This window comes from Squalius cephalus, assembly GCF_949319135.1.
Source record: "Squalius cephalus genome assembly, chromosome: 8".
In the NCBI taxonomy this organism is placed as follows: Eukaryota; Metazoa; Chordata; class Actinopteri; order Cypriniformes; family Leuciscidae; genus Squalius; species Squalius cephalus.
Genome location: NC_137129.1, coordinates 23,015,028 through 23,131,093, shown reverse-complemented (window position 1 = coordinate 23,131,093; position 116,066 = coordinate 23,015,028). Strand labels below are relative to the sequence as shown.

Sequence of the window (116,066 nt, the reverse complement as noted above, 5' to 3'; positions counted from 1 at the left end):
TTACTTCAGGTATATATTTAGATATTATACAAATATTTTTGGGGGGTAAAGTTTTAGCATTTTTTGTTTTAGTTTTGAGCTGTTTTTAGGTTTTTATGCTGAAGTTTAAAGTTAGAATGGTGGACAGCAGGGGGAATAAACAAGTAAAACCTTGAAGAATATTTATTTGAAAATGCTGATTTTAATTCCGAATAATAAAAAATGTGTGCAAATCTAACCACTTCATTTCTTGTCTACATTGTCACAATGTCTCCATTGTGACTGATTGATTTTAATTTGAACACATTTAAAAAAAACAAAATGTTCATTATATGACCCACCCATTCATTTTAATGCAGATTCCTAAGTGTGTGTGTATGCATGTTCTACTCTAAAAAAAATGCTATGTTGGCTTTAACTAACTTTTTTATGTCAACAGGTCCCACGTAACTAGGTTACATTGGATTTATGTAACATTATTTATTTCAATTAACTTAAGTTAATTACATAAGTTTAATCCAATGCCGTTTAGTTAAATAAGGTTTACAGTCTTAATTTTGTCCAAAACAATTAAGTTTTGTATGCAGATATCATTAATTCAAGATTTGAATGTACAACATAATTCAAGAATTTAGTCTGATTCAAAGGGGACTCAGAATGACGAGAGGAGGAGCTAGGGAAGGGAGGAAGGTCAGCTCCTGAGAAACGCGATAGCTGTTGATAATACTGAATGAGCTTATTATACAGTGATAGGCGTCGTATTCCTATAGGTAGACGTGGATCAGCTGAGAGTCACTGATGTGAGCTTGACTAACGTGACCTGCCAGAACTAATGCTCCGCTTGATTTCATTGTTATTGGAACGAACATATTACATACAACTCATATTGTTAATGATATTAACCCTTGTGTGGTGTTCAAAACCCTATAACACCCGTGATGTTCTCAGTCAAAAATGACCGGACTATAAAAAATAGCTTATAAATCTCTCAAATCTCACAAATTTTCTTCAGATTTTATTTAATATTTCCAAAATTATTCAAAAATAATGTTTTTTTTTACTCAAAAAATTAGATGCCTACTCTCAAATAAATGAGGCCTACAATGAATCAGATGCAAATAGAAATATAAAACCAGTCCTAATTGAAAGAGAACAAGTTGACAAAAAGATTGAATCCAATATTGGGTGATAATATAGCATAACAAGTGATTTATAAGCTATTTTTTGTAGGCCGGTCATTTTTGACCAGGAACACCACAAGTGTGACAATGTGCCATTTTGTACAAAATTAAAGTTTTTCAAAACAAAATTCCTGGTGAAAAATTAAAGTAGACTAGTGATCAACAGTGCCAATTTTCTTCAGATTTTATTTAATATTTCCAAAATTATTCAAAAATAATGTTTTTTTGTACTCAAAAAATGAGATGCCTACTATCAAATAAATGAGGCCCATAATTAATCAGATGCAAATGGAAATATAAAACCAGTCCTAATTGAAAGAGAACAGGTTGACAAAAAGATTGAATCCAATATTGGGTGATAATATAGCATAACAAGTGATTTATAAGCTATTTTTTGTAGTCTGGTCCGGACCACAAGTGTAACAAGGTGACAACAAGGTTTGTCTGAGTCTGATGCCAAAGGGGGTTCCTGTTGTATAGTACGTCATCCACTGTGATGTCAGGTGTCACATTAAAATACTCGGGGTTCAGGTTCAGTATAGCCTATTGCTTATGGTCCTCAACTTCTCTGTCTGCCTGTTTTGCAGTAATACCGCAGTAATATTTTCAAACAAAGCTAACAGGATGATATCTAGCTAGCTAGCAAAAAGACAATCAAACATTTTATATTTAATACAAGTTTTTAAAATATTACAACATTTTCCATGTTTTATAGCGGTTGTCCCGAATGACCTGATATTTCGGGACATGCATATAAGTAAGTGAAAACATGAATTTTTCATATAGTTAAGTGTTGTGAGTTACTTACTTTGCTTCACGACTGTGTGGTTCTTTACAGGTGTGAATGATATCACATCATGACTTTTATCCAAAATGGTGCCTTTATATTGGTTACTCCGAATGACATCAATGAAATTCATTTTTACAGACATTCTTTCTCTTAACAAAGAAATGACTTCTACACATAATTTTAATACCATTTTGCACTACATTGATATATAATGTTATAAAATCATGCCAGAATAAAAAATATATAAATGTATACATGTATACTGAGCCATCACGTCATTGACCCAATTATTAAATAATGTAATAATGTATCATTACTGCTTAGCTACAAAATGGAAGTTTAAAATTCAACCGTTAAAGCATGAAATAAGGTACCATAAATCAGTGAATTTGAGTTTTATGTGGCTATATTATCAGTAATAAAATAATCATTAAAAAATGTAATCGTTAAAAAAAAAGTATCAGACATTTATGTCAATTCGATTCAGAGATGAATACTATTGTTGTCCACCAGAGGGAGTCACAGGATAGCAAATCCTTTAAAGCAACAATTGTCCATTACCACTGTCGTAAATAATTTAGCTTTCCGCAGCCTACTGTCGCACGCATGCTCGCTGTTTATCCAGCACCGGCTTTGGAATGAACAATGTCCACAGACAAGGTAGAGTATGTTGCATGAGTTTATGAAAGTATGATGTATTGCGACATTAGAAAAGGAGAAAAACTAAATAATGACTATTGTAATGCTTGCCGTAAAGCAAGTCAAATTTGTAGTTTCTTATGTCTCATTCGAACTACAGAAACGCTACCCGATCTAGCAAACTTGCATAGTGCGGTTATAGCAGATATAGGGCCGCAAAGCGAATGCAGAAGTGCCTTTCACCCTGTTACGACTTGATGAACCACTGAAACGATTTTGGAAACATTATTTTAAGGTAAAAAAAAATGTTCTTTAGTGTTGCTTTAAGATCACAGTTAATAATATTTAAGTTATAATGCTAAATTTGGTGTAAATGGTTGATATAAAACTTTTAGATTGTTAGATTTATTCAGATATACAGAAAAAGAAATGTACATATAATTAATATGTAATAAGTTATTTTCTAGAGTTATTTTTTCTTATTATCTAATGAGTTTTATGAGGTAAATGTAACATTGCTCTCAAGCTTTCTTAGTTTGAGTGATTACATGAGACATGATTAGTTTATTCATGATAGTTTATAATTAGTAAAAAGGAGGAAATGGTATTCAGTCAAGAACCGCTTGAACTTAGCTACAATGAGGTCGGAGGAGCTACAACACGCGACATTAAAAATGTCAAAATGGTATTTATTGTTTAAATTTGATAATAATATTGACATAATTTGAAATCTGAAACTTTATAACAAGGCACAAAAGCAAATTGCAATTTATTGGATTGAAGGTGCACTACAATGTTCTGTTCGTTCATCAACTAAAAATTACTGACTAAAAGATTGATTCTTCGAATTTAAGAATTGATATTCCTTTATAAAAATAAGAAGCGAATAAAAATGAGAATTAGTTATTTTTTTAATCAATATTCATATGGATCACGCAAACAAAAACGCAGAATGGATCAATTATATTTATTATAATCAGCAGAGATGTTTGGAGATCAGTGTTGCTCTTTTACCAAATAATACTGCGCGCACAGGGAGGAAAATTTGGTGAATACAATTGAGTAAAAAAAGCTTAAGAGCAGAAGTTAAGGAAAACTTGATTTAAAGTTTGGAGAATTATAAGCATGGTTTGCTAAATTAGGAATGTTTTTTGGAGTTGCAATATTGAAAGGGGGTTATTATTCTGTTGTGTACTTCCCATATTAAGATCATTTGTTGTCAAAACCAACAAATGGAAATACTGAAATATCAAGATAAAGAACACTAATTTTAGAGGGCAACCAAATCATATATTATTAAGATTGGTCTTATAAACTAAATTGATATTTACAAACATTGGATGTTGATTCAAGTACCTCTAATGATGACGAAGAAGATGATTGATGAGCCTAACCCCTCCCCAAGGGTGATCCTCATACGATGCACAAAGTGTCTGGGTCAAAAAAGATCTCTACACTGTTACGTCCAGAGCCGTAAGGTTCTGTTTGTGTGTGTTCAACTGTGCTGTTTTCTCTTTCTCTATCCCTGTCTCTCTTCATAGGTGAAATGGTTCCACCTGTTACAGATAATCAATGGCCTGCTGTGATTGGATGCTGGGAGTATTTAAACTGCAAACACCATCAGAGCTGTGTTGGTGGTGGCTTGACTGTGTGCAGCAGTAGCAATGAGGTCCCTTCTTCAACCCTAGACCTGAGACTTTGTTGAAGCCAGTAGTGAACAGTGTATCTCTACCTTATATTGTGTGTACTACTTTGTGAAGTAGTTTTCTCTTTTTAGTCTCTTTCTATTTCAATCCTTGATTGAGACTTTAAAGGCAGAAGTGAGTGTGTTACCTTTAATGGTTAATCACTGTTTGACTTAATGGATGATTTTCTCTTGGTTTATTTGAAGTTTGTTACTTAATCATTTATTTCTTTATTTTGTGAGGTTAGTAGGGAGGTGGGTGCCATTTATTTTGAATCATACGTTTTCCCCTGTTTATGCTAGCAAGGGAGTTAGCTTATTTTGCTGTACTTTTGTTTTGTTTTCTTTTAGTTAAGGTAGTCTGATTAATGAGTAAGATTGATTATGTTTGTTGTTTTGGCTATACCCCCTTCTGAACTTGATACCTCTCTTTTTCTTTTGCCTAATTTGTAAATAAAACTACTTTCTTGAATGAGATCACTATGTGGTTATTGTGAAACAACTCTGGGTCTGGAGACGGGGTGGCTTCATGCGGTTGCACATCCATTTCACCACCATCCATTTTTACTGTTTCATTCCTCCCCTAGACCAATTAGGAAATCGTAACAACACCGCAAGAAAAACTTTTAATAGTATAATGGATTTTTATATTTGTGTAACAGGTGTTATATTTATTAATTAATTTCACTCAAAATCTCCGTTTGTTATTATCATTTGTTATATTTCTTTCATTATTTTGTATTCTGGAATTTTATTTATTTCTCTAATATTGATTTCTATTAATTGAGAGATGTCATATTTCTATGGTTACATGGTCATTTTGCAGTATTGTTAAATACTGTGCGTGGCTCCTTTAAGACTCATGTTCCGGTTCCAGTTGCTCTCCTTCAGTTCGCGGTAAATGCGACAGAAGAGAGGTGGGTTGTACTGACGCTCTGTCTAAAAAGATTGAAATGAGTTTTGTTTTTTGTAATATAACATGTAATTTGTTCTAAAAAGCACTTTAATCTTATTCAAACATGTATGAAGTTTGTGTATTGTTTCTCACAGTAACTGCCATGCAGGCTAGAATTGCGAAACATTATTGGATAATTCTTATAAAGGACATTTCTCTGGGCCAATCGGAATCTTAGCACTTTTTCTCTTGGCCAATTGGAATCTTAGCACTTGCGTCAGAAAGAATCTTGAAGCACACAGCGTCAACTGAACTGAGCTCGCCATTTGATGAGACGCCTGGCTACCGTGCGAGTCTAATGGAAACTCACGCATGAATTTTCCTGCATTGAACTTGTTTTAGCGCCCGCCAAAGTGAATTTTTGTCCCGCCAAAGTCTTATTTGATCGGTGAGTAATGTAGATGAACGGATGCGTTTGTGACAGGGCGTATGTTTAACTGAAAGAACGAGAGAGAGAGAGCCGGTCGCGCGCGCGCACTCTCTGTGTAAACGACTTCACCGTCTCCAAACTAGGCGCTGTGTTGCTCTCTCCCTCGCACATATTAATCAAAATAAATCGACACGGTGGTAAAAGGTCGGAAGACCAAAGTTTCATGTGGAGCATTCGGAGATTTTTTATTTATTTTTTCCTGAATTACTGCTGGGTGTAAATTGTGCTAAATAAGTTTCCTTATCTTCTCTGAAAAGCGTTCCGGACATTCAGCTGACATAAAACAACACTTTAATTAAACGAAATAAAACTATACAGTGATGAAATGTTTTCAATAGCCGCTTTCCGACCAAGTAGTTACAGGAACTTAGTTCTAGGAACTGTCCACTTCTAAACAGTTCTAAGAACTGCTCCCCCCCAAACTCGGTTTTGCTGTTTGCGTTCGCACTGGCCAAGTGGCCATAGGAACTGGGCTGCGTTCCAGTCCAAAATTGTCATGCCCTTCACTCGCTAACTTCCCTCTGTCTCGTTCACTCGGATGTACGTCATTGCTTACGATGCACGAGTGCCCACTACTGGCGGAAACTGCAATGGGCTGAACTGGAACGCCCTAAGCCCTTGATCACTTGGAATCAGCTAAAGAGTTGATTTATTATGTAAAATTTTTCCCTTTAAGAATTTGTTTAATGTAGCATCCAAATGTATATAGGTGTGTGTGGGTTGTTTTAAATTAAAAATATATATAATTAATATATCATAGAGTTGTTTGTTGTGGTGGTGATTAGACGAGATTTGTGGTGACGTCACAATCGTACTGCATTGTGGGACATATAGGTGCCTGAAGTGTATCTGAAGTAGACTCGCTCCCTCGGTCAAAATCGAGGGAACGAGGGTCTGTCCATCTAAACTTCCCTCGCCCACTTCACGATGTGGAACGCACTTCAAAATGGCGGCGGGGATTCCCTCGAGGGGAAGTGCACAAGTGCTGTCTAAAAGTGGACTGGAACGCAGCACTGGTAGGAGGGGTAAGGGAGTGACGCAAGCACGGTGACTTTTATTTTGACGGCGCGACGGACCTTTATTTTGGCGGCGCTGAGAACGCCAGAGCAAACAATGCTCGCATTCTCTGTGTTCATTAGTTAGCGATCTGTCTAACAGTTTAATATCTTATCAGATAGAACCATAGACTGTAAAAAAATATGGACGTAGTGTCCGTGACGTCACCCGTAGGTTTCTGAAGAGCATTTTTGAAGCCTAAAGTGGGCTGGAGCCGGCCGTCGCCATCTTGGCCTTGCGTCACTCCCGGATGGGCAGAGGCGGGGCGTGAGCTGGAGCCTGGCTGTATCAGAGCCCGTCTACTGGCTGTATCTGAAATCACCTAGCTCGACGTGATCGAGTTTTTAGTTCAGGCTGGGCATAGATATATGTTTATTTCTATGCAGGCTGGGGAAGTAATTCTATAACGTTATATGCAACTGACAGTACCAAGTCTGCGACTGCACAGGGCCTCGCGCTAAAGTGACAGTTGAAGACAGTAAAGCCAATTAAAAGTTCCTATTTTTGCCCTTCAAAATATTATAATAGTTAAAATACACGGCTACAAATGAGACTGTGTATCGTGATTCTGTACTATTCTGCTAGTTGAAAATGTATAATGCAGGAACTCTTAATATTACTCTGAGAGAGAGTGTGTGACAGTGATTTAAGTGCATAACGTTAACTTACATGTCAGTCACTCCTTTTTTATATGGTCCGTCAGCGCGGCATCACTCGTCAAGTTCGTAGAGAGCTTATTCAGTCCATTTTAAATTCTGATTTTGGCCGCCTCTCAAATGGGTTAAACCATAGATATAACGTTATTGCCTATGAAGTTCAAGTAAATGCGCTAGAAAATCTGCGCTCATTCAAGGATGTGTATTTAAAGCATGGACGGAGAAAGCGCCGACGCCTGCATGATTTCATCTGACGGTACATAAGCATATTATAATCAATCTGTTCCGTGAGAGCAGAACGAACGAGCCTTTATTGACGTTTTAAATCTGAAAACTCCAAAAAGCAACGAAATTGTCAGACATCCATTAGTGCATGTTCACAGAGGAAAACAACTGAAATACAGCGCTGGTTGTTCTCTCGAACGATACTCGACGACAACGACGGAATCCTAAGCCGTGGGCGAAGTAATGGGTGTATTAAATTGTATGAAATAATCCCGAAAAAAAGCACAAAACACTGCAGAGAAGGCAAGTTCAGCAGCAACACTTGCTGAGGTGAATTGTGACGGCTAGTAAAAACAGACGAAACGGCTAGCATTGACATCAGCACAACCCGGCACTGTCACTCAAGTGGCCACACCCTTAATTATGCAGAACTTTAAATATTAATCAACTAAACGGATGAGTTATAAAAAAATTCACCCCCCTCACAGTTGTCATGAAGGGCAAAATTAGCTGTATAGACCAAAGCCACATACAGACACCAGGCTGTAAACACGTTTTTTTCTGCTGTAAAATTTGCTATTTTAACATGGCGGAGATACAGATTTGACTCACTTCTGACATCAGCCTCAAGCGGCCAGTCAACGAATTGCAGTTTAACTCACTTCCGTGTTGGTTTCAAGAGAGAGACGGGGAGTTGCATGCCGCTTGGATAGAACTGTTATAGAAAGTAGACAGTATATGAAAAAGGTTATTAGCCTATGCCGTGTGGTTGATGTCCAGTGTTGCTAGCTGGGCAGATAAACATAATCATGTTTGGCTTGGTCCCCTCAAAGTTGCGTTGCATTTTCTCTTCAGCATAAAGGTTTAGAGACCCATCTATCACTGTTTTCCATGTTTAAACTTTGTATAGTTAGTTTATGGAGTAAATATATAGGCTATAATCTGTGTGTTTACATTCTAGCTGTTTTAAAAATGGCGGGTGCTGGTGTTCCGCGTGCGTTCGGTGAATCAGCATACACTAACGTCACGGGTAGTTCCTATAGTGCTGGTTTAGACCCTACTCTGAAGTAGGCCCTAAATTAGTTCCTACAAATGGAGTTCCTAGAACTAAAATCGTTCCTAGTTCCTGCGGTGCGAACACGCCGACATCCGGGTACTTTAGCCAATAGTTCTAGGAACTGTGAAAAGGTTCCTCTGGTCGGAAAGCGGCTTATGTTGACACAAATCTTGGATGTCCATGTCCTAACTGCTGGGATAATCACACAACATGCATGACACGTCCAATTCGCGAACTAATGACTCCTTTGAACCGATTCATTTTAATGAATGGTTAAAACAACTGATCTTTCCAACAGTGAACTCAGGAGACGTCTGAATCGTTGTATAACTAATCAGTAACACTTTACAATAAGGTTCTATTTATTACATAAATTATATAAAAAGTACAGTTTGCTAACTCAAGCTTAAACTTTAAAATAAATAAAACCACTTGTTTTGTTTTTTTAAAAGCATATGACTACATTTTTCCACACAGTGCTATCAAGAATCGATAAGAGAATTGTTAAAGAATTGGATCGATAATCAGAATCGTCAGTGGCATTATTATTGATAAAATCTTATCAATTCCCATCCCTATGTGAAGACAGTAAAATTATAATCAAACATTAAAGAACATACATGTTTTTTTAATAGTTTTTTTTTAAGAGTTAAAAGATTAAAACATTTTGCTAACATTAGGTCTTATTGTGTCACTGTCAGTCTTTTTACATCAGTGCAAACTAGGGTATGCAGATTAATTATTATTATTATACATCATTCATCAGCATGCATTGATTAATCCCATTAAAAAAATCCCCCCAAAAAATTAATCTGCACCCCCAACGCAGAGTGAAATGAAGACCGGTCACATTTCACATACTCTACATAACTGTGATAATAACAGGCAATGCTGAACCAAGTGTTTACACACGCTTATAAAAATGTTTAATTTTTTTGATTAGGGAGTGAAAAGTCTCTTACTCTGTCCATTGAAAGAAAGAAAAATGTATGGAGAGAGATGTTTGGTTCTTATGCTCCTCCGGAGTGTGGTGGCATAATCTAGTCATTGGAAAGGAGGATGGGTGACTCAATTTAGTCACTAGGTAGCATAACTGAGGGGGCTGGATTTTGAAACTACACTCTGGCAAAGGATAGTGAAAGTGGGGCTTAAATAAGCCCCAGAGGAGGGAATGTAGAAGATTTTATTGTTTAGAAAATAAGTAATTTAGCTATATATTTGTACATTATTATTTCCTCTGTGTGTGACTTTGGTTTGACTTTCTGAAGCCTGAAGAAAGGCCTGGAATGTTGCTTGCATGCAGCAGAGAATTCTATTCTAGTATGTCACATGGTACAAACCCATTTACCCAAAAATATCTATAGGGTGTGTTACCATCTTTGGAAAAGGATGTATGGTATATATGTGTGAACTGAGCAAAAATCTGGAGCGACCTTCTGCAGAAGGTGCTCGGCTTTGTTGTAAAATAAAATCTAATATTTCTGGCATCAAAGATCTCTGAAAAGTGATTTCACAAAAGAGAAACTGCAGAAAGTGTTCGGCTTTGTTGTAAAATAAAGTCTAATATATCTGGCATCAAAGATATCTGAGAAGTGATTTCACAAAAGAGAGAAACCACAACACGAGGTGGAAGTCACAGATGTGAAAAAGCATTGTTGCTCTGGGATTTGGTGCTGGAGGACATTAGCTGACCCTTGCAGTGTCCAGCCTTATCTGGTCCTTATAGCAGCTGGCCTGCCTGTTGGGCTGAAGCACACTGGCTCCATGGGGATAATCAAGTGATGATGATCAGAGCCTATAAGCAACAATGGCTGAACCTGGGAAGAGGCATGAAGAGGCAGTCCTCTGAGATGCTGGTATTTCCTTTGCAGAAGGGTAACTGGATGTGAATGTTTGGCCAAGCCCAAATTCTCAGCTTTAAAGGAACACGTTATCTTGAACCTTTTGCTTGGCTGAAATGCTGGGGACAGAGTGAAAGATACTCTTGTTTAATGTTCAATGTTAAATTTATTTATAAAGCACATATTAAAGGTCCCGTTTTTCGTGTGTTTTTGAAGCTTTGATTGTGTTTACAGTGTGCAATATAACGTGTTCATGTTTCGCGTGTAAAAAAACAGTATTTTTCTCACAATTTACTTATCTGTATACCGCTGTTTTCACTGTCCTAAGAACCATAGACAGTATATAAACTGGACACAGCGACCCCATAGACTTCAACGGAGAAAAGTGAAGCAAATTAGAAGCCCTCATTTCCTGATTGCCGAGCGTACTGCGCAGACTCAAACTGAGCTTGACGACGTGGATGTGACGTGAGCAGCCTGCCTGACAGTTGTAAGTTTTCTAGTAGCTGTGCCAGGAGAAATCTGAATCATTCCCTTCCGAATCTTGCAGAGACGGAGAGTGTGAGTAGGAGCTGTCCATGAGCTAGGAGCAGGAGCAACGTCATGACTCTCTATGGGCTTCTCCCTAGACTTTATCGGACATTATGCCTCCACGTCCCCCCGATTGCCCTCGAGCTTCTCCTCCTGTTCGCACGGTAATTCTCTACTGTGCGACAGAGAGTCGCGTGGTTATGACGCAATCGTTAGCCTACTTTTACAAAAACTGCTTCTACGGGGCCGTAACGTAAGATACAAGGTAATGGAGCCTTTTATACATTGTCGTGTTTATTTAGAAATAAACAATGGACAAATGGAGTCTTCAAACGCCTCAGATGTAAAGTTATTCGCTGTCAAAGTGACGCCAAAATGAATGGGAGTCAATGGGATGCTAACAGCAGGTGAAGGCTTGTTAGCTAATGGCGGCTCCCGGGGGTGGTACGGAAATCGAGCACTCAGTTACCCCCCTGCTAAGAACGGGCTGATGACTTCCTTGTTCTATGAAGTCCCTCCTTCAGAAATACGAAACGAGTTCTGATTGTGCCAGCGGTTCCTGTGTTGTGATTCGACAGCAGCTTATGCCTGACTCACACTACAGGAGTTTTAAAATCCTAACCGATTTTGAAATCTGGTTGCAGCACACACTTAAGGAGAATCTTTGCAGATTTTCTTCCCTCAAATCTTAAACATGCTCACACTACAAGATTTGAAAATCGCGGTACACCACACACTACAAAATGTTATTAAGATTATCGTGCCAGAGGAAGCGCCTCACGTGATCTCACGCAGCAGATCTGAAGTGGAAAAGCATGGAAACATATGGGATTTGCATAAAGCTCATGCTCAAAGTTTAAATTAAATATTATATAATCTATCTGTGAATGCATCCGCATTTTTACATTTCCGTTGAATGAACAGTTGAATGACTGAGTGACAGCCTGTCTAGAATGCGCAGACTTTCAATGCCAACTAGTGAAATATCAGCAGAAAGCCTCTCGTAAAGTGAGATTCAAGGAATTAACTGTTATATAACAATGATCTAACAAGCTCATTGTCAGGTTTATGTTGTGTTTATATTATGTGGAACCTATATATTATTTTAATCCACTTCGTTTTAACGCGCTTTTTAGTTTCGGTTTCATTACTGAACATGTACTCGTCTTTGTGCCTGCTGATCACAGCGTAACACTTATTTATTTAGCAATAAATAAATGAAGATAAAAACGCATATCGAGTTGAGTCACTCAAAATTACCTCAAGGGAAATTTCTTCAGCACGACAGCCTACTTGTTTCTTGGCTATTTTGACAGCACTGACGTAATCACAGTCTTGCTCATCCCGATTTAAAATCTTAAATATCAAACATGTTTGATGTGATCGGGGCGAGCCCGATTTGTGTGAGAGCAGATCGGGAGGTGCAAGATTCGATCTGTGAACGCCTCACATTACCAGATAATCTGCGCCGAACATCGGAACCGATCAAGGTCCTCGACAAGATTTTTTCTCCGATTCTCGGGAGGGGTAAATCGGGCATAAATCGGCCTAAAACTCCTGTAGTGTGAGCCAGGCATTAGCGCACGTTGCCCGGAAAGGTCACGCCTCTTACCATAACGTGGAGAAGCATGCGCATGCGCATAAATTGTAACCATTGATCTCTAAGTACAGCGTCCCTGGGAAGGCCAAACAAAGGTGATTGGACTCCAGGATGAAAATAACAGCGTCTCGACGACATGGCGACAAACACACTCTACAAACGCAACTCTTCCTCTTCTCCGTAGGAGCGCAACAAGACCACGCCCCCTTTTTTTGTGTATTCCTGTGGGCAGAGGTTAGTCAAAAAACTGTTCTAGTGACGTCATTAAAGAAGGAAGTAGAGGGATGTAGTCCAAACCGGCCGTTCACTGTAGGCGACTTATGTTAAATAAAATATCTCGCTTGGCATTGAACTTTGAGCTTTATAATTTTACAGATATTATTTATACTCTAACAACAACATTTCACACTAACTAAAGTTTGAAACATGGGATCACGAAGAACGGGACCTTTAATACAACCACAGTTGACCACAGTGCTGTATATGTGACAGAACAAAATAATCATAAAATCACATTCAAATTCTACTTCATTAAAACAAAGTCACAGATAAAAAACAGAAAATCAACGAGGATTCAATAAAAACATGTTACACCACTAACACAACACTCATGTATGATCAAACGCTCGAATAAAAAAATATGATTTTAAATGTCGTTTAAAATCTCTAAGAGAGGAACGCTGCCAGATGTAATGAGGTAAAAAATTCCACAGCCTAGGAGCAGCAGCTGCAAAGGAGCGGTCTCCTCTCATTTTCTGGTACGTCCACTGGACCACTAAGAGGTTTAATGACTCAGAGCGTAATGTTCTCTTTGGTTTCTTCACCTGGATCAGATCAGCTATATATGTTGGAGCATTACCATGTAAGGCTTTAAAAACAAATAATAGTATCTTAAAATCAATCCTATAGGAAACTGACAGCCAATGTAGTTCTTTTAAAGGTGAACTAAGTAACTTTTTTACCTTAACCCCTTAAACACTGAGGCCATTTTTGGAGTTGTTTTGTCTGAGTGACACACAAAAAAGTAAAGACTCATAACTTCAAAACTATAATAAGGAGAGTCAAAAGGTAGGTATCGTTTGATAGAACTCTTTTCAAATTTTTTGAAAATATAAATTACATTACATTTGGATATTCTCCTGCCGAGAAACTGCTGATAAAAGACAAAAAATATATATAATTTTTATAATGATAATGCATATCTTTTTTATTTGACATGGAATAACTCAGGAAGGAAATAAGTTAAGAGGAAAATTCTTTTTTGGGGAAGTCCCTCTACATATGAGCTGCATCTGGATAAAATTTTGTGGTGATTGGATAAAGTAATCAAAAGTTACAGCATTTGGAACCAAAATAGCCTTTTTGTTGAGACCTTGACGCCCCCTCATGGGCATTTTTTTATAGTGTTTCACCATGAAGAATATCTTGTCATAAAAGCAATAGATAAAGTTAATTTTGGGCTCATTTTAATTGTATTAATATGCTGTAAAAAAATGAAGTGCCATTTTCAATGATTTTTAAATGTTTCATGAGATGTATGATGTGTTTGACACATTGCAGTACATAGTACAAAAAAGTATTTTATAGATTATGAATTTAAAAAAATATATATTTATCAGCAAATAACTCAGCAATACTTAGAGGAGTTTTTCAAATTGGCTACATTCACTGTAAAGTTCAGACTCTAAGCTTTCAAATGACACCAATTTTGTTTGAATCAAGGCAATATTTTTGAAAAATATGATAATGAATATTTTCTCAGCTAGGTGGCGCACGCGGGCGGTACACTCCGGTTTAGAGAGACTAGTCAGCACTCGTTCAGAGTTGATCGAAGTGGTTAGATTCTTTAAAAAGCTGAGATTCTAAGCTTTAAGATGATACATATTTTGTGTTATTCCATGTTTGAAAACGAGCGCGGACGGTTCCGGGAAAATTGGAAAACACTTTGCTCCCCAGAAGGATGAGAGACTTGTTTTTTAGCCAAGTATGCATCACTTTGTGAGGAATATCTCGTGATCAAAGCAAAGCAATTATGTTGTGTTTGGGCTCTTTGTAATCGTGAGAATCTGTTGTCAATAAAGATGTTCGATTTTTCACAATCCATGCATGTTTCATTGAGTTATGAGCTGAAACGTCACATCAAAACAACATAGCATCACTTCTATTGCTACTTCATAGATGCGCCTCTGGTATTTTTTTGTGTCAGAACGCCATAAGGAATATCTTTAGATCTGATTGATGGATTATGGTGTGTTTGGGCTCTTTTTAATCTTAACAATCTGCTGTACCAGACCCATCACCATACCAGAGAATGTCTAATGAGGGGAGAAGTGCCACTCAATAAACTTCCGGTTGCAGTTCCACTCTTGTTCCATATGAGGGCGCTCACATGACGAGTGCAGAATGAATGGAGGTCTATGGAGCTATACCGCTCAAAATCCACTTTTCTTAAGATATCATTTTTTGTCTAGTAATCTGAATGTTGTTTTCGAAAGGGGATGCAAAGAAATTACACATTGCTTGGTGTTAGATTTTTTAGAGTCACTTATTTGCTTTAAAAAGTCTTTCAAAATGTCAATGACGTCAGAATGCTGACGTCATTAGCAGAATGCTAGCGTGTTATGGGCAACAACAACTCAACCTGTAAGAAATTGAAAAGAAATAAGTACTCGTTCATTTAACTTTCGATCTATAACCCATGTTGAACTTGCAAAACCTACAATCAAATCTGAGATTTCTCAACGGCAATCGGGTGAGGGAGACAAATTTAGCCGTCTAGCCCCATTGACTCCCATTCATTTTGCACTCATGGCGAGCGCCCCCAGTGGAGCTCTGATTGGAACTACAACCAATAGGATTTAATACGGCGTTGGAGTGAACAGGCTTTCCGTAGACGGGCTTTGACTATACCCGGACCGAATACTTCACTACACCGGCGGGCCGCCGGCCGGCGCGTCAGGAAGCATCGCGTGATATCAGGTCTCACGATGTAAACAATTGCTTTATGGCCAAAAGAAATCTGCTAAAATGCTGTCATTATTGCGCTCCCTCACGCTGTTCGAACCCGAATGAAGAAGACGTTTTAAAGAATGTCCCATCTGCTTTGATGTCGTTGATCTACTAGCCTCTGGTGTCTGAGAATCGCCAAGGAGTTTTTACAACAGTGTTGTCAAATATCTATTCCGAAGCTGTGGGGGGAGCTCTAGAGAGAAACCTGTGAGCAAAAAGCGAGAATACAGCGAAGAAATCCTGAAACTACTGAGCCCTGCTTTAATACCGGAGTAATATGCCTGTCAGAAGTCTTGCGGCTGCATTTTGGACCAGCTGTAGTCTGTCTTAAGTGTTTGTGTTGAACACCATAGTACAGTGCATTACCAAAATCTAATCTAAAAAAAATAAAAGCATGAATTACCTTTTCCAGGTCCTTCCGTGATAAAAATGCCTTAATTTTAGAGATTAGTCTCAACTGGAAAAAAACAAACAAATTTTGACGACTTAATTTATATGTTTCTCAAATTTCAATGCACTATCGCAAACTATACCTACATTTTTTACATGATTCATCCGAAAAGGGGATAGTGTACCCAACTCAATTTTGGATGTATCAACAGACTCAGACGGGCCAAATAAAATCAGTCCAGTCTTTGATTCATTTAGGCACAGAAAATTAGCAGACATCCACGTCTTAATCTCCCCAAAACATTCTAGCAGTCTTTCTACAACAATAGAAACAGTTGGCTTCAAAGGTAGATATAGCTGGGTGTCATCTGCGTAAAAGTGAAAACACACACCATATTTATCCATGATCTGACCTAATGGAAGCATATAAAGAGAAAAAAGACTGGTACTAAAATAGATCCTTGTGGAATACCACAGGATAAAGGCACTTAAGTCGACATACCTTCTCCCATCTGTTGTGAACTTAGAATCGAAAGACCAGGAGACTTGGTTGTTTCTTCAGCAGGATTCTTTATTGAGAACACGAGCTGTCGGTAGCTGCAGTCACCAAGTCTGAACGTGAATGTTCTCTTACAGTTTATATACATTTAGGGGAAGGAACCGAAAAAGACAGGTTTAGGAACCGGTTCTAGACTGGGAGCATTGCCCACCCTAATCCACTCAGCATATCTATTCAAACACTGAGACCCGAGTACAGGACTGGCTGGACTTTCTTGCTAAAACACAAACTCCAAGAGTTTCAGTAAAACAGGACTGACCAGAGTCTTTTGCTAGAAAACTCTGATAATCATAATTTATACCTAACCTTAACATGCTAAATTCAATGTAAACCTATATTAAACATTTTAATAAATTTGCTTTCCCACATTTGCCCCTTTGAGAGTCTTAAAAAAAAAACTCTCACAAAATACAAATTTATACACTTAAAAGTTCAATCTTGTAACTTGTGTAAGTTACAGGCACAAAGCGTGATCTGTGTTGTTCATCTGTAATTGCATGCTGACACAGAAACAAAACATGCAATTAGGGTCCGTGAAGTTCTTACGGGTAATATTCTTTTATGGTTGGACCAGTCATTTTCTCGTGCGAGGCGTGAGTCATTTGTTGAATGAAACACTTGATACTGTGGAAGCATACGTAGAACGCCAGTAGGAGAAATAACAGCAGCATTGCTATTTCTTTAATCCACAGCCAGGGTTTACCAATCAAGTTTCCGAACCATGAAGAATTGTCTTCAGTCATCTGGTGTAATTTTGTTGAAAGATCAAGAATGTCTTGTTGGATTTTGTTCAAGTTCTCTGTTGGATCCATTAACCGGGTGCATCACTCAGGTACACCATACGATGGGATTAATGTTCCAAGAGTTCTTGACCACCACGTTTGAACACAAGTGAGTCCTGGAATGCAGCCATCTTTGTTGATAGAAGGAGCTGAATTTTGTAGCTGTGGAGAGCTTGGGGTGGAGTGTGTATTTTCTCTGATAGCTGGTAGAACATAAACCAGGGTGCACCTGCCGTTGAATTGGCTGGGTAGGATGCTGTAGACAGAGATAGGGTGTGCAACCCATGGGATTCCGGCTCCTACTGAAGGTGCATGTGGCATGCAAAATGTGCTTTCCAGCAAACAAGGCATTTCTTGACATATTCATCAGCTCTAAGAAGATGTTGTTTCTGGGGTCCACACTTTGTGCGATGTCCATGATGGTTAGTAGTAGTACGACAATCTTGATCATGATGAGGGATGACTGAAGTTCCCGTAGGTGAGTCTGCGTTGTGTATTTTTTCTTCTGTGTTGGTTGGAGTCTCTGCAGTTGGTCTAGTTGTTTTCTGGAGGTTGGGTCTTCATATGCAGGTGTGTAGGTCAGTGCATATGGTTAAAAACAAACAAACAAAGAACAACTGCAACAGACCAGTATTCATTGTAAAGACTACAAACATTAGGGTTGTATCCTCTATTCAATCTGAGTCTGCTAATTGTGGTTCCTTCTTTCCCTATTTCTTAATTTATGAGACACCTAAAAAGGAACAGTGAGGTGAGGATGGACTATGGTTGGGAAGGGCCTATAAGGGTCTGCATTATAACATTTAAGGCTGTGAGTATACTGAATGTCCCCCAAACAAAGGCTGAGACAGTCACTTTCCTTTTGTTCTATTAAACAAAAATAAGTCTTTCATCTTTGTTGTGAGTTACTGGGGAAATTAAGCACTCACAGCCTAAATGGTTAACACTGTATCAAGTTGCCCCACGAGTTTAACGAGGAGGGGAGGGGCTGCTTCAGAATATCAAGCAGGCTAAGCAGAAGCTGAGTAACCTTATTTACATCTTTAAAGTTCTTTTTGCTTTTCCTACACTCATTTCCAAAATGTCCGTGCTTGCCACAGTAAGAACAACTGGCTTCTCTAGGACTTTTGCATTTCTTTTGCTTCTCTGAGTTGACCTTAACAGAAACTGCTGCAATTCTTACTCTCTCTTTGACATCAGAATCTCTCTCCCAAATAGCTAAACTTTCTAGGTTACTTCTGAGAGTTCTTTTAGCCCACGTAATATCTAGGAATGGCAAGGCTGTTCTGTACTCAGCTACAAGACTATCTGCCCAAATTCGGATTAGAGCTCCTTTGTCAGCTAGCACACTTTCGGAATCATCCACTATTCCACTGTACGTTACAGCTACCTGACAGAACCTCTCAGTATATTCACTCACAGTTTCTTCTTTCTCTTGTACACAGCTAGTAACTCTCGACCAATCGATTTTAGGTCCTAAGAGATTCTTTAGGATTTTCAAAACACCTTCTCTCAAATCGCCTTTACTGACATGTTGCAGTTCGGAAGTAACAGCAGACTCAAAACTGTTGAATTCAGATTCAGTTAGAATTTGTGACATCAGCTGTGTAACTTCTGGCAACGACATGTCGTAAAGACGCATTTTACTTATCAATGCTCTTCTAAATTCAGAAAATTCTGTGCGTGCTGAGGGTAAGCTCTGGGATAGTCTCTCGATATCTTTGGGTCCTAGCGCTTTGGCAACAGTTTGTACTTGGACAACAGAAGAGTTGAGAGGAACACTTTCAGTTCCCTCAATTCCCTGAGACCTTCTCCTAGCGCCACACACCTTCACTGAATCTACTGGCTTATCAGTTACTGATTGGATGGCTACATCTGTTTAAAAAAAAGCTTGTAAGTCAGGGTAAATGTTATCTGGCTGACTAACTTCTACATCAGTTTTTTCTATAGCTTTGTTGCGGCTCAATTGCTTAGTCAACGAAGATATTCTAGCACGTAGCTCATTTACCTGTTTCTCTAGCTCTGAGTTGCGCTTAGACTGTTCTGTAGCTTTTGCTAAAACATATTCTCGGTGGCAACAAATAATGGCTTTCATATGGTTTTTGCGGATGCTTGCTCCAAGCACCTTTTTACACTCATCTACTGACCAAGTTTTGTCTGGGTGAATTTCATATTTCTGAGTTAGTTCCTGTCTAACTTTTTCAGTGACTATTAGGTCCATTTGTTCTTTTAACATATTTCTGAATTCACTTTCTGACCACGATGGAGTCGCAAAGCCACCTTTTTCCGTTGTGGGGATCAGTCTGGCATTTTTTCTAAACATTTCTGTGAGTTTTCTTTGTTACCACACAAATAAAAAAAAACTAAAACTTCTCTAGGGTACACTTGTTAACACATCAGCTATTGTTAACTTTCCAAATGACCAACACTTCACACTTAACCTCCCTGCTTACAAAAAAAAACATAGGATAAACCAAAATAACTAGCACGTAAAGCTAATTCTTCTCTGCCTGAAGCAAAGGATAAACCAAAATATTAGCACATATGCTAAAATCTTCCCTGCCTACAAAAACAGAGGATCAACCGAAAATAACTAGCACGTAAAGCTAATTCTTCTCTGCCTAAAGCGAAGGGTACACAATATTAACCTGTAATGTTAATCTTCCCTGACGGGCAGAGGGTATCTTTCATCTCTAAACAAAACTTTTTTTAGAGGATAACTTAGTTAACAAAACCCTGCAGCTGTCTGTTAACTCTTCTCTGAACGGCGCAGAAGAAAAAACACATATACTGGTCTGTAGCGGTTCTTTAAATGGAGTGAAACTCACCAACCCTTGGTAGTAAAGGAAGATTCTGGAACTCAGTCAGGCTTTGAGATCTTTGAGCTTGAAGTTTCAATCTGGAGGAAGCTGGAAAAATTCAGTCTGGTAATCTTTGTTTAGCTGGAAGTTTCGCTCTGGATTCCAAAAGATGCAGTCTGGAAAGCAGATCTTTTGTTGAGCTTGCTGTTTCAATCTGGATTCAGGTCTTTGAGCTTGAAGTTCTTTGAGTTTCCTTTTTCTCCATCCGGGTCACGGCACCAAGTTGTTGTGAACTTAGAATCGAAAGACCAGGAGACTTGGTTGTTTCTTCAGCAGGATTCTTTATTGAGAACACGAGCTGTCGGTAGCTGCAAGTCACCAAGTCTGAACGTGAATGTTCTCTTACAGTTTATATACATTTAGGGGCAGGAACCGAAAAAGACAGGTTTAGGAACCGGTTCTAGACTGGGAGCATTGCCCACCCTAATCCACTCAGCATATCTATTCAAACACTGAGACCCGAGTACAGGACTGGCTGGACTTTCTTGCTAAAACACAAACTCCAAGAGTTTCAGTAAAACAGGACTGACCAGAGTCTTTTGCTAGAAAACTCTGATAATCATAATTTATACCTAACCTTAACATGCTAAATTCAATGTAAACCTATATTAAACATTTTAATATATTTGCTTTCCCACACATCTGAACAGAAAAACTTCTGCTTTGGAAATAAGACGCTATGCCAGAACTAGTCCATGACAACATGACTAGAGCCCAACAGCAACAGAAAACATGGTATGACAAGTCTTCAAGGAAAAGGACACTCGTCCCAGGCCAGAAGATGTTGCTCCTCATGCCAACTTCAGACAATGGCCTGTGTCGTGGAAATTCTTTCTCAACTTTAAAGAATAATTGGAAGACAGCTGGAAATTTCAAAAGTTATAAAGATCTTTATTTCTTGCAAGAAAGGCTGTTCACACATCAGTCAGAGTCTGATATGAGAAGCGCGCTGACTTCTCCTTTTTGCCCAGCTTATATACAGAAAACTTATCACACTTATTCTAACACCCCGTTGCTATACGCACACACTTACACACATATGTCATTAAAACAATTGAATATATATTTTCCAATGCAACACCTTTGCTCTTAATGCGAGCGAGCTTATCCGTTTTAGAGAAAAACAAATTGTTCTTCTGCGTATGCCCTTTTCAACTCGTCTTCAGCTATAAGGAAGAAGATGATATGCAACTTGCAGTTTCTTTAACACCATGTATGGTATAAGCTGGCTAGAATAAAAATTTCCATTACACCTGCTTGCAAAGTGGCAAGGGTCATATGAGGTCCTAAGAAAGGTGGGAGAAACTAATACTGAGATCAGCCTGCCAGATCGTCGCAAAAAGACTCAGGTATTCCATGATAAATATCCATGATTATAAAGAAATATTGATCATGCCTGGGTGAACACAGGGGGGGCACAGGGGGGACCAAGAACCAGTGAGGGGGGGCCCATGGGAAATCAGAAAATTCAACTGGAAATAAATACTTGTTTAGAAAACATTAAGCACGATTTCAAAAATATTTGCAATGCCCTGTGCCCTAATATAGATGGTATGAAATGTGGCACTGCATTCATTGGACCACACAGTTTTATTCTAATAAATAAAAAAAACAAAAAAAGACTCTGTCCTCTTTTCATTCTCAACTTCCCCCCCACTAAATTCTGCCTAAAAATAAGTAAAAAACCATTAAGTATCGAAATTACACCGAGTTGCATGTAGTTATGGTGTTAGTTAACGTTCTCACATTTTAATGTTTACCATGCCATGGCTTTTTTGGACAAATATTATTGTGCCTTTAAAACAACATAAAGTAGTATATCTCTTATTTATGCAGTGGAGTGTGCTACCGCTGAATAACACTGACAAGTCCTCTCTATTCAGTAACGTTAGTCTGACGAAGTTACGTTAGATTGTTAAGGTCCTTGCACACTAACATATGGTGCGATATTTCAAAATATATACTGTAATTGAGTGTGTATATACCATAAACAGTGACGTGTCGAGGTGTCTCTCTCTCCTGTTTGAAAAACGCGGACCAGTGATTCGGTTTGCGGATTGCAAATCAAGCAGTGATTGACAGCGTTCTGATCCAATGGCGTTGGGCATTGTCATGTTGACAGTAAATTTGGCCCAATGATGTTGGCACCGGGGGGGGCGGTGCCACCCCGTGCCCCCCCCTCTAGACACGCCCCTGACAAGATGTCAAGTTTCTCAAACGCTTGCTCATTATTTTTAATTTGACCACGCCCACGCGCGCAAAAGAGATTTACATGCAAATCGTCCACATGGAACGCAAACGCGCTCCTTACCTCAAACACAAAGCACCAAACTTCATCAGTCTCTGCTTTTCGTCGAGTTGGAAGACACGCTGTGAGCTTACATTGGATTTACGCGATTTGAAGACAAGAAAGATGTAAGGTAAGAAATTCTTAATTATTAGTTATTAATGTTATTGTTGCATAAACTTCACATTGCAGTTGAACTGTTGCTAGATATATGGTGAATATTATAATATTTAGACCCGTGTTTACTGTTGAATACTGTGTTTCACGAGTTCACACTTACATATAATTTGAAGGGGTAAGTTTAATGCGTATTTGGCGTGCTGTCCGGAGGGAGGGCTCCGAGCTCGGAGTTCGGCCCGAACCCAGAGTACTCCCCCCGTATGTAAGTGCTTAGGACTAGAAGCGTGGAGAAGGGGTGGTGGAGGGATGCTGCAAAAACTGTCAATGGAATGAGGTGAGACTGCTGAGTATATATACACCTCTTACCATTGATTGCTGAGTGCTCTCCACCTGTGTTAATTATCTGAACGTGCTCCTCCCGAACCTTGTTAATAAAACATCATTTCACGAGTTCACACTTACATATAATTTGAAGGGGTAAGTTTAATGCGTATTTGGCGTGCTGTCCGGAGGGAGGGCTCCGAGCTCGGAGTTCGGCCCGAACCCAGAGTACTCCCCCCAAAGGCTAAAGAGCAGAGGACAGCCGCCGGACTAAAGACCCCCCAAATGAGTGCCGAGTTTGGCGGGCTGGCATCTCAAGAAGGGGCCTGGATGCTTGACCGGGGAGGCCCGTAATGGTGGCTCACTGCCTGGACTGACGGCCCCTGTTGGTCTGCGAATGGGGAGCGGTTGTAGTTTACAGTGACCGATCGGGAGGATTTGCGCTTTTCCGCTAAGCCCAAATGCTCGCTAGCTAGACAGAGAGGAAACAGAAAGGAGGAAAAATTAGAGCTTGCCCAAGAGATTCTCTCACACTGCATCGCTGGATGAAAGAGAAAACGTAATTGCTCTACCGGGAAGGTTCTCACTCCGTCCGCTGTGAGACCAATGCTCGCTTGACAGAAAGAGGAAACAGGAAAATTAGTGCTTGCCCAGGAGATTTTCTTACACTGCATCCGCTGTGAGACCAAATGCTCGCTGGATGAAAGAGAAGCGTAAGTGCTCTACTGGGAAAGTTCTCACTCCGTCCGCTGTGAGACCAATGCTCGCTGGACGGAAAGAGGAGACCGGAAAATGAGTGCTTGCCCAGGAGATTTTCTCACACTGCATCGCTTGATGAAAGAGAAAACGTAAGTGCTCTACTGGGAAAGTTCTCACTCCGTCCGCTGTGAGACCAATGCTCGCTGGACGGAAAGGAAACAGGAAAAGGAAACAGGAAAATGAGTGCTTGCCCAGGAGATTTTCTCACACTGCATCGCTGGATGAAAGAGAAAACATAAGTGCTCTACTGGGAAAGTTCTCACTCCGTCCACTGTGAGACCAATGCTCGCTGGACGGAAAGAGGAAACAGGAAAATGAGTGCTTGCCCAGGAGATTTTCTCACACTGCATCGCTGGATGAAAGAGAAAACGTTAGTGCTCTACTGGGAAAGTTCTCACTCCATCCGCTGTGAGACCAATGCTCGCTGGACGGAAAGGAAACAGGAAAAGGAAACAGGAAAATGAGTGCTTGCCCAGGAGATTTTCTCACACTGCATCGCTGGATGAAAGAGAAAACATAAGTGCTCTACTGGGAAAGAGCTCACTCCGTCCACTGGGAGACCAATGCTCGCTGGACGGAAAGAGGAAACAGGAAAATGAGTGCTTGCCCGGGAGATTCTCACACTGCATCCGCTGTGAGACCAAATGCTCGCTGGATGAAGGAGAAAACGTAAGTGCTCTACCGGGAAAGTTCTCACTCCGTCCACTGAGAGACCAATGCTCTCTGGACAGAAAGAGGAGAGAGGAAAGAAGAGAAAGAAGGGATAGAGTGCTCTTTAATAGAGAAGTACTACAGAAGAGACATCACTGCTGCGGCAGTAGAAAAAATTAGCTGGAGAAACAGAGCTCCTGTGGGAGCAAAGGAGACATCACTGCTGTGACAGTGGAGAAGATTAGCCAGAGTAAAAGAGCTCCAGTAGGAGCAGAGGACACGTCACTGCTGTGGCAGTGGAGAAGATTAGCCAGAGTAAAAGAGCTCCAGTAGGAGCAGAGGACACGTCACTGCTGTGGCAGTGGAGAAGATTAGCCAGAGTAAAAGAGCTCCAGTGGGAGCAGAGGAGACATCACTGCTGTGGCAGTGGAGAAGATTAGCCAGAGTAAAAGAGCTCCAGTGGGAGCAGAGGAGACATCACTGCTGTGACAGTGGAGACATTAGCCAGAGTAAAAGAGCTCCAGTAGGAGCAGAGGACACGTCACTGCTGTGGCAGTGGAGAAGATTAGCCAGAGTAAAAGAGCTCCAGTGGGAGCAAAGGAGACATCACTGCTGTGGCAGTGGAGAAGATTAGCCAGAGTAAAAGAGCTCCAGTGGGAGCAGAGGAGACATCACTGCTGTGGCAGTGGAGAAGATTAGCTAGAGTAAAAGAGCTCCAGTGGGAGCAGAGGACACGTCACTGCTGTGGCAGTGGAGAAGATTAGCCAGAGTAAAAGAGCTCCAGTAGGAGCAGAGGACACGTCACTGCTGTGGCAGTGGAGAAGATTAGCCAGAGTAAAAGAGCTCCAGTAGGAGCAGAGGACACGTCACTGCTGTGGCAGTGGAGAAGATTAGCCAGAGTAAAAGAGCTCCAGTAGGAGCAGAGGACACGTCACTGCTGTGGCAGTGGAGAAGATTAGCCAGAGTAAAAGAGCTCCAGTAGGAGCAGAGGACACGTCACTGCTGTGACAGTGGAGACATTAGCCAGAGTAAAAGAGCTCCAGTAGGAGCAGAGGACACGTCACTGCTGTGGCAGTGGAGAAGATTAGCCAGAGTAAAAGAGCTCCAGTGGGAGCAAAGGAGACATCACTGCTGTGGCAGTGGAGAAGATTAGCCAGAGTAAAAGAGCTCCAGTGGGAGCAGAGGAGACATCACTGCTGTGACAGTGGAGACATTAGCCAGAGTAAAAGAGCTCCAGTAGGAGCAGAGGACACGTCACTGCTGTGGCAGTGGAGAAGATTAGCCAGAGTAAAAGAGCTCCAGTAGGAGCAGAGGAGACATCACTGCTGTGACAGTGGAGACATTAGCCAGAGTAAAAGAGCTCCAGTAGGAGCAGAGGAGACATCACTGCTGTGACAGTGGAGACATTAGCCAGAGTAAAAGAGCTCCAGTAGGAGCAGAGGAGACATCACTGCTGTGACAGTGGAGACATTAGCCAGAGTAAAAGAGCTCCAGTGGGAGCATAGGAGACATTACTGTTGCAATATTAGAGAAAACTTTGCCAGAGAAATTGAGCTCCTCCAGGACCGGAGGAGACATCACTGCTGCAGCAGTGGATAAACTTACCTGGAGAAACTGAGCTCCTGCGGTGTGTGGCTGAACAAAGGTAGGAGGAGAGTGGGGCTTAGCGAGCCGATGCTTGTCTTCTTGTGCTTTAGATCAAAGACGCGAGAAAAAAGGAGGCGAGATGAAATCCTTGCAGGATTATGCACATTGAAGTTTAAGTGACCGAGCAAAGATAACAGTTTGCGTTTAGAACAATTTTGATTGTCTGAAGTTTATTTAGTTAAGTACAAAAGAGACGGTTTATGGTAAAAGACGAAGCTTGCATAAATGTATGCATCTTGTATTTATTTAACTGTGTTTCAATTAAGGATTACTAAACACTTGTCATGAAACACATGCTTGTATAGCTTTTTTTTTTTTTTTTTTTTTTTTTTTTTTTTTATAATAATATATTTACGAGATTTTGCAGATAAATTGCAGGACAGTGTTAACGATAGGTTCTTAATGATTCTGTGATCAATCTGCACGTAACGTGTGACCTACTGATTATGTATGACAGTAAATCATTTGTACAGAAACAATTTAAAACGTGCATTCCCCCGATCAAAAATTTGTATACAGATGGCATGACTGGCTCGTGACTCAAACTACTGAAGCAAGCCAAGCTCAACCAAAACAGACACGAGAAAGGCCGAGCTGAGCACTCACTGAGTTGACCCGGCAAACGTTGAGTATGGACTGGCCGGTACTGAATCCGCGGCGCGGGCCTGCTGTGCGGCCTGACGAAAGAGGAAGACCCTTCCCCTCGCGTGAAGAGGGCGGCATTGCCTTACTAACCATTTCTCAATGGCGGGAATTATTGCATGGACCGGTGCAGAGAAATACGCGGAAGGAGATCGCGGATGTTTCGCCCGCGGTTATGATCCCGTTTGTCAAGCCTGACGCCCGCGATATTGGTCAGAGGATTGCGGCAGAGGTTCTTCAAAGACGAGAGGTTATTCATCGGACGGGAATCGCTCGATTCGGACCTGTTAAGACGATACTGTCGGACTACATGCTGCAAAAACTGTCAATGGAATGAGGTGAGACTGCTGAGTATATATACACCTCTTACCATTGATTGCTGAGTGCTCTCCACCTGTGTTAATTATCTGAACGTGCTCCTCCCGAACCTTGTTAATAAAACATCATTTGTGGATATCTGCTCAAACGTAGATATGTATAATATGGTAACCATAATGTTTCATATTTTGGAGCGCGCTGTGCGTTTGAATGTTTCATATTTTGGAGCGCGCTGTACGTTTGAAAAGCAAAACGCACCAAACATTAGGCTTCATGTTTTTACTCTAATCTCATTTCATATCATCATAACGAATGGAAACATTTGAAGTAACATGATAATAAATATATTTTTCTCTTGCGTAGTTGCTACTGAAATGTTCCTTTTGAAAGATTTATAGGCTGCTATAGGTTATTGTTATTATTATTTTATCCAGCACTGCACGTAGCCTATGCCTACAAGACACAACAAACCTGGTGTTCATTATATATTGTTGGAAACATTTGTGTGTGTGTGTGTATTCTGTGAATTGTAAAAAGCAATTTTAACCAGAAAAATCAGCCCTGCAGCCCTATAGTTTCTCTTGATATCAGTATGGTCACAGGTTGGGTTTTTTTGGTGTGTTTTTTTCAGGGACCAGATGCCCCACTGATGTGTCCTGCTGACTTCAACATTCACATGAGTCTCTGTACATGAAAATGGTAAAGTGAAAATCAAACACCTTGGAAATTAAAGGTATGTACAATGTTTTTAGGAATGGCACAAAGGTCTCTGTCTTTGGATCATTGTTTTCAATAATGTGCTTTTTTGTCATTTGTTGTGTATCTTTGGATTATGTTGTGTTGTAAATAAATCCAAACAATCAAAAAGCCATTCTTTTTTAAATAAAAAAAAATGTCATTAAATACTTTCAATAATGCAGATTCTGAACTATGTTGCTTTTTAAACCCTGACTGAAAAAAAATGATAGTATTAACAGTAAGGAAGGTCTCAACTTGATTAACCCTCTGGGGTCGGCAAACGCGCCGGTGCATTCACATAGCAGCAAAATAGGCTTAAAATACTCTGTCATTTATGGTCATACAGACTTAAGGAATATGAAAAAATAAACTGTAAAATGTCTACTTACAGTCGAAAAAAAAACATTGTGCTTTTGCAAAATAAAGAAAATAAACAGGGTGTGCTTTCTGCATCTCCATCTCCATCTCCATGAACTATTTTTCTGGAGCATGTCTCTAAACTTAAACAATACTCAGCAAATACTATTCACCCAGGCATGAGCAATATTTCTTTATAATCATGGATATTTATCATGGAATACCTCTTTTTGCAACGATCTGGCAGGCTGATCTCATAATTAGTTTCTCCCACCTTTCTCAGGACCTCATAAGGCCCTTGCCACTTTGCAAGCAGACCATTGTCTGAAGTTGGCAGGAGGAGCAACACCTTCTAGCCTGGGACGAGTGTCCACTATTACATTATCTTAAACAAATATTCTCTGTTTGTGTAATCTGTATGAAAAGAGAGAGATGTCAGTCATTCTCATTTCAGCTCATTTGTCAACGCCCACATCAGCTCGATAAAACACATCAAGTTTAATCAGATTCATGTACTTTACGTCGTCTTGCTATGCTGTGAGGAATAATACTATCGTAATAATAATCCTGGAAAATTTACCTCAGAAGTGCTGGTTTCGGTTTCACTTCGAGGAGCAACGGATCCAGCTGAGGATTGTGAATAGTACTTTCTTTATTCTTAATTTCTCTGTTCTAATCGTGATATGGAATCTAATATGAATATTAGAATAAATCTAACAATCTAAAAGTTTTTATATCAACCATTTAAAACAAAGTTAGCATTATAAATGAATTATTATTAACTGTGATCTTAAAGGATTTGCTATCCTGTGGCTTCCCTCTGGTGGACAACATTAGTATTCATCTCTGAATCAAATTGACAAATGTCTGATACTTTTTTTAAATACTTTATCAGTTTACAGTCTAGGTAAAGGTCAGAGAAAGAGATTTTGTGCCTCTTTGAGATGGCACCACAAGATGAAGTTCACTTGCAGAGCGCAAGTTTCTGGATGGCACATAAGTCTGAAGTAATGAGTTTAGGTAAAAGGGAACAGAGCCAGTGGTTGTTCTGTAAGCAAACGTCAGTGACTTGAATTTGATGCGAGCAGCAACTGGTAACCAGAGGCGGACAGAGTACACAGCTACATTACTTGAGTAAAAGTACAGATACCCCTTGCTAAATTTTACTCAAGTACAAGTAAAAGTACTACAGTCAGATGTCTACTTAAGTAAAAGTACTAAAGTACTTGTTTTTAAAAGTACTTGAGTATCAAGAGTACAAGAGTACATTTTCTAAATATTGCATTACTACTGCCACAGTGCTTACATTGGTAAACACAGCAAACACTTGAAGCGAAAACTATCATTAACTTGTTCAGAAAATTGAAATAGTCTGGCGAGGTGGGGCCACGGCTTGGCACATTCCCGGGATGCGATATTTTTTTTCCCAGGATGGTAGGGGAAGACTCATGAATATGCATCAAGGAAGTCATCCCTGATTGGTCTGATGACCTACCCCTAACCCCACCCCTAAACCTACCCGTCACTGGGGGTCTTATGACCTCCATAACCCTGCCCCTAAACCTACCCGTCACTGGGGGTCTTATGACCTCCATAACCCTGCCCCTAAACCTACCCGTCACTGGGGTTAAGACCAATCAGGGATGACTTCCCTAATGAATATTCATGAGTCTTCCCCTACCATCCTGGGGAAAAAAATATCGCTCCCAGGATGGACCTGCTGCGCCTTCATCCATTGTTTTGTCCATGGTTTCTTCTCTTATCTAAATCTGACCATGGAGTTGACTTTGGCGGAAAGCTGAAAGTGATTGCTGATAGGCTGTCCCAATCAGTGGCGCCTGCACAATCCAATCACATTTGAGAGGGTTTCCGAGATGTTTCTTTTTTCCTTTTTTTTTTTTTTTTAGAAGAAGTAACGGGTACTCACAGTTATGGATAGAAATGTAGTGGAGTAAAGAGTACAATATTTGCCTCTCAAATGTACTTGAGTAAAGTCATGAGTACTCCCCAAAAATGATACTCGAGTAAAGTACAGATCCCTTAAAATTGTACTTAAGTACTGTACTCAAGTAAATGTACTCAGTTACTGTCCGGCTCTGCTGGTAACCAGTGCAATTTTGTGAGGAGAGGAGTGACGTGTGCTCTCTTCGGCTCGTTAAAGACCACTCTAGCTGCAGCATTTTGGATCAGTTGCAGAGGCTTGACTGTGCAAGCTGGAAGACCAGTCAGGAGAGCATAACAATAGTCCAGTCTGGATAGAACAAGCGCTTGGACAAGGAGTTGTGTAGCATGCTTTGATAGGAAGTGCCTCATCCTCCTAATGTTGTATAAGGCAAATCTGCAGGACCTGACAGTTCTAGCAATGTGGTTCAATTGATCATCAATCACAACTCAAAGGTTCCTGGCTGACCTTGATGGAGTTATGGATGATGAACCTAGATGAATGGAGAAGTTGTGGTGTATTGTTGGGTTGGCCAGGACCACAAGCAGCTCTGTCTTCGCAAGGTTAAGTTGAAGGTGTTGGTCCTTCATCCAGCCAGAAATGTCTGTCAGGCAGGCTGAGCTGCGAGCAGCTACCATCAGATCATCAGGATGGAATGAGAGGTAGAGTTGTGTATCATCAGCGTAGCAGTGATAGGAAAAGCCATGTTTCTGAATCACAGATCCTAGCAGTGGCGGCTGGTGAAAAATATGTTAGGTGGGGCTGTGTCATATTCGGTTATTTTAAATAGCTTGGCCTTGGTAACCATGGGACACCAGGTCTTATAGCGTTGTGGCTCCCAGGTTGTGGAATGCTTTTGCTCAAGACGTCTGTCAAGCATTCACCCTTCTCTCCTTCAAAAACCTTTTTTTTTGTCTGAATATTACTCTTTAGCTCAGAATCTTTAAATTCTACCTTATTATGAATGTTTATGTTACTTGCTTGAATCTTTAACCTAACTTTGTAACTGACCTCTGTATATTTATATCTGCCCTTGGTATGTCTATCTTTGATGTTGAGGTTTATTTAGTTCAATTCCTTAACCTAGGCCTATATTGTAAAGCGACCTTGTTGGAAAGGCTATATAAATAAAAAAATCCTATTATAATTAATAACCACCCAGGATACCAGTGCTCTGTGAAAAGTAATTATTTAATGCCAATATTAAAAGGTTGAGGCATTTTTGCACAAAAACAAACATATTGCACAAACTTTCTATTTGCATTTGAAATTTAACTCTAATAAAATACTTAGTGATTAATTAGCTGATTAAATACAACTATTACCTGCAACAATTTTGAGTGATTTTAAACAAATGTTCCACAAAATGTACAGTAAATAACAAACATAATATTAAAGGGATAGTTCACCCACAAATGGTAAAACCATTTTTCTTTTTGAAAAAAGAATACCGGTAATAAAAAAGGAAATTTCTCTGGCATTTCTTTCTTTTTGCTGTATCGAAAACGTACCGAACCATTTTTGGGTGAACTATCCCTTTAAAGGGATACTCACCCTCATGTTGTTTCAAACCTTTATGAATTTCTTTCTTCTGCTAAACAGAAAGTAAGATATTTAGAAGAATGTCAGTAACCAGACAGTTTTAGATACCATTGACTTCCATAGAAAAAAAAAAAATACTATGGAAGTCAATGGTATCTAAAACTGTCTGGTAACTGACATTCTTCTAAATATCTTACTTTCTGTTTAGCAGAAGAAAGAAATTCATACAGGTTTGAAACAACATGAGGGTGAGTATATGATGACAGAATTTTCATTTTTCAGTGGAGTATCCCTTTAAGACAATTTATATTTATAAAATTACTATGTACAAAGAAACAGTGTGAGTGTGTGTGTGTGTGTGTGTGTGTGTGTGTGTGTGTGTGTGTGTGTGTGTGTGATCTCATTTGTACAGGAATTTTGCTCTTCTCTCCTTCTGAGTGGCAAACCTCTCAATGACCCTTTTGTTGAAGTCAGGAATGTCCCTGATAAGTTTCTTCTCCATGGAGAGCATCGCCAGAGCATTCAGGCGATCCTGCGTCATGGTGTTTCTCAGGAAAGTCTTGATCCTCTTTAAAGTAGAGAAGCACCTCTCAGACTCAGCTGTAGTCATGGGTGTGGTGATGAGGATCTTGAGAAGACTGACAGTCTCTGTGAAAGTGCTCTGAAGGTTGTTCTCCATGAAAAACTGGTACAGAGGTACTGCACCACTGCAAGCATTGAACTCGTCGTTCTCATAGATAAGGGACAGTTCTGTTTTGAGCTTGGCCTTGTTCAGCATGGGGTATGCCTCCACTGTTGTTTCAAGCACTGTGTCAGGGAACTTCACACAGTGTTGTGGGAAGAGCTCTCCATGCAGCAGTGTTGCGCTGATGAGGTGCTGGGTGAAGGAGAACCGCTCCTTGGCATGGGTCAGGATGGTATCACATACCTGTAAAAGATTCATCAGCATAAATTTCCAATAAAGCCATTTTAATGAAAGTGATTCTGACTGAACGAGTCAAGTATGATATTAAAGGGATAGTTCACCCAAAAATGAAAATTGTGTCATTTACTCACCCTCAAGTTGTTTCAAACCTGTATGAATTTCTTTCTTCTGCTGAACACAAAAAAAGATATTTTGAAGAATGTCAGTAACCAGACAGTTGATGGACCCCATTGACTTCCATAGTATTTTTTTTTTCCAACTATGGAAGTCAATAGGGTCCATCAACAGTCTGATTGCTGACATTCTTCAAAATATCTTTCTTTGTGTTCAGCAGAAGAAAGAAATTCATACAGGTTTGAAACAACTTGAGGGTGAGTAAATGACACAATTTTCATTTTTGGGTGAACTATCCCTTTAAAGGTTTTAACACCATTATTTCTAATTGCACTTTACACTACGTTTACTTCTCCTCACTAGTTCCCTATTGGTTTCCGTTACAAAACAAGGTTTAATTTAAATATATAAACCACTTTTTTTTCTGTCACATGTGACAATTCTTTACACACTGAATTTCTTTTCAATGAAAACTGCTATTATTTTGCTGCTTGTGACTGCTTTGTCATAAACCTGAATCTACTGAACTAACAAGAATATAAATTCTAGACAACCTGGTCCATCAATCGATCAGTCAGATGTGGGAATATGCCATCCTAAGGTTTGTTTTATTTTTTTATTACATAGCTACATACCACCACAGAAATAAAAATCTTTGTAGAGGAAACACTGACTGTTACATCTCAACTTACCTCTGTAGCCAGCCTCTGTTGTTCTCCTGTTCCCAGTATCCTTCGTCGCTTTATAGGCTGCTGCTGGTCCGATGCACCATCACCACACAAAGAGGGAATAGAGGCCCTGGTCCAAAAATATAGTTTAAGTTGTTAACCTGTCATCAGACTTCTTAACTCCCACAAGTGCACATCCACTGACTCATATACACACACATAAGGACTATGCCTATCAGCTAGTCATCTGTGATGTACATAATATTACATTGTTATCATTGTTCTATTATATTTCTAAGCTGGATGCATTCTGATGTGTCCTGTGTAAATTATAGTCTCTAAATGACAAGAAGTTAATATTTAATAACAACCTTCTAGAAATTGACCTGGTGGACACCTGAATAAGCCTGTTGTTAGAAACTGTTTTTGATAACTACTTTACCTTCATTATTATCCAAATCTAATAGTCTCTTTGCTTTTAAAATACTGAAACGCATATAATTGTAATGGGCTTATGATAATCATCCAGTTGGATGACTAGGCACATTTAGACACAAATCTGGAAATAAGCAAATCACATTTCTAACAAAAGTTTTATCAGCCAATAGTAAATAAAGTTATTTACCTGATTGTTTGCACGCTGTCTGTAAACTTCTGGACAAGTGATTTGATGAAAACTGCGTCGATGTTCCTTTTCTGCAGCTGGTTGAACAGCATGTCCACATGTGGCATGATTTTGTGGAACAGTGCCAGAAAAAAACAAAGATTCGTCTTCAAGCATCCTCACAAAGCCCCCAGCCTCTCTGACAGTTAGGGGATCAAAGTTTCCATTATCTCTGATGGTCTGAAAACACTTTAGGAGGTCATCTCTTTGTTCGTACACGGTGTTTACAGCGCGACTGTGGAAGTTCCAACGTGTTGTAGAGGCTCTGGGAAGTCTATGGGCAACCACTTGGTCAAGTACGGTGGTTCGCTTGGGTGACCTGGAGAAGAAAGCAGAAAATCCTGCAAGATCGGAAAAAAAAGTGCCGATTTTGGGGATGTGTGACGTTGCCTGCTGCATGATGAGATTTAACTGATGCGCGTAACAGTGGACGTAATGAGCGTTTACATGGACATCCATCACCTTGCGCTGCACTCCGCCGGTGGCTCCCCTCATTACATTAGCTCCGTCGTAAGCTTGGCCTATAAGTTTGGCTTTTTGTCCATCTGGGAGTATGACGCTTAGCCTCTCCAGAAGCGCTGTAGCGATGGTGTCTGCCGTGGCATTCTGGATCGAAATAAACTCATAAAACCGCTCTTGTATGTTGTTTTTGCCGTCTAAATAACGTAGCACAAGCACCAGCTGACAGTGGGTGGAAATGTCAGTTGTCTCATCAGCTTGTATGGAGATGAAATCTGCGCTCTTGACTTCCTCCAGAATGTAATCCTTCAGCACTGACAGCATGCAGTCTAATAACTCGTTTTGTATGGTCTTTGACGTACCTTTAAAAACGGTGGCTGTCTTAAGGTGCTCCTCCAGCACGCTGTCGAGTGAAGCAACGAAGTCCACCAGTCCCCTGAAAATGCCGGGATTGTTCGAGGTGTCGGTCTCATCATGCCCACGCAAGGCCAGCTCAAAAGCCCCACAAAACTTCACACAGTCGATTATTTTTGATAAGATGTGCCGGTTTTTATCCACCTCCTCGTTGTGTTTCCTCACCGCAACCCTGTGGCCTTCATCAAGCTGCGTCGCGATGTTAACCCTTCCCAGTACAGCTAGCTTGACGGAATTATCCATGTGTACCTTGGTGTTCTCGTGTTTCGTTACTTTCTCTGACAAGTGCTTCATATCCCTCACTCCGGTAACTGTCCATGCTGGATCTGTCCCCGTATTTTTGAAAAGTATGCACGGAAAGCAAAATAAGGCATTAGCATGAGAACATCCAGCCAACCAAGCCTTTCTGGTATACCAGCTGCGTGAGAAGCCTCGCACGTACTGCTTTCCGTTATCACTTGCCTGTTGTCTGATCGAAATATCTGGTTGATCTGGGCCCAGCTCTTTCACACGGAGTTTATTTACTAAGCTTCGTCTTTCAAACGGATATTGGACAAGAGATTGAATCGAGTTAGAGTCGTCTGGAGTCATTTTGTTCGCCGTTGTAATTTATCATACAGTAAAAATGGCGCCCTATAGAATGAAACTCGATACTTTAGTAGTGGTTCGCGCCCATTGCTCACGCCTCGCGGCCGCGCGCAGTTTGGGGCGCTAGGCGAAGCGCCCATAGCTGACTAGATTTGAGCTCGCTGATTGGCTACAGTTTATGTCAAACATTTATATCTAAAATCAGCAATTGGCTAAACTGCTCCAAAGACCCGCCTTTCTGGGGCGCTTTCTCCAGCGCCCCAGAGCTGATCACATGTACAGATCTAGACAGGACGTGTAGAAAAAACAGACATTTTGAATTTCTATAATATTTTTCACATATACTAGGTGCATTTACTATCTCAAACACACAAATATTGATAATTTTATATATGATTTATTTATGTATTTACATGTATTTGCCTACAGTCTATGGTATTTGCTCATGGGGGGGCGGCGCCCTAGCGCCCTCTATTGGCCAGCCGCCCCTGGATCCTAGTGATGTCATGTGAAACTCAAAAAATTAGAATATCGTGCAAAAGTTCATTTATTTCAGTCATTCAACTTAAAAGGTGAAACTAATATATTATATAGACTCATTTCATGCAAAGTGAGATATTTCAAGCCTTTATTTGTTACAATTTTGATGATTATGGCTTATAGCTTATGAAAACCCCAAATTCAAAATCTCAGAAAATTAGAATATTACATGAAATCAATAAAAAAAAAAAAGTATTTTAAATACAGGAATGTCGGCCCTCTGAAAAGTATAATTATGCATGTACTCAGTACTTGGTTTGGGGCCCTTTTGCGTGAATTACTGCCTCAATGCGGAGTGGCATGGATGCTATCAGCCTGTGGCACTGCTGAGGTGTAATGGAAGACCAGGATGCTTCAATAGCGGCCTTCAGCTCTTATGCATTGTTCTGTCTCATGTCTCTCATCTTTCTCTTGGCAATGCCCCATAGATTCACTATGGGGTTAAGGTCAGCCGAGTTTGCTGGCCAATCAAGCACAGTAATCCCATGGTCATTGAACCAGGTTTTGGTTCTTTTGGCAGTGTGGGCAGATACCAAGTCCTGCTGGAAAATAAAGTCAGCATCTCCATAAAGCTTATCTGCTAAAGGAAACATGAAGTGCTCTAAAATGTCATGGTAGACGGCTGTGTTGACTCTGGACTTAATAAAGCATACAGTATTTAGTATGTGTTTTGTGGCCTTATTTCAGAAACTTTCATTTTTAGTTTTTTCAATAACCATGCATAAACATTATTCTCTCAAAAATACAAACATGTACATACATTTTGCTCACATATTATGGTAGCCCTGTTTGTGCTAAATAGAGTGTAATTATACCTTTGCCATTAATATGTTTATAAGCAACTGAAAAAAGCACAAATGTCAGGGCATGTCAGAACATCTCAAGGACCCCAAAAACACCTTAGACCCCAGAGGGTTAATAAAGAATGCATATCACTCTGTCCCAAGTGCAGCTTTGGGGCTCTCTGATCACTGACTAGTTCATCGTATACCGGCCTACAGGACTGAAACTGAAACTGAAATCAGCTAAACCTGTAACAAGGACTGTAAAAAGATCAGAGCGGGATTTACAACCCTGCTTCGATAGCACTGACTGGAATGTTTTTGAAGCTGCTGCCACTGATCTGGACGAGCTCACAGAGACTGTAACATCATACATCAGTTTCTGTGAGGATATGTGCATTCCTACCAGGACATTCTTATCATTCAGTAATTATAAACCATGGTTTACTGGGAAATTAAAACAGCTTCGTCATGCCAAAGATAATGATTACAGAAGTGGGGTTAAAATTGTATATAACCAGGATGAAACAGACTAACAAAGGAGATCAGAGTGGCTAAAAATAACTAAAAAAGTCAGGTGAAGTCAACAACCTGGCGTCAGTCTGGACAGGCCTGAGGACAATCCCAAAGTACAAGTCACCATCCCCCCTGATTTGTGGAAAATCAACAAATGGCTGAGGATCTGAATGCATTTTACTGCAGGTTTGAGAAGCCCATACTCACACCCCTGCTCTGATCTGCACTTCACACATACACATACATAAACATCTCCTGCAACCCCCCTGCTGCCATCCAACCTGTGCTTAAGGTTTGTGTGGAGGACGTGTGCTGAGTCTTCAAAAAACAGAAGAATAGGAAAGCTTTAGGCCCAGATGGTGTCTCACCTGCTTGTTTTAAAGCCTGCGCTGACCAACTGGCCCCAATCTTCATGCAGATCTTCAACAGATCACTGGAGCAATATGAAGTTCCCTGCTGCTTCAAACGCTCCACTATCATCCCAGTCCCCCCAAAAATCCAATTCACTGGACTTAATGACTACAGACCTGTCGCTCTCACATCTGTGGTCATGATGTTGTTTGAAAGGCTGGTGTTGGCCTACCTGAAGAACATCACTGGACCCTTGCTGGACCCCCTGCAGGTTGCCTACAGAGCATGCATATCTATATTCAGCCTGAACAATTAAACTCTCAGAACTGTGTATTTTTTACCATAACTGTACATTTGTAGCCTGGCAAGCCAGACCTACATCAAGATGTTAGGTCTGGCCACTCACCATAGACACGGTTCAATCCGAGGGGCGGTCTTTCAAATTCCCACTGCACGCAATAGGACAGCGCTTCAACCAACCAAAGCGTTTGCCCAACAGTGGAGCTAACGTTAGTTGATAGATTCAACTTTTGAATCTGGCCGGCAAAACTACGAACACATCTTCCTTTTTTAAGAATGACCTAAGTGCCGTTCTTTGCTCTTTTCTCAAAGAAAAGCTTAACTCCAAGTCCTCCAGAGTCGCGGCCAAAGCCGATTTGAAAGACTGTTCACCAGCAGCAGCTCTTCTTTGTTTTCAAGTAGCAGGGAACCATCGCAACTCTGTCATCATTATGTTAAGCCCGTCCCACCTCTATACGCGATGTGATTGGCCTGACCCAATTTAGGTTTTTACAGCTCCGAAAGTCAACGGAGAGTTGCTAGACCACATTGGCTGCAAAATAAATTTTGCTGCCGCTTGGGTGCGTCTAGATTTCTAGGCTATTTGTACATAACATCTAAAATTGTACATGTGTAAGTTACATCATAAACTGTACACTTGTAAATAACACATCTGTATATTAATTAAAACAATTATATAAATATATATTTTCTCTATATTTCTACTACTGTATTATATTGCATTATTTACATGTGTTTCTTATATTATTGTTATATTTCATTTCTACTGTGTAGTATTCCTGTCTGTCTGCACTATGTCTGTACATTCTTCTGCACTAGAAGCTCCTGTAACCAAGACAAATTGCGAAAACATACTTGACAAATAAAGCTCATTCTGATTCAGTTTCTGACTCTGTCAACTTGTGCAAGAAATACAGACAGTTCAGGACACTGGAGACAGCACAGCCAATACAAGGGCGTTATATAGGCCTACTGTCCCTCTGTAGAGGCAATTCCTAAGGAGCGGATTGGAGTAGATTAAAAAAGAAATGATACTGGGCTTGTGTTTTTTTATTGGTTGCTTTGCTAAAGTATGTGAGTGCAAAAGTAATAGGCACTTGTGAAAAAACACGATGTGAGGATGTTTTAAAAAATAAATGTATAGACTAGTTTTTAGAAAATAACTGGAGCAGAAATATACTTTAAAAAAACTAAAAGTGCATAAACTCAGAACTGTAAATAAAATATCTAGAATCAGTAATATAACATTAATTAAATGTTAATTTATATTGTAATATGCTATAACAGAATTAATTTCAGTAATGTAAAAATCAGTTATTTGATTTTTATGATTAAAACATAATTCACAGCATAAAATAACAACCTAAATTTCTTGCAAAAGTGGGATTTTAACTGGGAACCTTGTGACTTTACTCCCATATTAAATAGAGGGAAAAAAATTATGATAATTTATGATAAACATAGACTTTCAAAAACACTGGTGTTGGAGGACACAAGTTACTAATAGCAAATGCATAATAGCAAATGGCCCTTGTGGCCCTACAGATATGTGACCTCTATCCGCTATAAATGAAAATGAATATGTGCTTTAATCAGAGTGGGTGAAAGGTGCTTCTTTGGCCCTTTGGGATCTTCTTTGACCACTTCCCTATTTGCACTGCCTGTGTAGCAAGATCACATTCTCACAAAAATAATATGTCAGTGATGAAAGAGGAACAATGAGAACAAATCAAGTGGAATTTGTGCTTACAGATAGGAGGTAAGTTGTGCATGTAAACAACTCTGTATACGTGTATGTTTCTGAAATAAATAGATTCAACAAGACAAAAATGTTAGCTCATGCAAGTAGAACAGTAGTAGTAGTAGTAGTAGTAGTAGTAGATGCTTTTTGTGCATCCAAAATATTATTTCTTATATATTTTTTATACATAATACATATTTTCTTAAATTATTTAACATTTTTAAATTACTTTTTCCATTTTGCTATATATATATATATATATATATATATATATATATATATATATATATATATATATAGGTCTATTTAAAATGTTTGATCATTTTAAGAATTTAGATTTTAGTAGTAAAAAACTTGTTCTCATCAATGAGAACAGAAAATGTTACACATTGTTAGATTGGATGGATCTCCACATCAGAAATATCAGATATATTTATTGAATTTATTGAATAAACTTAGTTGCATATGTGTTTCATTGCTCAGACTCTGTCTGGTTGTTTCAATGCTCAGACTTCGCCTAAATGTCTCAGTGCTCAGACTTCGTCTGGATGTTTCAATACTCAGACCTCGTTTGCATGCACAAATCTAACAAGCTTTACCACAGCAAAAACAATGGAGAATTACTGCTTGTTTACTGCACAATCATAAGATTATAAGACAATCATAAGATTAAACAACAAAAACTTTGCAAGAGCAAGTAAAATAAGTTTTTGTTTGTTTTAATAATGTAAAAACATAAAAATACATAAATCAAATAATTACACAAATAATAATATGAATAAATTATTAAATGATGAATCAAATGACAACATAAATGACTAAAGATTATAAATGATTATAAAATTAAACCAAAGAAAACAAAGAAAATAAAACACAACACAGATGGTCGCTCTCTTAAAAGACATACACAGGTTGTTATCCTTAGATCCTTCAACATTTAGGTTCAGGATTGTCATCATGACATTTGTAAAATGCTGATAAATAAAAGTAGGGATCATGTAAAAACCCTTGTGAAATACCAGAAGGGCATGTCTTAGTTGCCTGTTGGACAGAAAATGTTCTGAGACAAGAGCCAGAGGGATGATGAGAAAGTCAAGGGAAATAAACTAAAAACGGAATAGTTCTAGGCTTCATTATGTCTTCTTGTCAAATGGGCATTTGTTCACTGTACATTATAGATCAGGGTGTATCTCCAGTTGGCTGCCATCCTGGTGTCCCACCTCACTCTCCCATCTTATAAAATCAGAAGACAGAATCCTGAAACGTAAGTATATATTTGTAAGCGTGTAACTCCTAAAAGATTCTGATCTCCATACAAACTATTCAACATATTGTATTTTCAGCCATCAAACTGAAGTTTACTCAAGGACATGTTCCAATTTCGTATGGCAACTACATTTGGACTCTGGGCTTTAATGAAACAGAGAGCTCATCTGACCTGTCAGCCTCTGGGGTGCAACACCTTCAGGTTCCTTTAGTGCTACTACATGGTTTTGGGGGTGGAGTGGGTCTCTGGGTGAAAAACCTGTCTACCCTTGCAGGGGAAGGAAGGCCTGTGTACGCACTGGACATTCTGGGTTTTGGACGCAGCAGTCGACCAACCTTTGGCAGGGATGCCAAGGATGCAGAGGACCAGTTTGTAGAATCCTTGGAGGACTGGAGAAAGGCAGAAGGTTTGGAACATATGATTCTCCTGGGCCATGATCTTGGAGGTTATGTGTCTACTGCCTATGCCCTGAAATATCCTAATAGGTAAATGTGTGTGTGGTTTTTAAGTAAGGGATAATCCACGGCTATCTGTTTTAACTATTTTAATGCACAATGTGTTGGGCAGTTGCCTCCATGGAGTGCATTCAAATAGTTTAATTCACAGTGAGCTTTGGATTATCCTGCTTATACCATGGTCATTTGCCAGCATTGACAAGTTAATACTGTCAATGATGTTTGCAGCTCTAAATTTGACTGGAGGGGTTAACATGTTGGTTAAGTTTGTCAGTTACCACTTGTTTACTATACAGTTACTCAATGTCTGCTATAAAGAATATTGTCTAAATTAATTTACACAGATTGAAGCACTTGGTGTTGGTGGAGCCATGGGGTTTTGCAGCAAGACCAAATGTTCAGGAGCGTTGGGTTCCCATTTGGATTAAAGCCTTTGGGACAGCAATGAATCCATTCAACCCTCTTGGTCCGCTTAGGCTGGCAGGCCCACTGGGTATGAAACTGTTGTTATTGTTTACTAATTGTTTTACTATTGTTTGATTAAAACTATTAAAAACAGTTTTCAATCTGAAATGTATCTGAAATAAAATAAAATAAAATATAAATATTAAATGAAAAACATAAACTAAAAAAAAAACATAGAAATGTTGCCTTGGCAAATAAATGAAATAAATAAGTACAAGTTGAAGCAGGTACATCAATAGGCCAATTTTAAATGTTAATTTATGAAAAGCTAAATAAATAAAACAGATTTTAAACTGGGCAAAATTGTTTGTCAGCTGTTTACATAGCAGTTAATATTTTTGTAAAATCACTAGTAGTTAGTTAATCAATCAGTTGTTAAAGGAGACAAAAAAAAGAAAAAAGAAAAAAATTAATACAACAAACACTTTTGGTTTTCTGTCTGACTTGCTTACAAGTAGGCCTAGGTATTGTTCAAAAATGTTCAATATACTGATACCGATACCATGACTTCGATACCGGTTCCTGAACGATAACAATTTTATGAACAGATAATGTTATAGCAGGGGCTGTTACATTAATGTGAAGAGGGAAAAAAACAAGAAAGCTAAACTGTTAATGCAGCTAACCTTGAGGATAAGCACACTTTCCAAGATGCCTAGTTTAATGTGAGTTAATTCCGTTTTTCCCGTTAAAATTCTTCTGGATTCCGTCTGGATTCATAAAAAATTTCTGGTTGGTTAAATTAAAATTGTATTAATCAAAAATCATGTGTAATTAATTTAAATCATGAAACTTGATCAATTTAATAGAGCCCGACCGATATGGATTTTTGGGGGCCGATGCCGATATTAGGTATTAAAAAAGCCGATATCGATATAACGGCCAATATTATTTATGTGTATATTATAGTTCAGTATCAGTCAAAAGTTTGGACACTTTTTCCCATTTGTGTGTGCAAACTTTTGACTGGTACTGTATATAGAATACAGTATACATAAACAGAATATATATAAACACATTTTTTGCAATGATCACTAGTTTGCATTGCATGTTATTCTATACTATATAATAAATACTGTTGCATAATCTTCACTAATGACTTTGTCTTTTTATTTAGTCACGTTATATAAAAAAATACTTTTATCAATAAATTTATCAAAAGTGACACTGGCAAAACCTTGTTATCTTCTATTATTAGTCTTAACTCCACTAGTCTCTACCAGTGGAGGATGTGCTCAGAGATCTTTTTACTAAAGTAAAAGTAATAATACCATAATGAAAACATGTTTAATTACATGTACAGTAGGCTACTTTTACTTAAATACTATTTTAAATAAGTAAGTAGTCAGCAAAATGTACTAAACGTGAAACTACTTATTATGCAAAATGGCCCTAAAGTGTTATAATTATATAAATTATTGGAATGTTGCTTGATGTTGTAACGTAGCGTTATAAGCAGAATGGGCTTTAACACTGTGTCTACACCGGATTTATGGGATTATTTTTGTGCCTTTAAAATTGAACGAACTTTTCAAGAAATGAATGAAAATATAAATTGAAACTTAAAAAAATGTCTTTAAAACAGGAAAAAGAAAGTCTCACACTAACCTGATAATCAAAGTTAGGAACCCTGGCCATCACGCTACCCATTGTTAGCATGCACCATCATAATTAATGATCACTTAATTCTGAAGAATTCAAACAATATGAGAATTGCAACCAGATGGTGGCTTGCTGTCATATGGTACAGACCTTCAAGGATATTTCATTATATTCTTTATTTTCGCTATACTTAAGTATGAAAGTGAAAGTCTTGGATTTTGTAACAGTCTGACCTCAGTATTCTCATAATACACATATAGAACTAAAAATGCACAAGTACATAATATACAAAATTTGTGTAAAATTAATTTATATTTTAAATTATGCAATGATCATTTGAACAGTTCTTGTTACAGTAAATGTAAAAAAGCAGTGACTGGGTACATTGTAATGAAGTATACACAAGTCTAAATAGATACTCCAAACAAAAAATTAAAATTCTCGGTAACACTTTATATTACGACCCGCAAACAACTGCGTAAGTAAACCGAAACTACGGTGTACGTTTCTGTAATTATAGTGTACTTCCGTGTAGGTATAAGGGAACAATATGTTAAGTTTTGGGTAATAAAGGGGTAACAAGCAGATATACAACCTGCAAAGAACTTCGTAAGTAAACCGAAATTACGGTGTACGTTTCTGTAATTATAGTGTACCTCCGTGTAGGTATAAGGGAACAATATGTTAAGTTTTGGGTAATAAAGGGGTACAACCAGATATACAAGCAAATTATTTATAATGTAATTATTTTAAAACTAACAGGTACCTATTCTGTTAATATATTCCAGGCAAAAATTGTACGTCTGTTGTATATAAAAGTTTTTATCACATTTCTGGAAAAATATGTTCTTGTGCAATGTAGTTACAGGGTAATTTTGACATCTGTGGGTTGTAAATTAAATATATATATATATATGGCTGTATGTAAGCACAGTATGATAAAAATTTAATCTGAAACAATTTTATAAACAGCTGATTTCGAAAAACATTGGCAATGCTATTTATTGGCTTTTCTTACTAAACTACTTAACGTTTAGCCAAAAAAAATTTTTTTCTGCTATGACTTTAATTTAGAACGTACCATGTAGTACTTATACTTACCTTATCACATTGTATTGCAATGACACTTAAATGTCAGGGCAAATATACTGTGTAATTAAAAGTTTTATTTTAATTTTTTTTAATAAGAGTACCTTTCTCTGTAATTACTGTGCAAATAGTGTTGTTTCGTATTGTTACATAGTAAGTAGTGTTTGTTACCCGTTTCAACTGTGAATTTACAGGGTAAGTGTAACTCCTGCGGGCTGTAAATTAAAGTGGCGCTTGTTACCCCCTTGTTCTGTGTAGTTACAGGGTAAGTGTAACTCCTGCGGGCTGTAAATTAAAGTGCCGCTTGTTACCCCCTTGTTCTGTGTAGTTACAGGGTAAGTGTAACTCCTGCGGGCTGTAAATTAAAGTGGCGCTTGTTACCCCCTTGTTCTGTGTATTTACAGGGTAAGTGTAACTCCTGCGGGCTGTAAATTAAAGTGCCGCTTGTTACCCCCTTGTTCTGTGTATTTACAGGGTAAGTGTAACTCCTGCGGGCTGTAAATTAAAGTGCCGCTTGTTACCCCCTTGTTCTGTGTAGTTACAGGGTAAGTGTAACTCCTGCGGGCTGTAAATTAAAGTGGCGCTTGTTACCCCCTTGTTCTGTGTAGTTACAGGGTAAGTGTAACTCCTGCGGGCTGTAAATTAAAGTGCCGCTTGTTACCCCCTTGTTCTGTGTAGTTACAGGGTAAGTGTAACTCCTGCGGGCTGTAAATTAAAGTGGCGCTTGTTACCCCCTTGTTCTGTGTAGTTACAGGGTAAGTGCAGTAAATATACAATAAAGGATCCAATTTAATTTCTGACTTTTATTTTACAAAAAAAGTCAAAACATCTTAATAAAACATTATCTTTTCTACAGTATACTCAAACAACAAAGTAACACATTATACCCCCCCCCCCTTTTATTTGCGTCCCTTGCTTTTCTTCTTTCTTTTCTTGCTCTTCTTTTTCTTAACTTCCACTGGGGACTCTGAAGTTGAGGAGTTGATGGAGTCCCATTGGTCTTGCTGCACTGCAAAAATATGAATATACAGTATACATGCTCTTAGCAAGCTACACCTTCAATTAAAAAAAAAAGAAAAAGAAAAAGCATGAAACACAAACCTGAGGGCTGTGGCAATAGTTCAATAGTTCAATAGTTCGGATTGAGCTGATCAACAAACGGACAGGGAACTACGTCATCACGTTGAAAGGTCACGCCTGCGCCGGCCGAAGTACCGCCCCACTGTTTACAATGCGACCGTACGTAGGAGGATAATTCAACTAGTATTGTTTGCGATTATATATATAGAAATAGTATTCAGTGAATATGAATATGAATAGTATATGAATAACATTCTGATGAATATGAATAGTAGTTAAAATAGTATTGCCGGCGCAGGCGTGACCTTTCAATGTGATGACGTAGTTCCCTGTCCGTTTGTTGATCAGCTCAATCCGAACTATTGAAGGTAAAAAGTCTATAAATTATGTATTTCTTTTTTTTTTAATGACCTATCGTTTCGCTAGATAACAACCTCTTCTTCAGCTGTGATCGCGTACAGCCCGTTTAAACACTTAAAAGACTTTTGAAACTGCATTGATTTGGACTTAACGATGGTGACCAATGAAGTCCGTTGTAAATTTTCATTTTGGGGTGAACTAATCCTTTAACAAGTGCATTTATAATGTACAGTACCAGTGATGTTTAGTTCTTCAATTTGATATTTTAAAAAATAGGAAAATGGTCACAAGTATAAGCCGTGGAGTAGGGCAGGAGTAAAATTTAAACGTCTAACCTTTCTTTCTTTCTTTCTTTCTTTCTTTCTTTCAAAGATAAGATTATCACTCTTAAAGCAGAGATCACCTTGCTCAAAGATGAGTGTGATTTTTTGAAAAAGGAATTTGAAAAGATGAAGTCTGCTGTCCCATCTGCAATGACACAAAGCTATGCTGTTCCTATAGTGCCACAGCCCTCATGTTTGTGTTTCATGCTTTTTTGTTTTTTTTATTGCTGTCAGAACAACTATGCCTTTTTAAAAAACATTTTCTGCTGCACTACAGTCATTATCACTATAAAATATCACATGATATGACTCAAACTTCACCAAAATGTGTTTTCTTCAAAATTACAGTTACTACAGTAATATCAGGTGGCACAAAATGTTTAGAGTGGAGGATTGTTCCACAACTTAAAATTGAAGGTGTAGCTTGCTAAGAGCATGTATACTGTATATTCATATTTTTGCAGTGCAGCAAGACCAATGGGACTCCATCAACTCCTCAACTTCAGAGTCCCCAGTGGAAGTTAAGAAAAAGAAGAGCAAGAAAAGAAAGAAGAAGAAAAGCAAGGGACGCAAATAAAAAGGGGGGGGGGGGGGTATAATGTGTTACTTTGTTGTTTGAGTATACTGTAGAAAAGATAATGTTTTATTAAGATGAAAAAGTGTTTTGACTTTTTTTGTAAAATAAAAGTCAGAAATTAAATTGGATCCTTTATTGTATATTTACTGCACTTACCCTGTAACTACACAGAACAAGGGGGTAACAAGCGCCACTTTAATTTACAGCCCGCAGGAGTTACATTTACCCTGTAAATACACAGAACAAGGGGGTAACAAGCGGCACTTTAATTTACAGCCCGCAGGAGTTACACTTACCCTGTAAATACACAGAACAAGGGGGTAACAAGCGCCACTTTAATTTACAGCCCGCAGGAGTTACACTTCCCCTGTAAATACACAGAACAAGGGGGTAACAAGCGGCACTTTAATTTACAGCCCGCAGGAGTTACACTTCCCCTGTAACTACACAGAACAAGGGGGTAACAAGCGCCACTTTAATTTACAGCCCGCAGGAGTTAAACTTCTCCTGTAAATACACAGAACAAGGGGGTAACAAGCGGCACTTTAATTTACAGCCCGCAGGAGTTACACTTACCCTGTAAATTCACAGTTGAAACGGGTAACAAACACTACTTACTATGTAACAATACGAAACAACACTATTTGCACAGTAATTACAGAGAAAGGTACTCTTATAAAAAATAAAAAATAATTTTTTTTTTAATTACACAGTATATTTGCCCTGACATTTAAGTGTCATTGCAATACAATGTGATAAGGTAAGTATAAGTACTACATGGTACGTTCTAAATTAAAGTCATAGCAGAAAAAAAATTTTTTTTGGCTAAACGTTAAGTAGTTTAGTAAGAAAAGCCAATAAATAGCATTGCCAATGTTTTTCGAAATCAGCTGTTTATAAAATTGTTTCAGATTAAATTATTATCATACTGTGCTTACATACAGCCATATATATATATATATATTTAATTTACAACCCACAGATGTCAAAATTACCCTGTAACTACATTGCACAAGAACATATTTTTCCAGAAATGTGATAAAAACTTTTATATACAACAGACGTACAATTTTTGCCTGGAATATATTAACAGAATAGGTACCTGTTAGTTTTAAAATAATTACATTATAAATAATTTGCTTGTATATCTGGTTGTACCCCTTTATTACCCAAAACTTAACATATTGTTCCCTTATACCTACACGGAGGTACACTATAATTACAGAAACGTACACCGTAATTTCTGTTTACTTACGAAGTTCTTTGCAGGTTGTATATCTGCTTGTTACCCCTTTATTACCCAAAACTTAACATATTGTTCCCTTATACCTACACGGAAGTACACTATAATTACAGAAACGTACACCGTAGTTTCGGTTTACTTACGCAGTTGTTTGCGGGTCGTAATATAAAGTGTTACCAAATTCTCTCATCCTTTACTCACCTTCATGCCATCCCAGATGTACTATATGACTTTCTTTCTTCACATTAACACAAACAAAGATTTTTCAGAAAATATTCCATCTCTGTGAATCCATATACAGGTAGATTGTAGCCCATGTGCATAGTTGGTCAGAAGCGATGGTTAAAACAGTTTAAATTATTAGTATTTTTTATAATCTATTGTTTTACTTCAGAAGACATTGATTCATCCACTGGGGTTGTATTAATAACCCATTACAGTCACTGTGTGGGGTTTTAAAAGTGTCAACTTTTGTCGGTGTGTTAATCCAAGATCAGCGTAGACTTATAAGAATAAAGTGCAACCTCTTGTGTACTTGTGAACTGTTTTTGTTTTAATCTAGAGCTCCAAAGAAATTAAAATAGTTGCATTATATCTGGTGTCTGAAGATCAAGATCCCAGTCATTCAAAAGTGATGTGTCATGTGTCTGAAGAAAGTAAGATTTCTGTCTGATGGGGACAGTGGATCTCTGGTACTACCACCCTCTGGGTCAGCATCTTATGTTCTTAGGTTTTATACCTATGAAAAAGCAAACATTATGATGTAATCGAAGAAAGACTTGTGTAAGGTTGTGTAACGATTGGGCTAAATAAAGTCAACACTGCTGTATAATGTTGTGGGCTCTCAATGAGCTCTAAAATATCTCTCCACCTTTATAACAAAAACAAATGACTGACTTAACGCGAGTCTCCAGCATCTCCATTATCCTGATAATGACGATTGATGATAATGATGATATTATTTGTCTGTGCTATTTCTAGGAACTCATCTCAACCATGTAATGTAGCAGTAGATAAATACAGATAAAAAATAACAACAACAACAACAAAACTCCTAACTTTATATCACTAAAATGAAATAGGAAGCCGCTTACAGACGCTCATATGTAAACACAACACTGACGTCTTCACTTCCAGGTCAAGAACCTGTCTATCAAAAACTCAGTATCCAATGAGAACACATCGCTGTTAGCCCCGCCCCCACAAAAGTTATGTGCCTGAATGGCGAATGAAAACTCAGGGAGCGTTAATAAAAACTTCAGAAGCGTTAAATGAAAACTCAGCGAAAGAAAAGCGAAAAGAGAGATCAGCGAAAGAAAAAAGAGAAAACAGTTAGTAAAACATGCAGTGAATTAAAAACAAAGTAAAAAAATTTGCCTGTGATTTATTTTATATCTCTCTGCGAGACATTTTATTAAGTTTCAATTTATATTTTCATTTATTTCTTGAAAAGTTACGTTCAATTTTAAAGGCACAAAAATAATCGCATACGGGCACTGCCGTTGCTACTCGCTTCGCAATAGCCGTTTACCCTGGATGCAGCAAAGCATTACAATGCATTTCTCCTTTGCGTCAGTATGTCATAAATAGAATGAGGCATCAGATTTGTCGCGCGCGTCGCATCCAGTGTAGACAACATCACTGATTATAATGGGTTCAACTGTCTTTTGTCGCATCGCGCCGCTCACGTCTGGTGTCTTGTTCATGCAGCAACAGACAAACATGGTAATTAAATGCTTTTCCTAAAAATGAGAAAGAAAATACAGGGTATTAAAACAGTATGAACTACAAATAAAGTATCTTTGAGGCTAAATAGATGTGTTTTAGTCTGAATTAGGTAAGATGTGTGCTTCCATTTCAGTTTCAGCAATCCCTTCACTCGATTGGGATGTTCTCTTTTGTTCTGGGCGGCAAGTGCAGTTACTGTAACATCGGGCATATTTTGTAGTATTAAACACATATTCGACTTCATCAGGCTCCAAAAATTCTTCACAAAGAACACAAAGAATGGCCTTCTCAGCTGCCATAGTTGCAACTCTTGCGTCATCAGAACAGTGTGTTCAACGCATCACCGTTTCTGTTTAAAAAACGTTGTGCAACGTTTTGTCGGGGCTGAACGCAGCCCTGGGGGCTGTTCCATAAAACAAGATTAGAGTATAAGCCAGGCTTATTTCGGTTAGTCAGACTTATTGTCGGTGGATTCTGTTTCATAAAGCAAACTTAAAATAGTTCAAACTCAGTTACCCTGGCAACTTATGCTGGGAAACTAGCCTGGTCCAGGGCAGGCTAACTGTCAGGCTAAGCCTCAGTTGTTACACAGATCCTCTAACACTGACCAACAAGAACACAATGATATTACCACTGACACTCTCTCATACCATTATTGGACTTTATTAACCACTATTAGTCCAAAAATAAATACACAGTATACAGAAAATCAACTTAAATAAGGCTACAATGATAAATTAGACAATATAGACCTATATAGATAGATAGATAGATAGATAGATAGATAGATAGATAGGCCTAAATACAATATATATATACTACAGGTTTTCTTTTTTTACTGGCTGAATGTTTCGTGCCCAAGATTTAATTAGATTGTTTTAAAGATTTATGAATACATTTCTCTCTGGTTTTGTTTGGCAGCTGTAGTACATGTTTATGATTAGAAGAACATTAGAACACAATCTGAAAAAAGCTTTGTAAAGCAGAAGCTAAAATCACAAAATTAAAAATAAATAATTACAAAAGCAGAGTATACATTTTAACTGGTAAGATGAATCTGAGCTTAGTAATTGACAGTATTAGCCTACATTTGATTTACCCCATTACAATAGTCACTTTACAGTTATTGCTATCATAAAAATATACACACAGGTTTAAAATTCTAAATAAGGCACATCTAATGTCCAAATAACAAATATTTTAGTATATATATATATATATATATATATATATATATATATATATATATATATATATATATATATATATATATATATATATATATTGTACTTTATTATGTCTTTCAATTCAAACACACTTAACACAATTATACAAATTGACAGTTCCTTTAAAGACATCATATTTTCCCCCAATAAATATTCCTTATTTTTCCCTTCTACTTTTTTTCTTTTGTGATAATACCCACCAACACATAGCCTAAAAACACACATGATTAGAACAATAACCAAAAAGTACATAGTTAGACACTTTTACATATGATTTAAGGGGGAAAAGACAAAAAACAATAAATAAATAGTAATAAAAATTTAACATTAACATATTTATATCAAACTCTTATAATGACACATAATTCCTAATAGTTATTCAAGTAATATTATTTGAATATCAAATATTCAATATTAAATAAGTAAATAAATAAAATAACAAATAACTAGAAATAAAAGGGAGGGAGGGTTATATAAAAATGTATGTAGGCTAATATATATTCCTTTATTTTATGGAATATTCTTTAATTTTAGAGTTGCACATATCTTTTCAAAATGTATACATTTGCTCTTAATTTAATGTTATCCTCTCCATAATGTACTTTAGAAACTAAATCTACTCATTTAAAACTGGGGATTCTTGCTTTCTCCAAAAAAATATTGCATTAAAAGCTGTAATTCTCAGCATTCTAAATAAGTATACATCATCTTTATTAAGTAGCATATACCCAAAACTATATTTTGTATCTCTATATATTTAGTTTCTTAAAAAAAATCTTCCCTGAATTATAGGCTACTTCACTGAAGTACTTCTGTTCGCTAGAAGTTCAGTGCAACTTATCCAACATCCTAAAGATAAATTATTATAATTAGAAGATATTTCTAGTGTTATAAAATATCGCATATTAATTTTCCAAGCAAAATGTATATTTTAGTCAGAATTATTGCGCTCCTATTTGGCGCGCATGCGCGCAGCAGCGCTCGTTCAATATGAAAATTAGCAGCAAAATGGATACATTTTCATGACTTTCGAACATTTACAGATGGAGAATATAACTGTAAAATGTAAGTTTTGCACTGAGGGGGAAAAAAACATGTTACAAACGCATAAAACAGCACAAAATATACGCTGTTTGATGGTGGATCGATTTAATACAAACGATCGACCTCTAGGGCTGCTTAAGAAACGCGTGCACACGCAATTATCTAGACTAGATAAACCTGGATCAAATTAGTGAGATTGCGTGAGCTTCAATTACCTTTTATGGAACCACTTTAGCCCCAACTCATTTGTAAGGCTCATTCAAGTCCGGTTTTGGAGTTTAATCCCCGCTTTTCTAAGCGTCTTTTATGGAACAGCCCCCTGGTGAGACGCAATGCTATAAAGTAAATAAACAAAGTCCCAGTCTTTTACTCTCACAACGAGCTTATCATACTCGTTTGCTACATTAGCTTGCTAGCCATGTTTCATACCTTGTGGAGTGGAAGCTAATGTGTGCGCATCTTACACTGTGTCTGAAGAAGAGACCTCCTCCTTTTACTGAAGTGAAAGGGTTGGCTGGTGTCACTACAGTGACATGGGTCGTCATTAGCAAACAACGGAGCGCGTTCTGCTGGACAAACTACATAGTTACACAATTTACAAGCATTTTTTCCGCGTTATATGTTTTGTAAAAAAAATTTCATAACGGCGGCATATCTGAGCCATATACGCCGATACTGATATCTGTGACAGGCTCATATCAGCCGATAAAATCGGCAGACCGTTAAATCGGTCGGGCTCTACAATTTAACAGCAATTTATTAACAGTTTAAGAAAAAATACATTCTTAATGTTTTTAATTTCTTTCCAAATTCCATTTTATTTTTACCCAGTTCTGTGCTTTCCGTTTAATTTCGTCTATATTCCATTTTAATGGTTTAATCAAAAACATATCTAATTAATTGAATTCATAAAAACAACTTAAGTTATTAATTTGTATACAATAATAGGATCTTATGAAATTATTTATTAGTTATTTTTTTTGATCAATCAAATCAAATGAAGGCATAAAACATTAATTTATCTTTTATTAAAATAAAAAATTAAACAAGCTCTTTAATTTTTTTGGCAAACAAGTGCTACACAACAGAGGTTTACTGTAAAAATAATAACATGGAAGACTTTTTTTAAACAATATTTGTATTTTTATTATTAGTAGTAGTTTTAGTAGTAGTATTACATTAAGATGAACATTATACTGTACAAGAGTAATATATTTCTATGGTTTCTTTAAGTTAAACCAAACTTTTTATTTTGATGGGTTGCCGTCTAGACTTTCTTCTATGATATGATGATAGTTTCTCTCAAATGAAATGTTATCAAAGTGAGAATACTTTGAATCCTGGATGTTCTGCATCAATGAATGGCCCAGATGCGTGGTTCCCACTACACAGCACGTGTGACGCATTGTTTGTAGCAGTAAATGAAGAGATGTCTCATCGATCACAAGTTCAGTATGGCGTACCACAAGGCTCAGTACTAGGACCGCTGCTGTTCACTCTGTACATGCTACCATTAGGAGATATCATTAGGAAACATGGCATTAGCTTTCACTGTTATGCCGACGATACTCAGCTGTATATTTCTTCAAAACCTAACGAAACTTACCAATTCACAAAATTAACAGAATGCATAGCTGATATAAAAAATTGGATGACTCGTAATTTCCTACTACTTAATTCTGAAAAAACAGAGATTCTAATTATTGGACAAAAAACTTCCTCACGTAATAACCTAGAATACTGTCTAACACTTGATGGCTGCTCTGTTAAGTCTTCGTTGTCGGTTAGGAACCTGGGTATGCTCTTTGATACCAATCTTTCATTTGAAAGTCACGTGTCTAGTATCTGTAAAACCGCATTTTTCCATCTTCAAATTATATCTAAATTACGCTATATGCTCTCATTGACAAATGCGGAACAGTTAGTTCATGCGTTCATGACCTCAAGGCTAGATTATTGTAATGCTCTACTCGGTGGTTGTCCTGCACGCTTAATAAACAAACTACAGCTGGTCCAAAACGCAGCAGCTCGAGTTCTTACCAGAACCAGGAAGTATGACCATATTAGCCCGGTTCTGTCAAAACTGCACTGGCTGCCTATTAAACATCGCATCAATTTTAAAATATTGCTTATCACTTACAAAGCACTAAATGGTTTAGCTCCGCAGTACTTGAGCGAGCTCTTAACGCATTATAGTCCTTCACGTCTATTGCGATCTCAAAATTCCGGCAAGTTGATAATACCTAGAATATCAAAATCGACTGCTGGCGGTAGATCCTTCTCCTATTTAGCACCAAAACTTTGGAACAGTCTTCCTACCATTGTCCGGGAAGCAGACACACTCTGTCAGTTCAAAGCAAGATTAAAGACACATCTCTTTGACCTAGCATTCACATAATACATTATAGACTTCTATAATTCAATGTTAGGCTGCATAGATTATGTCAGATGGAACCGGGAACACTTCCCAAAAATCCTGATGTACTCGTTACATCATAAGAAGAATGGCATCTACGCTAATTTTAGTGTCTTTGTTTATACCGAGGTTTTCCCGCAGCCTGCCGGATCCAGGCCGTATCCAGTTCTGATGAAGGACCTTCGCCTGGACCCGATCCAACGCAGTGCTGAAGTGCCAACTTGTCTCTCCCTATGGAGGATCCCTTTACCACTCTACAGATAAAGCGTTGTTTGGAAACTCAATTCGCGTACCTACCCCGAATTGATCAAATAAAATAAAATTCTGTATCAAAAATTATAAGGAAACGCCAGTACTTTTTTTAGGTATTGGTTTGTAGGGAATTCCAAACCTGCGCACATATATTCAAACGCACATAACTATAGAACCAATTCTTAATGCGCATGTGACCGCCATCAGCGTTTCTCACAGGTTCGCGTTTAAAGTCTGTGTAGAGAGAATGGTGTCGTCTTAGCGGCCCCTAATTTAATAACAAATGATCGTTGCGATGGAAGCGAATCAATCAAAACTAACTTTAGCTGGAAAATAACTATATTAAAGAACCGCTATAAAGCAAAACAATCTCTGTTACCTTAAATTATACGTTTATCTCTGTAAAGCTGCTTTGAAACAATCTACATTGTTAAAAGCGCTATATAAATGAAGATGACTTGACTTGACTTGACGCACGCGGTGCTTGTATGTGCCATTCATTGAATCGCACACTGTTGCCATCAAGCCAACGTAAACTAGTGTTTTTTCTGGATGCCAGCACTTGATATGCGCATATCATACATGCTGCATGCTTATTGTTTCACTGACGTTGACAAGATTAACCCCTCAGGTATCGAAATTTTGTTCCGAATGACAAGACATTTTTTTTTATATTTGATAGTATGGAGGCAATTCGGTCGGTCCCTAAAAAGTATCGAAATCGATACCCAGCCCTACCTACAACAGAAACGTCTCGGGGAGGGAATGGAGACGTGCGTCAGAAGTGATTCTGACGAACTGGGGTTCTCGCTTGAGAGACCAATCCACCTATACTGTAAACTAAACAAGCCAATGCACATTGGCAGTGGAGGCTCAGCAACCGTGGCGACGGGACGTACGTCTCCGTTCCCTCCTCAGGGAACAAAGGTTACCACACGTAACCGAGACGTTCCCCTTTATCAGTCACTCTCTTCGTACGTCAGAGTTGATTCTGACAAACTGGGGATATCTACCAACACGCCACTGCTGCTGGCCCTTCCAGCGCTCCACTTGAGTCTCCTGGCCTGAACGCAGTGTTGGGCAGAAAGTAGGAGCTCTAAGCAGAGAAGGTCAGTCACTGCTGTTCCCCAAGACCTACTCAGTGTGACTTTGGATAATGCTGGGAAAGCATGCCCTTGGAGAAGGGGATGCTGCAGAAGCCACATCCTCCCCCGGAGGGAGGTACTGTAGTAGTAACACAAATGGACTAGCCGAGCAGTGTAGCACAACATATGGCAGTCTCTGGGATGGTTCCAGTCTAGTTCTAGGGAGGAAAGAACACCAGCAGAGACGACAGAGTGGACTCTGTTGAGGGAAAGACACGGGCTTGTCCGCAAAGGAGCTGATCATGGAAGAATGCACATATGGGGTCACTGCAGGGACCACTACATATGGACACCCAGCCTAGCACAAGTTCCACAAAGCATATGAGTATAGGCCTGGGGTCAGACACTCCGCAACGTCTGACTGCCGCAGGGGTACGGAAGAACTTGACAGGGTTAGCCATTACTGGGGAAAACCACTGGAGCAAATAGACGCACGTATCCGGCCCAGCAGGCGGGAGTGGCGTTGCAAGCCGTCACTAAGAACAGGTCCTTCACGCTACTGGCCACTGTGGCGAGTACATGGGAAGTTACCGGCTATACACGAAGGCAATAGAATCTAGCGAATGTGTTGGGTGTTGCCCAGCCCGCAGCTCTACATGTATCTGTCAGCAAGGCGCCTTGAGTCAGCGCCCAGGAGGAAGTAACACTTCTAGTTGAGTGTGCTCGCAACCCGAACGGGCAAGGCATGTCTTGAGACTGGTACGCCAAGACAATAGTATCCACTATCCAGTGGGCTAACCTCTGCTTGGAGACAGCCTTTCCCTTCTGCTGGCCTCCGTAACAGACAAAGAGCTGGTCTAAGGTCCTAAAGCTTTGTGTTCTGTCCACGTATAACCGCAAGGAGCAGACGGAACAGAGAAAAGCCAGGGCTGGGTCTGCCTCCTCTGAAGGCAGTGCTTGCAGGTTCACTACCTGATCCCTGAAGGGAGTGGTAGGAACCTTGGGCATGGATCCGGGCCGGGGTCTCAGGAAAACGTGAGAGTTGGCCGGTCCTAACTCTAGGCACGATTCGTCGACCGAAAATGCTTGCAGGTCCCCTACCCTATTGATGGAAGCCAGAGGAGTCAGGAGCACTGTCTTCAGTGACAGGATCTTTAACTCTTCAACGCATACTTGCGCAGATCCTGGGGCAAGCTGAAACAACTGGCAATGGGTCGAGTACGGAGAGGCAAACAGATCTACCTGTGCAGCTCCAAAGAAGTCCCATATCAGCTGGACCGCCTGGGGATGGAGTCGCCACTCTCCCGGAAGCGTAGGCTGTCGTGAGAGCTTGTTGGCTACACGATTGAGCACTCCTGGGATGTGAATGGTATGAAGCGACCTCAGATGCTTCTGACGCCAAAGGAGGAGATGGCGGGCGAGTTGCGACATGCGGCTGGAGCGTAGACAACTTTGACAGTTGATGTACGCAACGGTCGCAGTGCTGTCCGTACGGAACAGTACATGCTTGCCATGTAGCGGCCCCTTGAGAAGGCCCAGCGCAAGGCGTACTGCAAGCAACTCGAGGCAATTGATGTGCCAATGCAGTTGGGGCCCTGTCCACAGACCTGAGACTGCATGCCCGTTGTACGTGGCCCGCCCAGCCGGTGGCAGAGGCAGTTTAACACCAAATGATGTTTCATTAACAAAGTTCGGGAGGAGCACATTTAAATAATCAATCAATCAACTCGTCATCAAACAATTACCATGTCTACCCTATCAGCATGAGAGGAAGCATTTATATATTCACTCTGTCAACTCACCTAACATTCCTTGACAGTTTTCAGCATTTGGCCCCGCCCTACCTTCCTAACATTTCCGAAATGAGCTCTCCCGTCCAATGAAAAATCTTTAGTCCTTCAGGAATCTTTGCCGCAATCCTCTGGTGTTATCTCGCGGGCGTCAGGCCCAAACAAATGGGTCCTCCTCGCCACCACGGGCGAAACATCCGCTATCTCCTTCCGCGCATTTCTCTAAACTGGACCATTCAATAATTCCTGCAATAGAGAAATGGACAATAAGGCCCACCAAGCACCACGCTCGTGTCTCGGGCAATGCCGCCCTCTTCACACAAAGAAACGGGCCTTCCTCCAGGACCAGGCCGCCGCAGCAGGCCCTCAGTAAGCCACGCCGCAGATTCAGTCCCGGCCGGCCAGCTCACACTCTCAACCCCCGCTGGCTCGACTCCGTGAGTGCTCAGCTCAAAACCTTCTCGTTTTAATGTCCCTGGTTAAATTTCGCATCTCTTCAGTCGTTGAGTCACAAGCACAGTTATGCCATCTGGATATTCATTTTGATCGGTGGAATACACGTTTTAATTGGTTTCTGTTCAAATTAATTTCCGTCATTAACGCGCTGCTTCCTTGTGGCTTAAACTCACACGTACAAACCTCACACGTACAAACAGTAGCTCGCACATTACGTGCAGATTGCATGCACACAGAATCATTAAGAACCTATCGTTAACGCTGTCTTAAATTTATCTACAAAAATCGCTTAGAAACTTAGTTATAGCACAGATGTATTTTTATTTTTAAAGTAATTTAAAACCAAAGCTTCACCACTGGTAAAAACCTGATTCAGAACAAACAAAATCAGCAGGTTATGTGACCCATAGAAATGAAGAGAAAAATTTGAATAAAAATTCATACAAGCAGTGTGTTTCCACAGCAAAGTTAGTAGTCCTTAGTGATTTTCAAACACAATTGGATAAATTCAAGGCGCAAAATTCTATGAAAGCTCTTTGTCTTTCATCATAAGTGAGTCTCTTTTGAGCTTCATTAAATAAATGAACCAGCAACAGATAAAGGAACAAACGATCATCTAAATCAGATTGTACTTTGCTGTTTGATGATCAAACAACGACTACAGTATCAAATCGATGTGTCAGAGGTGAATATACGCAGGTTATAAACCATTTAGGCTTCTCATGTATTCATTCAAAATAAATAAAATAAAAATAATTTAGCAATCGATCTCTCAGCCCTACACGGTTTCCGGTGAGCTTTGGATTCCAGTCACCCAGGATAAACCATGGGTTTAGCCACATCCATTGAATTCTGGGCATTAACTTGGATACAGTTAATTTCCAGGCCGCACTGCACGAGGAGAAATCAAAGGATATTTCTGGTCTCACCCACCTTCCCAGACATTTTAAACTGTCCTAAATGTGACCTGCTATCTTTGCTCGGCCACTTAAACTTCAGATGCGCATAATCGTGCAAGACTGCCTTCTAAACTCTAAACCTACAAGCTCACCATATCCACCTTTCCCGCAGGATTCCACTCGCTTCTCACATTGCCACAGCAGTGTCATCTCCTCCGCTCCCACAGGAGCTCCGTCTCTGGCGTTCCTCTGGTTAACCTTCTTCACTGTCACAGCAGTCCATTCTGCTCCCACTGGAGTCCAGTTTCTCTGGCTAACCTTGCCTTCACTGCCGCGCAGTGATGTCCCCTCACGCTCCTGCAGGAGCTCAGTTTCTGTCTAACCTTCCTTAAACAATGGAACGGCCTGTCCTTTTTTTATAATAATCTGATTTCTCTCCCTGTGGATATCCAACTGTTCACCGACGCTGCTCCCTCTATCTGTTTCGGGGGATTCTACCAAGGCCGTTGGTTCACGTTTACATGGCCCGCCCAGCTGTTAGACTCACTGCAGTCACTAACATCCTCAGCGCTGTTCGAGTTGTATCCTTTAGTGGTAGCAGCTTTCCTGTGGGGTAAAGAATGGTAACACTAACAGCATCATAGTGCACTGCAACAACGAAGCAACCGTGCATTGCATCAACAAAGGCCGCTCAAATTCCCCCGCACTAATGCCTCTCCTAAGATGCCTTATTTGGATTGTTTAAATGTGAAATAATTGCTGCAAAATATGTCTCATGCCATGAAAATAATTATTATTTTGATTGTTTGATATTTTAGTAATTGTTTTTTTTTTTTTTTTACATTTGATACTGATTTATTCTTTTTTTTTTTACATTTTTTTTATTATTTTTTTTTATAAATGTATTCATGCATTTGTTTACTGATTAATTTTATTGATTATTTGTTCATTGCCTATGTTATGGCCAATGCTTTGGCAATACTGTACAAGTCATGCCAATAAAGCTCATTTGAATTGAATTGATTGCAGCCTGCGATCAGTTCATCATAACTGCAAAACATGTTCCCGGGTCCAAAAATCAAATAGCTGACTCTCTCCGTTTTGCTTTCCAGAAATTCAGGTTGCTGTCACCAGACATGGACCCATTCCCAACCTCAGTACCTCACTATTCAGAGCTGATATCCACATAAACCACCCATTAAAACCACTTCTTGATGCCTCTCTTAATTCCATTCTTCAAGCCGTTTCACCCAGCACCCTCCAATCCTACTTAACTGCATGGAAGCATTTTAAGTCTTTCCAGACATGGACCCATTCCCAACCTCAGTACCTCACTATTCAGAGCTGATATCCACATAAACCACCCATTAAAACCACTTCTTGATGCCTCTCTTAATTCCATTCTTCAAGCCGTTTCACCCAGCACCCTCCAATCCTACTTAACTGCATGGAAGCATTTTAAGTCTTTCCACTTCACATACAACCTGCCTTTTCCCAATTTTTCTCTGCTCGCCATAACTTCATCTCAATCCTATCTCAACAGCATCAAGAACCTCAAAGCCTGCTCCATCAAGGGTTATCTAAGCAGAATCCAATTCTTCCACAAACTCATTTTTGGTTTGCCTTCCTCAGAGATAGCAAACTCTCAAACATCGATGCTCATCAAAGGCATCCAAAAAACCAAACCTACTCGCCCAGATGTCAGATAACCAATAACGTTAGACATACTTATTATATGCATCTCCACACTCCGCCGAGGCTACCACTCCACCAACACTGCCCGCACACTGGACGCAATGTTCATAGTGGCTTTTTTCGGTTTCCTCAGATGCTCAGAACTCACCATCACTTCCAGCTTTAACCCAAATGTCCACCCCACAATCACAGATCTAGCAGTGCTAGACAACGAAACCATCTCCTACTTCATAAAGCAAAGTAAGACAGATCAAACCAGGAAAGGCCATTTCATATACCTTTTCAATCTCTCATCACCAATCCAACCATACCAAACTCTCTCAGCCTACTTGCTTTTCAGAAATTCACAGACTAAATCCTCTTCCGACCCACTTTTCGCAGACAACTCCAACTGCCCCGTCAGACGTTTCTGGTTTCAAAAACACCTTAAGTCTGTTTTGCTCCATTCAGGCATCCCAGCAGACGACTTTTCCAGCCATTCATTTCGCATAGGCACAGCAACCACAGCTGCCCAAAAAGGCCTCTCACAGCAGCAGATCCAAGCACTTGGTCGCTGGTCATCGAAGACCTTCGAGAGTTACATCCGCTTAAATCGCTTCCATATCAAAGAAGCCCAACGAACCCTCATCAGCTGAATTCTTTTTGTCAACTTCTCATACACCCAACCCTACAGGCCACCACTCCTGCAGGAGCCACGTTCCCCATCCTAACTCGCTTTACTGCCACAGCAGTGCTATTTTCCACTCCAACAGGAGCTCAGATCTCTGTCCCACTCACCTTTCGGATCACAGTTTGAAAGCAAGTTGTTTCCAACACCACAGCAGCATCATCTCTTCCTCCAACAGGAGACCATTCTCCACCCAACTGGCTCATCGGACAGTTAAAAGCAAGTCAAAACCAAGTCTTTCTACTACAGCTAATCTACTCCGCTCCCGCAGGAGCTCCGTTACTCTGTCCAAACTTGCTCCACTGCCGCAGCAGTGTCATCTACTCCACTCCCGCAGGAGCTCAGTTCTATGTACAAATTGTTTTGGATATTTAAAAGCAAGTTGAAAAGCAAGTTTGGTCCATTGCCGCGGCAGTGTCATCTACTCCACTCCCGCAGGAGCTCAGTTCTATGTCCAAAATTGTTTTGGATATTTAAAAGCAAGTTGAAAAGCAAGTTTGGTCCACTGCCGCAGCAGTGTCATCTACTCCGCTCCCGCAGGAGCTCTGTTACTCTGTCCAAACTTGCTCCACTGCCGCAGCAGTGTCATCTCCTCCACTCCCGCAGGAGCTCCGTTTCTCCATCCAACTCACTTTCACTGCCGCAGCAGTGTTTCCTCTTCCGTTCCCACAAGTACTCAATTCTCCATCCTTTTGCATCAGATAGTTGGAAAGCAAGTCGAAAGCAAGTTTGATCCACTGCCGCAGCAGTGTCATCTCCTCCGCTCCTGCAGGAGCTAGTTCTCCATCAAACTTGCTTCCACTGCAGCGGTTATACCATTCTCTTCCACAGAAGTACATCACGTACGACCATCCCCAGCCTACCATCTGAGAGGCACACCCATCCAACGTCATGACAACCAACTCCCGTCCGATGTTACAAGAAGCCTTCCAGCGACTAACCCCTTCCCACGACTGATACCTTAAGCTTTGCACTCCGCAAGTTTTTGGGGGGTCATCAGCATCATTCTGGTGTCTGTCCTGCATTTATTTGCAGCTTTTGGGGGAGTACTCTGGGTTCGGACCGAATACAGAGCCCGGAGCCCTCTCCTCGGACAGCACGCCAAATACGCATTTATTCTATCTGGCTTATGTGTGAACTTGTGAAATGATGTTTCATTAACAAAGTTTGGGAGGAGCACGTTTAAATAATCAATCAATCAACTCGTCATCAAACAATTACCATGTCTACCCTATCAGCATGAGAGGAAGCATATATATATTCACTCTGTCAACTCACCTAACATTCCTTGACAGTTTTCAGCATCCCTCCACCACCCCGACTCCTCACTCTTGGCTTGTTCTTTCACAGCCAGGAATACGGGGGGAGTACTCTGGGTTCAGGCCGAATACCGAGCCCGGAGCCCTCTCCTCGGACAGCATGCCAAATACGCATTTATTCTATCTGACTTATTTGTAAGTGTGAACTCGTGAACCAGACGCGCTCCTTTGCAGTCGTGCTGTCTGGTTGACAGAGTCTAACTCCATACCGAGTCAAGTCAAATCAAGTCACCTTTATTTATATAGCACTTTTTACAATACATATTGTGTCAAAGCAGCTTCACAGTGATAACACAGTTAAAATAATACAACAAAGTTTGTTTTTAGAAGAAAATTGCGTCATCGTCCACCTTAAGTAAGGCAGATCAGTAATATTGTTGAATATTAAATGTACCCAACTAAGCAAGCCAAAAGCCAAGGCAACAGTGGCAAGGAACCAAAACTCCATCAGGTGACAGAATGGAGAAAAAAACCTTGGGAGAAACCAGACTCAGTCAGGGCCAGTTCTCCTCTGGCCAACGAGCGAACAGTGTATGATTATGATTCAGACAGCATTACAGGTCAGAAGTTAGATTGGATCAGAACATTCAGAATATTTATCTAGTTCCATCTGGTTGGAAGTCGGAGTCATCACGCCAGTATGGAGACGAGTTTGTTGAGGATTAGTGCCGATGGCTGTCGTGTCGATGAGGCCTTCAAAGGGCTGATGAGACTGGTACCTCAGGGATGCATCATGGATGGGTCTAGGCGCAGGTCCACCATCTAATCTGGATATGGCCCAGATCCGGCTGACTTCAGTAAACCTCGGAATAAACAGAGAGACTAACATTAGCGTAGATGCCATTCTTCTTATGATGTAACGAGTACATCAGGTGTTATAGGAAGTGTCCCTGGTTCTGGCTGACCTTATCTATGCAGCCTAATAATCATTTAACTGATTTGAATAATAGAAAGGTATAATGTTCTATATGAATGGCAGGTAAAAGAGATGCGTTTTTAGTCTAGATTTAAACTGACAGAGTGTGTCTGCTTCCCGGACAATGTTAGAAAGACTGTTTCAAAGTTTAGGTGCTAAATAGGAGAAGGATCTACCGCCTGCAGTTTTTGATATTCTAGGTATTATCAACTGGCCGGAATTTTGAGATCACAGTAGAGGACTATAATGCGTTAAGAGCTCGCTCAAGTACTGGGGAGCTAAACCATTTAGTGCTTTGTAAATAGTCAGCAATATTTTAAAATGTATACGATGTTTAATAGGGAGCCAATGCAGTGTTGACAGAATGGGGCTAATATGGTCATACTTTCTGGTTCTTGTAAGAACTCTAGCTGCTGCATTGTGGACCAACTGGACTTTGTTTATTAAGCGTGTAGGGCAATTACAATGATCTATCCTTGAGGTCATGAATGCATGAACTGTTCTGCATTTTTCATTGAAAGCATATGTCCTAATTTAGATATATTTTTAAGATGGAAGAATGCGGTTTTACAGATCCTAGAAACATGGCTTTCAAATGAAAGCTGAGAAAAGAGATCCCAACAGGACCACTGACGTACCCGGGGTGGAGCAGTGAGGTGGAAAACAGGAACTCGACACGGGAGGCCCTGAGGCGGCCCGAAGTGGGGTCCGAGTGTGCTTTGCAACACTAACCTGGTTCCAGGGTGGGCAGAGGGTGCGTGGGAAGGCCTGGTGGTGTCCCCGAACCGCACACTGCTGCCCGCTGGCGATAGAGGAGGGGGACGGGAGTGGCAAGGCATGGAAGCATCACTCACTGCCATCTGCTCCCTCTTGAGACCCAGAGATAGAGAAGCTGCTCTTACTGAGAATTTGGGTACCACTGACTGAGACACCAATGGCGGAACAGAATTTGACTAAACAAAAGATTCTCCGCCCGGCCCTCCACCAGGGAAGAGCAGCTGTGTCCAACTCTGGGTTGCACATCTCAGGCTGCTGAGACAGGTGGTGCCGTCTTCCTGCAAGGACTAGAGTTGAGTTGACTCACAGTAGAGTTGGCTGTGACAGAGTTTGTTTGTTTTTTTTCGCAGGGGACAGACACCCTTGGTGACAAACAGTCGGAGGGGCAGCCCACGAATGACTCTGGTAGCACATCGGGACAAGCTGCAAGCTTGGTTACCTCAGCCTGCTTCTGAACTGTGGAGAACTGCTGGGCACAGTCTCCAACAGTGTCGCCGAAAAAGGCCACCTCGTGAGATGGGAGCATCGAGAAAGCGAACTTTGGCGATGTCTCGCACCTCTGCAAGGTTTAGCCATGGGCCGCTTATGGACCACCAGGGTGGACATTGTCTGACCGAGGGCCAGCGCTGTGACTTAAACCACGGTCAGTCACTATGCGCAGCTCAACCCCGACTCAGAACTACCCTTGTGCATTGAGTGTTTTGGCCTTCCACAGACTTGTAGGATGGCCATCACATGCAGGGAAGAGGCGGTCTGCAATTAGCACAGCCGCCCCACCACCAAGGGTAGTGAGAGAGGAGAAACTTTTTCTGCAGATTTTGGCATGTTTGGCTTGCCATATTGGCGCCAATATGCTTCCATACTGCCAAAGTTTTTCACACACATCCGGGCAGGCACGGAGGCGGGGCAAGGCATTACGCGTCGCACGGCGCCCCCAGAGTAGCCCGCGAAAGTATGGCTGTCAAGTCTGAATCTGATTCAGCATGACCACACCCACCATTATAGTGGGAACTCAGCATCATCTTCATTTCCAGAGCGTAACAGCCCTCTCTCCGATGGAGCGATCGACATCTGATCCTACCCTGGAGCCCAGAATGAAATGCTTGGTCCCTCATGAGAATGACCAGTAATCCCATCTGGAAGCTGCCAGGCATGCGAGACAGTGAACATGGTCGTCAAATTTGATGGCACACTGCATGCTGAGCACTCAAGCCCTTATGAGAAAGGCAAGAGCAACCACGTGCCAACGTGGTCATGCTCTCATGAGAGAGCATAAACCACCCACGAACGTGGTCTCATCATGTTTGCGATGCGCTAGAGGAGTGAGGGGCCCGAGGAGGTGGTCTCGACGGGGAACGCTCACTGTAATCCTCAGATCACCAGTGCTATTAGCCAAAGTAGCCCTTTTCTCTTCTGGCCACCAGAAGAGGAACTAGATCGGGGAATAGGCAAAGGGACTCCACCTCATTTGAGGCACTTGAGTCTTGACCGTGCATCTAGAGCGGCGAACGACACACACTGGGTTGCCGTGCCGTGTCAGCTGGCAGCTCAACGGCACACGCACGCTGAATGCTCAAGCCTTTACGAGAAAGGGTAGACGAACAACATGCCGACGTGGTCATGCTCTGATGAGAGAACATGAACCACCCACGAGCGCAGTTTCAGCATGCTTAAGCCCAGGCATGTGAAACCGTGATTGTGGCGGTCAAATGAGGACAGGAAACGACCGCATCCAGAACCACACGGTTTGAATGACATCTTGAAAAAGACGCAGTGTCGAACCGTGAATGCTCTTTTAGGAAACTGCTCTTTCTGGTGCTGAAGCACCCAGGGATGGCCACGGCTACACAAACAGGATGATAGTGCAAGCCTGATGTGAGCACTCACATTCTCATTGAAGGCGCAATACTGTGAAAACAGCTGTTTTGCCGGCTGTCTGGGAAATTGCGGCCAGCGCTGTCTGCGCTTGTAACACCAACACCAGTTTGAAGAGGCATTCTCCTGAAGAAGCAGACTCGTTTTTTGAAATTAAAACACTCTCAGATAAAATTGCAGAGCAGTAACAGCAAAGATGCGACACACCTGCTGCTCATTATATGCTCGCACCGCGATGCACAGCAGCTGGTGCAATTATCGCATGCCAATGTGCATTGGCTCATTTAGTTTACACTCGAAGTGGATTGGTCTCTCAAGCGAGATCCCCAGTTTGTCACAGTCAACTCTGACGAACGTAGAGAGTGACTGACGAAGGGGAACTAATGCATATTTGTATATATTTCTATATGTCATTAGGATTAATGAAAACTTCCGGACAGGTGCAGGAGCTAAACTCTTAATGAAGAGGAATAAACACCTCTGAGCTATGGCCATTAACTATATCTCAGATAATTTTTTATTAAAGTTTATCTTGAAGAATAAAAGAGATTAGTTTTTTTATTTTCAATTAAAATTTCTTTAAGAGAAAGATTAAACCAAAAATGAAAATTCTGTCATCATTTACTCACCCTCAAAGTGTTCCAAATCTGTATGAGTTTCTTTCTTCTGTTGAAAATATTAAGAATAATAAGTGTTCTTAATATCATTTGCCCGGAAATTAAACAGGAAACATAAACTAAGGTCAGGGGAATTTTTGCTATGATCAGTACAGTTCACTATCCATCCAGACACAGGCCGTTCTTTAAAAGCCACACAATATCACTTAACTGGGCTGAATACTTGTTGTACTAGTACATGTGTATTTAATAGTAAGTTTATGATAACTCATGAGCTGAATTTGGTAAGTAGTTACCAGTGAATTAATTATGATGTGCCCCCTCAAGTTAACTCATGACAAAATAATGCATTAACAAGCCTTTAGTTGATGTTAATGTATAGTTTGTTAATAATAAGTTATTTATGATGTGCCCCATCAAGTAGTCATGACTAGGGGACCGTTCGGTATTTATGGAAAGGACCACTGGAGGAAAAAAGGGGAGGGTCATGTCTTTTTATTCTTTGTTGAGGGGAGGGTCATCCAACTTTTTTTAGTCTAGGGGGAGGGTCACCCAACTTTTATATTCATGAAAACAGCAACATTTCAAAGTGTCTTGTTTGCTGCATATCTTTTACATGTAGCTCCATGTTGCTCACGCGGTATCAGCCCCCCATCTATATCAGATGGGTCTGACCCAACAAAAATCCAGTTTGGCGCTGTTTGACCATGCACGCGCACTTCGGTACGCGCTCAGAAAAAGTGCATCATGTCAGAACAGAATGTTTACCCGGCAAAGCTTTAAAGCACGAGCAAATAATGAACTTTTGTGATTGCGAATAATTGCAGTGTCCTGTGAGTGTAACTCTACCGCTGCATTAACATGTGATGTGAATGTACATCGAGTTTTACAGTATTGGGACTGAGGCGCCAGAACTGCAGCTGATAGAATGTGCGCTGTAGCGCGATACTACCATATTTTAGTTTCCACAATAATGTTAGAGAGTAGCCTAAATATACTGAAATTGCCACCATAACAGTGGAGTGTGATGTGTAAGATGTAGGGCTACCACATCTTTAAATTACTATTAGTATTATTTAAGTTAACATAATAAAATACGTAGACCTACACAAAAAAACTAGTTGAGGATAAATTCGTTAAAATTGGGCAATTCCAGCGTTATGAACGTGACATTTGCAGTCAAAACTTGAAAAATAAATTCTCAGAAAATGCATTTACCGATATATTGAAACATCTGTTAATATATCCATACTCCCTTAATAAAGGAGTCAAGACATTAGAAAAATATCAGTCTACACATGCGTTTTATATTTAATATGAGGGAAATACACATGTGACGTGACACAAAAAATCTTTAACTTTTAGGTGGCAAAATATTTTAGTAATTCTATGAATTACACTGCGCAAACCAAAAGATGTATACCCACCGGATGAAGAAGGGTCGGCCTCCACAGAACATAAAATATTCGTTTTATTTTATTTTTCGTGTTCGCATTTATGTGAAAAAAAAAAAAAACAAAAACAATGTTAAGGGCGTGACATGACTTCTGTTCTCCATTACGGACATGACTGCTCTGAAAGCGACTTTAAAAAAAAAATCACAGAGACCTCAGACAGAAAGCACAAAGCCTGTCTTTAAAGTGAATTTCTCAATTTTATTAATTGTATCTTAATTTTAATCAATGTTTCATCAACCAATTGCCTGGACTTAATAAATATATAGTAGAAAATAGATAATCATGACACGGAGGCGCCGGCGAGTGAACTGGACTCTTGTCTCATAAATGAACCGAAACTCAGCGTAAGGTAGGCTACTTGCCTCACAGACCTGAGAAATATATAGAAAGCTTGAAATGTCTACTTTTAAATGTCTACTTACAATTCAAAATGAAAGAAAACAGACTGCTCTCTTATGTAATCCGTATGAAATGTGCATTTCTCTCTGGCGCGTTCTGCGAAGATCACGACGCATCGTCAACTTCATCTTTGCAGTCGACACAGAAAACACTTGTTTATTAATAAACAATTAAAATGTCTCCTTGCTATATTTGACATATTCATAATCATTACTTTTGCTGGTTCTTTGTGACAGCTTTTAGATGCTTTATTGGCAGCGGCAATGTTGAACGCGTCACACCGCATCAGCACCGAAAACATGATTTTTTTCTAATCTAAAATCAAAAATCGTGATACGAACCGAATCGTAGGTTTGGTCTATCGTTACAGCCCAACACGATCTCATGAAAGTGCGTATCTATAGCACGAATGATATTTCTCGTATCATTTATACGCCAAAACGAGTTTTTGCGTTCAAATGATACGCACTGTAAACCCCTTGGGTAGGATTAGGGACGAGGAGGGCGTGCATATTACACGCCATAAAGTGCGTATCATATGTACGCAAAAACTCATTTTGGCATATAAATGATACGAGAAATATCATTCGTGCTATAGATACACACTCTACAGCCCTAGTAAGATGAGAAAGCAAGAGTTTATGGTTGTAAAAAAAAAAACAATGGCTATCTGAACATCTTTGCCAAGCGCAAACCAGTACAGAAGTAGGCTAATCAATAAATTATCGGGGAGGGTCATGCCTTTTTTCACAATCATTTTGGAGGGTCATAGAAAAACTTATTGCTGGCGAAGGGAGGGTCATGTATTTTTTGACTACAGATCTCAAAACTCCTCCGGTGGCCCCTTAAATAAAAAACGAACAGTCCCTAGGGATGGGTACCGAAACCCGGGGCATTAAAAGTACCAAAATTGACGCAATAGACGCTGTTCCAAACACACCGCAACGAGACAAGCAACGTATATTTTGGGCTTCGTGTGCGCATCTAAACGATCAAATATACACACAAATATGTAAAAATGGCTTGGAGATTCACTTAAACCATAGGTTCTCAAAGTGCGGCCCGCGGGCCAATGGCGGCCTGCAGAAACATTTCTGGCGGCCCGCGATAACATCTGATAACATCTGTAAAACTGTTCAAACTGTAGGCTGCATTGCTTTGAAAAAATGTATCTCCGTTTAGTGGTGTTTAGCGGCATCTATAGGCATAAGCGGTAATTACAGGTGTGGTCCGACCGATCACAAGTGACAAGTGACTTAATGACAAGCTTATTATAGCCGCGTTTCCATTACCTTTCAAATTTTTCACGGTGCGAACACTTGCATTTTCCTATCAACAGTGGAAACAACTTAAAATACTCAATCATTTCTGGTCATACAGAAAATAATAATACATTATTCGCAACTACTTTTATTTGTGCAAACTCATAATAACAAAAAAACGTTGTGCTTTTGTAAAATAAAACAAAACAATCAGTATGCACTTTCATGATCTCCGTGAACTGGAGCGCGAGAACTGAAACAAAATATAGCCTATGTAGGCTAAAGCTTGAAATGTCCACTTTTAAACAAACAAACTCGAATCGAAAGCTAATACCTTCTGATGTTATCCGTATGAAAGGTGCATTTCTCTCTAAAAGCGCATCTGCTTAACAGCGGAGATATGTTTTTAGCCGACACTTAGAAAACAATAGTTAAAATAATAGTTAAAATAATTAAAATGCCTCGCTGTTTTTTCAGACACATTTATTATCATTATTCTATAACCAGGGGCGAAAATTTCATCTAAATGTTGGGGGGGACAATAAACATAACATTTCTCAAGAACAATTTTTGAAGGGGACACCAATAATACAGGCAAAATTGTACTTGCAAGGAAATGTGTACAGAGAGGAAAGCCTTACTACTATTCTTAGTGCAGCATGGAGACCATTCCATTATCCTTCTTCTCAAAGTTTCTTTCTGGTTCAATGGAAAAGCTGACTAAATTGACCAAAAAATTCTTCAAAACCATAACATTTTTTATTGCAATGTTTTTTAAGTTGTTTGCACAGTCAACCCACCAAAATACAATGGAATTTGAACTTAACTTCAACATGTATTTATTTATATAGCACATTTAATAGCAACGTTGTTGCTTCACAGTTATAATTAAAACATACATTTATAAAAACACTTACCATGCCTAGCAAATAAAGGCATGACTACACTCTTTTAGAAATACACCCTCACACAACTGTATAGTGAGATCAGAAGAGAAAGAGAGGAAAAAAATAAAAAATAAAAATAAGTTATTACTTCAAGTTTTCAACTTAACTTTAAAGTAATGAAAAACGTCAATATTGTGAAAAAGTGTCCCCATATTAAAGAAATAAAATTATTTTGTAACAAATAAAATTATTAGGTTATAGCCACTGCTCTATATGTAGTAATAAAACATAGCTGTAATTTAAATCAAACTTGCATGACAGGACAGGCACTAAACAAAAGTACCAAATGTATTTTTCCTGGTATCACTGGGCCCCACAAACTCTTGGCATATCTTGTTTATGTTAAGGCTGTCCAGCATGTCTTTGTGCACATTGCAGACTAAAAGACTGTTGAGTCTGTCTTGGCCCATTGTAGCCCTTAGCCACGTCTTCAGTCTCCGCAATGCACTGAAGCTCCTCTCAGCTTCACATGAGGACACTGGCACCACCAACAAAATTCTGACCAGGACCTCAACTTGGTCAAACAACCCCCGAACCTCCACTGGCATGCCCCTTAGGACCTCTGCTGCCTCTCCACTGCTGCTACAGGGGTATTTCTGGCGAAAGAGGGGCAACTGTACTGAGAGAGAACTTCTATGCAACTCAGGGTACTCAACTATTGAATCAGTTAACACCCCGGTCAAAAGGACACTCTCTAAGTTTTTCAGAGTTTTTAGACTGTCTTGATTGAAACGGTCACCAAACTGAACCTCCACACAATCCAATACTTTAAAGAACTCTGCCCTGTAATGATCCACTGCTTTGCCAGCAAAGCGCCTTGAATTTGCTGTCTCAAAAGAGTCAACTGATTCAGTGGAGTTAACCAATGCTGTAGCTTTCTCATACAGTTCAAGATAGCTCTTGTCATTTCTCTTTCCCTGAAGAGAGGATCGGACACAATCTACTGCAGCCTGCATACCAGAGACAGTCTGGGTCTTCTTCTGCAGTGAAATGTTTAGGCACTCAAGCTCTCCAACAACAGCAGAAGCAAGTGTGAGGCCCAACACAGTCTTACCTTTGCTGAAGTGCTCAAATAAGCCACTGGCAGTTGAAGCTGTCCTCGATGTACTTTTTGCCATCTCCTCTAGGCTGCCAAGTACCCGCTCATACTGCCCTAGCACAGTTATTAAAGCAGAATTGCGCACAGTCCACCTGGTTGGACAAAGGGGTTTCAGTGTGGTGATGGGTACATTTTCAGAGGTAACTATGTTTTCAAACATTCTCTTAAATTTTCCTGACTGGCTAAAAAGGATGCCTAACTGGTGGACCCAAGAAAGGCAGTCCCGGATCATTGGGGAGGCTGAGCAGCCAGCCTGTGTGATTAGATTGACACAGTGTGCACCACAATGCACATAGAGGGCTAATGGCTGCTGTTCCCTCACTATTGCCTGTGCACCGCTGTACTTTCCTGCCATGTTTGAGGCGCCATCGTAACTCTGCCCACGTAAAGCAGACATGGGCAGATTGAGCCTCAACAGCACATCAGTTACCATCTTGGCAATGCCCTGGCCTGTTGTCTCTGACAAACTGTATAATCCAATAAATTCCTCATGTGGAACAAGGTCATGGTCCACATAGCGCAGACAGACACTTTCCTGCTCAACACCAGAAATATCCTGGGTACCATCAACTACTACAGAAAACTGAACAAGGGCTGGAGACCTAATCTCACTTGCAATGCCTCGGATTATTGTATTGGCCATAATTTTCAGGATTTCATTCTGTGATTTAGGGCTTGTGTATGCAATGGTGCGATCTGTTAACCATTTCAATAAAATAGGATCATCCTCTTCTGCCCTAAGTTTCAGGAGCTGATACAGATTCCCACTTTCATCAGTATGGCCTCTTAAAGATTGTCTCTGCCTTGCCACATGCCGTACAGAGCTAACAATTCTCTTCAAGCAATGTCTTGCCACCTCCTGCTGTTTACCCCATGCACTGGATAACTGGGCACTGATTGGGTTTGACTGATGTGCACTCACAGTCACATAATGTCGGTGGGCTTGGGAGGTCTGGTGTGCTGTACATTTTTCAATGGCTTTTTTCCAATTTCTAAAGCCTGTACTAATGAAAGCCGCATCAGGTCTATGACCTAAAGAGTACTGATTAGAAACACCTTTGCTGCAGTAAAAACACAAGACCCCTCTTAATGATGGACTGTAATGTAGCCATGGAAAGTCTTGGTACCATTTCTCTTGAAATGCCAATGACTTGTTTGGAAGTATTTGTTTCTCGATACACTGGGGGTGTGGTTGGTACAGCTTTGTGCAGTCACTGAGATCTGAACTAAAGACTGTGCTCCTGTCCCCTGTGCTGGTGCTGGCAATATTGTCTCCTTGTGCTGCTTTCTCTGGCTCTCTCCCTGGTTCTGACCCTTCCTCTACTCTCACTGGCCCTCATTTATCAAAAGTGCGTACACCAAATTTCCAGCGTACACCTGGCGTACACCCAAAACCATGGTGACTTTGAGATTTATCAATATGGACGTTGGCGTACGGCACGCTCAAATCTTACGCCAGCTCAGGAGGTGGTGTACGCACGTTTTGAGTGCGGGAATGCGCAAAAAAAACAATTCCTAACACCACAAAACGCACTGACAAACTAAAAGATATAATATAATATGACCCACTGTAAAAAAAACAACAACATAGTAATTATAAACTTCATTGTTTATTTTTGTGCAACATGGACTTCAATGTTTAATTTGTGTGACTTTACCAAAGCATTTGAATTGTAGGCATATGTATTCCTTAAGTTGCGAGCCTGTGCGCTTTACCTGACGTTTTGTTTATACTTTCGCCTGGCTCCGCAGCGCGAGTCTCCGCAGAAGGCGCGCGCACCTCCCCAAACGGACGAGGCGTTTATACTCGACGCGCTCGCCGTTTTACTATTCTTTGAAACGATGGTTAGGCCAGGGTTGGCCCCGGCAGGTGTGCACGGACTGGGTTTAGTAATGAAAGGCTTTCAATGACCAAAAAAATTATTCAGACTGACAAAATAATAAAAATGCCATTCTTCTTCTTTTAAATAATAATAATAATAATAATACAAATAATAATAACGACATTCTTCTTCTAAATAACAATAAGCGTCATTAATAATAAAAATCTAGAAATCAATTTTGTTTATTTCCACTTCCCTGGTTTCGCTTTCTCTTTCTCAAAGAAGTTTCTCTTCTTTGCCGTCTTCCGTGTGTCCATGGCGTAAAATGAGGGCGTGGGGGGAGCGGAGACTTGAATATATAGGGGCGTGTTATTCTAATGACGATCGATTTCAGCCGCGGCATTTATCAAGGGCAGTTATTGCGTACACCTGGATTTCAAAGGTACGCACAGCTTCATAAATCAGGCGATGAGAGGAGTGTAAGCATAATCTTACGCCAATATATACGCCCATTTCTACGCAAGATTGATAAATGAGGGCCACTGTCTCAGGACAGTCTGACTCCTGGAACAGAAGATGTGTTGCATACTCCTAATAACTAACTCATCCAACCCAATAGCAAGACTTCTAAATAAAGACTCTTTTTTTTTCATAACACTTGTTAAATTGGCTGATCATATTATAAATTGTTGAGCCAGTGGTGCTCATCTGCTAAACAGACACACCTCCAAAAAACATTAACAAAAGCTCAACACACTTACCTGAGATTCTAAACCTGACTGTCCCTGGTCTCCCTGTCGCTCAGTACTTTCTGTATCCTTTGCCTGTGACACAGTGACGTTATTATTTCCATAAGCACCCATTTTTATAATGATGTATTGCCTTAATTTTGTAGCCTACTTACTTGGCGTTTTGGTGCACTGAAAAATGATCTTATGTCCGTTTTTTTCTTTTCTCTGTCATTTTCTCTGGCCAACAACAAAGCAATTGTTGTTTAAATATGTGTTTAAATATGTAAGGTTCATAGGTTCACCACACAGTAATATAATAATTATTAAATTATCTTGCGTCCTACACATAGTATTTTAGGTTTCATCTGGGACAGACCTTTTACACATTTATTTTTAAACCTAATTATGCATGCATCATCTTTTGTGTAAATTTCATAAATGTTATCAAATTAAATTATAATAAGACACAAGAGGACTGTATCAACAAAATATTTGCAATGGAGAGGAAACACAGAAGCTGCATTTTAAGTGGCATTTAGATGCTTTTACACAGACATAAATAATATTTTGTTGTTTTAAAAATAAAATTGAATATTTATATTTGAAGTGATTTAAAACATGAAAAGATACTTTTAATGTGAAATTAAAACCGCCAGTAGGAGGCAGCAAGTCACTGTTAATGAGTGAGTCATTGAGATTCAACTGATTCATTCAGTAAGGGAACACCTTGGTGTGTTTCTCAGAGACGCAATTACAGTGCTCTGGCTTAGTTTTCAACTATTTTCGTTGGTGAAATAGAGCTTAAACAGGCAAAATGTTCTATAAAATGTACATCACTTATTAACTTCTTGTTTATTAAACTTATAAAATCAAAATCACATTTGTTATCATGCTAATATCTGGAAAAAAACTTCACTGAAGAAAGAAAAACTAAGAAAAATGAAGAAATGAGAAATGAAGAAAATCTTCATGTGATATTATATTAGATTAACTATATTAAATTATATAAACCGAGTAACCGAGTCCGACTAAATCACAGTGAAAGCGTGAAAATCTAAATCCGCACCCGCACTAGTCTAATCTACAAGAATAACGTTACGTTAACTGTAATGCTTTCTGTACACCTAAAGACTTTGAAAAGATTTAGAAAAGACTTTATAAGATTATCAGCTCACATCTAAAGACTTGGGGTTCACAGTTTTTAGTCTCAGACTAAAGATTTTACAAACATGTAGTCTTGTAAATAGTGTCACTACAAGATTCAAACTAGATTATATTAGCTTTTTATTCCCACCAAATTCCTCCTATCATGCTCAGCAGTGATTTAACAAAAATGGAGGAGAAGCAGCTAAAGTTAGATATCATAATGTATCACATTATGTTGCATGATCCAAAATATTTCTGAAGGTAGGCCAGTGGTGGTATATCAGATAAGATCTCTCCTTCACACATTTGGGGTGAAGGAGTATATCGCTAAAGGAGCTGCTCAGTGCAGTGATGGTGTTGGGTGGGAGTCACTGTCCAAATTATGTGATTATCATCATTAAATAATAATTAAAATAATAATAATATTAATAATAAATTATCATTATTATTAAATTATATAAAGGCAACCATACAGTCATGTGAAAAAAATAGGACACCACGAAAGCCTGTCTATTTTTCAACATATGGACATGTAATAACAATTTGAACAATACTGAAGGACCCAGTGATTTAACTAAACTATTTAAAAATAAGGAAGGCCTTTTTAAGACTCTCTGTGAAATGTAATTTTAAAAGAATGCAATTTTTGAGGAGGAATAAATTAGGACAAATAATAAAGTTGAGGGTACATAACCCCCATATATTTCCCCCACACTGCTTATGAGTGTGGAAAAGGATTTAAAAAGATATCAAAGGACTTTGACATCAGCCATTCCACAATTTTACCTCACTGAAGTAATTTCAACAACATCAGTTATTAGGGGTCCTAATTTTTTCCTCCATTAAAATAGCCATTTTTATGCATATTTTTAGTTTGATGAGTAAAAATATGTAATTTATATTGTTTAATTACAATAAATCGCTTTCTTTTCCAGGAATGAAAAAAAAATCTAATTAGACATTGTTATGTGAACATTTCTTAATAAAGAGTTGACTATTTAATGGTATGACCTAACTTTTTCACATGACTGTATATGGGGGTTATGAATCTATATCATTATATGATGAGAACAATAGTTTGAACTAAATATCTTGAAAGGGTATAATTTTAAATGCTGTGTTGAAATTATGAACAAGTGTTTCACAGTGAATATTCGAGGGTACATAATACAAGAAAAGATAGCCTACATATCTACTATAGAATACAGAGAATGGACAATACTCACAGCAAAGGTAGCGAATTTATTGGTTGTTGATTGTTTTACGTCACTATGACTACGCTAAGACTTGCGATAATATCAAACATGTTTGATATGAAAGACTAGAGAAAGACTGGCATAAATCGGGTCGCCGACTGCAGATTATCACCTCACATTTAACGATCGAGACGACGGGAGCGCGCCGAGACTCCAGTAAGATTCCTAAAAAATGCCGGTCTTTAGTCTGGGACTGTGAAAATCCTTTGGTGTACGCCCGGCATAACACGTAGTGTATGCGTACACTCTATGGGGGTGTGTGAGAGATATACTACGGTATTAAACAAGCTAGGAAAACGTACTCGGTTACCTAATGTAACCTCGGTTCTCTCTAGAAGAGGGAACGAGTATTGCGTAAGTTGCTTACGTTACGGGTAAAGTCTTCTTTTCTCGAGATCTGAAGCCAAAAAATTATCCTTAATTTTGTATTTATTGTCAACGCAGTGCGGCAGCCAGCAGACCATAGCAGGCTGTATCAGCGTGCTTATTGGCTGACCTGCGGCAACTGCAGCAGCCTACCGGTGAGCCCCACGTGACGTCGCGCCACAGCCCGCCAGAATGGGTGTGGCTTAGCGTATATAAGGACGGGCTCAACAGGCTGATCTCTGGTTTTTAAGGATGAAAATAGAGCGGCACCGCCGGTCTATGTATAGAGAGCATCACCCCTTTACACAGCTGTAAGGCGAATAGGCGGCCAGCAGCGCGGGCCAACACAATGCACAAGCATAAGATAGGGGGACACAGAGCGGCTCCACCGGTCTATGTATGGAGAATCTCATCCCACAGTGCAGCTCAACCAGAAGAGCTAGTAGTACATGAGAGTAGTCTGCACATAACAACTGGGCAGAACGTACATATCACTTATACTGATAAAAGTTTAGCCTGCAAGGCGGGAACTTCCAGGTTATAAAACCTCACGAACATGGAGGGGGAGGCCCAGCCTGCCGCCATACAAATGTCGTGGATGGAAATCCCGCTGGACCAAGCCCACGATGAAGCCGTGCTTCTTGTGGAATGGGCCCTGATGCCTATAGGGCACTGCAGGTGTTTGGACGCGTAAGCTGTTGCAATAGCGTCCACTATCCATCTGGATAGGCTCTGTTTCGAGGCGGCGAGACCCTTGGTGCATCCGCCAAATGAAATAAAGAGCTGCTCAGAACGCCTGAAAGCGGCGGAGCGCGTGATGTATACTCTCAGCGCCCTGACGGGGCATAGGAGGTTATCACTGTCCCCGCTATCGGATGCTGGCAGAGCCGATAGGGAGATGATCTGCGCCCTGAAGGGGGTGCCAATCGCCTTGGGGACGTAACCATGTCTCGGTTTGAGGATGACTTTAGAGTAATTTGGCCTGAACTCGAGACATGCGGGGCTAACTGATAGCGCATGTAGATCCCCCACACGTTTTTACTGAAGACAGAGCAATCAGAAAAACGGTTTTGAGCGAGAGGTATTTTAGGTCCACGGATTCTAACGGTTCAAAGGGAAACTCTTTCAGGGCCTCCAGGACCAAAGAAAGATCCCAAATAGGAACCGAGGGGGGCCGCGGGGGGTTCATCCTCCTAGCTCCCCTAAGGAAGCGGATGATGAGCTCGTTCCTTCCTAACGCACGGCTGCGCATCGGCTCTGCGAACGCCGCAATGGCCGCAACGTATACTTTGAGCGTGGAAGGGGACCTGCCCTTGTCCAACCTCCTTTCGCCAGTGAGCGCTTCTGTCATCCCTTGTGAGCGGCGCAGTTTGCGCGGCTCGAACAGAGGGCGAGCGTTTTTGGGCGGCGCTTCTTCTTGCGCGGCCCGTCTCGACCCAGGCAGAGAGCGCAGATAACGTGGCGGTCTCCGTCGCTGAGTGGGGCTCGTAGTCTGGCACGGAAGTTGGAAGTTGCGAGGCGTTTTTAGAAAAACCTCTTTTAGGAAGTGTGTGTCGCCGCAGCGAGCACACACACACAGAAAGCAATAAAGCAATATGCAATAAAGGATATTGTCGCCGGATGGCGTAGCAGGCACGGATGGCTGAAGGCGGCGAAGACGGCCGGCTTCCTCAGACGCTTCCTGGGCTTGCTGGTCGCTTGTTTCGACGGTGGCGGCTCTCCAGATCCAGCGATGCGTAGAGCTTCGCTGAAGACATAAAAATCAGAGATCAGCCTGTTGAGCCCGTCCTTATATACGCTAAGCCACACCCATTCTGGCGGGCTGTGATGCGTAGAGGGCGCGACGTCACGCGGGGCTCACTGGTAGGCTGCTGCAGTTGCCGCAGGTCAGCCAATAAGCACGCTGATACAGCCTGCTATGGTCTGCTGGCTGCCGCACTGCGTTGACAATAAATACAAAATTAAGGATAATTTTTTGGCTTCAGATCTCGAGAAAAGAAGACTTTACCCGTAGAGTAAGCAACTTATGCAATACGAGAGAACCTCTCGTAAGAGAACGCATAGACTGTATAAAACGGGTAAACGCTATAATCGCTAACATGGTAGACTACATCGGTGACAAAAGTACAATGGTACACAAGTACACAATCATAATTTTTGTTTAGATGATTTATTAATGACTCAGCATCATCTATAGCCTATTAAAGAGAAAATAATCACTTCCTCCATTGTTTAAAGTGAATAAAATAACATTGACTTACTGGAGTTCCACAACTATTCAAAAACTTTGTTCTCTCCCACCGGACTGTGTGTGTGTCGGTGGTGAGGTAAAAGGGGCGCTGGCAGTGGACCAAAGCACTGTGAGGCAAGGGAGGGGGGAATCAAAATGTTTAAAACGTTTTTTGTTGTTGCTCCGTTTGCATTTGTATTGCTTTACTTCTTACACAACTATTTTAAGTATAAATCATTCAATTATTTTCAATACACATATTTTAATGATATTTTAGGGGGGGGGACAACCCTCAGATAGGGGGGGTCCTGACCCCCCCGACCCCCCCGCGATTTCCGCCTATGTCTATAACTCACCTTTCTGTGGGAAAAATATCAATTCCAGGTTCTAATTTGGCCTTAGAAAACCAGTAAAATCGACATGTTTTCCATTAATTTGTGAATATTTTAAAAACAAAAATCTGAAAATTCGTCGATATTTACTTTTTTGCGCAGCAGTTGGTGTAGCCAGTTCAAATTAAAATTTGTGTTCAACTTTGCGTTTTAAAAAGACAACAACCGTTAATTTTTCGTTTTTCAATTACGGGTTAAAAAGATAGATATAATAGCGCAAAACATTTGCGCAAATCTGTAATAATGGAAACGCGACTGACAGGCAATTATAGATATGAATGATGATGATGATGACTTGTTTGGTAAGCTTCTATTTTAAAAGTTTCTCTCTCTCTCTCTCTCTCTCTGTACGCGGGCGTTTGTTGAGCGGAGTGAGTGGTGTGATGAGTGTGTGGTCTTTTTTTGTGACCGCTGTGGCTGTAAAAAACACTTTTTTCTCCCCCTTTTTTTGTTGTGAAATTAGCAGAGAAACCTAACTGAGCGCCTGCCTAAACCAGTCTTCGCACTGGGAAGCATGGCGACTCAAGGAGTTAATGTTCTCGATTCACTCACGCGGCGCCACGGTGTGAAGGTGGTGGCTGCGGGGAGTGTGGAGGAGTGTAGTGTGGCGGTCGGTGATGTAGTGGGTCATGAATGTGTGTTAGCGGCGTCCAAAATGAATAATTCAATTGTACTGTTCTTAAATACAGTAGAGAAAGCGAATGAAGTCGTTGGAAAGGGAATAAACATATGTAGTTTATTTACTCCAGTGCCTCTTTCTACTCCCGCTAAAAAAGTCACCATTTCAAATGTACCCCCCTTTATTAAAGATGAGATGTTGATGAAGGAATTGTCACGCTTTGGCAAACTGATTGCTCCCATAAAAAAGATCGCTATGTAAATCGGGGTTAGTGAAACATGTAGTGTCCCAGCAAGCAATTTTGCGTCTAATAGACGTCTAATAGCCGTCAAAACACAGCCCAGACGTCTGTCAAGTTCTCAGGGTTTCTGTGCCTCAATGTCTGCCCAAACTTGAAAAGGCTTAAATCAACTCTAAGAGGAAGGTGCATGGAATAACTCAAAGCATTGAATTCTTCTTCATCAAATCAATTTATTGAAAATCTTTCCACAATGACTTGATCTTCTTGTTTCAATGAATATCTCAGATGCTTAGCTTAATAACCTATATAGAAAAACATATATAAATATATGCGTCACTACACACTGTATAAATAAATGTACATTCAGAGATATTAAAAGTACAAACAATATTGTTAAACTATTTGCGGTTTATATAGCAGAAACAGCAACAACAATGTAAAACCAAATACACCTAGTGCACACGTCCAGTTAACATGCTAGATGCTACAATGCTAGCATCAAACAACTTTCAAACACAATGAATATTTGTCCTACCAGTAGCACTCCAAGTTGATGAACACATTTTGGCTTTCCCCAGCAGTCTTTGAACAAACTCAATTGACTCGATGCTGATTACCAATCTTTCTCATTTGGTTGTATAATCTCCAAAATCCACCAGTTTAGGTAGGAGAAGCACATCCACTGCTCAAAGATCTCAGCATGCTGACAATCACACACACCTGGTCCTTTGTACCATGTGGAGTTTAAATGGCCAATCAGCTTCCCTGGTTGTTCCAGCAGCACTGTGGTCACAACCAATAGGCTGCACCCATTTTGATCTCAAATCTTTTAATTAAACAATGATGAATATATATTTCTCCCTCTTTCCTTCAATTTCAGATTTAACTTAACAACGTCTAGGCTAAAACGAGGCTACCCAGCAAGCAATAGCCGTCATTTCAACGTCTGGGTTAAATATAGACCCGATATAGTCCGGCTATGTGTAACCCACTTTTAGCCCAAATAACATTTAATCTGGATAAATTTATTTTTTTCCAAAATAACTTGTGAGATGTATGATATTCCATCATGTAAGCAAAGTCAACTGTGATTACAAGTTGTTTGGTTTGCTTTATTTTACATGTTATATGTGTAGGCTGTGCGTAGCCACGATTTAGCTCGTATTCAGACCCGGCTATTGTAGCCCACTTTTAGTCAAAACTGATTAATTGTAGTTTTTTTGCCAGGAAGTGCATGAAATGGTTGATATTTCATCACGTTCGCATTGGTAATGATATCTACAAGGTTCAATGTGTCATTTCACGACATGGTCGATCTGTAGTCACGATTTAGCTCCGAATTGGACGGGCTATATGCGGTCTGCTTTAGCCCACCTGGCGAAATCAAAGCAATCTGGTCTACGTACGGCTTGGCTATAGCCCAGATTCAGACCAGCGAGCTAGTATAAGAATATTAGTCTTAAAAATGTTTTCGCTCACACAGCTTAATGTTTGCTGTCACACATAAACATAGGCTAACATATACACAATCTACGATATGACTGTCTATCATTTCAAATTAAATCAAATGCAATGGCATTTCTCAACCGCTAGATGGCACAATCGAAACACTACTGAGCCATGACTACTGGGACTACTGGCATTGCGCGACTAGATCACTTTAGCCAGATCTCGCGATAAACATTTCCTCCATTTTCAATTTTATTTTACACGAGGCAGCTGTCAGAGAGCAACGGGCGAGCAACACTCTGAAAACCTTCAAATTTCTACTTCGATCTTGTAAGTATGCGTGTTATTTTTGTTATGTTCATTGTTTAAATTAGTTAGTTGTTATAATGCGTAGAAACCGTGACATTTTAACATTACCATTGCAGAGTACTATTTTTCTCCAACAAGTTAACGTTACCTGCACGTGTTATTGCAACTGTGTGCCCATATCTTTATTCAAGGTGGTAAGCATGAAACTATGAATATTATCATTACTATTTTTTATTATTATTAAAGATACCAATATATTTTTGTTTTTAGATTAGAGTAAGAAATAATAGTTTTTGATTTAATGCAAATTGTCAAAGTACTTTACATAAAACTTAACAGCAACATAGTGCAACATGAAAAGAAATTATAAAAAAATATTTTTTTCCTTTCCAATTAATAAAAGGTAGTGGCAAACAGTAAAGTCTTTAAACTCGATTTAAAAGAATTAAAATATGCAGCATACATTCAGTTTTCAGTGAATTTGTTTCAGATATGGTGCATAAAAACTGAATGCTGCTTCTCCATGTTTTGTTTTGACTTTTTTTTTAATTTTGACTTATAAATTTGATATAAAAGTAGCTGGCTACTGTCCCAGATGACCTGAGAGGTCTGCTCTGGATGGTTCATAATGCATCAGAAGATTAGAAATTTACTTTGGCCTTAAAATGTTAATTAATTTAATAACCAGCTGTAGTATTTTGATATGAATTCTTTGACAGACAGATAGCCAGTGTAAAAACCTCACAACTGGAGTGATGTAATCCACTTTATTTGATTTAAAGACACTGTTTATTGCAAATTATCCAGCAATCAGTCAACAAAGTACAGCAACTGAATATACAGAACACTTGTCACTGACTACCATTAAATGTCTTGTTACCAACATTCTTCAAAATATATATTTTTTGTGTGTGTTCAACAGAAGAAAGCCATACAGGTTTGGAACCAAGTGAAAGTGAGTAAATGCTTACATGATTTTTTTTAAAGTGAACTACCCCTATAAGTATCTTTTTATGTTCATTAGAGTTATATGAGAAAGTGATAAAGAATGATTTATAGGGATAGTTCACTTTGAAATTAAATGTTGGCATGTTTTAGCTTACCTTAAGGGAATCCAAGATGTAGGTGTCTTTGTTTCTGCAGTAGTTTCAATTTTGATATTTTTAAGTCAAACTGTTCTTGTCTGTCAGTCAGTCATATAATGCAGGTCTATATGGTCACTACCTGAAAGAGCACGATTGTTGTCACGATTTGTTATGAGTTCTCTTACATTATGAGCGCGCTTTTTGACGTGCCTACATTTGTAATTAAAAAATTTTGGTCAGCAGTAAAAATTGTCTAACGAACAGTTCTGTTTAAAAATCCGTACTGAAATCGAACCGAAAGCCTCGTACAGAATGGTTCAATACATGTATCGTTACACCCCTAAAATATATGTATGTATATATATATATATATGTATGTATGTATGTATGTATGTATATGTGTGTGTGTGTGTATATATATATATATATATATATATATATATATATATATATATATATACACACACACAGGTGCTGGTCATAAAATTAGAATATCATCAAAAAGTTGATTTATTTCAGTAATTCCGTTAAAAAAGTGAAACTTGTATATTATATAGACTCATTACATGCAAAGTGAGATATCTCAAGCCTTTATTTGTTATAATTTTGATGATTACGGCTTACAGCTTGTGAAAACCACAAAATCAAAATCTCAGAAAATTAGAATATTACATGAAATCACACAGTAATTACACAGTAATCCCATGGTCATTGAACCAGGTTTTGGTTATTTTGGCAGTGTGGGCAGGTGAAAATCCTGCTGGAAAATGAAGTCAGCATCTCCATAAAGCTTGTCTGCTGAAGGAAGCATGAAGTGCTCTGAAATGTCCTGGTAGACGGCTGCGTTGAGTGGACAGCACAGTGGACCAACACCAGCCGATGACATGGCTCCCCAAACCAACACAGACTGTGGAAACTTCACACTGGACTTTAAGCATCTTGGATTGTGTGCCTCTCCATTCTTCCTCCAGACTCTGGGACCTTGGTTTCCAAATGAGATCCAAAATTTGCTCTCATCAGAAAAGAGGACTTTGGTCCACTGTGCTTTATTAAATCCAGAGTCAACGCAGCCGTCTACCAGGACATTTTCAGAGCACTTCATGCTTCCTTCATTTTCCAGCAGGATTTGCACCTGCCCACACTGCCAAAATAACCAAAACCTGGTTCAATGACCATGGGATTACTGTGTAATTACTGTGTGATTTCATGTAATATTCTAATTTTCTGAGATTTTGAGGTTTTCATAAGCTGTAAGCCATAATCATCAAAATTATAACAAATAAAGGCTTGATATATCTCACTTTGCATGTAATGAGTCTATATAATATACAAGTTTCACTTTTTTAACGGAATTACTGAAATAAATCAACTTTTTGACGATATTCTAATTTTATGACCAGCACCTGTATATATATATATATATACAGTACCAGTCAAAAGTTTGGAAACACTACTATTTTTAATGCTTTTGCAAGAAGTCTCTTATGCTCATCAAGCCTGCAGTTAAAAACAAAAAAAAACAGTAATATTATGAAATATTATTACAATTTAAAATAATGGTTCTCTTTTTTAATATACTTTAAAATGTAATTTATTTTTGTGATGCAAAGCTGAATTTTCATCAGCAAGTACTCCAGTCTTTGGTGTCTTATGATCCTTCAGAAATCATTCTAATATGATGATTTGATACTCAGTTATTATCAATGATGGAAACAGTTGTGCTGTTTAATATATTTTTTTGGAATACTTTTTTCAGGATTCATTGATGAGTAAAACATTAACAGCATTTATTCATAAAAACAGCATTTATTCAAAATAAAAACATTTCTAACAATATAAATCGTTACCATCACCTTTTATCAATTTAACGCATTCTTGTTGAATTAAAGTACTAATTTCTTTAAAAAAAAAAGTTATTGTTCCCAAACTTTTGAACGGTAGTGTATATTGTTACAAAAGATTTCTATTCTAAATAAATACAGTTCTTTTAAAATTTTTATTCATCAAATAATCCTGAAAAAAGTATCTCAGGTTATAAAAAAATATTAAGCAGCACAACTGTTTCCAACATTGATCATAAATCAGCATATTAGAATGATTTCTGAAGGATCATAAGACACCAAAGACTGGAGTACTTGCTGATGAAAATTCAGCTTTGCATCACAAAAATAAATTACATTTTAAAGTATATTAAAAAAGAGAACCATTATTTTAAATTGTAATAATATTTCATAATATTACTGTTTTTTTTTTTTGTTTGTTTTTTTTTTTTAACTGCAGGCTTGATGAGCATAAGAGACTTCTTTCAAAAGCATTAAAAATAGTAGTGTTTCCAAACTTTTGACTGGTACTGTATATATATATAATTAGTGCATCACCATTATGCAGGCAAATATTTTCAATTATTGATATTAATTTATTAATAATATTGATATAAATTATTGTCTATATTGATATAAATTATATAGTCTCAATCTATATTCCGTTAACTCTATATTGGCCAGCTCTAGTGTGCATCCTAGCAAAAGTGAATGACAGTAATTAGTTAAAAATGATTGTCAACAATGCTTTTCTTGAGCAATATTTTTTTTCTTTTTCTCATTTGGCAGACGCAATGATGACCAACTTTCCTTCGGTGACTGAATGGGAAATAAAAAATGCAATTTCTGGTCATTTTAAACAAGCACCAGGGAGAGCAGGGGGTGGTGGTTATGGATGTAAAGCTAACAATTAATTCTTAAAAATTTTAGTATCTTAAGTTGTTTTACATATTTTCCAATATTTTATTTGTTCATTTTTATGTTTGAATGTTGTCCAAGTTGTTAATATAATTGTTCTAAATCAGCGGTTCCCAAACTTTTTTTCCTGCGCACCCCCTTCTATGTCCCAATCGGGTTGGCACACCCCCAATCCCTACTTAAAAAAAATAACGCAACAAAGCTTTGTTTTATCGCCATATAAAGACTCATGTTTAATCATGCGCAAATAACCAGAACACCCATGACAATAACAACATCAACAAAGTTTCAATATAATGCAACAAAGCTACGCACAAGCTTCCACTTTTAAGAGGACGAGTGACAGACAGAGGCTCAGTAACAGAAAGCACGGTTATTTTCAGCCGCGTAAAAGAAACATTGCATAATATTAAATGACCGTAAATGACCGTGGAGCTAGCATCATCATAACACAACGGTTATGGAAATTAGAACGACAGTACATTGTTAGAACGACAGTACATTGAATTAAATTGCAATGAAGTTACAAACAATCCACAACATTAAAGAGAATAGGCTCCGAAATAGATAAAATAAATAAAAACGAGGATCAATCTGATACTTTTCAAGTGCAACAAAAAAAATTAGCCTACACACGATCCACAACATAATTAAGTAACAAAGAGCATAGGCTCAAACATAAAATAAACAACAATATTTTGAACAATATTTTTTTTATAAAAGAGCTCACCAAAGCTGAATTTGTTTGATCAAAAATACAGTAAAACTTGTAATATTGTGAAATAGTATTACAATTTAAAATCTTATTTGAATATTTCAAAATGTAATTTATTCATGTGATGTCAAAGATTAATTTTCAAAATCATTACTTCACATGACCCTTCAGAAATATGAAAACAGTTTGCTGCTTAATATTTTGGAAAGTATATATTTTTTCATGATTCTTTGATGTATAAACTTTTTTCAAAAGAACAGCATTTATTTTAAAACGAAATATCTTGTAACATTACACATGTGACATGTTTTAATGTCACTTTTGATAACTTTAATGCATCCTTACTGAAATTCATTCATTCATTCTGAAATAAATTCTGACTAACCAACACATTTTTGAACGGCAGTGTACATTCAGTAGGTCATTATTGCAATATAAACACTATCAGAGTGATCAACAAGGTATATCTTCATTTACCAGTCGAAGACGGAGCCACTTTCTGCTCTTATGTTTACTCCGTGCACTGTCAAGGTCTTCATCATAGCCTATTTGTCGTGGTACTGGTCTTTGCAGCAATTATTTTACCGCAAATATTGCATCGCGCGCTGTTGGCATCAAGCCTGGAGAAATGTAGCCATACTTTTGATCGACTTTTCCACATCTTTATGGTATTGTGTGTGTGTGTGTGTGCTCGGGTCACATTGAGTATGTGTATGTGCGTGGAGAGTTTGTGTGTGCGCGGAGAGTTCGGCGCGTCTCGTGTGTGTACAGTTTGCTTGTATGTGCGTGAGCGACTTTAGGTGTGTCGTTGGGCATTTCATATGTATTAGTTTTATCAAAAACTAATAAAATTATAGCTTTTTTATTTAAAATAAAAGGAATTTACAAAGGAAATGTTCACCGTTCATGTTTTTTTATTGTATGGAAAAATCCCACTTAAAAAAACAGACCGCCATTACATTTTTTCTCTCGCGCACCCCCTGGTGGTATCTCGCGTACCCCTGGGGGTGCGCGTACCACACTTTGGGAATCCCTGTTCTAAATAAATCCCTTTATAATCAATTAGTTTGGATGGATTTTCATTTATGAGAACCTGTTATATTTGAGTGAAAAGAATCCTTATGCCTCATTTTGTTGTCTATTACATGTATATGTAGTGTAATTGATGACTAGTCTATTCTTGGGCTATGGTTAGACGTCTATTAGATTTTCACTGACAGCCCAAAATCAGCCTTGTTTTAGCCCAGACCCATATTGCCTGTCTATTAGACGTATATATGTAGTCGTTTAATAGCTGTCTAATTGATGACTGGTCTATTTTTGGGCTATGGTTAGACGTCTATTAGACGTATAAATATAGTCATTCAATAGCTGTCTAATTGTCTATTCTTGGGCTATGGTTAGACGTCTATTTGACGTATATATGTAGTAATTCAATAGCTGTCTATTCTTGGGCTATGTTTAGACGTCTATTAGATTTTCACTGACAGCCCAAAATTAGCCTCGTTTTAGCCTAGACGTCTGGGCTGTGTTTTGACGGCTATTAGACGTCTATTAGATGCAAAATTGCTTGCTGGGTAATTTTGGGCTGTCAGTGAAAATCTAATAGACGTCTAAACATAGCCCAAGAAATATTTGCCTGCATAATGGTGATGCACTAATTATATATATATATATATATATATATATATATATATATACACACACACACACACATATACATACATACATACATACATACATATATATATATACACATACATATATTTTAGGGGTGTAACGATACATGTATTGAACCATTCTGTACGAGGCTTTCGGTTCGATTTCAGTACGGATTTTTAAACAGAACTGTTCGTTAGACAATTTTTACTGCTGACCAAAATTTTTTAATTACAAATGTAGGCACGTCAAAAAGCGCGCTCATAATGTAAGAGAAATCATAACAAATCGTGACAACAATCGTGCTCTTTCAGGTAGTGACCATATAGACCTGCATTATATGACTGACTGACAGACAAGAACAGTTTGACTTAAAAATATCAAAATTTAAACTACTGCAGAAACAAAGACACCTAATAATAAGTTTAATTTAATTAATAATAAGTTTAATTTATATAGCGCCTTTCCCAAGCTCAAGGACGCTTCACAATGACAGTAAATAAAAAGCAGTTTACAAATAAACGGACAATGGACATTTGCCCAGTCCAAGTAGTGAGTGATTGCAGTTGCAAATCACATTACATATGCAATACAAACATAAAAACAGAGGCAACAAACATTAATTACAGACAGCATGGTGGGCAGTTGGAGTAAAGATGCAGTAGATTATTGGTACCTAAGTTAACATTGTGACTGTGTTATGTCGAATTAACATTTTCATGGCTGATAATACTGATTAAACAAATGTGTTTTGAGTTTATGCTTAAATTCATACAACGTGGTTGTTGTCCTGAGAGCCAACGGAAGAGAGTTCCATAGCTTAGGGGCTATAACAGAGAAAGACCTGCCACCTACATCTTGGATTCCCTTAAGGTAAGCTAAAACATGCCAACATTTAATTTCAAAGTGAACTATCCCTATAAATCATTCTTTATCACTTTCTCATATAACTCTAATGAACATAAAAAGATACTTATAGGGGTAGTTCACTTAAAAAAAAACATGTAAGCATTTACTCACTTTCACTTGGTTCCAAACCTGTATGGCTTTCTTCTGTTGAACACACACAAAAAATATATATTTTGAAGAATGTTGGTAACAAGACATTTAATGGTAGTCAGTGACAAGTGTTCTGTATATTCAGTTGCTGTACTTTGTTGACTGATTGCTGGATAATTTGCAATAAACAGTGTCTTTAAATCAAATAAAGTGGATTACATCACTCCAGTTGTGAGGTTTTTACACTGGCTATCTGTCTGTCAAAGAATGTCTGTCTTTCTAATCTTCTGATGCATTATGAACCATCCAGAGCAGACCTCTCAGGTCATCTGGGACAGTAGCCAGCTACTTTTATATCAAATTTATAAGTCAAAATGAAAAAAAAAAAGTCAAAACAAAACATGGAGAAGCAGTATTCAGTTTTTATGCACCATATCTGAAACAAATTCACTGAAAACTGAATGTATGCTGCATATTTTAATTCTTTTAAATCGAGTTTAAAGACTTTACTGTTTGCCACTACCTTTTATTAATTGGAAAGGAAAAAAATATTTTTTTATAATTTCTTTTCATGTTGCACTATGTTGCTGTTAAGTTTTATGTAAAGTACTTTGACAATTTGCATTAAATCAAAAACTATTATTTCTTACTCTAATCTAAAAACAAAAATATATTGGTATCTTTAATAATAATAAAAAATAGTAATGATAATATTCATAGTTTCATGCTTACCACCTTGAATAAAGATATGGGCACACAGTTGCAATAACACGTGCAGGTAACGTTAACTTGTTGGAGAAAAATAGTACTCTGCAATGGTAATGTTAAAATGTCACGGTTTCTACGCATTATAACAACTAACTAATTTAAACAATGAACATAACAAAAATAACACGCATACTTACAAGATCGAAGTAGAAATTTGAAGGTTTTCAGAGTGTTGCTCGCCCGTTGCTCTCTGACAGCTGCCTCGTGTAAAATAAAATTGAAAATGGAGGAAATGTTTATCGCGAGATCTGGCTAAAGTGATCTAGTCGCGCAATGCCAGTAGTCCCAGTAGTCATGTCTCAGTAGTGTTTCGATTGTGCCATCTAGCGGTTGAGAAATGCCATTGCATTTGATTTAATTTGAAATGATAGACAGTCATATCGTAGATTGTGTATATGTTAGCCTATGTTTATGTGTGACAGACAGCAAACATTAAGCTGTGTGAGCGAAAACATTTTTAAAACTAATATTCTTATACTAGCTCGCTGGTCTGAATCAGGGCTATAGCCAAGCCGTACGTAGACCAGATTGCTTTGATTTCGCCAGGTGGGCTAAAGCAGACCGCATATAGCCCGTCCAATTCGGAGCTAAATCGTGACTACAGATCGACCATGTCGTGAAATGACACATTGAACCTTGTAGATATCATTACCAATGCGAACGTGATGAAATATCAACCATTTCATGCACTTCCTGGCAAAAAAAACTACAATTAATCAGTTTGGACTAAAAGTGGGCTACAATAGCCGGGTCTGAATACGAGCTAAATCGTGGCTACGCACAGCCTACACATATAACATGTAAAATAAAGCAAACCAAACAACTTGTAATCACAGTTGACTTTGCTTACATGATGGAATATCATACATCTCACAAGTTATTTTGGAAAAAAATAAATTTATCCAGATTAAATGTTATTTGGGCTAAAAGTGGGTTACACATAGCCGGACTATATCGGGTCTATATTTAAAGGAGCTGTATGTAAGAAATGTATTTCAATTAATCATAAAATGGCCCTGATATGTCACTAGACAATAGAAATCATGTTCATTTCAAATACTTATATCACTGACAACAGTAGTACGGCCAGGATATTGTCATTTAAAAAGTGAAGTTGCAGCCCTCAACTGATGTTGATGTTGTCATCTTGTGTTTTGGCCTGATGCTCCACCCTCTGCCTATCTACCAATCACGAAGTCAGTAGTGTTTCGGCATCCGGGTTGCCAGCTCTGCTCTAGTTACCACAGCTGCAGCTCCTTGTAGCAGCCTACGTTCCTGCTGGATCCTGCAACATATCTGGCAACCTCGAGTCAGGGGGGAGGGGGAGGGGATACAGTGATTGCAGTACCAGTTTTGGCCACAATCTTACATACAGCTCCTTTAACCCAGACGTTGAAATGACGGCTATTGCTTGCTGGGGTTTGTCAAAAAACAGAAGGTACTAATTTGGCCAGGGATTTTTACGCGGGTTGGGTGAGAAAAACACTGATATTATGGATTCGGACGGCACTAAAATCACCGACTTACCCCTGTAAATGTTTAAAATACCGGACGAGCCCATGAGAAACAATATTAGCGTCCGAATAGGACTTAACTGACAGTAGCCTATGCTTTCACTGGCCTTTAAAAGAGCGTTTTAATTAAATTAATAATATTGTATAATAATATAATTAAAAATCTAACAACAATCAGTGTAATGACAATTTTATTCTTTGCATGAAAACACTTGAATTAGCCTAATTTAATACTGTCTGGGTGTATTAAAACTTCAGAATTATATTCATATAGACCTGCAACAGTGATAAGGTAAAGCTAAGAGTGGTCCAGACCAACCTTACGAAAGTGTGACTTACAGAAGATATACTTAGCGAACGAACGTTTCGGGAATCGTGCCATAAGGTTAACCCCTTAAGCCCTGAAGGCATTTTTAGAGTGACACACACAAAACTAAAGTCTCATAACTCCAAAACGTACTCGGTTACTAATGTAACCTCGGTTCTCTCTAGAAGAGGGAACGAGTATTGCGTAAGGTTAGCTTACGCATCGGGAAAGTCTTCTTTCTTCGAGATCTGAAGCCAAAAAATTATCCTTAATTTTGTATACATTGTCAACGCAGTGCAGCAGCCGACAGACCTAGGCAGGCTGTATAAGCGTGCTCATTGGCTGCTCGGCGGCAACTGCTTAAGCCTATCGGTGAGCGCTCTGAACGCGGCAACCAATGAGGGCGCTTCGCGCCCTCCGCACCCTTCTAACCGTCAGAATGGGTGTGGCCAGCGTGTATATATTCAGCGCTCATAGGCTAAAATTCTGGTTTTCGCAGTCTGAAGCGCAAAAGCTCGTGGCGCGACACGGCAGGTTACGCAATACTCGTTCCCTCTTCTAGAGAGAACCGAGGTTACATTAGTAACCGAGTACGTTCTCTTACGAGAGGTCTCTCGTATTGCGTAAGGTTAGCTTACGCATCGGGAACCCTTTGTCAACGCCGTGTGCGCCGAGCATCCAGCCCATGAATCCCAGGGAAACCGGGGAAAACATTCTGCTGGGAAATGTGGCCGGTCGGAGAGACGGGCCAGCGCAGTACAGGCACTTCATGCAGCATATGAAATAGAGCGGCGCGGCCGGTCTATAAACATATAACAGTACAAACAGTAGGGCCGGCAGAGCGAGCCCATACAGTACATAAGCACTCATAAGGGTAGGAGAAAAACGACATAGTCGGTCTCACATGAAGGGAAAAATTCCCGCGCGACAGAGAATAATACGGGCGGCCAGCAGCGCGGGCCAGCACCGACAACAGCGCGTAACGGGAAATAGGAAACAGAGCGGATCAGCCGGTCTGAGTCAAACACTTCACCCTGAGTATAGTACCAGAATAGCGCCAGCATATGAACGTAGTCTGCACACGAGAAATGGGCAGAGCATACATGTCACTTATGCTGACAGTATTTTTGCCTGTAGGGCAGGAACTTCCAGGTTATAAAACCTCACGAATGTTGATGGGGAGGCCCAGCCCGCCGCCATACAAATACCGTGATTAGAAATTCCGCTGGACCAGGCCCACGACGAGGCCATGCCTCTAGTGGAGTGGGCTCTGATGCCCAGAGGGCACTGCAGGTGTCTGGAGGCATAAGCTGCTGCTATCGCGTCCACTATCCACCTGGACAAGCTCTGTTTCGAGGCGGCAAGACCCTTGGTGCGTCCGCCGAAGGAAACAAAGAGCTGCTCTGAATGCCTGAAAGCGGCGGAGCGCGTGATGTAAACTCTCAGCGCCCGGAGGGCATAGGAGGTTATCACTGTCCCCACTGTCGGATGCTGGCAGAGCCGAGAGGGACATAACTTGTGCCCTAAACGGGGTTCCAATCGCTTTGGGGATGTAACCGTGTCTCGGTCTGAGAATGACTTTCGAGTCATTCGGCCCGAACTCAAGACATGCAGGGCTAACAGATAGCGCGTGCAAATCACCCACTCGTTTGACTGAAGACAGAGCTATCAGAAAAACGGTTTTAAGCGACAGATACTTTAGATCCGCGGATTCAAGCGGTTCAAAGGGAAAAGCCTCTAGGGCCGCTAGGACCAAGGACAGATCCCACGAGGGAACCGAGGGGGGCCGCGGGGGATTCATCCGTCTAGCTCCTCTGAGGAAGCGGATAATGAGCTCATTCCTTCCCATTGCCCGGCCGCGCGTCGTCTCAGCGAACGCTGCAATAGCGGCCACATATACTTTGAGCGTGGAAGGGGATCTGCCCTTTTCCAACAGCTCTTGTAAGAAGGAGAGCACCCGCGGGACCCCGCATGCGCGCGGATCCAAGTTTTTAGTAGCGCACCATTTAGAAAACACCGACCATTTAGACGCGTAGAGCCGTCTCGTGGAGGGGGCTCTCGACTGTGTGATCGTGTTCACGACCCCTTCTGACAGGTCAACGGGTATCCGTTGATCACCCATGCATGCAGCGACCAGCGCTCTGGATGGGGATGCCAGATCGATCCACCGGCTTGGGAGAGGAGATCCTTTCTCACCGGGATCGGCCATGGGGGTGAGTGCGACAGCCTCACTAGCTCTGGGTACCAAGTTTGGTTTTCCCATCGCGGGGCTATAAGCAGCACTGAGTGGTGCGTTTCTCTGATCCTCGAAATGACCTGTGGCAACAGGGAGATCGGAGGAAAAGCATACAGCGGGAGGCTGGGCCATGTCTGGGACAGCGCGTCCTCGCTCTTCGAATAAAACTTTGGGCATTGAGCATTGTCTTTCGACGCAAAGAGGTCGATTTCCGCTCTGCCGAATAGGCGCCAGAGAAACTGGACTGTCTGGGGGTGCAGAGACCATTCTCCCGGGGGAATGTTGTCCCTGGACAGTCTGTCTGGACCGACATTCAGGTGGCCCGGCACGTGCGCGGCTCTCAGCGAGCGCAGCGAGCGGTAAGCCCACACGAGAAGGCGTTCTGTCAGCCTGCACAGATTCCTGGATCTGACACCGCCCTGTCGGTTCACATAGGATACCACGGACGTGTTGTCCGAGCGGACTAGCACATGGTGATCCCGTATGAATGGGAGGAAGCGCCTGAGCGCGTTCTCGACCGCTATCCAAACAGTTTATGTGGAGGCATTTTTCCCGGTCTGACCACAGGCCAAAAGCCGGTTTGCCCTCGAACAGAGCGCCCCAGCCTGAGGTGGAAGCGTCCGTCGAGATAACTTTGCGGTGTGAGATAGCTCCCATTGTCACTCCCCGCTGGTACCAGTCGGCCGCTAACCAGGGCTTCAGAGCTGAAACGCAGCTCTGAGTCACTCTGATGCGGATACCGCCGGAAGCCCATGCTCTGTGAGGCACTCGGGCATTCAGCCAGCGTTGTAGCGGGCGCATTCGTAAAAGACCCAGCCGAAGCACTGCTGCGGCTGAGGCCATACAACCTAGTAACCTCTGAAATGTTTTGAGAGGTACGGTGCTGCCCGGCCGGAGGGACGCGGCCAGGCGTCGAATGCAGCGCGCGCGCTGTGTCGACAGGCGGGCCGTGTACTGATATACCTGACCGTCGAAGGCGAATCTCAAGAATGGCCTGTGACGGGGTATTATCAGGATCTGAAAAGCACGCGTCTTTTAGATCGAGAGATATAAACCAGTCCCTCGGGCGAATTTGCGCGAGAATTTGTCTGGTTGTGAGCATTTTGAACGGTCTTCTCATAAGAGCCTTGTTCAAACGTCTCAGATCCAAAATTGGTCTGAGAGCTCCGTCCTTCTTGGGAACGAGGAAATAACGGCTGTAAAAGCCCGACTCGCTCATGGAAGGGGAAACCGGTTCTATAGCCCTTTTGCACAGAAGTGTAGCTATTTCTGCTCGAAGTAGATGTGCTACTTCCCCATTCACTCTGGTCTCGATACGCGCTTGAAAGCGCGGAGGGCGGCGAGCGAACTGCAGAGTATAGCCCTGTTTTACTGTGCTTAGCACCCGTTCTGATGCGCCTGGAATAGTTTCCCACGCTTTTGCGTGTGCAGCCAGGGGCAGAATGGCCTCCGGGCTCCGATCGCCGCGCATCGCGGGCTCGAGAGCTCGAAACGGAGGGGCGGGCGCGGCGCGCGCGCTCTTGGTGCTTAGATACGGCGGATCGCACGCAGCGATAGCTGGCCGTTTTACACACAGTGTCCCGGTGGCTTTAGACGGGGAACATAAAGTGTGAGGCGCGACGCGCGATGGCGGCGTCGGGGGCGAAAATGTTCGTTAGTATGTGTGAGCGCTCGAGGGCGGGCACTACATTCAGGGGCGGGCGCGGCGCGCGCGCTCTTGGTGGTTAGATACGGCGGATCGCACGTAGCGATAGCTGGCCGTTTTACACACAGTGTCCCGGTGGCTTTGGACGGGGAACATATAGTGTGAGGCGCGACGCGCGATGTCGGCGTCGGGGCGAAAATGTAGTTAGTATGTGTGAGCGCTCGAGGGCGGGCACAGGACTTACATTTAAAACATGACCGGTCGTGCGAGGCCGTGTGACAGAGCGGGCAGTGAGTAGGTGTGGGCACGGAGAAGTGGACACGTGACCTACTTTTAACACTAAAGCGGCTTTTGCCTGCTTCATGAGAGTGGGCTCTGTGAGAGACACGGGATGTATAGTGCTTGTGTACAGGGGTGAGCACAGAACGTGGGCACATTCACTGTACTAGAAACACATACGGCGTCAGCCATGCAACCAGACATATGCTCTTTTGAAATTTTTCTGGGTTGCCGTGAGAACGGCGGATGCGCGCAGGCGAGCGGGTAGATACCGGCTCGTTGACTGCGGGGTAAACAGCTGCAGTAGCCGTGGCAACGGGGACTGACAGAGCGTTAAGCTTCGACGGTGGTCCAGCCGCAGGGCTGCGGGATTTAACCGTCTTTTCTTCTCTCGTGTTTAGACGCTCAAAAATACTCGAGCACCCTGAGAAGGTGTGGTGCGAGAGGCGGGTTCGCTTTCTGTAAGTAAGAAAGACTGGCCGCGAGCTCGGAGAAGCAAGCAGCATAAATTTATTTCTTCCCCGAGAGCTGGGATCGAACGCGGATCTCTCGCATGAAAGCGTATGATTCTGCCACTGAGCCACAGGGGATAACACATAAGCTTTCAGTTAGCGCGAGCATATAAAAAGCGACCTCATGTGTCGCGTCGGCGTTTGTTTGCAGGCGTGCGTGTGTTTAAAACAGGCTCGTTTACTGCAATAGTAATATTTCCAGTCGCCTGAACTTAAGAGGGGACTGAGAAATGTGTGAGGATTGGCGGTTGTCCAGCCGTAGCGAGACTAACACACTCTCTTCTCTTTTCGCCGGCGAGTGAGGCGCGCACGCTGAACGCTGCTCGTGACCGTCCGCTTTGTCATCCCTTGAACGGCGCAATCTGCGCGGCCCAACGAGGGAGAGAGCGGGCTTGTTTTCTGTATGTAAGAAAAACTGGCCGCGAGCTCGGAGAGGCGAACAGCATAAACTTTAACTGCCGCGAGAGCGGGGATCGAACCCCGGTCTCTAGCTTGACAGTCTAGGATTCCGCCACTGAGCCACAGGGGAGAATACATCAGTACTCGGTTAGCGTCATCATGTCTTGTGACGGCGTTTGCTTGCAGGCGAGCGTGTATTTATAACAGGCTCGTATACTGCAATAGTAACAATTCCAGTCGCCTGAACTTAAGAGGGGACTGAGAAATGTGTGAGAATGGAGGTTATAGTCCAGGCCACGGCGGGACGAAAACACTCTGTTCCCCTTTCACCGGTGAGTGACGCGCGAGGACGGAGTAGCTTTCTTGTAACGTAAAGAGAGCTCCAAGACCGTCCGCTCCTGCCATCCCTTGTGAGCGGCGCAGTTTGCGCGGCTCGAACAGAGGGAGAGGAAACTCGCTCCGAGACCGTCCGCTCCTGCCATCCCTCGTGAGCGGCTCAGTTTGCGCGGCTCGAACAGAGGGAGAGGAAACTCGCTCCGAGACCGTCCGCTTCTGCCATCCCTTGTGAGCGGCGTAGTTGCACGGCTCGAACAGAGGGAGAGTACGGGTATCTATCACATTCGCCTCATCTCCTGACGCGGCGGCGGCGCGGGCAGAGCCGGCGGTTGAGCGGCCGGGAGGGAGAGGGCGAGAGAGAGCTCGAGGGAGAGGTTCCGGCGAGCTCCTCAGTCACAACAGTCTCCGGTGGTCGCTGCGAGCGGCGCTTCTTATTGCGCGGCCCGGCAGGGACAGGCGGAGCGACAGCTTGGTCGAAAGCTTCAAGTCGAGCCCGCAGGGTCGACATTGAAAGCTCTTCGCACTCGGAGAGTGCGGTGGCGGCGTGCCCGCGGCCCAGGCGGAGAGCGCAGAGAGGTGGCGGTCTCCGTTGCTGAGCGGGGCGCGGCACGAGCCGCAAAAACGAGGCGTTTTTACAAAAACGCCTCGTGCTCTTTTAGAGTACACACAGAAACAGTAATAATGTAAAGGATATGTCGCCGGATAGCGTAGCAGGCACGGATGGCTGAAGGCGGCGAAGACGGCCGGCTTCCTCAGGCGCTGTCCTAAGCTTGCTGGTCGCTGGTTTCAACGGCGGCGGCTCTCAAGATCCAGCGATGCGAAGAGCGTCGCTGAAGACAAGAAAATCAGAATTTTAGCCTATGAGCGCTGAATATATACACGCTGGCCACACCCATTCTGACGGTTAGAAGGGTGCGGAGGGCGCGAAGCGCCCTCATTGGTTGCCGCGTTCAGAGCGCTCACCGATAGGCTTAAGCAGTTGCCGCCGAGCAGCCAATGAGCACGCTTATACAGCCTGCCTAGGTCTGTCGGCTGCTGCACTGCGTTGACAATGTATACAAAATTAAGGATAATTTTTTGGCTTCAGATCTCGAAGAAAGAAGACTTTCCCGATGCGTAAGCTAACCTTACGCAATACGAGAGACCTCTCGTAAGAGAACTATAACAAGGAGAGTCAAAATATAGGTATCATTTGATAGAAAACTTTCCACATTTTTTGAAAATATAAATTACATTACATTTGGACATTCTCCTGCTGAGAAACTGCTGAGAAATACCAAAAAAATATATATATAATTTTTATTATGATTTTGCATATCTCTCTTATTTGACATGCAATAACTCAGGAAGGAAATATGGTAGGGGAAAAATTCTTTTTTGGAGAAGTTCCCCAAAATGTGAGCTGCTTCTGGATCAAATTTTGTGGTGATCGCATAAAGTACTCAAAAGTTACAGCATCTGGAACAAAGGTAGCCTTTATATTCATATAGACCTGCAACAGTGATAAGGTAAAGCTAAGAGTGGTCCAGACCAACCTTACGAAAGTGTGACTTACAGAAGATATACTTAGCGAACGAACGTTTCGGGAATCGTGCCATAAGGTTAAGAGAGAGGTTAAGGAATAGGTTAAGAACTACTTAGAGATAAGAATGCTTTGGGAAACTGGGCCCAGGTTGTTTTTAAAACACCTCTGAAAAGGAAAAAAAATGACAAGAGCATGATTTTGAAACAGGCTAGAAAGAATCAAGAAGAGAATAAAGTGGACAATGAAAGCAGTGAGAGTGAGTGCTCTGATTCCAGTGGCTCCGTTTGTTCTCAATCCAGTTGGTCATGTCTTGAATATGGAGTAGATGAGATAAAAAAAATTCTTGAAAGTGACCAAAAATATGAGAGGAGTGAAAATTGATGATTATTTTCCAGATCTCAGAAGACTTCTGGAAAATATTAAGTGTTTAATGAGTGAAGGAAGATTTGCAGATAAAGAAGTATATCGTTTAAAAAAATCGTCACAAAAATTCAACTCCAATTGAATAATGATGATGAAATGGTTTAGTATTTATGCCCTTATTGGATGTATTGCTCTCTGTGCTGTAGTTTCTTTTTCATTTTTATTTACGAGTGACATTCGCATTGCATCTTTAAATGTGAATGGGGCTAGAGATTGCAGAAAGAGAGCTCAGATATATGAAGTAGTGAAACAGAATAAAATTGATGTCCTGTTTTTACAGGAGACACATAGTGACGTGAACATTGCTGTTGAATGGGCTAAGGAATGGGGAGGTCTTCTTTTTCTGAGTCACAATACTTCACTCAGTGGAGGAGTTGCAGTTCTGTTTAATAAAAAAATGTCTCCCTCATCTTGTTCAGTAGAGGAGATTGTAAAAGGTAGATTGTTAAAGATAAAAGCTCAATTTGAAGATCATGTTTTTGTTTTTATTTGTGTATATGCACCAACCTCACAGATAGAAAGAATGTTGTTTTTAGATCAATTGAATACAGTAATAGAAAAATGTGATTATGAAGAATTTTTGGTTGTGGGAGGAGATTTTAATTGTGTCGAAAGAAATATCGATAGGAATCATATAGAACCACATATGGCTTCACGCCGAAAACTGATACAAATGATAGAAGGGACTGAGCTTGGTGATGTATGGAGAAATTTTAATCATGATGTTAAACAATACACATGGACGCATGCTCGTGAAAATGTGTTGTCAATGGCACGATTAGATAGATTTTATGTTTTCAAACATCATCTTAGTTTTTTTGTAAATGGCTCAATTCTTCCAGTAGATTTCTCTGATCATAGTTTGGTTGTGTGTAGAATGATTGTTAGTTCTGTTAAATTAAGTAGTTCTTATTGGCATTTTAATGTGACATTGTTGTCAGATTTACAGTTTAAAGATGTTTTTAGTTTTTTTTGGGAGTCTTTTAGAGAACAAAAAGATCAATTTCCCTCTTTACAGGAATGGTGGGACATTGGGAAAGTAAATATTAGGCAACTATGTCAACAATATACTCTAAATGTCACAAGAGTTTTAACTCAGTCTATAAAGAAGTTAGAAGAGGAAATTATAGAAATTCAAGTTTTAATTCAAGAAACAGGAAATCAAGACCATTTAGATTCTCTTTTCATGAAAAAATTAGCCTTGTCTGAATTCTATAAGAGAAAGGCACAAGGGACATTGGTCAGATCACGTTTCCAGGATGTAGAGCAGATGGATGTTCCATCAAAGTTTTTTTTCGGATTAGAAAAAAAGAATGGTCAAAGACGGTATATTCAGAATTTAAGGTCTGAAGCTGGGGTTCTGTTATCAGACCCAGTCGAAATGAGAAAGAGCAGTAAAATTGTATAAAAATCTTTATAGTTCTGATCATAGGATAGATCAAGATATTGATGGTTGTTTCTTTGAAGATCTGCCAAAATTATCAGAAAGTGCCAATGCAAAACTTAGTGAAGATATAACTTTAATTGAACTGTATGAAGCTCTCAAGAGTACGCAAAATGGGAAAGTTCCAGGGGTAGATGGGATTCCTTTTGAATTCTATAAAGCATACTGGAGCATTATAGGAGAAGACTTGCTTGCAGTTCTTAGTGATAGTATGGTCTGTGGTTTTTTACCACTTAGTAGTCAGAGAGCAGTTCTTACACTCCTCCCAAAGAAAGGAGATTTGAGTGATATTAAAAATTGGAGACCTGTGTCTTTACTGTGCTCTGACTACAAAATTCTGTCTAAGGTATTGGCGATTAGATTAGGGAAAGTTTTAGATGATATAATTAGTCCTGACCAATCCTATTGTGTGCCTGGAAGATCTATATTTGATAACATTTTTTTAATCCGAGATTTGATGGATTGTGGTGTTAATTTTGGTTTGATTTCCATTGATCAGGAAAAGGCATTCGACTGTGTAGAGCATGATTATTTATGGAAGACTCTAGATGCCTTTGGTTTTAATTTGGTTTTTAAAGGCTATATTAAAGTATTATATAATGACATTGAGAGTATGTTGAAATTTAATGGTGGCTTGTGTTTTCCTTTTAAAGTTCAGCGTGGAGTGAGGCAAGGTTGTTCATTATCAGGTATGCTCTATACATTGGCAATAGAACCACTTTTGCAAAGATTGAGAAGGGTAATGAAAGGCCTCTCATTGATTAACTGTGAAAGTACTTTTGTTTTATCAGCTTATGCTGATGATGTTGTTGTAATTGTAAAAGAGCAAAATGATGTGAACCTTTTAATGAAAACTTTGGATGATTTTGAAATGGTATCAGCTGCAAAAGTGAATTGGTCAAAAAGTGAAGCTGTTTTGGTGGGAGAGCGGACAACAGAAAAAAGATGGGTTAAAGTATTTGGGAGTTTATTTTGGGGACGAGTCTTTTCAATTAAAAAATTGGGAAGGGATGATTGAGAAAATAAAGGGCCACTTGGATAAATGGAAGTGGATTAAGAAAATATTGTCCTATAGGGGTCGAACCCTTATTATTAATAACCTTGTTGCTTCATCTCTTTGGCATCGACTGACTTGTGTTGACCCACCACTACTTTTTCTTGCTAAGATACAATCGATGTTGATAGACTTCTTCTGGGATAAGATGCACTGGGTGATCCATAACATCTTGTACTTACCAAAGGAGGAAGGTGGACAAGGACTTGTGCATCTGCAAAGTAGGACAGCAACATTTCGTGCACAATTTATACAACGTTTCCTGACAGGCCCAGAGTCTGTAAGTTGGAGACCAGTGGCATGTGTTATTTTAAAAACTGCTGCAGGTCTAACTCTGGACAAATCCTTATTTTTATTGGATCCAAAAACTTTAAATGAATGAGAATGAGAAATTTCCAGTTTTTTATCGGAATCTTTTTAAAGTATGGAGTCTTTTTAAACTCCAAAGGATAAGCAATCCCACATCGTTGTATTGGCTTTTGGAAGAGCCTTTGCTTTATGGTGCAAGACTGGACATTACTAATGCATCTGTGTCACTGACAGAAGCCTTTGTAAAGGCTAAAGTGGTGACTCTTCGTCAATTAATGAGTCTGGCAGGACCAGATTTTATTGAAGTGGATGCGGTGGCAACACAATTGGGGTTTAGATCCACTCGAGTGGTTGAAAAACTATTACGAAAGTTACAGACTATCCTTACAGTGGAAGAGACCGATTTACTCAAGAAATATTGTGAGGGAGAAATTAGCCTACTCCCAATGATAAAGATTTTTTTCCAAGGTTGATGGTTTCACCTAATTTAGAGGAGGAAGGTGGAATTTTTCTGGAATTAGAAAAAGTAGTGGTCATGGACTTTGAAGAAGTGAATGGCAAGAGATTGTATAAGTCATGTGTGAAATGTTTTAATAAAAAAGCATTAAATGGAAAAACTGATACACCTTGGCGAATTGTGTTAGGTTTGGATGATGTTTTTAAGCCAAATTGGAGAACTTTTTACAAGCCACCATTAAATAAGAAATTGGAGATTTGCAGTGGAGGATTTTACATTGTATTATTGCTGTAAATGCCTTTATATCTGTGTTGAATCCTGATGTAGGTCATGAATGCCCATTTTGCTCACAAAGGGAGACTGTGTTTCATGTTTTTATGAGTTGTCATAGACTTAAGCCTTTATTTGAAGTTTTACAAAATTTGTTTAAGTCTTTTGATGAAGAATTTTCAATGCAAGCTTTTATCTTTGGTGTTAAATATACAAAGAGACGACAGAGAGAGTGTCAGTTGTTAAATTTTGTTTTGGGCAAAAGTAAAATGGCAATATACATGAGTCGGAAAGATAAAATTGAACAAAATCAGGAATTTAATCTGGTGTCTATGTTTGGTGCCATGGTGAAGTCAAGAATTTTGATTGATTTTAGGTTTTATAAAGCTACTTCATGTCTTGCCATGTTTGAGGATGTTTGGTGTTATGGAGGGGCTTTGTGCTCTGTTGTAGATGACAATTTTTATTTTACTCAATTTATGTAATTTATTTTAAATAGTTTGTTTTTAATGTTTTAAAACACTTAATAATTTGTAATAAAGGTGTTTTCAAATTCTCAAAATTCTCTCTCTCTCTCTCTCTCTCTCTCTCTCTCTCTCTCTCTCTCTCTCTCTCTCTCTCTCTCTCTCTCTCTCTCTCTGTCCCTGTCCCTGTCAGGTTTTCCTGTGGTGCTTTGGTAGCTGGAATTGCCCCTGAATAAGGCCTATGCTGATAAGAAGCAAGGCACACTGAGGCTGTTTGTTCTAAATAAGTTTGTTCTTGAAATGGACTGCACACAGGACTGTTATATCCCAAATTTGTCTGTTGATGGTAGAGAACCCCAGGGATTTTGTTTGCATTGCAATTTTTCTCAAGATTTGCCAGGTTTAGCCTTAGTTATATAATAATAGCCTCAATAAATGTAAACTGTAGAGATGCAACCTGGTCATTAAAATTATTTCAAATGGGATTTTCTTTTCAGTATTTTTTTTTTCTTTTTCTCCCCCGCCCCTTTGGCGGCCCTCAGTTCAATGTTGGGTTCCTAAATTGGCCCTCACCTATCAAAACTTTGAGAACCCCTGACTTAAACAGTTTATTCACTTAACCCTCTGGGCTTCTTCGGTCAAAAACGGACAAACGGACATTTTTAACTTTTGTTGTATTAGCTATGTGAACACACACAAAAATCATGGACATGATTTGGATATGTTGAAGGGTCGTAAAAAAAATAGTCACACTTAGCTTCCTCCCGGTCAAAAATGACCGATGTAGGAAATGAATGGGAAATACGAAAAAATACGAAAACTTTTGGTGGTACAAACTACAAATCAACCACTGTGCAGAAAAAAAGTGCACAGCAATAAAGGGGTGACCTTCTAAAACATCAAGAGTGCAAATATGACACCCCCCCCCCCCCCCCCCACACACACACACACACACACACACAACAAATTATGCTCCAAACTATATAAAAACTATATAATCATAACTCCAAAACTGTAGCAAGGAGAGTCAAAAGGTAGGTATCATTTGAAAGAAAACTTTTTAATTTTTTTGAAAATATAAATTAGATTACATTTGGACATTGTCCTGCCGAGAAACGGCTGATAAAAGACAAATATATATATATAATTTTTATTATGATTTTGCATATCTTTCTTATTTGTCATGGAATAACTCAGGAAGGAAATAAGGTAGGAGGAAAATTCTTTTTTAGTGAAGTCCCCCTACATGTTAGCTGCATTAGCTGCATCTGGATAAAAAAAATAAATACATTTTTGGATAAAGGAATCAAAAGTTACAGCATTTGGAAAAGAGATAGCCTTTTTGTACAGTCTTTGACACCCCCTCATGGGCAATTTTTTCTCCATGAAGAATATCTTGTCATAAAAGCAATTGATTATGTTAATTTTGGGCTCATTTTAATTGTAATAATATGCTGTAAAAAATGAAGTGCCGTTTCATGAGCTGTATGATGTTTTTTGACACATTGCAGTACATTATTTTATAGATTATGAAAAAAAAGAAATTCTATTTATCAGCAAATAACTCAGCAATACTTAAGAGTTTTTCAAAGTGGATACATTCACTGTAAAGTTTAGACTTTAAGCTCTCAAATGACATCAACTTTGTGTTAATCAAGGCAAGATTTTTGAAAAATATGGTAATGAATATTTTCGCAGCTAGGTGGAGCCTGCTGGCGGTACACTCGGTTTTAGAGGGATTACTCAGCACTCGTTAGGAGTTAATAAATGTATTTAGATGCATTAAAAAGCTGAGATCCTAAGCTTTAAAATGATATATAATTTGTGTTGTTCCATTCAGTGGTTGCTTAGTAATTAATTTTTTCTTCCCGAATGGGAATAAAAATAAATAAATAAAATAAAAAAATAAAAAAGCTATAGGCAGCCTATAGGCGGTTATAGGACATGACACATTTATATATTTTGAAGCCACTTTTTTAGGCCTGCACTCTATTTTGATGTGAAATGTTGCATTTATTGAAAAAAAAAATAAAAATAAAATAAATATATATATATATTAATTCTAATGGAAAAAATAGCTCATAAAAATTATATAATTAATGCAAAGTATCATAAAAAACTCTAAAAATTCTAAATAATAATCAGAAAATATTATAGAACAAAAATTTATTTGATGGGTTATCCTGGGAAAAAATAAAGTTAAATTTTACGGCTTCGTCCTTTTTTGACCGGGAGGAAGCTAAGTGTGACCCATTTACGAAGAAGCCCAGAGGGTTAAATACAGTTTATGTCTTAAATGGGCGTAAATGGTTGGGAGAAAATATGATGCGTAATAATGATTAGATCTGCATTTGGTCTTAAAGAGGCAGCAGTCTAATAAACCTGCTGACGATTGCTCCATTAATGTGAATCAAACAACAAAAGGCAAAGAGAAAATCAGTCGCAGCTCTTGAATGAATAATTTTGGCTTTTATAAGCTTTAATCTATCTATGATAAACTATGTAGTGTTATTTTACATCTGACTTTATTAGATGTCTTTTTAGCCCATATTACTCCTGAACAGTAATGTCAGTAGACATTACTGAAATTTACATTTATGCATTTGGCAGACGCTTTTATCCAAAGCGACTTACATTGCATTTCAAGGTACACATTTTACATTCTTAACAGTTCTTGCTTTCCCTGGGAATTGAACCCATGACCTTGGCGTTGCAAGCGCCAATGCTCTACTGTTTGAGCTGCAGGAAAACTGCACTGGGAAATTAAAGCACTGGGTATATAATTTGTATATTTGTTTTATTGTATACTTTTTTTTTTGTTTGACCATGTATTCGTACTTTGTTTTTGGTGTCTTATGTCTTCTGTATTTAAAACACAAAAGCCTGCACCCTTCTGCATAACATACATGTTTTATTTGTTTTGTTAAAGCATTGCTTTTATTTTGCTATAGATATTTATTTAACATTTCAAAATATAAAGCAATATTAATTATGTTCTAAATGATTTTTTTCCCCTTTTTTTAATATAACAAAAATAACCGATAAGAATACCGTTAAAGTAACGGATCGATAAGGAGTATCGGTAAGAGTAGTAATACCGTTAAAACCTTAACGATACCCATCCCTAGTCATGACACAGTCATGCATTAACAAGCCATTTGTTGATGTTAGTGTATGGTTAGTTGAAGGAGTAGTTCCCTTTAAAAGGAAAATTAGCCCATGATTTACTCACCCTCAAGCCAGGTGTAGGCTATATGACTTTCTTCTTTCAGACGAATACAATCTGAGTTAAATTAATAAACACCCTGACGCTAGCAAGCTATTGCAACCATCAGATTGAAGCTCAAAAAATTAAATAAGAACTCCACGTGGCTCCGGGAGGTTAATTAAGGCCTTCTGAAGCAAAATGATGAGTTTGTGTAAGAAAAATATTCATATTTAAAACTTTATATTTTTGTACAAACGAACATACGGATCTGACTTAAGTGTAAAGCTACTCCTTTAATCATGAGTTAGTAATGATGTGCCCCCTCAAGTAAAATCATGACAGTGACTACGTTTACATGCAACCAAATAATCCATTAGTAATTGGATTGACAGCTCAATCGGCCTGAAAAGCCTTCATGTAAACACCTTAATCGATCCAATTGAAAGGGGTGGGGGTGGGGGGGGGGTATTCCTTTTCTAATCTGATCGAGAGAACATGTAAACACTTGATTGGATTGAAAACCGAAACTGAAACGACTGTGCATGTGCAATGACGTAGAACTAGCTTAATGATGTATGATGTGTGGGTCTTCCTGTTGAATATAGGGTCATATAAATGAGTGTCTCGTCCCGTCATTATAAAGTTTTCTTTTCACTCAGCGTCTGTGAAGTGAAGCAGGACAACATCCAACCAGTCCTTGTTTCAAATTCTCATTCAGAGACGATTGGTTTTAGGCACGGGGAGAACCGTAAAAGACAGAGAAGTGACATTGTATGGGGATGGGAGAAACCCACCCAAATTAGGTTCGGTTAAACAGGCGAATAATAATTTTGGTAAATGTGTAAGCTAGATTTATCCCTATTTTTTCACATCTTCATGGACACCACAATGATTTCTCTCATGTGGAATATTTTTCCTTGTAATTATACGTATGGTTTGCAAAAATGGCAACTGCTGTATCTGTGTGTAGATGAGAGAAGCAAAGTGTATGCACGTTGTGCACACGCTCCATTATGGCCAAGCATGCGCCCTTAACCCTCTGGGGACTAAGCCCTTTTTGGTCCGTTTTCTCTATTTTTACATTTGGGCTTATAAACCATATGCAATGAAGATGGAACACCATGTGTTTGGTATCTATGGATTCAGAAGACCCTAAGCTAACATAATAATGCATGTAATGTGTTTATAAAGGAAGCATGATTAAAAAATGTAAAAAAAAAAATTAGAGAATTTCAAAAACGAAAATTTTATTTTAGTCATTTATTACTGAAAATCACACCTCACACAGCAATAGTGAACAGTTTTAGAACTAAAAATATATTTTTCAAACCCTTTGCTTGACAGACATTTGTAATTGTTCAATCAAAAGTGTAAAGAACAATGAAATAATGAACTTTATATACAAACAGTCCCAGGCGTTTTAAAATATTTCGTCATCTGTCAAAAAGCTGTCAGCTTCGGATTTCTCCTCATCACTTTCCAATAATTGTTCCAGAGCTTGTTCTGAGGTAAATCTTTTACTGCTTGCCATCATAAAAGTGCTAAAACAATAAAATAATAATGCTATAATTGCTAATATGCTATATATATATATATATATATATATATATATATATATATATATATATATAATATTATAATCGTTCTGTCTCTCACTCATAGATCTCTGTGTGTAATACTCCGCTCCGCTCCGCTCGCTCTCTGTCTCCTTCTTAATCTTCACTCGACGATGTTTGCGCCATATCACTTACTATAGTACCACCCCTTGCAAGGCTACAGAGTCCTCTGATTAGCTAGAATACACCATGGTAACCTTCCTCTGATTGGGTAAGAAAAATATTCCTCCCAGTGGCAATTTTTCCATTGGTCTTTGCGCGTGGAATTATCCTAACAACATCGATTTCATTGGCCTTATACGCAGTGGTATTAAGCAACAAGGAATATATGTTTACCATATACCACTGTTTTCAGCGGAATCTGAGGAAGTCGGCAAAAAAGACCGCATCTCTCTAGCATTAATAGTTTTTAAGATAATTACACATTTGTAAAAGAATGCCATTTTGGGCGGTACCGCCCAATCCGTCCCCAGAGGGTTAAAATAGCATCTGAACGCGTCACTGAAAACACGCCACTGACTTTAGACTAGGCTTTTCGCGGTCTGTGGCGGAATTGTTTTCTGGAACTGCAAAATAGCACCAGGGAACGTTTGCGCCGGAACACGCCTCCTCTTTTCGCTGAACCGCCCCCGGGAGCGCAAGTTCATTCCCTAATTTACCGATGTGCATCTGTCGAGGGAAAAGTCTGCTGTGCGTCGGGTGCAAAATAGGAATGATACATGCATCGGTGTACAAAGTCAATTGCGCTGGGTGCAAGATAGGGCCCTATAACTTTCAACACACTCAAATGCAGTTTAGTATGATGTAGACCAAGTGAAACAGCGCTGCGTTACCTCACAATTTTTAATTTGTTACATAAACTGAACAGTTTGAGTATTAATTCAGCACTTGCGGGTAGTTCGGTAGAATGCAATGTCCTCATTCCTTTATATCCACGGGACTCGCATGTGGCGCTGATATCTGTCTCTCATTAGCAATTGCAACATGTTAAAAAACTTGAATGTATTCACTTAGCCATTATTTCCCATAAACATTATTAGATCCATCGGCATGACGACAATTTCTATGATTCCGCTTATTCACTGCGTCATCAACCTACGCCTTTGTTATTGTAAGAGGTTAGCGACCCCTAGTGGCAAAAGAAATAACATATTGCAGCTTTAATTCAGGTATTAGTACATGTTTATTCATGTACTGTTATTGTAAAGTGTTACCAATATTTTTAACGCGCTAACATTGACAGCACTAAGATGCATCTCAACTGCGGAGTAGTAATATTGTGAAAAGTAAGATCACCACCAGAAATAAAGAAATCCCATAGGCCTAATACGGTATTTGATCTTTGTTTACAAATGTATTTCTCTTTCAGGTCCTTTGTTGCTGCAGCTTCTGCGATCAGATTTTAAGCAGAAATACGCTTCTGTATTTGCAGACGACACTGTGGCTGATTACATATACCATGTGAATGCACAAACGGCCAGGTAAACTGTGAACCCGGGCAGAATACAAGCTATTTTCTGACCAAACAGACAGAGGTTAAAATAAAAAAAACTTTTACAAATTTGTCTTGTGATTGGGCAGTGGTGAGACAGCATTTAAAAACATGACAATCCCATATGGATGGCCTCAGCACCCCATGATGGACCGCGTGGAGATGATCAGTCCCTCTCTTCCCATGACTTTCATCTACGGATCACGTTCCAGCACTGATGGCCAATCAGGAAAAGCCATTCAAGAAATGAGACCTGACTCGCACACAAAAATCATAGTGAGTTTTATTACATTGATCCATTGATTTTATTTCCCCTCAAAAACTCTAAACAGTAACAGTTTTCTTTTTAATTCCTTCAAGGTCATCCAGGGTGCAGGTCACTATGTATTTGCAGACCAATCAGAAGACTTCAACCAGGCTGTGCTTAAGATATGCAATAATGAATAAATAAAGGAGAGAAAATATGAGTCAGGAGGATCAGATGAAGGTGATAAGGGAGAGATAGATGCCTGAAAGGTACTATTTAAGAGGAAAAGGAGGCAGAAAATATGAAGGAAAGGAAGGAGGAAAAATTGCATGATCATTTATGGCTTTCTACAAATGTGCATTTTAAAATTAATATGTATACATGAATAAATTTGTGCTCATGAACTATATTTAAAATGCATCTGCTATATGAAAGTGTGATGGATTTTTAAATGAATCATAACTAACATTTGTTTTTCTTGCAGGAACAACATTCATATGCTTTTAAATGTTTCCCCTTTTGGTGAAAACTTTGGTTGTGTGAGTGTAAAAATAACAAATATGGGAAATGAAACTAGACAGATGTCTAAACTTGAAACCTTGTGATTATGAAGTAACAAGAGGGCTTGTCTATGAAGAACCAATCAAATTGTAGGGAAATTATGTAATGTTTCATGTCATTTTTGCTATTTTCCTATTCTATAAAAACTGTTGTATTTGTGCTTACTGGTGGGATTCTCAATGAAATTTGCCTGAGATCCTCCGGCCATGATGTATTCTTCTTCTTGGGGGAGATTCTCTGGAGAACTGGTCGAGGAATTCTCACGGCCGTGATTAAAACATTTAAAGGACATTTGCTGAAGTCTGTTTGTTTATTATTGCTGCACAGCAAGTCAGATAGGGGAGCAAGCTAGTTAGGAGAACAAGTTAGGGTAAGGAACTCGAAGCCAGTTGTCAACTGTAGACACAGCTAGAGTATAAAGATGTTTGGGTGTCAATTGTAGACGCCCCAGATATATTTATTAAGTGTCGACTGTAGACGCTTGGGTGTCAACTGGAGATGCCCCAGGTAAATTTTTATACGCAGGTAATTAGGTTCCTGATACGTAGTTAGGTTTAGGGAAAAATCTACAACCCCAAATCAGAAAAAGTTGGGACACTGTACAAATTGTGAATAAAAACAGAATGCAATGATGTGGAAGTTTCAAATTTCAATATTTTATTCAAAATACAACATAGATGACATATCAAATGTTTAAACTGAGAAAATTTATAATTCTAAGGGAAAAATAAGTTGATTTTAAATTTCATGGCATCAACACATCTCAAAAAAGTTGGGACAAGGCCATGTTTACCACTGTGTGGCATCCCCTCTTCTTTTTAATAACAGTCTGCAAAAACGTCTGGGGACTGAGGAGACAAGTTGCTCAAGTTTAGGAATAGGAATGTTGTCCCATTCTTGTCTAATACAGGCTTCTAGTTGCTCAACTGTCTTAGGTCTTTTTTGTTGCATCTTCCTCTTTATGATGCACCAAATGTTTTCTATGGGTGAAAGATCTGGACTGCAGGCTGGCCATTTCAGTACCCGGATCCTTCTTCTACGCAGCCATGATATTGTAATTGATGCAGTATATGGTCTGGCATTGTCATGTTGAAAAATGCAAGGTCTTCCCTGAAAGAGACGACGTCTGGATGGGAGCATATGTTGTTCTAGAACTTGGATATACCTTTCAGCATTGATGGTGCCTTTCCAGATGTGTAAGCTGCCCTTGCCACACGCACTCATGCAACACCATACCATCAGAGATGCAGGCTTCTGAACTGAGCGCTGATAACAACTTGGGTTGTCCTTGTCCTCTTTAGTCTGGATGACATGGCGTCCCAGTTTTCCAAAAAGAACTTCAAATTTTGATTCGTCTGACCACAGAACAGTTTTCCACTTTGCCACAGTCCATTTTTAATGAGCCTTGGCCCAGAGAAAACGCCTGCGCTTCAAGATCCTGTTTAGATATGGCTTCTTTTTTGACCTATAGAGTTTTAGCTGGCAACGGCGAATGGCACGGTGGATTGTGTTCACCAACAATGTTTTCTGGAAGTATTCCTGAGCCCATGTTGTGATTTCCATTACAGTAGCATTCCTGTATGTGATGCAGTGCCGTCTAAGGGCCCGAAGATCACGGCATCCAGTATGGTTTTCCGGCCTTGACCCTTATGCACAGAGATTGTTCCAGATTCTCTGAATCTTTGGATGATATTAGATGATGATAACTTCAAACTCTTTGCAATTTTTCTCTGAGAAACTCCTTTCTGATATTGCTCCACTATTTTTCACCGCAGCATTGGGGTAATTGGTGATCTTCTGCCCATCTTGACTTCTGAGAGACACTGCCACTCTGAGAGGCTCTTTTTATACCCACTCATGTTGCCAATTGACCTAATAAGTTGCAAATTGGTCCTCCAGCTGTTCCTTATATGTACATTGAACTTTTCTGGCCTCTTATTGCTACCTGTCCCAACTTTTTTGGAATGCGTAGCTCTCATGAAATCCAAAATGAGCCAATATTTGGCATGACATTTCAAAATGTCTCACTTTCAACATATGTTATCTATATTCTATTGTGAATAAAATATAAGTTTATAAGATTTGTAAATTATTCCATTCCTTTTTTACTCACAATTTGTACAGTGTCCCAACTTTTTCTGATTTGGGGTTGTACTACAAAAGCAACAAAAAAGTGTTTTTTATTTTATTTTATTTGGGAAAATCTCCAGTACTTCTAATTAATTAATTATTCAAGCACAATCATGCACACTGTAAAAAAATAAATAAATAGCGGCAGAAATGATCCACGCCTCTTGAACGCCGCTGGGTGGGAGTAAGCACCAAGTAGTGGCCTTTGATATGATTCACTTGAAACGGGCCTCGCAACAGGGGCCACCAGGGGTCGTTTTACATGCTCTAAACTACTAATTAAATATAGCCAGAACCAATGATTATATCATTAAATAGTCAGCTCAAAAGGCCTACCTGGTTTCACGCAAGCCACCCTAATTAAAGGACGCAGGTGGAAGCTGGTGTATCAAAAATATACATTTATTTCATAATAGTTCAATGTAATACCCCATGAAACTTCCCTCAATCAAAACACCAAATGTTTAAGAGCATACCGAGTTTCCCTCCCGAGACGTGTCAGAATTTATTCACACCACATGTCACTCTTAATAAATAAAGTTTGAGAAAAATACCACAGGTAAAATAACCACAGTTAAATCCAGTACACGTGATACACGGCAATACCGGTCAGCTTTACATCTCGCTGGGGCTGCCTCAATAATTTATGTAAAAGCAGACGACTGCTAATGGTGTCTAGTGCAAGCCCGTTCCACATCTTCGGGAACCGTAAGGCCAGGGGCAACCTCTCCCAAAGAACTTGGCAGAGGGGATGGAGGCAAGCGAGAGAGTGTATCTGGATTCTTATTAGATATCCCAGGTCTGTGCATTAGAGCGAAATCAAAAAGTGCCAGCTGTGATGCCCAGCATTGATCTACGACACCCATTTTGGTCGTGCGGAGATAACCAAGTTGTTGTCTGTGAATACTGTAAATTTAGAGCCAAGAAGATAATCTCAAAATTTTTCTGTTACCGCCCATTTACGTGCAAGCAGTTCTAATTTCATAGCTGAATAATTTGTCATATTCCTCTCAGTAGGTCTGAGTCCACGGCTTGCATATGCGATTGGTTGACGTTGCCCTCCTTCCTGCTCCTGGGACAGGACTGCACCCAGCCCCAGATTGCTATTGCATCCACCTCAAGGACAAACGAACTAGCAAAATCTGCATACCCCAATACTGGGGCCCCAATCAGCTTCTCCTTAAGAGCATGGAATGCCTGTTTGCAACTCCAATCCCAGTGATCACCCCAGGAGCTATTTGATCTTGGCCTAGCTCTTTTACTGGAAGGCTGCAACTTTGCTACTAATTTGTGCAAATTTGCAATTTGCAAATACTTTGCAAAATCTTCCACAAATCTCCTGTATCAAGAGGCAAAACTCAGGAAGGACCACAGTTCTATAACAGTAGATGGAGTCTTCCACTCTTTAACAGCGCTGATCTTTTCGGGATCATAGACAACCCTAGATGCTGAGATGACATGCCCAAGGTACTTTACCTCTGGCTGGAAGAAGTGACACTTTCTGAGCTTAAAGGTGCCCTAGAATGTGAAATTGAATTTATCTTGTCATAGTTAAATAACAAGAGTTCAGTACATGGACATGACATACAGTGAGTCTCAAACACCATAGTTTTCTCTTTCTTATTTAAATCTCGCAACAGTCGGGATCATTAATATGTACGCCTCCAAAAATTTGCATATGCCAGCCCATGCTCAGTGCCAGGCGAAACTGCACAGCCGAATCATCAGAAGTTCTGCAGGTGAAGAAACAAGCAGGAGGATCATAGGGAAAATGGCAGATCTATCTATAATCTATCTATCTATCTATAATCGGATACCGCTACAGTTTAATTCAAAGTTGTTAGTTGCTCTGCCCATTTCACCACAGACTGTTTTTCTAACCTGGAACAATATCAAGCAGCCAGGCTTCTCTCGGCGTCTCAAACGGACGAAGGGGGCAATTTCAACTAACGTTATATTCCCGCAAGCGGTAAGTAGTGATTTTATTAACGATAATTTACACTGTGTTATCTAGATCCAGCGCGATATTGTTTTTTCCTCGAGCGACATCGTGGCTTGCAAACGAGCGAATGAAGTATATAATACACTCTATCAATCTCTGGAATGTACCTGGTGCATTACAAAGGCCATCCGCTGGAATTCAATCAGACCAAAAGGTGTACAGAATGCCGTCTTGGCTTGATCCTTCTCAGCTACAGGGACCTGATTGTTACCACTCGCCAAATCCAATGTAGAAAACGTGCAAGCACCAGTAAGGGCATCCAAAGATTCTTCTATGCGTGGAAGGGGGAACACATCTTTCCTAGTTTTTGCATTTAATTGGTAATAATCAACACAGGCGAATTGACCCATTCTTCTTCGTTACCACCACAATGGGAGAAGAGAAAGGGCTACAACTCACCCGCACTACCCCCTGCTCTACCAAATCTTGGATATGAGCCTTCAAAAGATCATACTGGGAGGGAGGGAGTCGTCTGTAACGTTGGCGAATAAGTGCATTATCTAGCAGGGGAATTTCATGCTCTATCAAATTTGTACATCCTAAATCCCCATCACTCTGACTGAAAACCACACTGTACTTCTCCAACAAGGCCTTAGCGTCTACCTGTTCTGCCTCTTCTAAGTTAGGCCATGATATATTGGCCATAACAGGGACAGTGTGGTTCACTACTTCAACTGACTGAATGAATATAGTAGGGCTAAAGTTCAGTTAAACGTTCAAGAATCTAAAATTCAGACGTAACATTCTTCAGCACATCAGGTAAAACCACAGCTGGTGGGGAATTAAATAACGCAGTTGACTAAACAGCTCTTGGTAACAACTTTGCAGAATATTCATTCCCAACAAACCAGGAACATTACGTTTTCTTGTCTGCATCTGTACATCAGGGAGATCTCGTACAACCAAAATACCCACTTGAGACAAAGTTCTACCAAATACTTCCACATCCAACTCTAGATATCCTTTATACAGGATATATAGTCCATTAGCGGCTTTCAACTGTAGCCAGCCACATGACTGGAAAATACCCTGAACCTGGGGTTGAAAATGCTCTGTAAAGAATCCCTCTGTAATAGTTGACACCATTGAGCTCGTATCAACAAGACATGGTA

At 39.9% G+C, this 116,066-nt stretch overlaps 2 protein-coding genes across 3 annotated transcripts; one reads left to right on the top strand and one right to left on the bottom strand.

Annotated features, from left to right (window-relative positions):
- Positions 1-31,932: 31,932 nt before the first annotated feature.
- Positions 31,933-35,036, bottom strand: LOC307163306 (zinc finger MYM-type protein 1-like; the record flags this gene model as incomplete). The annotated part of the gene is made up of 4 exons (XM_079879346.1): positions 31,933-32,477; positions 33,281-33,386; positions 33,882-33,958; positions 34,044-35,036. 4 exons carry the CDS (start codon positions 35,034-35,036, stop codon positions 31,950-31,952), a joined length of 1,704 nt encoding a protein of 567 aa, XP_079735472.1. The 3' UTR covers positions 31,933-31,949.
- A 4,537-nt stretch (positions 35,037-39,573) lies between these two features.
- abhd5b (abhydrolase domain containing 5, lysophosphatidic acid acyltransferase b) lies at positions 39,574-111,112 on the top strand. 2 transcript variants are annotated; one of them, XR_013821958.1, is made up of 8 exons: positions 39,577-39,629; positions 40,790-40,875; positions 40,955-41,363; positions 41,678-41,826; positions 109,892-110,003; positions 110,104-110,290; positions 110,375-110,530; positions 110,746-111,106. XR_013821958.1 is itself a non-coding variant. In XM_079878104.1 (7 exons), exons 1-7 carry the CDS (start codon positions 39,589-39,591, stop codon positions 110,459-110,461), a joined length of 1,071 nt encoding a protein of 356 aa, XP_079734230.1. In that variant the 5' UTR covers positions 39,574-39,588; the 3' UTR covers positions 110,462-111,112. The 2 variants fall into 2 exon arrangements, 1 of the variants encoding a protein (XP_079734230.1); XM_079878104.1 differs by having other exon boundaries at positions 39,574-39,629; positions 110,375-111,112.
- The last annotated feature ends 4,954 nt before the right edge of the window (positions 111,113-116,066 follow it).

Coding starts and splice junctions, on each gene's coding strand:
- abhd5b (XM_079878104.1), top strand. CDS start 39,589: ATGAGAACAAATCAAGTGGAATTTGTGCTTACAGATAGGAG. Junction 41,364..41,677: donor GCCCTGAAATATCCTAATAG/GTAAATGTGTGT, acceptor TAATTTACACAG/ATTGAAGCACTTGGTGTTGG. Junction 110,004..110,103: donor GTGAATGCACAAACGGCCAG/GTAAACTGTGAA, acceptor GTGATTGGGCAG/TGGTGAGACAGCATTTAAAA.